Source organism: Lynx canadensis, chromosome A2 (assembly GCF_007474595.2).
Source record: "Lynx canadensis isolate LIC74 chromosome A2, mLynCan4.pri.v2, whole genome shotgun sequence".
NCBI lineage: Eukaryota > Metazoa > Chordata > Mammalia > Carnivora > Felidae > Lynx > Lynx canadensis.
The window spans coordinates 8331149-8447655 of record NC_044304.2 but is presented as its reverse complement, the minus strand read 5'-3'; the positions used below and the strand labels follow the sequence as shown (position 1 = coordinate 8447655).

Here is a 116507-nt window from a genome sequence, read left to right as displayed (position 1 = left end):
AGGGCCACCTGAGTTGCTTCCAATAATTTTGCTATCCTCAAACACCGCGGCAATAAATGACCCTATGCATCCATTTCCTATGTGTACAGACAGATTTGTAGGATACATCAGATACGTTCCCCAAAGACTGCCCTCCTTTTTAAAAAAAATTCTTTTATGTCTTTAATTTTTGAGAGATAGAGCACGAGTGGGGAAGGGGCAGAGAGAGAGGGAGACACAGAATCCGAAGCAGGCTCCGGGCTCCGAGCTGTCCGCCCAGAGCCCGACGCGGGGCTCGAACCCACGGACCGCGAGATCATGACCTGAGCCAGGGTTGGACGCTTAACTGACCGAGCCACGCAGGTGCCCCGAGGTTTTATTTTTAAATAATCTCTACATCTAACATGGGGCTTGAACTTATAACCCTGAGATAAAGAGTCACATGCTCTACTGACTGAGCCCCCCAGGTGCCCCAGGCGTCCCTCTTTATGACAGCCATGGAGCTTCCACCTGATGTCACTGGCTCCTTGCCGGGCCTGCTGAAATCCATTCCAGTCTTTCCCTCTTACCAACCAACTGCGGTGGGTGCCCCTGGCCCCATGCTTTTTGTACATCTGTGCAAGTATGTACGCAGGAAAACTTCCAGAAGCAGAGCTGCATGAGGGCCTGTTTCTTCCAGTGGATGCTGGAAGCTGCAGACACGCCCAGTTCCCCTCTGGGAGGGAGTTGAGTAACACCCACCCACAGCCAGCCAGGGCCACCCAGCGCAGGGCAGGTCCCAGTGCTCCCTTGGCCCCTCCCTCAACTGTCACTTCAGCCGCTACAGGGCAGGGACCCACTTGTTTGGCTCCAACTGTCAGCCTGAGCTGAGTGAAATGAAATCGCAACCCGGATAAAATGTAACTGAGGTTAGTTTTAGGGAGAGGAACTCAGGGAGTGTGACACCTTCCATTCGCTACCTTATAGAAGCTGATATTGTTGAATCTGTCGCAGATACAACCCCGGGGAGCATGTGTTAACTGTTAAAATGAAGCAAAGCTATCTTACCAAAATGCCAGCCCTGAGTTCCTTCCCGGGATTACTACTACCAGCCGAGCTCTACTCCCCAAAACACCATCGCTTCTAATCCTCACCCATGAGGCAAGGGCCAGAATCATCCTTGCTTCTCTGAGGACATTACAGAAACTCGACAGATTAAGTAACGTGCCCAAGGTTATGCCCAGGAAGTGGCAGACCCTTGATCTGAACCGCAAGAGTCAAGGCGGTTCGCAGCCACCCTGCCTGTTCCCACTGACTCAGAGGCTCCAGGCAGGGCAGGGATCTGAATCAGAAGTCAGCCCAGCGTCCCTGTTCACAGGGCCTGGAGCGTGGAATTAGCCCAATGTCCCTGTTCACAGGGCCCAGCACGTGGAAAGGAGAAGTGACCCACCCAAGCTGACACAGGGAACGAGTGGCAGGGAGCGGGCTTGTCACCCAGGCCCCCTTCTCCACAACGACCAAGTGCTGTTGCCATGTACCAAGCACAAGCACCAGGCAGCTGGGGACCCAAGGAACAGCAAAAAGAAGCAAGCAGGGAGGACACTCGGGCTCAGAGGGGTTCCATCCAGCCCGGGGGACGAGGCCAGCTAGCACGCAGCCATTGTTAGAAAGATGCCTTCTAAACTTCAAAGAACTGGATGCCAGAGACTCTCAAGGCCAGCCACAGGCTTTCATATCCTCTCACTCTTCCCAAGCAACCGGCTGGGATTCGCCCATCATGGATGTTATCATCTCCCCCACCCCACTCCTCACCCCAGGTGCCGGGACCGGCAGTGGCACCCTCTTGCAGCCAGCAGCTCGTCCTGGAGGTCAGGCCACCCCCTCAACACCCTCGCAGGCCAAGAACCACAAATAAGAAGGTGAGAGACCTGCCTTGCGAAAATGCACGGTCATCAGAGCAACGTGACGCCAGCTCGGAGCAAACGTCCGGAGGAAATCCAGAAACGAGTTCGAGAACACACGAGACCGCAAGGCAGGTGGAAGGTGGAGTGGCAGTTTCGAGGGGAAGGTGTTATTTGCCTTGTCAATTTCCCCAGCGGGCAGAGCCCTGATCCTCCTTCAGACCACACACACAAAAATAAAACCCAGAGGGACCACATGTTTGAATACGGAAATAAAACACCACAGGAGTCGAACGCGAACATCCACATCTGAATAAGATGGCTCAGGGTTGCTCTGTTCATAATTGCCCCGGAGTGGCAACAACCCCCACGTCCATCCATAGGTGCAAGGAGAAACAAATTGTGGTCCATCCACACGATGGACTACGACTCAGTGATAAAATGGGACAGACTGCTGATAGACATGACATGGACAAGTCTCCAGCTGAGTCAGCTGAGCAAAAGCAAGTGAAACTCAAAAGACTACAGAATGTATGATTCTGTTCATATGACTTTCTGAAAACTACATAAAGGAACTGAAAACAGGTCAGTTGATGCCAGGGGCTGGGCACAGGGGAAGGAATGGACTACAAAGAGACACGAAGAAAGTTTTGGGGGGTGATGGAAACATCCGTTATCTTTTTTTTTTTTTTAATGTTTATTTACTTTTGAGAGAGAGAGAGAGAGAGAGAGAGAGAGACCGAGCATGAGCGGGGAAGGGGAAGTGAGAGAGGGGGACACAGACTCGGAAGCAGGCTCCAGGCTCTGAGCTGTCAGCACAGAGCCGGAAGCCGGGCTTGAACTCACGAACCTGCAAGATCATGACCTGAGCCGAAGGCGAACGCTTAACGGACTGAGCCACCCAAGCACCCCAAAACATTCTCTATCTTAATTGTGGTGATGGTTTCATGCGTGTACACGTATGTCAAAACATGAAATTTCATAGTTTACATGCGATTTATTGTCTGCCAATCATATCTCAATAGAGCTGGGAAGGAAAGACGGTAGGAGAGAGTGAGAGAGAGAAATAGAAACAAAGAGAATGAGAAAGAAACAAACCCCCACAATCATGAGCAGATATGGGATAGTCCGTATATACTATGGCCGAGTTGCACTACGAATTGTGTAACTACTAAAAACAAAAGTTACCTGTACGTGTTTTGACTATTAAGTGTAAATAGTAAATTGATCCCTCCTGTGTGCACAAGTTTGTAGGAGCAATGAAAAGAGAGTCCGGTAGAGCACGTTCCAAGGGTAACACTGCCCCCTAGGGGACACCCTGAAGATAGCTCGGCCTAAAATACATCTTCCAAATTACTTTCCTGACCACTGTCAGGAAAGGGCTCTTATCAAGGTCACCAGGGACCAAACACTTGCAAGGCCAACAGTCAATTCTCTTTCCACGTCTTAGTCAAACTCTCAACCACAGGTGACACAGCTGACCACCCTGTCTCGAAATACCTTCTTCTCAAGGCTCTGGGAAAGATCACCCACCTTTCTCTCCCCCTACCTCACTGGCCTACCCAGTCGCTTGCTGACTCCTCCTCCTAGCATCTAAGGTTGGGGTGCCCCTGGTCTCCTTCTTAGCCCTCTTCTTTTGCTATACTTTGCCCCTCACCCTGAAACCAGGTGACTCCTCTGGCCCCAAGGCTTCAAATAACCTCCCTAGGTGAATGACTCTCAAAATCACTTCCAGATCCTTCACCTGACCTCCAGACTCCTCTTCCACTGGCCTGTTCCATCCCTCCTTTTGCTCGTCTCCAAAATCATGGCTAGAACACAACCCTGGACTTCTCCCTGCGCCTTCCTCATCTGAGTGAGAGGGAGCCCCCAGGGGCTCCAAGACAGGGGAGTGTCTGTTCCCTTCTCTCCTTCCCTCCATCAGAAGTTCTGCAGGTGCAATTTCTGTGTAACTCCGGCTCAGCCTTCGATTTCAACCTGAGCGGCAGCCTCCTGGAGAAGCCTTCGCTAACCCCTCAGACTAGCTTGGCAGCCCCCTCCATCATCATATGCTCTGAGATCCATACGTTCTCCTCTGCTGAGCTGAAGGGTGTAGTAATTGAGCCTTTTATGTTTATGTCCAGCCTCTCCCCTAAACTGTGGGAACTGTAAAGCCTTATTCTCTCCTCGCCCGACTCCAACAGAGTCCTTAAGGTGCCCACGAGACCACGTGATCTGGCCCTTGTTTGCCTGTGCAATCTCTTCTATTATAATTTCGGCGCTCAGTGCGGTCCGCGGACCAGCGGCACGGACGTCACCGGGGAGCTAGTTAGAAATGCAGCCTTTGAGACCACACCCCTGACCTAATGGATCAGACCTGAATTTTAATCAGATCCGCAGGCTCTTATTAACGTTTGAGAAGAGCGTCCTACAATCTCCCCCATCACCACGATTCAGCCGTACTGCTATTTGCAATTCCTTAGCACGGAAATCTTTTGAACGTGTCCGCAGCTGGGGAGATCCGGGCGGGCTGCGAGGGGCTGAGGCTTGAACTGGGAGACACGACACGTGCAGACGCTGCGGCCTAGAGCGAGGATGCCTTTCCAACGCCGGTCCGGCCCAGCCCACCGTCGCTGAACCGCCTGCACCGCGACAACTCCTCAGAAGCGGCGGCGCGCACCGCCTCAGGCCACGGCGCCAGCCCCCTCGCGCAGGCGCACTGCGACCCCGCCGCCCGGTAGGGTGTGCGAGTACGCATGTGCACCGAAAAGAAGCGGGAGAAGGCGGGGTCTCCCCGCGGGGCGTTACCGGCCGCAGGTTAGAGGAGGAGAGGGGGTTCCGCTTCCGGCTGGAGCCGGAAGCCACTGTCTCCCGGGTGAACGAGGCCGTCGCAACGAGGGGAGGCGAGTGTAGGTGACTGTTCGCAGGGGCGGGCGTTGGGGCCAGGCCGGGTTAGGCGATCTTCTACTGGGGGGGGGGGGGGGGGGTCACGGGATCCTGGAGGAGGCGTCGAGGACCCCGGGGCTGGGGGGGTGGCCGGCCGGGGAGCTTGACTCCCCCGGACCCCAGCCCTCTAAGCGCGGCCGCTCGGAGGCCTGGCTCCCGCAGGCGGAGGGCGGGAGGCGACGCCGAAGCCTCGGTGAGCTTGGAGGGACCGCCGGCCCTCCGCCTTTTGAAGGTTGGGAGCCGATCCCTTTTCCAGGCCCCTTTGGCGCGCTTGGACTTAGGTCGCCATAGGGCAGGCAGGGCCCCTGGAGCTTTGTGTACAGGCTAGACCCCCTTTCTGGTGTGCGATTGGGGGTGCCGTAGACGCCGGATAAAATGAGATTCTGGAGCCCATCCATACTTTCTGGTTCGGGAGCCTTATCTGTTCGTTCAACAAGTAGTTACTGAGCGCTTAATGCATACCAGGCACCGTGCCTGGTATGGGGATTCAGCAGTGGGTAAATCGTGCACCCCCCCAACACTGCATTCCGCTAGGGGCAGATCTGAAATGAGGTTCAGAAATCTGCATTTTTGAGCATCCCTCAAGTGATTCTGTTAACAGGTGGTACCCAGGGCCAGGCTTCGGGAAAACAGAACACTCCCCGGAGCAGGTGAGGCAGGGGCTATAGAACTGGCTACATTTCCGGGGGGGGGGGGGGGGTTCTGGCTGCTTTCCCCTGAGGTCCCATCTCAGACTCTTTCTCCCCATTGCTCCCTGAGCTTCAGCTGTACCAATCTTCTTGCTCTTTCGGGGGGTGGGAGGGGGGGAGCTGCTTCTGCCTCTGAGCCTTTGCAGTTGCTAAGTTTCCATCAGTCTGGACTGTTTTGCACTGTCGCCTTCTCTCATCATTCAGGCCTCAGTTTAAATGACTTTTACCCAGAGGGTCCTTCCCACCCCGCTCCTAGGTGAAGTTGCCCCATTCCGGAAGTATTCCCTTAGCCCTGATTGATTCATCTCATAGCACTTACTGGTAACGGAAATGATCTCTCTTATTAAGTTGTTAAGTGTCTGCCGTCGGCTACCAGCAGTTCCACAAAAGCAGACACTTTGCCTGCCTTGAGTGCAGCATTGCCGTGGTTCGCGGAGGGCCTGGCATTGGTTCATTCGTTCATTGAGTAAACATTTGTCGAGCGCCAGCTCTGTGCCACCAGCAGTTGTAGGCGCTGGGGATACAAAGAAAAGACACAAGTCCCTGCCATCGTGGAATGTACATTTGGAGGGAGGTGGACAGGGTAGGAGGTGCAGGGAGAGCCATAGGGAGGCTGTTTTGAAAATGACCAGGACTGGGGACTCGGACTACGGTTTTGGCTCTGGCGAGAAGAGAAGCGGGCAGATTCTGGATGTCTTTTAGAGGTAAAGCCGCAGGATCAGGGTCCGATAAGGGATGTGAGAGGGAGTGGAAGGAATCGAGGGGGAGTCCAAGGTTTGTGCAAAGATGGGTTTGCTATCTGCTGAGCTGGGGAAGACGGAAGGGGCCTGTTGAGGTGTCAGCAGCTTGGGTTTTGGACGGGTTATGTTGAAAAAGTGGGTTCGCATCCGGTGAGGGTGTAGCCGAGGCAGGTAGACTGCAGCCAGTCTGCAGCGGAGAGGAACCGTTGAGGGTGGCAGATCGGGAAGCCTCAGTGTAGAGGAGGCATTTGAAGCCCTGAGGCTGGGCGAGGTCTCCACGGAGGTGAGAGCAAATGGAGAGGAGCCCAAAGATTGAGCTCGTGGGCTCGTGTATCATCACGGAAGTCCGGGCCGGGGCCGGGGGGAAAGCAGCAGCAGAAACTGCAAGGCCCCGCCAGTGAGGCCGGGGCAGAGTGCAGGGTCCTGAGAGCCGCGTGGGAAGGGTGGGAGGACGGACCAGCGCGTCCAGTGCCCTGAGGAGGCGGGGAACTGCCCCCTGGGGGGAGCAGTATGGTGGGGGGGTAGAGGGAGAATGGGAGGAAATGAAGACCGGGAATGCAGGCAGCTCTTCTAGAATTCTGGTCTTTATTCCTGTGTCACGGAGGAAGAGCCACACAGGTGGAGTGTAGGGGGGACAGGGAGAGGGGAGAGTGCCTGGGGACGGTGATCCTAGAACCCTGAGCTCAGTGCCTGGCGTGGGAGGCCCCTGTCTCCAAGACACCTGTCCCTAGATGTTTCTCTGCCGCTTGAGCCCATCATCTTCTCCCAGCATCTTGTTCTTCCTGTGCGTTAGGCATCAGAGGATGATGCCACCTTCTCCCCCTACCCACCCTGTCCATCCCCCACCACCTTAGGAGTCATCCCGGTCCCTCCTTCTCTGGCCACACTCTGAGACTCTCTCACCGCCCGCCATCCCTCCACCCTGAACAGCCCTGGCGTGGTTCTGACTTCATCTGTATCCACACCTCCGACCTGTACTCCTCGATGCCCTAGAAAGGCAGTGATTTCATCCTTTGTCTCCCCACTGCCCACCCTCCCACCCAGGATCCATCCAGACCCTTTCCCCTGCCCCCGCTCCCTGTTTAGCCTGCCCCTCGCCACCCCCTGCCCCATGTGGTCCCCCAGCGCTGGCCGGGGCCCTCAGACACCTGTCTTCGGTCGTGGTATGTGGCAAGGACCGGAAATGCTTGTCCCCCCATCTCTGCCCACCAGCCCCTTGTGTGTGGAGAGTTAGCCCAGGGGGCTTCTCTGGAGGATCTCTCCTATCCCTTGAGTGTCATTCCTCCTAGGTGTCCCTTTTGTGTCCCTTTGACGAGAGGAGTAGCTGCTCCTAAAAGCGCCGGCTTCTGGGCACTTAGGCTGTGCCCATCCCCGCGCAGCTGGTCCGTCAGAGCCTCTTGCGTCATCCTCACCAGGAACAGTGGCGTCCTGCCTGGGTGCTGAGGATGGGTGGGCCAGGTCCCGTGCTCGGCACTCCGTGTACCGTTTGTCATGGCAGCCGCACAGACCCCCGTGTGGGTAGCAGCCTCATCTCTGTTTTACTGACAGAACACTGAGGCACAGAGAGCTTAAGTCACCTGCCCGGGGCCACCCAGCAAGTGGAGGGCCACGATTAGAACTCGGGCCACCTGTTGCCAGAGCCTGCCCCCATCCCCCGCCCAGAGTGTGCCTGGATCCGCCGCCTACCTGGGGACTGGGAGCCTCATCCCTCAGAGGCGGAGCCTTCTTCCCAGCCTGCCCCCTAGAGCATCGAGCTGGAGGGCTCTGTGGGTCCCCTGGGTTGCTGACTCCTGTCCCCCACCGCCACCGCAGGTTTGCCCTCCTACAGACATGGGGCGCAGAAAGTCCAAACGGAAGCCACCCCCCAAGAAGAAGATGACAGGCACCTTAGAGACCCAGTTCACCTGCCCCTTCTGCAACCACGAGAAGTCTTGTGACGTGAAAATGTGAGTGGGGGACGGGGCCTCCCCTCTCCTCCCAGAGTCGGGAGGCAGCTTCCCTGCTCCCACCATCCTTTCTGCCCCAGGCCCTCCCACTTAGGGCGATCGTCACCCATAGACGCGGCCTCCTTTACTCACCAGCCCCTCCTCCTCCTGTTCCAGGGACCGGGCCCGCAACACCGGAGTCATCTCGTGTACCGTGTGCCTAGAGGAGTTCCAGACGCCCATCACATGTATCCTTGGGAAACCAGGCTCTTGCGGGGAAGTGGGGTGGGTGGGGAGGGGTGGGGGCAGTCAGGGCTCCCCTGCCCCGGGTGGGCTGCTCTAGGGCACCTGGCCAGGGGCGAGGGGACTGGATCCAGACTTTGCTCCTCTGGCCCTCCTGCTTACGCTTTTGTGGGCCGTGACCTCCCTGGGGCGGGGACAAGGCGCCACCTGCTGACTTGGGTAGGGTTCGCTGCGGGGATCCGGCTGACACCGGTGAGAGGGGTGAGTACAGGGAAGGGGCCCGATGCCACCAGTTGCCCTTGACCTCAGCGGCCCAGATCTGTCAGAACCGGTGGACGTGTACAGCGATTGGATAGATGCCTGCGAGGCAGCCAACCAGTAGCGATGCAGAGGACCCACTCCCGCGGCAACCCTGCCTGCCGTGGACCTGCCCCGCTGGGTGCCAATCCAGAGACATTCCAGGGTCCGCGGTGTGGGTCCAGGGCCTTCACAGCCCTCTGCGTGTATGGAGTGGGTGTGGGTGCGAGTGTGGCCGTGGCAGCGTGCCTGTGGGCACGGACTGGAGTTGAGGCGGGGTTGTTGGGCCCCCCCCGGGGGCCTGAAGTGCTTCCCTTGGCTCTGAAAGCCTTGAACTTGCTTGCTCCTCCTCGGGGCCCACGTCCTGACGTTCTGGGCAAGGACGAGCCCAGCAGAGGCTGCCAGGGGACTCTCCAGCCTCCTCACCCATCTCACCAGCACCGTGTGAACTGGACTGTCCCCCGCCCCTCCCCTGCCTCCCTAGGCCTGTGGCCTGGGATTCAAAGCCACAGTCCCACAGGCAGCCCCTTTTCCTGTTTAGTTGCTTTTGTAGAGGAGGAAGGGGCTGGGCTGGGGGTCGCCGTCGGTCACGAGCCCCTAAATAAAGCAGCTGATGCAAACTCCTGCTTCTTTGTGATTTCCTGGGTTCTGGGTCAGGCCCAGGGGTTCAGTGAGGGAGAGGGGGAGACTGAAGCACTCAGAGGTGGCCTGGCGGGCCATTGGAAATGGGGTTTGGTCAGTCCTTCAAACTGTCTGTTTTGTCCATGCAACAGGCATTCGGGGTGAAACCGTGGCCGTGCTGGGCCCGAGGCACACGGATGAACCCACAGACACCTGGCCAGGCATTTACAGGCACAACAGAAAGTGGGGCCAGTGGAGCCCGGGGTGACCAGAGAAGGCTTCCTGGGGGGCGGTCCGAAAGAAGAAGTGATACTCAAGGGCCACCCTGTGCCAGAAGCTGCTCTCAGGCTTGCCTGCCCTGCCCCCCCACCCCACCCCCCTGAAAGGTGCCTGTGAGGTAGGTGCCCCAGGCTCACAGGTGAGGAATTGGGCCAGAGATGGCAAGTCACCGGCCTAACGTCCCACAGCCGGAAAGCTGCAGAGTTGGGCCTTGAACCTGGGAGGCCTGGCGTCACAGCCCAGGGTCTGACCGCCTAAGAGTCCAGGGTCCAGGCTGAGAGAACAGCTCTCTGCTTCCAGGGCTGCAGGGGTGACAGCATTGTGGAGGAGTAAGGGTCCGGGAAAGGGACCTTTTTCCGAGGGTGGTGAGGGGGTCTCTGAAGACGAGGTGGGGCCGATGCTGGTGCGGTGTAATACATTTTGGTCCCTATCTCTAGTTCCTGGCACAGCTCCTCAACCCCTTGGAATTTCCTGAATGGCAGCATCTTTTGCCAACAGAGCCCGTTTTGATCACACCTACGTTCATGTCGATCGCTGTGGGGCCCCAGATCAGCCTCAGGATGGGGCTGGTCACCGGAAGGTCCGTGATTACTGAGTGGGACCCTCGGTAACACCCACAACCTCTGAGGAAGGGAAAGGGGGGCTACAGATTAAGCTGTATAACAACTTCAACAAGATTTGACAAGCTTGGGGGGTCGGTGAACCCACGGAAGCACGGAAGTGCTGGGGGAGTGGGGTGCCCCTTCTCCCGACTTGGGCCCGTACACGGCTCCATCGAGCGCCTCCTGATTTATATTCTTTTCTAATAAACCGGTAATCTAGGAAAACGCAATGCTTCTCTTGAGTTCTGTGAGCCAGTCTAGTAAATTAACGAAATCGGAAGAGGTGGTCTTGGGAATCCCTGATTATCACTGGTCGGTCAGAAGCACAGGTCATAACCTGGACTTGGAATTGGCCCTAAAGGAGAGGGACGGCCTCCTAAGACTGAACCCTTATCCTGGGAGATCCAATGCTGTCTGTCTCCAGGTCGTGTCAGAATTGAGTGAATTGCTTGGTTTTGGAAAAAATGCGTCTGGACCTTGCTGATGGACGGTGCCCTCAGATGGTCTTACAGGTGTGGAGCTTGGGGCCCATCAGCACCCGCACCCGGCTTTGAGCCTGGGCAGCAGGTGGCCTGTGCTTTGCATTCCTCGTTGGTACGGCAGAAAGGACGCTAGAACGTTCCAGGGCCATGCTGAGACTGGAGGGGCCTAGCACAGTGCCTGGCACGGTTTAAGTGACTCTGGGACCCACTCAGGGCACTAAGGGGTGTGGGACAGCCGAGGGGGGATGCTGAGCTAGCCACCAGGCCCGGCCACTGGGTCTGGCATGTTCCCCCACTCCCACCTGGAAGCCCACCCTGCCCTGCCCGTCCTGTGGTGCTCTCGCCTCCCCCCTCCAAGGTCCCAGGCGGGAGCCAGTGGGCACGGGCGAGCGGTGGACAGGTGCCTGGGCGGGGGGTGCCCTCTGGGGTCCAGCAGAAAGGGGGCTCATTCCTCCGGCTTCCAGGGCCCGCCCACCCCAGTCACACAGGCCAAGTGCTAATATGGTACTGTTTTCTCGAGGAGGCAGGGCCCTGGGCCAGGCATGGATCCTCCTCGGCATAGCTCCCCCTGTGCTGGCCCTGGGGGAGCAGGACTTGTACTAGCCAGGCCAAGAGCGCCTGGAATCCCTTTTACGAGGCCCCAGGGGCTGTGTGCGTCCGTGCACGCGGGTCTTCTGGTGTGTCTCCGCAGGTCCCCGTGTTCCAGCTTCATCCCCTGCTGTGCGTAAGGAAGGGGACACCACCATTCTGTAACCACCTGCCACCCCCACCCCCACACGGCCGCACCCTCCCCTTGGAACTCTGACAGGTGGTGCCTTCCAGGCAGGACTGCTGGCGCTCACATCACTGGGAGGACAGGGGCCCCTCTGAAACGTGGAGAGGTGGGGGCTGTCCACAGACTCCGAGGGCCCTGGGCTGGCAGGCCAGGCTCGGGAGTCAGCCCTCAGAAGAGGGCAGAGAGCGAGCTGGGCGCACAGGGCGGGCGCACAGGGCGGCGCACAGAACAGCTACTCCCCTGCCCCGTGCCAGTCTACAAAGGGCCCTTGCCCCGCGCCCCCCAAGTGCCCATCCTGCCCCACTGCCTTGTCCCCTCCCACCTCCCCACAATCCGGGGCTGAAGGGTCCGGCCTGCCCACGGGGACCTCCGGAACCTGGCTGGACCACATTCATTGGTCAGTGCCAAATGCCTTCCCCCGTCCGGGGGTGTCATTTCAGCTTCCCCATGTCCCCAGGAGGCTCTCTGACCTCATTTTCGTGTTGGGAAAACAGGCCTAGGGAGGGCAAGTGACTTGCCCCGAGTCAGTCAGCGTGTGAGAAGCAGAACTGTGTGATTCACACCCCATCTAGCCTGTCCCGGCGCTTGGGCACTTTTACACCACCACCCCCCCCCACCCCGCAGACTTCCCAGAAAGGCACACGGGGGCCCAGCACGTGCGCGTGGATATTATGTGTGAGGGTGTGCGTTTACGTGTCCTGAGTGGGAGTGTGTGCCGCACGTGTGCATCTGTGCAAGGGGAGTGTGTGTGCTCCACACACACAAAGTAGGGCACGGATTCTGCGTGTGAGTGCCTGTCCCGGGGCCCGCCAAGTGGCCGCGCGCTCCGTGTGCGCATCTGACGGTGTGAGCGTTGTGCCCCTGCAGACGCGTATGCGGGACGCGGAACCGATCCGAGCAAGGCTGTTTGCACGGGTGCAAGAGACACGCGGGCTCCAGCAAAGAGCAGCCCCGAGTCCATGATTTTACAGCCGTTTATTGTGCTCCAGTGAAATAGAAAAAGAAAGTGCTCGCGTTACAAACGCCGCTGTCACATCCACGTATGCCTGTCGCTGCAAACCAAACCGCGTGTGTCCGCTGGGTCTCTGGGCATGCAGTTTGCTCCCACTGTGGGAATGGGGTGGGGGCAGGCCGAGCCTGGGCTCTGGGGGTTTTGCTTGGGGGGGGGACTTCTTGTCCTGGGGGGACCCACTTGTGAGGGGGGAGGGAATGACAGCCGGGGTAGCCTTGCTCAGTGCGTCCTCTGGGTGCTGTTGGGAACACCCGGCTCGGTGTTGGGTCCCGCGGCGCTCCAGGGAGGAGGGCCCCCTCCCCTCCCCCGCAAGCCCCCCAGTTTGCCCCCCTCCCCCACCAAATGCTAACCCTGTGGGCAGGTGCCGACGGCGGGGGGCGGGGGGGACGCCATGCAGGGGGAGGGGTCGACGGGGGCGGCGCGGCCCCTGCCGTTAGCAGCAGGCAGCCTCCCTGGGGGGAAGGCGGGGCGGGGCGGGGGGGGGGGGGGGCGGGGGGCCCCAGGGCCCTAGGCCGAGTTGTAGTAGTTGTGCGGGTGGTGGTTGTGGGCAGGCTCGCCCAGCTCCGGGTACTCGGGCGTCAGGCAGTACTTGGGGTCATAGACCTGGCGCGGCAGCCCGTACACCGTCATGCCCCGCTGCGAGGCCCCCTTGTTGCTGCCCATCTGCAGGCTGACGTTGAGCGTGTCGCAATGCTCCATGCCCAGCCCCGGCTCGAAGATCTGTCGCTTGGTCCCGGGTGCGGTCATCCCGGCCTGCAGAGGGCGCAGCCCGTCAGACCGCGGGCACCCAGCAGGGCAGGGGCCACCCCAGCGGCCCAGCCCGCGGCCCCCCCCCCCCCCCCCCCCACGCACCTGGCTGGCCCCCTTGTTGCTGCCCATCTGCAGGCTGATGGTAGCCTGGTCCAGGGGCTGGTCCGTGCCCAGCTTGGGGTCGTACAGGTGGCGCCGGGTGCCGTAGGCCGTCATGCCCTGCTGGCTGGCAAACTTGTTCGTGCCCATCTAGGAAGGAGAATCAGCCCGAAGGTCACAGAGCCTCACCCGGGGCCACGGGACACAGCGTGTCGGCGGACCCTGGCTCGCCCTCTGCCGAGGCACCCGCTTCCATTGTCAGGCTCCGGACTGGACTCTGAGGCCCAGAAAAGGCAGGTCACGTGGCCTGTAGGTGGCTCCGAGCCCCGGGGCCTGGCTTCCAGGGTTCGAGCCCCAGCGCGGCCACGTATCACGCGGGCAATCGCGGTAAGTGAGCCGGCTTCTCCAGGCCCCGGTTTCCTCATCTGGATAAAGGGTGTAACAACAGCACCCACCGCTCGGAGCCGCTGGACGCCAAGCACAGTGCCCGGCATACATCCGAGGTAGGGCCAAACAGCCTGTGCCCCAAAGCCTGCCGGGACCGGGGTGCCCTCCTGGCCTCCTTGACCTCCCCGCCCAGCTCAGCAGCAAGACCCCCCCCGGTGAAGAAGGGGCAGTACCTGAAGCCCGATGATGTTCCTCCCTTCTCGTAGCTTCTCTGGCTCAAATCTCCGTTCCTGCTTCTCCGCGTACTTCACCCCTACGTTCACTTTATTCCCTTTCGTCTTGGCCTGGGGAGGGCCAAGGGAGCAGGGACTGACAAGGGAGCCTCCAGGCACCGTCCCCAGTTAGCACCTGCTCCCCCCTCCCACCCATGCTGGGCCCCGGGGGCACGAGTGGCCCCCACTCGCATCCCAGCCCACACCCTCCACAGCCCACCCGCCCCACGCCCACCCTTCAGCCTCACTCACCATGCTGGCCAGGGCCAGGAGGGTAGACTGCACCTGGGTGTGGTTGGTGTTCTCAAACAGGTCGTTGGCCTCGAAAATGTCGTGGGGCTTCACCCCATACTTGGTGATGGCCTTGATGAAGTTGCCGATGTTTTCCAGCTGGAGGGGAGCAGGCGCCAGTCAGTGGAGGGAGGCAGGGTTGGGGCGGGGGGAGGGCCGAGGGGCGGTGTGGGCCAGGGGTTGAAAGAGTACAGAAAAGAGGCTGGGCTCACCTGGTGCCAGTTTTGGGTCGACTCGTTGACCTTCTTCACGGAGCCCGGCTGGAGTTTATTGATGAACCTACAAGGAGCCGGGGAAGGCAGCGAGGAAGGTACGCCCAGCCCCGCGGGACCAGGGGTCAGGGTGACAGCCAGTGGGCGATGTCGCGGGTTCCCACGGCAACCAGCTCAGCTGCGGCCCCCCTGATCCACCCCGCACACCCGGGCAGGACTGAGATGGGAAATCGGGAGCTGGGCTGGGGTCTCTAGCAGAAAGTCCCCTTATCCCAGGCTTGCAGGAGTCCCCTGCTGTGACCTTGTCTCCCTGGCAACCACCTTTCGGGCTGCTGGTCCTCTCCAGGCATCTGCACTGTGGAAAGCCTGCAGCCTGGGCCTCGGACTTCCCTTCCTGGCCACACTCACCCCCTTGATCTCCTCCAGTCTCTTGACCGCAAATGCCACCGATACGCCAACAGCTCCCCAGTGTCTCCGTGCAGCCGGGCCCCTCACTCCCCAATCCAGCTCCCTACATGCTATCTCAAATCCAGTGCACCCACCCCTGCCTCCTGACACCCACTTCCCCCAACTCAGCCCCTTCCATCTTCCCAGGCTCAGTAAACACAGCCTTCCAGGTGCTTGGGCAAAGCCCTCAGACTTGCCTTTGACTCTCCTATCCTTTTCTCCCGTCCACACACCCAAGCACTCAGCAAGTCCTTTGGCTCTGCCTTCCAAAGACATCTAGAAGCCCACAGCTCCTTGCCACTCCCACCCTGCTCCAAGCCGCCCACATCTCTCTCCTGGGCTCTTTGCAGGGGCCTCCCTGGGGCTCCCAGCTTCCACCGTGTCTCCTCCCGACCCTTCATCTTGTAGCTCGAATGGTCTTTTCAACAATAATTCTAGTTACTTCCCAACTCAAAGCTGTCCCATGGTTTCCCTTCAGAATAAAGATCCTAATACTTAGCATGACTGAAAATGTGCCCCCCCCCCCGCCCCGCTCCGCCCAGCTAACTCCCTCCACCTCCTCATATCTCTCCTGGTTGTTCCTTAAACACACTACACTCGCTCACTCCCACCTCAGGGCCTTTGCACGGCTGCCCCCCTGCCTGACCCACTCTCCCCTCAGACGCCCTCCCAGGTCCCTCCCTCACTTCATCCAAGATTCCTCTCAAATGTTACCTCTTCAGAAAGACCTTCCAGGCCATTCTGTACAAAGCAGCCACCCTTTTCCCCACCCCGGCCCCCCGTCCTTCCCCACCAGACTTTTCTCCACGGCACTTCCCACCCTCGGCAAGTATGTTATGTGATTATCTCATTGATTATTTGATCGATCTGCCCTCACTAGGACGAAAGCTCTACGTGAACTCAAAGTCAAGTCTGTTTTGTTCATTATCCCCAGTGCCTAGACCTGGCACGCAGCAGGTGCTCCATAAATTCTCGCGGCATGAAGGACTGAATGGGGGGAGGTGTGGGGGGTGGGCTTGGCACTCTTTAATGTCCAAGCAACCCTGTCCGAGCTGGGACACCAAGGTGTCCCCTATTCCTTGTCCCGAGTGGATACGACAGAACAGGATCTCCCCACCCTGCCACCTTTCCAGCACCTAGATCTTGGTAAGCCTGCACCTTCGGGAAGCTTCTCAAGAGCATTCTCTGGCCACCATGGTCACCCTGCCCTGGGTCAGACTCAGAGATGCAGACAGGACCCCCCCCGGGCTCAGGGCCCTAGCCAGCATTAACGTTGCCGTGGAATCTGGAATCAAAGCTTGGGAGCTGCGTGGGCTTTCATTTCTCTCGATGATTTAAGTTCTGAGAAGAGTAGAAGATGGGGACCTACTTAAATGACTGTGGTATATCTCTCGTGTCAAGCCAGTGGTGGACAGCCATCATTGCCTGTTGCCCTGTGGCCACGATCTCTCTTTCTTGGAACTCGGAACTCTTGGAGGCCATAAATGGGCCCGCCCTGCCTTCCTAGATTCTGGAGTCACTTCTGTTGGAACAGTATGGGACTTGGGGCCATGCGTTTTACCTGAGCCTCAGTTTTCTTTCCTGTTAAATGGGCACAATGCTTATTTGCCACCACTGTTCCCAGGTCTCGGATATAAAGTGCCTGACCCGGCTCGGAGCCCCTAGTCGGTTGAGGGGTTGAGGGGCGGGGATGAACGCCCAGGTTGAGGGCAGCCCAAGGCAGAGTCTGCTCCACTCACTCGCAAAGAATGATGCCATCTTTGAGGCCGTCCATGAAGTTGTTGCCGATGCGGCGCCCTGTCACCCCCTCGATCCATTCTCGAAGCTCCTGCTCCCGCTGGTGGTCGTACTTCTGGGCCAGCTGGGGGTGGGGGGCGCAGAGGAAGCGGTGACCCCATCTGATATTCCCTGGGCCTGATCTTCTTCAGCCCCTTCCCAACTAAGGCAATTCTGCCCCAGCGTCCATGGGGGGGGGGGGGGGGGGGGGGGGTTGAAGTGGGCTGAGGGCCAGGGCTGAGGTGGCACCTGCCCAGGGGGCCATTCCGGACATTCTGAGGTTTGGCACCAGAGAACGCGGACAAGGCGGGGGGTGGAGAGCGGGGGGGTACTCAGAGCCGGGGGCGGGGCGGTGCCTGGCCTCTCGGTTCCCCCTCCAGGCCAAACTTGGGGCTTAGCTTCCCGGGGGCCCTGCCCGTCCCCCCCTGCTGGAAGCCTGGGCCCCCAGGCAGGGGAGGAGGAGCCCTAAGGAGGTGCCCTGAGTATTGCCTTGCAGGGGACTGTCCTGTCTTGCATGCCTGCCTCAGTGTCTCTTCAGGCCCTCATCTCCTGGGCTCCAGCTCCGAGTGGAGCGGCCGGGAGCTTGTCTCTGTCTTACTCCTGGCCCCCTGCGTGTGGCCGTATTCCTCCCTCTCCCCATCCCCGTGACCTCTGTCTCTCTCTCCAGCCCTGTCTGTCTTTCCTCGGCCCTGTCTTCCTGTCCCCATCCCTCCGCGTCTGGCTGGGGGTGGGGCTCCTGGTGGGGCCATCCCTGCCTCGCGGCTGGTCTCCGACTCCAGGTTCCCTGCCTCTGGTGGGGGTGGGGCTCGTCCGGCTCCTCTCTCGGCCTCCCCATCCCTGTCTCGGTCTTATCTCGCTCGTGGCTCACCCTCCCCATCCGTCCCTCTCAAGTCTCTGGGCTCCCAGAATCTCCGTCCCTCTCCGTCCCTCGCCCTCTGCCCCCCTCCCCACGTTGCGCCCCTCCGTTTCTCCAGAACCCTCAGCCCCAGCCCCGACAGGCTCCAGGACTCTGGGGGACGGAGCTGGCCCTTCTCCTGGGGGAGGAGGAGGTGGGAGGGGGCGGCCCCTCACCTGGCCCCGGCCCTGCCGCCCCCCTCCCCACCAGCCCGGCTTTATAAAGCAAACCGGCCCTTATATAGCGCGGCCCCGCGGGCCGGGCTCCCCGAGGCCGCCTTATAAGGCGCGGCGGCTTCTCGCGGCTCTGGGGCCGGCGCTGGGGGGGAGGGGGGCGGCGCTGGGATCGCTCCCGGCCCGCGCACCCGCCCCCCCACCAGCCCCCTCCTCCAGCAGCCAGGATCCCCCGACCCTGGATCCTATTCCAGCTCTCCGCGTCCTCGCTGTACACTGGGACAAGCCACCCCGAGCCTCAGTGTTCCCCTCTGTCAAATGGGGCTGGGACTTCTCCCCTGGCAACGCTCACGGGAGCATTCCAGTGAGTTGGGGACTTCAAGTTCACTGCCCTGCAGAAGCTGAACCCCCATTCGGGGGTGTGTGGGGGGGGGGAGGCCAGGATCCTAGCTCTGCAGCTCCCTTATTTAGAACCCTAGCTACTTACCCCTCCTCTCTGAACCTCAGTTTACCCATCCATAGCATGAAGGTGGTGTGTGCATGTTCTCCCAACCCAAAACGAGGACACGTCCGTCGTGTCCCTAATGCTCCCTCTCTGACCTCCCCAGCTGTCTCTGCCCCCCCCCCCCTTCAGGATCTCCCACACTTTCTGGGTCTCCCTTCCCCACCATCCCAGCTCTCAACCACTCCCCACTTGCTTTTTGAGATGGTGGGTGCAAGGAAGATCAAGTCCTTTCCCAGCCCCCCGCCCCCCAACATAAAAGGAACAGGGGACAGGTTAACAGGAGGCTCTGATCAAGCGGGGTCTTCACCAGGGACTGACCTCCTCAGTTTACCTATATGGTTGCCTGCATGCCCCCCATTTTACACGCCCCACCCCAACAGTCGCTGAGGGCTCTGGGATGCTCAGGATGGGGAGGAAGGCGGGCCGTACCCCATATTTGTCCTTTTGTCCCCTCTGGTCGCAAGTCACATGGGATAGACCAGAACCCCATGGGGCCGTTGGCCTGCCGGGGTGTATGAGCCGGGGTGTGGGGGGGGGCCTACCTTGTTCTTGACCTCAGCCGACAACCCATAGGCGGGGCCCCGGTTGAAGTGAGCAGAAGACATGCTGGCTGGTGGTGGGCAGAGGCACTGAGGACTGAGGCAGCAGCTTAAGGCTCCGTCTGCAGCCCCTTCTTCCCTCCTCACACGTTTTTGAAGCTCCGGAGGCGGCCCGGGCCTCTTCCAAGGCCGTCCCATTGGCCGCAGGGGCCTGCCAAGGGGCGGGGCACCCCCCACCTCGGCCACCCCCCTCTCCCCCCCCACGTGATGTCAGGGCCTTGGTATTGGGAGCCGATTGTGTCATTGTTTCCACCTAGGGGGGCGGCTTGGGTTATTATTGGGGGGGGGGGCTTGGTCATAAGAGATCAAGCTTTCCCCATCCTTCCCTACCCTCCACTGTTCTTTGGACCTCTGGCAGGGTCACCTAGTCTCTCCGTGTCTGTCACTGAGGTCACCTCTCCTTGTCTGTCTCCGGTCTTGAGGCAAGACCGCAGCCCACGGTAGCTTAGTGAGCACCACCCTGGGTTTAGCTCCAGACGCCAACGGTCTGTAGCTGAGCCTCTGTTGCCACATCTGTGAAATGGACCAATGGACAGTCCATGCCCGGTGTGGAGTGCCTGGCACAGGAAAGGACTCAGGATGAGGCCAGTTTTTCCCCTGAGCGTCTGGCACCCCACTTCCGTCCCCTCCGGTCCCTCGGAAGGATCTGGGGGAGCAGAGATCCTGGATTTTACCCTCCCCATCTACCTGCCGGTTGCCTTGGCCGTGGGGTGTCTGTGTTAGCAGGTTTCCTTGTCCCAGCCAGGCCGGCCTGGAGGGATCCCGCGTAAACAGCCCCATCTGGCCAGATCTCACCCCCGGGGACCACAGAGGAGGATGACATTGACCACATCATGCCACTTATGGCAAGGCCACGTTAGTGACACTTGGATGATGTCAGCAATATCTGCCATATACTGATGGGACGTGCAATTTGCTGGCCACATGCTAAGGGCACGGCTGTGATATGCTGATATGACAGTGGCTCTTATGTCAGGCCCTGTTACAAGGACTGTACATGTACCAACTCGTGCCTGACAACGCCCTTAGAAAGGGATGCTGTTACTTTTTTTAAGTGAATTTATTTATTTTATTTTTTAAAAAAATTTTTAATGTTTATTTATTTTTGAGAGAGAGATAGACAGGGTGCGGGCAGGGGAGGGGCAGAGAGAGAGGGAGACAGAATCCGAAGCAGGCTCCAGGCTCTGAGCTGTCAGCACAGAGCCAGACATGGGGCTTGAACTCACAAACCGTGAGATCATGACCTGAGCCGAAGTCGGGCGCTAACTGACTGAGCCACCCAGGCGCCCTTATTATTTTGAGAGAGGGAGAGAGGGAGAGCGCTTGCCCGTGCACGAGTGGAGGAGGGGCAGAGAGCGAAGGAGAGAGAATTCGGAGTAGGTCCCCGCCGTCAGTGCACAACCCCACGCGGGGCTTTATCTCATCAACAGTCAGATCATGACCTGAGCCCAAATCCAGAGTCAGACACTCAACCGACTGAGCCACCCAGTCGCCCCCAGATGCTGTTATTATACACACTTTACAGATGGGGAAACTGAGGCATGGGGTGTGGAATCCCTTTCCGAGTGTCACCCAGTGGCAGTGGCAGAGCAGAATTTGACCCCAGGCCCCTGCCCCTAATGCCATCGCGCTAAGTCAAGGTTCCTCAACCCCGGCACTGTGGACAACAGGGCTGGATAATTCTTCTCGGCCAGAGTCTCTCCTGGGCCTTACCGTAATTGAGGCGGCATCTCCGGCCTCTACCTACCAGATGCCAGTAGCACCCCCTTAGTCTTGACAAACAGCAACGTCTCCGGACATTGCCAAATGTCCCAGCAGGGAGACGGGAGAGGGAAGGCAGATCTTTCCTGTTTGAGAACCACTGGTCTAAACCAATAAGCTAAAATACATAAAACGAGCCCACAATTAGCCCCTGGTATAATCCTAAATGCACTCGGTCTGTTCACTCATGCCTCACAACAGCCTTCCGACGTGGGGTCTGTACGCGGCATCGAGAGGTGACGCCGCCCGCCTGGCCTTACACAGCACGAGGGCGACGCAGCCAGGATTCGAACGCGCGGATTCCAGGATCCTGCCCACGCTGAGCGGCCCGGGGCGGGCCCCGGGTCTCTGCGGCGCACGGCGGGGAACGCGCGCCTCGGCGGAGCAGGCGGCTGGCGCCCCCTGGCGGCCCGGGAGGGGCGAGGGCGGGAGCGGGGCCCGGCGGGATCCGGCCGGCGGTGACGCGAAGCGCTGACTCACTCGGCTCCGCCCCGCCCCGGCCCTCGGCCGTTTGGCCATTTATAGAATCCGCGGGGCCTCTGAAGTCACTGCCCAGGCACGACGGGGGCGGAGTGGGGGAGCTCTTGGCGCGTCCCCAGACGGGGCAGCCCGGGGTCTCCCTAGGGGGCGACCCTCTCTGGCTCTGCCCTGTCCCTCCGATTCTAGTCCGTGTCGGTGTCTCTTTCTCTGTCTCTAGGTCCGTCTCTACCTCGCCCAGTCTTTTTATGTCTTTGTCTCCGAATCTGCCAGCCTCACTGTCTCTCTCTGTCTGTTCCCCTGTCTCTCCATCTCTGGGTCTCTGTTTCACCTTTCTAGGTCACTGTTTCTCTCACTCCGTGTCTCTGTCGTTTCTGTCCTTCCCTGAGTCTCTTGTCTGCTTCATGGGGTTGAGGTGGAGGGAGGCAGCTGACCCCGTCCGGAGGCCCCCGCCCCAGTGGACTCCCCCATCACTGGCTGTCCAGTGTGTAGACCCCTTCTCAACTCCTGTCTGGAGTTCTCAGGTCCCGGCCCCTCTGTGCCTCAGTTTCCCATCTAAACGAAGGGTGGGATCTTGTAAGAAACGGAGTTGCCCCGAAGGGCTCGCGACGGTTATGAAAGAAAAACTCTGCCTTTCCTTAATCTAGGGAGTCCCCTAGATCCGTCCTGACTCTCACGGCCATCTAAAAATCAGAACACACAACTCTGTACTTGTGTGTCTCCGGGAGAGAGCCGCTGCCCCCTTCCCCCTGCACCCGCCTATCTGGGCAGCCCCCACTATGCCAGCCCCCTCGTGTCTAGCTTCCCCTTCCTGAAAACAGGCAGAAGCTGTTGTTCATAATGTCTTCTGTTTCTCGAGGGCTCACTCCATGCTAGGCACTGTGCCAAACACAATCCCATTTAGTCCTCACTGCCACCGGCTTGGGGTGGAAATGTGTAGACCCATTGTATAGATAAGGAAACTCAAGGTTCAGAGAGACCAAGCCACTCTCCTAGGATTGCGCTGCTCCCCCTGCTCCTAGATCCTTCCACATGTATTTCTTATTTATTTATTTTGAGAGAGAAAGAGAGCATGGGGGGGGTGCGGAGGGGGAGCAGAGGGAGAGAGACAAAGAATCCCAAGCAGGCTCCGTGCTGCCAGCACAGAGCCCGACTCAGGGCTCAAACCCACGAACTGTGAGATCATGACCCCCAACCGAAATCAAGAGTCAGACACTCAACCAGTATTTGTTGAGCACCCAAACACACTCCCACCTCAGGACCCTTGCACCAGCGGTCCCTTCCAGCAGTCACATTTCCAAAAGATGCCTGCATGGTGATGCCTTCACTTCTTCTGCTCAAATGTCACCACTTTGGAGAGGCCCTTCCTGACCACCTGCTCTAAAATAACAGCATCACCCAGACTGACTTTGAGAGGGTGAGCACGAGGGAATTGTTCACATGTGTTTGCACCTGACAGTTGCTGTGTCTGCCTCCATAAAAACTTTCACTTTAAAAAGCCATTTTTAGGGGTGCCTCGGTGGCTCAGTCAGTTAAGCGTCTGACTCTTGATTTCGGCTCAGATTATGATCTCACGGTTCGTGGGATCAAGCCCCGCATTGGGCTCTGCACTGACAGTGGGAGCCTGCTTGGGATTCTCCCTCTCCCTCTCTCTCTCTCTGCCCCTCCCCTGCTTGCACTCTCTCTCTCAAAATAAATAAACTTTTTGCAAAGTCATTTTAAAAGCCCCCACTTATACCTGATGCTAATATAACACTGTATGTCAATTATATTTTAATGAAAAAATTAAAGGCCTACCACGCTATCTCCTTTCCTCGCTTTCTTTTTCTTATCATCTCCTGTTTTCTCAACTTGTATCTCATCCTGTGAGCATAAAAACTGCACGGGCAGGGCTTTGTTTGCTTTGTTCACCGCTCTGTCTCCAGTGCCCGTACATTGCCTGCATACAGCAGGCACTCAAAAAAGGCTCGCTGGGTAAAAGGAATTAAAGTTGATGAGCCAGGACTCAGACATTTGTCTGCAATGTTGGTGTTTAAGCATGCACAAAGGAAGGGCATAATTTCCAGGAAGTTCCTGGACTAAGGATAGTTGAGCTGGGGATCTCCTTTGTGTTTCCATCCTAACTTTCCCCAGAAGACCAGCTTGGGGGTGGTTAGGGGGTTGGGCCTCGGGCCACGGTGGGAGTTATGTAGGCCATTCTCCAGTTGCCCACTCCCTGGTCCAGGCATGAGCTCTGCAAGATGTTTTGTAGGAAAAACATCTGGTTGAACAATGGAGACTTTTTTAAAAAGGGGACCGGTGACTACCAGATGGGCAAAATTCAGGACACCCGACAACGCCAAGTGCCGGGGAGGCCGCAAGAACGTTGTGGATGGATGTGGGCAGTTTGTTGAGAGGTTTCAAAATGACAAGTGTCCTTTCCTTTTCTGGTGTTTATAATTTTATATATCAAGTCGACTGAGCCATGGGGTACCCAGATGGTTGGTCAAACGTTCTGGGTGTGTCTGTGAGGGTGTGTTTGGGTGGGATTCATACTTGAATTATAAACGGGAAAACAGACTGCCCTCCCCAATACGGAGGGGCCTCATTCAACCAGGCGGAAGCCTGAAGAGAACAAAAACACTGACCTTCTGTCCAGTAAGAAGAAAACGCCTAATGTCTGACATCCGTCTTTTTTCTCCCTCCAGACTGGAACTTCTTGGATCTCAAATTTGCCAGCTCTCACACCGGAACTTACATTCATTGGCCCTCTGGGTTCTCAGAGCTTCAGACTTGGACTAGAACTACATCGTCTGCTCTCCTGGGTCTCCAGCTTGCCAACTGCGATATTGGACTTATTAGCCTCCATAATCATGTGAGTCATTTCCTTGTAATAACACCCCCTCCTCTCTCTCTCTCTCTCTCTCTCTCTCTCTCGTTCTCTTTGTTTCTCTCTATTCTAACTGGTTCTGTTTCTCTGGAGAATCCTGCTATTTAACACATCTTCTGATCCAGAAAATCATTTTTAGAATATACCTAAGAAGTCCAAGTGGAGGTATGAAAAGAACATTTATTACAGTATCTTCTTGACAACAAGTTACCCTGGGGGCATCTGGGTGGCTCAGTCTTTAAGCGTTCCACTCTTGATCTCAGTTCAGGTCTCAGTCTCAGCTCAGGTCTTGATCTCAGGATTGTGAGTTCAAGCCTCATGTCTGGGAACCACGCTGGGTGTGGAGCCCACTTAAAAAAAAAAAAGAAGAAGAATAGAGAGAAGGGGGTTCTGGATCCATATTCCATGGGTTTGGAACATGCCCTGTTGCTTCCTGACTGTGTGACCTTGGCGAGATATCTTAACTTCTCTGTGATTCCATTTCCTCCTCTGGGAAATGGGCATATTGATAGTACCTGCTTCCTAGATTTCTTTCTTAACTTTTTACTTTTAGATAATTTTAGACTTACAGAAAAGTTCAAAAATAGCATAGCGTGTTCCCATTTACCCTTCACCTTGCTGCCCCTACTGTTAACATCTTATGTAACCAAGTACACTTATTAAAACTAAGAACTTAACCTTGGTACAATACTATTAATAAACTACAGCCTTGATTTGGATTTCTCCAGGTTTTCTACTCCTCCTTTTTCTGTTCCAGGACCCAATCCAAGATCTCTCATGGCACTTAATTGTCATGTCTCCTTAGACTCCTCCAGTCAGTGACAGCCCCTTGTCGTTCATGCCCTTGGCACTCCTCAAGAGAACCGGTCGGCAACTGTGTAGACTCTCTCCACTTGGTTTATCTTGATTGGATTGAGGTTTTCACATTACTGGGAAGGATACCAGAGAGGTGATGTTCCCTTCGCATATCGGGGGCTTATGATGTCACCGTGACTCACTGCTGGTGACTTTAACTTCCATCCCTTGGTTAAGGTGCTGTCTGCCAGGATCCGACACTGTGAAGCTTCTATCTTTCCCAGGGTTGTCGTGTGGACCGCGCGTAAAAGGGTCTGTGTCGGGGCTCCACACATACTGTTCCGCTGCGTTAGTAAAAACAAACACAAAAACACAAAAGACACAACTATGTAAAACGCCCTGTGCTTGAATCCACTCCTTCTGTAAGGATCAACAAGAAAATAAGAGCCATAAGTGCTTCAAGAGGAGAAGGGACACTGGGAGCCCCGAAGACGGCGGCCAGGTCGCCGACACGACCGCCACTCACGCACGCCCTCGCCCACGTCCGAGCTGAGCAGAGCAAACTGCGCCTGCGCAGAGCTGGGCTCCGGCGCTCTCCCAGCAGTGCCCACGTGGCTGTCAACGTGCTGGGGAGGGGGCGTGCACAAGTCCCCTGTACCGGCAGTTGATTGGCTGGCGCTCCTCTCAGCCTGGCCAATCACAGGAGTCTTGATGCCGCGGCTGCGCAGGCTTTCAGGCAGCCTGAGGGTGGCGCGCGCGCGTATCCTGTCCCCGCATGGCAGGGCCTTGCCTTATGGAGGCCAAGGGACTGCAGATTTGGCTTTTGCGGGGTGGATAACTGTCCTTGCCTGGAGCCTCTGTTACTGCCAGCCCCCCCCCCCCCCCCCGTTTTATGTGCTAATCCTCTTCGGTTAATAGCCTTCAACTGGGGCTTTCCAGGGGGGCCTGGGAGCGCCCTACTCCAATCTGACCTCATCTCGTATCACTTTTTTTTTTAATTATTATTATTATTATTTTTTTCAACGTTTATTTATTTTCGGGACAGAGAGAGATAGAGCATGAACGGGGGAGGGGCAGAGAGAGAGGGAGACACAGAATCGGAAACAGGCTCCAGGCTCCGAGCCATCAGCCCAGAGCCTGACGCGGGGCTCGAACTCACGGACCGCGAGATCGTGACCTGGCTGAAGTCGGACGCTTAACCGACTGCGCCACCCAGGCGCCTCATATTATTTTTAATGTTTATCTATTTTTGAGAAAGACAGAGACAGAGCTTGAGCAGGGGAGGGGCAGAGAGAAAGGGAGACACAGAATCCGAAGCAGGCTCCAGGCTCCGAGCTGTCGGCACAGAGCCCGACGCGGGACTCGAACCCACGGACCGTGAGATCATGACCTGAGCCGAAGTAGGAGGCCCAACCGACTGAGCCACCCAGGCGCCCCATTTGTCTTTTTTTAAGTAGACTTTAAAAAAAAATTTTAAATATGTACAACATAAAATTTACCATTTTTAAGTGTACACTTCTGTGTTATTAAGTACATTCACATTGTTATGCAATCGTCACCACCATCCATCACCAGAACTTTTTTCAGTCTTCCAAAATGGAAACTGTTGCCATTTAACGCTAACTGCCCATTCTCTATTCCCTTCAGCTCCTGGCAAACACCATTCTACTTTCTGTCTCTCTAATTTGCCTGTTCTAGGGACCCCCTATAAATGGAATAATATAGTATTTGTCCTTTTGTGACTGGTTCCTTTCATTTAGCACAATATCCTCAAGGTTCATCCATATTGTATCATGTATCAGAATTTACTTAATTTTTATTATTTTATATATTTTTTAAATGTTCATTAGAGAGGGAATGAGAGAGCATGGGGGAGGGGCGGGGGGAACAGAGGATCTAAAGTGGACTCTGTGCTGGGCCGCCTGGGTGGCTCAGTCGGTTGAGCGTCGGACTTCAGCCCAGGTCATGATCTCGCAGTCGGAGAGTTCAAGCCCTGCATAGGGCTCTGTGCTGACAGCTCAGAGCCTGGAGCCTGCTTCGGATTCTGTGTCTCCCTCGCTCTCTGCCCCTTCCCCGCTCATGCTCTGTCTCTCTCACTCTCAAAAAATGAATAAATGTTTTAAAAAAAAATTTTTTTTTAATAAAGTGGGCTTTGTGCTGACAGCCGACAGCCCAATATGGGGCTTGAACTCACAAACTGTGAGATCATGACCTGATCCAAAGTTGGATGCTTAACCCACCGAGCCACCCAGGTGCCCCCATGTTTTAAAACGTTTAAACTCAGCTATTACATAAACCAAAATGTATGGATCTTAACGGAAAGCTCAATGAATTTTCACATATATACTCATGTAGTCGTTACATAGCTCAAGCCATAAAATATTTCTTTTTAAAATGTCTTTATTGGGGCGCCTGGGTGGCGCAGTCGGTTAAGCGTCCGACTTCAGCCAGGTCACGATCTCGCGGTCCGTGAGCTCAAGCCCTGCGTCAGGCTCTGGGCTGATGGCTCGGAGCCTGGAGCCTGTTTCCGATTCTGTGTCTCCCTCTCTCTCTGCCCCTCCCCCGTTCATGCTCTGTCTCTCTCTGTCCCAAAAAAAATAAATAAACGTTGAAAAAAAAATGTCTTTATTGGGGCACAAGCAAGCACGCACACAAGCAAGATGGGGCTAAACTTTGGGCTAATTACATGGGGTCAACGTTCCAAGTTCAAAATAGATTAACATTAACAAGATGGCAGCCACAATTATGTCCTAAACAGTTCTGACGTTGTACTTAATCTTTTTCAAGCTGCCAGTGGTTAGAAAAGGCTTCAATGGAACAAGAGTCTTTGTCCATGTCCCCAGTTAGAATGCCAGCTCTCCAAGGCCAGGAATTTTTTTGTGTTCACTGCTCTTCCTCAGTGCTTAGAACAGTGCCTGTTATAAAGGCAAGCCCTCAACAGATTCCTGTTGACTCAATCTGAGCCTTCTTATGGTGGGGTGGGAAAAGCCTCAGCCTCCTGTGCACAACCTCCCCCATTCTGGCCCAGGGTCCAAGTCTCCAGCAGTGTTGAGGGAAGATCTTTGAGATCTCTTCAGTTGCTTCCCACTGTCGGCTCTGGGTCATGAGGGGCTCCCCTGCCTCACCCCTTGGACAGGGTGAAGTGGTACATCCATAGCATGTTGAAGATGCCCAGGACCAGCATAGCCAAGGTCAACACCCCTCAAATTTTAGAATGGCATCACAATGATGCCAGCTACCTAGCCCAAAGCCACACCATTCAGTGAGGTCACTCGTGAGTTTCAGGGGCAGCCGGCTGTACTCAGGAACCAACTGTGGACAGGTGGGTTAGAGGATCGGAGGTTGAGGGAAGGGGAGGGGAATGCAGAAGACCGTGAAGGTCCCCTCGTGTCCCCAAACCCAGGCACCGAAAATTAGCAAAGGGCTTTGAGCAGAGAAGTAACTCAGTAAGGCAGACTGCCCTGGGGCTGGGGAAAGATGCCGAAAGGCAGGGGCAGGGTAATTAGTCAGGCATGTGGAAGGTGAGCTACAGGGGGCTGTCACAAAGGGACTGGTGGTCTAAAGATTGGGGTGAGCATTAGGCACATTTATCCATTAATCTATCCGTTGTGGTAACTAACATCTGTTGAGCACCTACCATGTTCCAGGTCCTGTCCCTACAGCTGGGGACACTACACGTCACAAACAAATTCCCCCTGTCCTCATGGAGCTTATAGTAACCGAGCCCACAGATGTTCAATCCATGCAGGCAAGGAGGAGGGGAGAGGTGTGTCCAGGGTTCTTTACATGAAGCAGCAGAAGCCAAAGAGAGAAACTGCATGGTAACACGGGCACATCTGATCCCGGTTCGCGGAGAATCCCCACCAGGTCTGGAGAGAGCAGGGGTCAGAAGTGTGCCAAGGATTGTGTGAATGTGACCCTGGGGTCCCACCCAGCTGGATCCTATCTATCTTAGGGCGGGTAACCAGAGCCCTCAGCCACAGTCTGTGGGGTGAGGTGAGCAGGGGTCCCACTGAACCCTGGACAGCCGTGGACAGGGCGGCTGGGGGCCTGGTGTGGAGCGGTCAAGGCCCTGGGTCAACCTCTTCCCGGGGCTGGGGCAGAGAGAGACAGCGAACAATGAACCCCCTTAGCTGGGCCAACCTCAATCTGAGAACCTTCCTGAAGAGGTCCCTTCCTCACCTGGTCACCCACAGCAGTTGTCCACCCCACTCCCCTGTGCTGCCAGTCCCCCACACTCGCAGGAGTGTAGAGTGGGGGTGAGAGTGAAATGGAGAACGTCCCTCTGGGCCTGCTGACTCTGTTACAGAGTGCAGTTGATGTTGACTGTCTCCGGGGAAAGCAGGTTGTACCTGCTGAGAGCGCTGATGGCGAGGGAGAGGAGGGTGAACACACACCTGGGGAGGAGACAGGGGCAAGTTAGGTGCCCGCCCTCCTGGCCCCGCCCCTCCCTTCTGGCTCCGTCCCCGCACGACCGGAAGTCCCACTGGAGGCATTTGCTTGAGTCCAAATCACAGCCAGAGGCTGACGAGCACGCGCTGGCTGAGCACCCAGGAGCTCCTTTGGTGCGAGACCAAGTCAGAAGGCTGCACTGGAGGGGGCGCCATAGGAATGGGCTGGGGTGGTCATTGCCCTGTGGCCAAGTCTCCGCCCCAGGTACCGCCTATGCCCAGCAGCTTTATATATATATATATATATATATATATATATATATATATATATATATATATATATATATATATATATATAATTTATATAATATATAAAATTCATAAATATAAAATCCATATATATATAATTCATATATAAAATTCATATATATGTGTATATATATAGATATATATAGATATATATGTGTATATATATATATATCTCTCTCTCTATATATATATATATATCTATATATATATGAAATCCCATGAGGTTATTATAACTGGCCCATTTCAAGGTGAGATGACCCAGGCACAGATGAGTTAAGCAGTAGCCCAGAGTCAGGGAGCTAATTAGCAAAACTTGTCTCCTTCACTGCTATGTATCAGCCCAGTATCCTCAGCGACTAAAACTGCGCCTAGCACACGGTAAGCGCTCAATAAAGGTTAGGCGAACAAACGAAGGAATCCACATCACTTCTACCATCAATATTTTATTTCCACATTTCAGGTGGGAAAACTGGGCCTCCACCTGGAGTCACAGGCCGCCTAAGTCCAGCCTCCCAGCCCGGATCGGTCCAATCATTCCTTTCCCTGCCTTAATGGGGGTGCGGCTTGCCCTGTTAGGGGTGGGGCCTGGCTCAGTGTGAGGAGGGACCAAGTTCTTTCTGTCTTCCTATTGGTGCTCCTCCATTTTGGGCGGGACCTCTCTAAACCTGTGTTCTCGATTTGCTGTCTCCCCGGTGGCCCCTGACCTGGAAGCTCTCTGGGTAAAATGGCGGCGCCCAGAGTCACGACCGAGCCGGCTTGGAGTCCGCGGCTTGCCGCGTGAGTATGTAGATCGCCCGTGGGGAGGTGAGAGCAAACTGCTGGGTCCTGGGGTGGCCGGTTCTGGGCCGGCAGGACGGGAGCACAGCCCAGAGCGACCCAGCTGCAGGGCCAGGGCACCGTGACCTTTGGAGGTGCGGGGCGGGGACGTGCTGGAAAAAGCCGATCTCTGTATACTACCCTCCCCACGTCCCTAATCTCCTATTTTGCAGATGAGACAGCTGAGGCTCAGAGAGGTTAAGGGCCTCTCCCGAAGTCACGCCGGAAGTTGGCAGCTAGGCTGGAATTCGGACCCGCGTCTGTTTATCCCAAGGATCCCAGAATCCTGGCAGGCAGCCTCAGAGCTGCTGTAGGTACACCCCGCCACGGCGTTCAGATTTACAGATCATAGATGTTTTGTAGCAATTTAGCTCTTCTCCCCATTCAACTGATACTTGTTAGGCACCTGCTTTGTACCAGGCACTGTCCAGGTGCTGGAAACACAGCAATGAGGAAGACAGACAAAAATCCCCTATCTCCTGGGGTAGCCAGACATTAAACACGTCAGAAATGCAGGGAACAGGTGATTTCAGATGCTAATAATTGTTAACAGTGCATTCATCAGGGTGATGGGTGCTTGGATTGGGAGTGGGGCTGTGGTCCAGGAAGCCCTCTCATTTGAACATAGACCTGCACGACCAGAGACAGCTATGGACGAATCTAGGAGAAGAAATTTCCAAACAGGGGGAATAGCCAGTGCAAAGGCTCTGAGACTGGAATGAACTTAGCTTGTTTAACAAACAGCGTAGCTAGAGCTGCGAGAGCTAGAGTGATAAGAGTTGAGTTTGGAGAGGTAGACCCTGTCTACACCCCACCACGGGGTTCAGACTTACAGATCTGAATATCTGTGTAATATAACACTAGTGATTTTTAGGCAGAGAACACTGAATTTAGTTTACATTTAAAAAAAGCTCCCTCTGGCCATGGCAGGGAGAACTGACTGGAGGGGAAGTTGGGTAGGCCTTAAGGACAGAGATCATGGGATTGGGGTGGTGGCTTGCCGATGCAGAGAAATGGATGTATTTGGGATATTTGGGACGGACTTGGACGTACTCATCAGGACTACTTGGTGGACTGAATGGGGCAATGAGGGACGTAGCGGATGCAGAAATGACTTCTAGGTCTGTGGCCCGAATGACTAGGAATGGTGGTGTCATTCGCTAGGTGAAGAGGAACACGTTTAAGCAGGGATATCACTTTGGAGCAGATTAAGTTGGAGATGGCTGGGTACACGCCAAAATGGCAGTTAGGTATGGGGGTTGGAGGTCAGGACTGGCAATAACTGTTTGGAATCCATCAGAACATAGATTGTCATTTTTCAGACTTTAACACACATAGGAGAAACCTGGACTCTTATTAAAATGTGGATTCTGACTCAGGAGATCTGGGTTAGGGCTGAGATTTTGCTTTTCTTTTTTTTTTTAATTTTTTTTTTTAACATTTATTCATTTCTGAGACAGAGACAGAGCATGAACGGGGGAAGGTCAGAGAGAGAGGGAGACACAGAATCTGAAACAGGCTCCAGGCTCTGAGCTGTCAGCACAGAGCCCGACGCGGGGCTCGAACTCACAGACCACGAGATCATGACCTGAGCCGAAGTCGGACGTCCAACCGACTGAGCCACCCAGGCGCCCTGAGATTTTGCTTTTCTAATGAGCTCCCAAATGATGATATTGATATAGCTGATCCCTGGAACACACTTTGAGTAGTGAAGATTCAGATTAAGGTCTCAATCTTAGCAGCATATTAAAGTCACTGGAGTGTTTTATTTATTTATTTATTTATTTTTTATTTATTTATTTTTTATTTTTTTATTTTAGAGAGAGAGAGCGTGAGCGGGTTGGGGATAGAGGGAGGGAGAGAGAGAGAGAGAGAGAGAGAGAGAGAGAGAGAGAGAGAACCCCAGACAGGCTCCATGCTGAGTGCTCAGCGTTGGGGTGCCTGGGTGGCTTGGTCGGTTAAGCGTCCGACTTCGGCTCAGGTCATGATCTCACGGTCTGTGAGTTCAAGCCCCGCGTCGGGCTCTGTGCTGACAGCTCAGAGCCTGGAGCCTGTTTCAGATTCTGTATCTCCCTCTCTTTCTGACCCTCCCCTGTTCATGCTCTGTCTCTCTCTGTCTCAAAAATAAATAAACGTTGAGTGCTCAGCGTGGAGCCCAGCTCGGCTGATCTATGACCTTGGGATCATGACCTGAGCTGAAGTCAAGAGCTGGGTGCTCAACCCACTGAGCCACCCAGGCATCCCCATTGCTGTACTTTAAAATGCTGATGCCTACCTTTAGATTCTTTGATTTATTATATCTGGTGTATGGCCTGGGCATGGGAATTTTTAAAAGCCCCCAAGATGATTCTAATATGAACAAAGTTTGAGAACCATTAAAGCTGCCTACAAGAATACAGAGAAGAGGGGCACAAGTTGAAAGACACTTCAGGGTAGCAGACAGCAGATTCAGGATGTGGGCCTCTTTGCAATCTTAGTACTCAAAGTGTGGTCCCCACACCAGCAACATCAGCATCATTTGGAAGCTTGTTGGATGTACAGGATCTTTAGCTCTACGCCAGACTTGCTGAATCCAAATCTGCATTTTAACAAGATCCTAAGTGATTCGTCTACACATTCAAGTTTGCAGACATTGTAGCTTTAAAGAAGGAAGTGGGTCATGTCAAAAAGGTGGGAGGAGGGCCTCACCCATGATGTATGTTTCTGAGAAATTGAGCAAAATGAAGCCTTAAAAATAATCATTGGCTTTCATAAGTGCAAAATGCAAAAGGGGCCTTTACAAATGGTATTAGTGGAGTGGTTGGGGCAGCAGCCAAGTTGGAGAGAGTGAGGAAGCATAATGTGTATACACCTCTTGGGAGAAACTTTACTGTAAAGGGAGCAGAGATATGGAGCAGAGGCTGGAGGGAGTCTTCAGGTCAAAATGGGAGATGTTAGAGAAAGTTTAAATGGTGATAAGAAGGATCCAGACATTTCCCATCTCATTTTATGAGGTCAGCATTATCCTGATACCAAATCAAACAGACACTAAAAACTACAGACCAATATCTCTTACAAATATGGATGTAAAAATCCTCAACAAAATAACAAGCAAACCAAATTTTAACAACATATAAAAAGTATTATATGCCATGATCAAGTGGAATTTATCCCATAAAAGCAAGATTAGTTTAAAATCTGAAAATCAGTTAATGAGATATACCATATTAATAAAATAAAAGATAAAAACTACATGATTATTTCAGTAGACGCAACAAAACATACTTTACAAAATCCAGTATCCTTTCTGATAGAAGCATTCAACATCTGGGTATAGAAGGGAATTTCTTCAACCTTATAAAGGCCATGTATGAAAAACAGACAGCTCACATCATACTTAACGATAAAAGACTGGACACTTTTCCCCTGAGATCAAGAATAAGAAAAGGATGTCCACTCTTGTCACTTCCATTCAACACTATACTGGAGGTTCCAGCAAGGGCACTTGAGAAAGGAAAAGAAGTAAAAGATACCCAGTTTGGAGAGGAAGGGATAAAACTATACTTGCTGATGATGTGATCTTGTATATAGAAAAGAATCCAATAAAAAGCTATTGGGACTAATAAGTGAGTTCAACAAGGTTGTAGGATAGATCAACATATAAAAATAGTATGCCAATATAGACATACATATAGTGCCATACTGGCACTGAACAGTGTGGAAATGAAATTAAGAAAATAATCCCATACGTAATAGCTTCATAAAGAATGAAATATGAATAAATTTAACAAAATAAAAGGCACATACAGTGAAAACTATAAAACACTGTTGAAAGAAATTAAAGATGATCTAAGTAAGTGGAGAGGTATCCCATGTTCATGGATCAGAAGACTTAATATTATTAAGATACCAATATTCCCTAAACTGATCTGTAGACTCCATACAATCCCTATCAGAATCCCTCTGACTTTTTGCAGTCATTGACAGCTGATTCTAAAATGTATATGTAATTGCAAGGGACCCAGAATAGCCAAAACAACTTTGTAAAAAAAAAAAAAAAAAAAGTACAAAGTTGAAGGACTTACACTTCCTGATTTTAAAACTTACAAACTATAATAAAACAGTGTAGTGCTGGCTTAAGACTCAATATAGATCAATAGAATTGGGAGCCCAGAATTAAACCCTTACATTTATGGTCAATTGATTTTCAGCAAGAATGCCAAGACAAAAAGTACACTTACCACGATGAGCACTGAGTAATGTATAGAATTGTAGAATCACTATATTGTACAGCTGAAATGAATATAACACTGTATGTTAACTATACTGGAATTAAAATTTTAGAACTTAATTTAAAAAAGAAAAAGAAGGGGCGCCTGGGTGGCGCAGTCGGTTAAGCGTCCGACTTCAGCCAGGTCACGATCTCGCGGTCCGTGAGTTCGAGCCCCGCGTCGGGCTCTGGGCTGATGGCTCAGAGCCTGGAGCATGTTTCCGATTCTGTGTCTCCCTCTCTCTCTGCCCCTCCCCCGTTCATGCTCTGTCTCTCTCTGTCCCAAAAATAAACAAACGTTGAAAAAAAAAAATTTAAAAAAGAAAAAGAATGCCAAGACCCAGAAATACAGAAAGAATAGTCTCTTCAACAAATAGTCCTAGGGCAACTGGATATCCACATGAAATGAACCCCTTTTTCACACCATACAGAAAAATTAATTCAAGGTGGATCCCAGGACTAAATGTAAGAGCTAAAACTATTAAACTCTTAGAGAAAACATGGGAGTAAATCTTCATGACCTTGGGCTAGGCAGTGGGGTTTTTTTGTTTGTTTTTTGTTTTAATTTAGTGGGTTTTTTTTTAATGTTTATTCATTTTTGAGAGACAGAATGAGCAGGGAAGGGGCACAGAGAGGGAGACACAGAATCTGAAGCAGGCTCCAGGCTCTGAGTTGTCAGCACAGAGCCCAACGTGGGACTCAAACTCAAGAACTGCGAGATTATGACCTGAGCTGAAGTCGGACACTCAACCGACTGAACCCCCCAGGCACCCCTTAATTTAGTGGTTTTTTTAGATATAACATCAAGATCACAGCTATAAAAGAAAAACATAAATTGGACATCATTGGAATAAAAACTTGTCCTGCAAACAGTAACATCAAGAAAGTGAAAAGTAGTCTAATGAATGGGAGAAAGTATTTGTAAAACACAAGGGTCTAGTATTCAGAATATATAAAGAACTCTTACAAGTCAATAATAAAAAGATAAGTAACCCAATTTTTTAAATGTACAAAGGATCTAAATAGATATTTCTCCAAAGAAGATACGCATTGGCCGATAAGGGCATGAGAGAATGTTCAACATTGCTTTTTAAGGAAGTGCAAATCCAACCATGAGATATCACTTCACATTCACTAGTGTGTCTGTAATCAAAAAGACAACAAGAATTGGCAGGGATGTGGAGAAATTGGAACTCTTACATGTTGCTCATAAGAGTGTAAAATGGCGCAGCCACTTTAGAAAATCGTTTGGCGGGTGTGCCTGGCTGTGTCGGTTGGTAGAGCATGCACCTCTTGATGTGGGGTTGTGAGTTCAAGTCCCACATTGGGTGTGGAACGAGCTTAAAAAATTAAAATGAAAAAATAAAACAGTTTGGTAGTTCCTCAAAATGTTAGAATTAACCATATGTCTCAGCAATTTGACTTCTGTGTATCTACCCAAGAGACGTGTAAACACTTTTTCACACAAAACTTCCACCCAAGTGTTCATAGCAGCATTAGTCCTAATAGTCAAAAAGTCGAAACAACCCCAACTATCCGTCAACTGAGGAACAGATAAATAAAACATGGCTATATCTGTATAATGGAATTTTTTGACAAAACAAATGAAGTCTGTTACATGCTATGACATGGTTAGCCTTAAACACACGCTAAGTGAAAGAAGTCAGCCACAAAAGAGCACGCGTCATATTGTACAAACTACCCGGAATAGGCAAATTACAGAAACAGTAAGGTTAGTGCTTGCCTGGGGTTGAGTAATGAGGGGAAATAAGAGAGAGCGCCGATTGGGTATAGGTTTTCTTTTTGGGGTGACAAGAATGGTGTAAAATTAGATTGCAGTGGTGGTTGTACAACTCTGAATGTACTAAAAAAAAACCATTGAATTTTACACTTGAAAAGGCTGAACTACATGATACGTGAATAAAGCTGTTAAAAAGAAAGAATGATCCAGTAGGGAGGCAGGCCATGGCAGGAACAGATTCCTCAAGGCCAAGGTTTAGCCCAAGAAAATCGGGACGCTTGATCGTAACAGCCATTGTAAGTCCATGCGGTGAATGAAGAAACCAGTGGGGCTGGTGAGTTGGCCATGCAGTCTGGAACACGGCCACAGCCCAGAAGGGGTCTCCTCTCCATTAGTTGGCTGATGCTGTCTTTTCTCTGTCTCGGCCAGGTGGTTGTCTGACAAGTGGAGGCAATGAGCTGGGCCCAAGCCATCCTGCTGGCCCGGGGCCTCTCTCGGGGCTGTGGAGTCATCTGCGGGGCCACCGTCACGGGACCCCCCTTCTCTCAGGTAACCACCAGCTGAACAGTCGTCTGCTCACCCCGGCCGGCCTCTCTGCTCTGAGGGCCAGTTGACCCCGCCTTAATTCACTTTAAGAAGGGCTGGTGCCCATGCGGGTAAGGGAGTTGAATTTGGAAATAAGGATTTGTGAGCTAAGTAGATGCGGGTGGTGACTGTGGGTAACCCCTGTATCCACTTGTTGAGATTTGGGCAGAAACTTGAACTTCCATCCCTTCCCGGGGTGACCAGATGGCCCAAGCCAGTCAACGGGCATAGATGGCTACCACAGCGATGGTGGCCGCCGACTTTGTTCTGTTGTGCTTCACAAACAATGCGGTTTTGGGTTTTGTTTGTTTGTTTTTACAAATTGAGGGTTTGTGGCGACCCCGTGTCGAGCAAGCCTGTTGGTGCCGTTGTCCGGCAGCGTTTGCTCACTTTGTTCTCGGTGTCCCGTTTTGGTAATTCTAGCAGTACTCCAGACTTACTCATCATTATCCTATTTGATCTGGAATCAGTGATAGCGGCTTGCCGGAAGCTCAGGCGCTGGTTAGCATTTTTTAGCAATAAAGTATTTTTTATTTAAGGTACGTGCGTTTTTTTGAGACTTAGTGGTATTGCACACTTTATAGGCGACGGTGTAGTGTAAACATAACTTTCGTGCGCACCGGGAAGCCAAAAAATTGATTTGACTCCTATTATTGTGACGCTTGCTTGATTGCTGTAGTCTGGAACTAAACCCTCGATATCTCCGAGCTATGCCTGTACCTCCCTTACCGAGCACTCCCTCTGGGCCAGGCCGCGTGCTATGCTTTTTGTTATGCTTTTATCTCATTGGTACTGTCTCCCCTTCTTTCGGCCATTCTAGAGGTTCCTTTCAATGTTTATTTATTTTTGAGAGAGAGAGAGAGAGCATGAGCCAGGGAGGGTCAGAGAGAGAGGGAGACACAGAAACAGAAACAGGCTCCAGGCTCTGAGCTGTCAGCCCCGAGCCCGACGCGGGGCTCGAACCCACCAACCGTGTGACCCAAGCTGAAGTCAGATGCCTAACCGACTGAGCCACCCAGGCGCCCCGCTTCCTTTCTGATTTTTAAAAAAAAATTTTTTTTTAATGTGTTTATTTATTTTTGAGACAGAGAGAGACAGAGCATGAGCGGGGGAGGGGCAGAGAGCGAGGGAGAGAGAGTATCCCAAGCAGGCTCCATGCCGTCAGCGAGGAGCCCGCCTCTGGGCTCGATCTCCCAAATCGTGAGATCATGACCCGAGCCGAAATCAAGAGTCAGACCCTTAACCGACTGAACCCCTCAGGCGCCCCTCGCCATATATTTTTAAAGATGCCGTATGTAATAACCATTGTAATTTAAACATTCAATTCCATTTCAAGTCAGAAATTTGGTGGTGTTGCCATCCACACATGGGTTAGCGAACATTTTTGTACTGAGGCAGTAAGTATTTTTGGCCTTGCAAGCCACACGGTCTCTGTTAGAAACACCTGGCTCTGCCCCTGTAGCACAAACACAGCCCCAGACTAGACGTAAAAAATGCGCGTGGCTGTATTCTAATCCACCTTTAGTGACGAAAGCAGGCCGTTGGCCATATTGGCCCCACAGGCTGTAGTTTGCTGTCTTACGTTGCGGAGGGATCTCGCCTGTCCCCAGTAGCCTCCATTCTTCACTCTGGGGAACAAGATCTTCTTGACCCAAGAGAAACACCGTCATAACAGAAGGGGAAGCCGAGGCCTGAGCAGTAAAGCGGGATGTGGTCATAACCTAGCAGAGGACAGGCAAGCCAAGATTCCTGCCGACTCCAAAATCCGCCTTTTCTCTTTTAAGTTTTTGAAAGCTATCTTTTGAATAGACAATACGGCTAGTTACAGCGGGCAATTTGGTTCAACATTCAAAAGGTTCCGGGGCGCCTGGGTGGCTCAGTCAGTTGAGCGTCCGACTTCAGCTCAGGTCATGATCTCGCAGCCTGTGAGTTCGAGGCCCGCATCGGGCTCTGTGCTGACGGCTCAGAGCCTAGAGCCTGCTTCGGATTCTGTGTCTCCCTCTCTCTCTCTGCCCCTCTCCCGCTCATGCTCTGTCTCTCTCTCTGTCATAAATAAATAAACATTTTTTAAAAAAAAGGTTTTTTTAATTAAAAAAAAAAAGTTCTAAGGCTACACCATGACCCCACTTAGCTCCCCTCTCTCTCGAGGCAAGAGATGTTCCCCACTTCACGCATTCCCTTCCAGATATATTTCACAGGAGCAAAAAAATTATATACATACAGTTGATTCTCATTATCCACCGGGGTTATGTTTGACAAAGTGGCCGCATACACTGAACTAGTAAATACTGAACTGTCGCTTCCAGGGAAATGTGGGGTCGGTTCCTGCGAGCCTCTGCTCACAGTTTCATCAGCGAGTCAGTATCTTGTTGGATGTGCATTTCTGTTTAAAGACATCTTATTTAATATATATTGTTGGCTCATTAACGTTGAACTCACCGCCGACAGCACTATAACTCAAGCCTGAATGTAGCTTATCTACCACACGGTATTTTCTCTGTAAGGAACAGCAGAGCCTTCTTGCCTGTAGGAACGCTGGACGGCCCGTCAGTACTATGCGTGGGGGCCATTTTCAACCGCAACAGCACCGACCAGAAGATGTGGAAAATGTGCACTAAGTAAATCTCTAACAGGACGCTTGTCGAGAATACAAGGGCTGAATCCAGAAGGCTGAGCGTCACCTTATTCCATCTCAGCTGGGAATGAACGGGCTTGGGTGACTCAGATTTCTCACTGCACAGCCTGTGTCTGTGAATGACCGGGAAAGTGCTGAGAGTATCGGTGTTGGGATTGCAAATCAATGTAGCAAGCAGGCAAATTTCCAAATACGGAATCCACAACTAATGAAGATCCCTTGTGTGTCAGTGGGTGAGGCTTCTTTATACCTATGGGACCCTACTGAACGCACCACTTCAAACATTGCTTGCTTTGCTTTCATAATATATACCCTGGGGCTCGTTCTGGGTCACACAAGACCCTCCTCAGTGTGTCTGACGGACGCAGGCGCCCCTCGTCCAGGTTCATGGCCATTTGCTTAACCATTTCCTTGCTGATGCACGGCGGGGCCGCTTTCCCCTGCTACGGTGGACAGACAAAAGTCATTGGGCACAGGTTGGTGGATAGCTGAGGATTTAAAAACCAGACGCAGGATCGCTGTATCCGAGAGTGTGTGTTTGTTATCCTGGCGAATATTGCCGAGCTGCCTCCGTGGGGGTTTTACCATTGTTTTCTCACACTTCGTAATGGTGCCTGATCTTGGACTTGTTACCACAGCACCACACAGGCCTCCGAGGCCCTGAGGGATGCCCGCTGGCACCTTTCCCAGGAAAGAGCCGGCCCGGCAGTCCCCCAGGGACCCTGGGAGGGGCCAGATTCCAGCAGCGGTTTCTCTGTCCCCAGGTGTCCCTCCAGGCCCCGCGGGGTCTCCACTGGAGCGCAGCCACCCACAGCTCTGACTCCTGGCTGGTCCCTCCCCCACCTAAGCCCCCGAGGGGACCCACCAGGGCCCTGGCACCCCACGAGGAGCTGTTTAGGCGGGCACCAGATGGGGCGCAGGACAAGGCGAACTTTGTGCGGGCCGTGCAGACCTTCGGGCAGCATAACGTGCACAAGCGGGGCCACGTCGACTTCATCTACCTGGCCCTGCGCAAGATGCGGGAGTACGGCGTCGAGCGGGACCTGGCCGTCTACAACCTGCTGCTCGACGTCTTTCCCAAGGAGGTCTTCCGGCCTCGAAGCGTCTTCCAGAGAATCTTCATCCACTACCCACGGCAGCAGGAGTGCGGGATTGCTGTCCTGGAACAGATGGAGAACCACGGTGAGGCCGGCAGGCCCAGGGGCAGGCAGCGGGCTCTCCCCCCGGGACGTGGGCCCCTCCGTCGCTCCATGGCTCCAACTTGCCTTTCCTCGGTCTGTTTTGCTGGCTCGCGCCCCCTGCCCCCTCCCTCCATCTCTCCTCTGTCTCTGGTCTCTTTCCTCTTTCATCTCTCCCTCTGACCTTTCCTTTAAATTCTGATTCTTTTCTCCCTCACCGTCATCAATTCCTTGACTAAATTCTTCCTGTCTCTGGTTCTTTCCATCTGGCCCTCCTCATGATTCGCTCTTGGTCCCGGCTCTTCTGGCCCTCTCCGTCTCCCATGTCTCTGTCGCCCCTTCTCCCTCCTGCCCCCTCCCTGAGGCCCTGCCTGCTTCTGTCCGACACAGGGGTGATGCCCGACAAGGAGACCGAGTTCCTACTGATTCAGATATTTGGACGTAAAAGTTACCCCATGCTCAAGTTCGTGCGCATGAAGCTGTGGTTCTCCCGCTTCAAGAATATCAACCCCTTCCCACTGCCCCGGGACCTGCCCCAGGACCCCGTGGACCTGGCCAAGTTGGGCCTGCGGCACATGGAGCCCAACCTCAGCGCCAGGGTCACCATTTACCAGGTATCCACCCCCGTTCGCACCCTCGGCCACAGCCGCGGGCTGAGCCTTGCTAGATTCCCGTGGCCCTCACTCCTCCCGGCGGCTTGACCTCTGACCTCTTCTCCCGCCCCTCTCCCCCTACTGTCTGTATTCTGGGCATCTGGCTTCCTTTCTGCCAGTTTTCTTCTCAGGCTTTTGTGCTCACCCTTCTTTCTGCCAGGGACACTTGTCCCCAGGACTTCATGTTCTTCAGGTCTCGGCTCTGCTGTCCCTTCCTCAGGATCCCCTCCCTGACCACCCTAGCAGAGGCACACTGGGTGCTTGGCTTGGTTGCTCATTCACCACGACTCAGTTTCCGCTGTGTCTCTTAAGGCTCAGCACAGGGTCCGGCACAAAGCTGAGCTCAGCAGGTGTTTGCCGAATGACTGAATGAAATAGTCCACACACAGACACACACACACACCAGTGTTCTAGGGGCCCCACTCATGCCAGACCACATGGGGGGATCCTGTGGTCCTGAAGGCTGACCCCAGGTAGCAGATAGTTTCTCTCAGAGCTGCTGGTTCTGAGATGGAGAAGCACTGGGGGCTCTGGGAGCCCAGAAAGGGCAAGGAGCACGGAGGGCTTCCTGGAGGACGTGAGGGTGAGCTGCACTCAGGCAGGACAGAAGAGACAAGGAGAGCATTCTGGGCAGAGGGAGCAGCCTGGGCTGGGGTTCAGAGGGCAGCTGGAGTTGCTGGAGATGTAGAAAGAGCTTCCTTTGGCCAGTGCAGGAGGTCGGGGTTGGGGAGAAGAGACCAGGAGGGCACCAGGTTAAAGAGCGTGGTTTGGACCTGTTGGTGAAGAGGGAGCCACATAGAAGTTTTGAGAAGAGGAAGGATGGGGTGGGAGCTCTGTTCTGGAAGGAGTTTCTGTTTCGAAAGCATCCTCTGGTGCTTGGCCACGTGGGTGTTGAATGGGGGCCGGGTGGGGCTGGGTGGGCAGAGGACCGAGTTAATAGGAGAGTGGGTGATGGGGTGTCCGGGTGAGAAAGGACAGAGACTTGGCCTGGAGCATATTCCAGAGGAAAGGTATTCTTTAACTCACGTCTTCCTTTTGAAAAGTAAAGCTTTAGAAGCCAAGTGGTACTCGAGAACACAGGATGAAGAGTTCTCCCACGGCCTGGTCCCCAGTCCCCACTCTCCTTCCCCGGAGGTGACCACATCTGTGTCTCCTTCCAAAGAGATTCTGTGCACTTGCAAGCCGATCTAGCCTTTGTATTTATTCTTTTCTCCCCCTAATTATGAAAAGCACGTACAGAAGGGTTGAAAACATGGTAAAATGATCACCAACACTGCCTAGATCTCAAATGGGAACGATCCAAGCTCCATCAAGAGGGAATTGTCTACATAGATCATAACACCTCAGTCAGGTTGGTAAAAAACAAAACAAAACAAAACACAAGTGAAAGGTTGAAGTATGTTCAGTGATCCAGTTAACTCCCTTCAGCATGAGAAGAGAGAGGAAATAAAAGTTCATACATCGATTTGCCTATTTTCACAAAAATAAATAATGCCAAGATAAGTCTGAAATGGGTAGAAATCATTATCTCTGGGCAGGTAGAGGAGATGGGGTAGAGAGAACAGGAGTGGAAGAGAGACATCTGTTTAAAATGGATCGACAGTTCAACTATGTAAATGTTTTAGTGTATTTTTTTTAACGTTTACGTATTTTTGAGAGAGAGACACAAAGCACGAGCGGGGGAAGGGCAGAGAGAGAGGGAAACACAGAATCCGAAGCAGGCTCCGGGCTCTGAGCCGTCAGCCCAGAGCCCGATGCGGGGCCCGAACCCACGAACCGTGAGATCATGACCTGAAGGGAAGTCAGACGCTTAACTGACTGAGCCACCCAGGCACCCCAATGTTTTAGCGTATTTAAAACAAAATCAAAGAAATGGGGAGGAGGGGGAACCACCATACTGGCAACAAACAGAAACAAAAGGGATCGGACGAAACATCTCCTTGATGGCAGAACCACTGAGACAAAAAGTTCTTCTGAGTCAGTCATCCAACTGCCCATCCTCTGTGGCATCTATTCTAAGAACACACAAATCTGTAGAGAAATCCCAAGCTTAAGTCCCACAGCGTTATGGTTAGCAGTAATATCCAAACTGTGTATTTTGATGGATAAGTAAAGGTGCTACTGTTAATAGGAACCAAGATTTTTAGTGTGCGAGAAAAAGAAAAATATACAATCAAAATGCTAAAGAAAGGAGAAACATGTGTGAAATTTAAAATGAAAAATCCATATTAAAAAATCAGACTAATTATATTTTTCAGTAAAAAGACCCAGGAGCAAAACATATACTGTGTCTCCCTCCCTCCCCTTCACCCCGCTCCTCCCCCAAAAACTTCTTTAAAAATGTTTCTCTGGAGCACTGGAGTGGCTCAGTCAGTTAAGCCTCCGACTCTTGGTTTCGGCTTAGATCGTGATCTCACAGTTGTGAGTTCAAGCCCCACGTAGGGATCTGTGCTGGCCGTGCTTGGAATTCTCTCCCTCTCTTTCTGCCCCTCCCAACTCATGCTGTCTCAGTCTCTCCCAAAATAAATAAACAAACCTAAAAAAAAAAAAAAAAGTTTCTCTAATGAAGCAGCCTTCTACCCGTGTTCTGCACCTTGACTTTTGCTGTTTTTATTTAAGAATATGGCTGGGAGTTTATGTCCATACCTATTGATTCACCTCTGTTCTTTTTAATTTGAAAGGATGGATGATATGTGTTGCAATAGTTGTAAGCTCTCAGACATTTCAATCAAAGAATAGATGCATTTTTTTTTTTAAGTTTACTTTTTGAGAGAGAGAATGTGCGCACGTGCCCGGGTGCATGTGAGTGGGGGAGGGGCAGAGAGAGAAGGGAAGAGCCCAAAGCAGGGCTCGAACTCAAGAACCATGAAATCATGACCTGAGCTGAAATCAAGTCAGGTGGTCGGTGGGACTGAGTTACCCAGGCACCCCAAGATGCGTTTTTTTTTTTTTTTAATTAAATTTCATCTGGTTTTTTGAATCACGGCAGTATGTAAAATCAAAAAGATATAAAACGGATTTCCTTTCCTCCCAGTTTTCTGCAGAGGCAAACCCTGATTTGCTTCCTGTGTCTCCTCAGGAGCACACTGTGCATGTGAAATTATTTTTCTTTTTAAACCGTCACAAGCACAGAGCCCTTAGTACGTGCCAGGCCCTGTTCTCAGCATTTTGGGACCTTCCGAATTAAGTGCTGTCATCCCCATTTTGCATCTGGAGAAACGGAAGCATCCAGGTACGTTGGCTGAGCCACAGTCACACAGCCTGTGGCAGAGTGGATTTTAGCGCAGGTAGGCGGGCGCCAGGGTCCCCTCTGTGTGCCCATCTTCAATGTCAGCGGCTCTTGCCAAAGCGGATAGAAATGAAGAAGGGGTGGGCTTGAGTCGATGGGTAGGAGGCTGAGAGGAGCCCTGAATTTGCCGGGACCTCCCGCTCCCCATTTCTCTCCCCAGCTCCCCTGTAGGGGCTGGGGCCCACAAGCTTCCTTCCACCCCTGCTCCTCCTTGCAGATGCCTTCTGCCAAAGACTCCACAGGTGCGGCACACGCCACTGAGTCCCACATTGTAGGTAAGGCTCTGGCCTGGGGTGGCTGGGTTCTCCCCAGGCCTGCTGGGTGGGCTCCGTGGGCCTTCGGGTAGAGCCCCTCAGCCAGGGCTCCCTGGGCACGTGTGTCTCCATACCAGGCATCCAGACTCCCGATCAGCAGGCTGCCCTGGCCCACCACAACCCAGCCCGGCCTATCTTCGTCGAGGGCCCCTTCTCCCTGTGGCTCCGAGACAAATGTGTCTATTATCACATCCTCAGAGCTGACTTGCTGCCCCCGGAGGAGAGGGTGAGAGCCCAAAGCTTGAGTGGGGGCATGAGTGTGTGTGAGGTGGGGGTGGGCTGGCACCACCCTGAGGGCTCATGTGAGATCTCAGAGGTGCAGGGGGGAAGGGGAAGGGAGGGATAGCCCCTGGTGTGGGGGGATAGGCTTCAGCCGGCTGCGAGATCCTGGGCCTCCGACTGCCTGCACCCCCTTCCCCGGGTAGGAAGCGGAGGAAATTCCAGAGGAATGGAATCTCTACTACCCGATGCAGCTGGACCTGGACTATGGGAGGAGCGGCTGGGATGACTACGAGTTTGACATCCATAAAGGTACAACTGGGATGGGCACCAAACACCAGCTGAGGTGAGGCCTCTGGGGTAGAAGGCTGGCACCCAGGCTGAGACCTAGCCCAGTCGCCACATGCAGACCCAGCAGATGCCCAAGTACGTACACACGTGTACACACACACACACACACACACACACACACACACCCCTCACTCCCCAGGGGCTCCAGGCCTGTCAGCCCTGGGTCATGGAACACCTCTGTGCTGGCTACCGAGTGTGACCAGGACAGGCTCAGTCCTTGCCCTTAGGCAGCTCTGGCCAGTGGGGGAACAGGCAAGTCAAGTTATATTCTTGGGGCCTAAGGGGAGGAGCACCAGGCTTCAGGTGGGGTGTGGGGAGGACTTCCTGGTGGAATGTCACAGAACCAGGAGGCATCACTTAGGTGAAGCATGGGATTGGCAGTCTAGACAGAGGGGATATCTTGTGCAAAGGCTTGGATGCGCAAGAAACATCCGCCTGTGGCCCGGAAGGGGTGCAGGCACGGGGGTGCTGCTCCAATCCCCACGGCACAAACTCTGAGCGCCTGTTTCTCCCAACAGTGGAGGAAGGCCCTGTCTTCGCCATATGCGTGGCGGGTGCCCACGACCAGGCCACGCTGGCCAGGTGGATCCAGGGCTTGCAGGAGACCAACCCAGGCCTGGCCCAGATCCCCGTGGTCTTCCGCCTGGCGGGGTCCACCGGGGAGCTCCTGGCGACCTCCTCAGGACTGGAGGAGCCGCCCCCGCCCCCACCAGAGGGCCAGGAAGAAGAGGAAAACAATCAGCAGCGACAGCAGCAGGGACAGAGCTGAGGCTGATTGGTCACCAGCACAAACTGTGGACTAGTGTAATAGCATGAGGTGCCCTTTGAATGTACAGCAAATAAAAGTTTTCCGGCTCGGGGCGGCCTTCTCTCTTCTCTGACAGCGTGGCGTCTCTGCCCCTTTAATGTTTGGTGGCCTGGTTTTTCAAGGGGTCTGCGGCATCCGGGACTGACAGATCAAGCTTTCCCTTTGTCTTCACCTGACAGCTCCTACCCTTCCCTTGTCACCCTCAGGATGCATTCGGAATAAGTCGTGGGGAGAGGAGCCCCTACCTCCCAGGGTCTACGGGCCCATCTAGGTCTTTCTTCCCGAAGCTGGACTCAAACCTCAGCCCTTCCCTTGGTCTCTGAGAAGTTAGAAAGTTTAACAGAGGAAAGGAATAAAAGGACTGGCCGTTGCTAGCCCTCGCTTGTCGCGCGCATGCGCAGTTTCTGCTCCCGCTCTCCTTTTGGCGCCGTGGGGCAGTGAAAGTCCATGAGAAATTTCCCGTCGGCGCGGAAGATGCGCGCCACTTCCGGCCGGGCTCCTAACAACGGGGGAGGTTGGTAACCAGGGAGGGGGGGATGGCGGAGCGGGCGCCGGAGCCCGAGGCGGAGGCGGAGGCTGAGGCGGGCGCAGGCGGGGAGGCGGCGGCCGAGGAGGGCGCGGCGGGCCGCAAGGCGCGGGGTCGGCCGCGGCTCACGGAATCGGACCGAGCCCGGCGGCGGCTCGAGTCCCGGAAGAAGTACGACGTGCGGCGTGTGTACCTGGGCGAGGCGCACGGGCCCTGGGTGGACCTGCGGCGCCGCAGCGGCTGGAGCGACGCCAAGCTCGCAGCCTACCTCATCTCGCTGGAGCGCGGCCAGCGTAGCGGCCGCCACGGGTGAGGGGGCCCGGCCCCAGGGAGGGAGGGAGCGAGCGAGGGAGGAGACGCCCCCATTCCCAGCCGAGCGTGGTCCCGCCCCCTCTGTCCACGGCCCCGCCCACGGCACCTGTGAGCCCCGCCCAGCGTCCGGGCTGCCGGCCGGGGTCTCCTACCGCCGGTCCTGGGACGCTCCTGGCTCGCGGCCCCGCCTCCCGCCTTTCCGACTGCCCAATCCTGGGATGCGCCCAGCCTCTCGACCCGCCTCCTGACGCTTGGCCCCTCCCGTTAGATTTCTGGCTGCCCAATCCTAGTACAGACCCCACCTCCAAGCGTTCTAACTGCCCAGTCCCCGGAGGGGCGGCCCCGCCTCCTGAGGCCTTAATGCCCCTTCTTCCCTGCTGGTCCTTGGGATCTCACAAGCCTCATTCTCTAAAACCCTTAGGTTGTAGTCTGAGACTGTGACTGGACACCCTGGGCCACACAGCCCTGTCCCGTATAAGGTTCTGGCAGTCCATCTGAGACTGTGTGTGGCCTCATTCCCACAACCTTCCACCCATGAAGACATGGGAAGACTCCTCACGATCCAGATCTCATTCTCTAAACGTCTTGGCTCCTGGGGAGCACCTTAGCCCATAGAGACTCAGGTGAAGAGGAAGCCCCAAGTTAGCGGCTCAGGTAGAGGGCAGAGGTCTTTGCGGAATCTCCATCTTGAGAAGGAGCGGTGTGGATGGAATTTTTCCCTTCCTGCCTTATAGGTCGGTGTGACGACTAAATGAGTTAAAACACAACAAAAGGCTTAGAACATGGTTGGCACATAGTGAGCACCTCAAGTATTAGTCGTTATAATGATACTTGTTCGCTGTCACAAGCAGTGCCGCGACAGAATCCTTGCAGTGCCCTGGTTTTTGTTTGCATACATTGGCATGTTTCCCTAGGGGAAGATTCTGATGGCCAAGAATCCACCAGATCCTTCTGAATTGCATCCACGCCCTCCCTGGGTGGCAGACTGGTTTATATGCCCAAGAGTGGAGCAGGAAATGCTGGGCATTTCAAAAACTCAAGCGCGTGTTGCATTATTGGAGTTTCTGATTCAGTTAGTCTGAGCGGGGTTGCAGACCTTGTATTTTTTTCTGCAAAGCTTCCAGGGAGACATGTGCAGGTGGAGCTGGGGACCACTGGCCAGAGGGAGCCCTTGAAGGTCCCTAAGCTGAAAGTGCTATTTGCAGTAGCGTGGTTTGTGTAAGTCATGCAGGACTGGGGCCTGGACACTGAGACAGTCCAGGAAGTGCATGACAAAAACCGGGCCCTGGGACACGTGGGTAGTCGGGAAAATACAATAACCTGAGTGAGGGGTGTCCTATGGGGAATGGACATGGCCAGAGATAGGGGGCCCGTTATTTTGTTTGCTCACTTATTTGTAACTGCCTTCTACCTGGAAGGATTTCGGTTCAAGACTCTGTAAACATGGACCAGAAGGCAGAAATGAGAACTGGCATGAAAAGAGAAAGGAAAAAGAGGGATACAGGGGGGCCAGGATCAGTGCTACTGGATTGAGGCCTAAGTCACAGGGGACACGACAGAGGGCACTTTTGTGGCATGTTAAGTTAAAAGCCTGACCAGAGTTCGAAAGACATGAAGAAGTGGGAATGGAGAAGAGGCCATGAATTTGCCTCAGAGCTTCCTAGCGACCAGTGGGAAAAGGGAAACAATGGTCAGTCGTGGAGTCGCTGGTGTCATTCGTTTAAGGGATGTTTATTCAGTATCTACTATGTGCCAGACACTTGCAGAGGTGCGGAGGGTGCAGAAAGGAACAACACACACACAAAAAAATCACTGCCTGATGGAACTGCCAGTTAAAATTTTTTTTTAATGTTTATTTGAGAGAGAGAGAGAGAGAGAGAATGCACAGGGGAGGGGCAGAGGGGGAGGCCCAAAATCTGAAGCAGCCTCCAGGCTCCGAGCTGTCAGCACAGAGCCCGACGCGGGGCTCAAACTCAAGAGCCGTGAGATCGTGACCTGAGCCAAAGTCAGACACCTAACCGACTGAGCTACCCAAGGCGCCCCCGGAGCTGCCATTTTAAAGGGCAGAGGGCAGACTGTACTTACTACATGTTTACTATTATTTATAATTCTAAATTACATTACTGTACTATAGATACTAAATTCTATTACTATAATTTGCTAACTTGTGGAGGTTGTGAGAGATCGATAGGGGCCATGGAAAAAACAAAAGTGAAATAGGGAGGGGGGGGTGTGTGCTGGAGATTTAACTAGGGTGTTAGGCTGGGCCACAGTGAGAGGACGGCATTCATGAAGGAGCCAGGGAGACCTATGCAGATACCTGGGGGAAGAATGAGGAAAAAGGATTGGCCAGTGCAAAGGCCCTGAGGCAGGACCCGGCCTGGTGTGTACATGGGGCAGTGAGCCGGCCCATGTGGCTGGAGTGCAACGAGAAGATGAAAAGTGGGGAAAGTGAGGACAGGAAGTTGACAGAGCCTTGTGGACGGCATGGAGAACTCTGGCTTTTCCTCTCAGTGAAGTAGGGGGCCTGATAGGATTTTTTGCTTTTGTTAAGTACAGAATTTTGGACAAAGAGGTCACATACCTGGCTTATGTTTTAACAGAGGCACTCCCTAGGGGCTGTGTGGCAGGAGGATTGGGTGAAATGCGAGTTGAAACAAGGTTGGCTGAGAATTGGCTGCCGTCGAAGGTCCTCGGACCTTGGCTGGTGAGGGGCTCGAGGAGGTTCACTCTTCTCTCTAGCTTTGTATGTGTGTGAATTTTTCCTTTTACATCTTAAACTGTTAACAAGACAATCAAAAGAATCCCGCTGACCCCTACGTTGAGGCTGTGTTCCTATGTCGAGGCGACTACCTTGGTCCAGGTGAGTCCTGACAGGGCCGGGCCCAGGCGGGGCCATGCAGAGGCGGAGAGAAGTGGTTAGAATTAGGGCCAACAGGGTTTGCCGATAGGTGCGGAGACGCGAGATGCCCCAGGTTTGGACCTGAGCACCTGGAAAGTTGCAGGTGCCGTTAACTGAGAAAGGGCAGGTCACGGGACCATAGGACGGCTCTCGTGTGAGATGTCTGGGGACCCCTGCACGTAGTGTCAGGGAGGGCTGGTGGTGGTGGTGCGGTCAGGAGAGGGCCGGGTGGGAGATCCGGATTTGGGACCCACAGCGCCGTGATGGCATGGTGACAGGGGTTGCCAAGGGCGAGTGGGGAGACACGCAGGTCTGAGCCCCGCTTTCGCTCTCTGCGCTTAGAGAAGTCAGGGTCACAGGGGAGGAGCAGAGGCCTGGAGGCGCGTGGAGGACCCGGCGGGGCAGCGTCCTGGAGGCCCCTGGAAGGATCCGCAGGCGGCTGGAACGGGGCAGTTTGGGGCTTGGGGGAGAAAACCCTGAACGGAGGGGTTCAAGGGAGATGGGGGAGAAGACAAGAAGACTGCACGCACATAGACGGCTCCCAAGCGGGGGCAGGGGAATGGGCAGAAGTTGGCAGAGAAGGGGCTCAAGATTATTTAAGTCCGGGGTGGAACTGGTGGTGTGTTTGGACACGGGTGGGGATGAGGGGTCAAGCGTGAAAGCAAATGGCAGAGGAGAGCGGAGGAGAGCTACTGGGCACAACTGTCCTCACGCGCAGGTGGCCTCTACAGGGCGTCGCGTAGGCGGTAGAACGCGGAGAAGCGGGCAAAGGGAGGGACGGCAGTTTGGGGGAGAAAGAACATAGTCTGGCCCCATTGAATCCCCACAGTGGCTCTGTGTGAGAGGCACCGCTGTTTTCCCCACTTCGCAGGTGGGGACACTGAGGCTCAGAGGGGACGAGACCCACTCGCGGTCACACAGCTAGTCGACAGCAGAGATAAGACTTGGACTCAGATCTGACTGACACCCGAGCCTGTCCCCACCACTAAGTGGCGTTCCCAGCACCCCAGTCATGGCGAGGCTGTGAGTGCGGGGAGGGGGCCGTGGGCATTTGGACTTGGGTTTGGGTGAGGATCTGGGTGGCCGGCCTGCCCCCTTGGAGAGCAGGGGAGGGGAAGGGAGGGGAGAGTCATGGGAGGGGGTGGAGGGCATCTGGGATGGGGCGGGGCGGGGGGTGCAGAGGCTGGGACAAGGGCAAAGCCTGGGGAGCTGTCCTCGGACCAGACATGGGGTGTGGGGACTGAGAATTGTCATCAGGCTGGACGGGGGTCAGATGGGGCAGGTGGGGAAGCTGACAAGAGACTTTGGACTGGCTGTCAGGACATTTGCGGTGAGAGCAGGGTCTGGACCATGGCAGGGAGGCTGGCGCTCCAGGGCCAGACGCTGTGATAACGCTGATGGTCACGGTGAGACCATCGCTATGCTGAGCGGTTACCCAGTGCGAGGGGCTACACCAGGCTCTTCCAGTGCGCGTAACCTCATGCCAGCCCCACGAGGCAGGTACTGTTACGATCCCACGCTACAGATGGGGAAACTGAGGCACGGGGAGGCAAGGTCACGCAGGGTCTCGGGGCCTCCCACTGCAGTGTAGAGAAGGGAGGATGAGGAAGCAGCCAGAGTGCATGGGCAGACCCAGAAGCGTGGTGTCAGGAAGGCGGGTGAAGGCCCCTAGTGGGTCCAGGGGAGATTACTCCAAAGCACCCGCCCTCAGCATGTGTAGACCCAGTGCTGGGCCACGGCCAAGCAGCCTATAGGGGGTCGGGATCCCACCTGGCAGTTCTGGTGGCCTTCCTGGTGTGGGAGGCCTTGGGACGGGGGGGTGGGTTTGGGCCCGGCCTTGCCCAGGGCTCCCTGACGCCTCGGTCACTGGGGCACACAGCAGTTAGGGTGCGGGGCCCCAGCCAAAGTGGGGAAGGCCCCAGAGGCGGGTGGGCGTGATGGCCAGGGCGTCTGGACCTGAGCTGGCTCCCCGGGGCGGGACTGATAGAGGGGGCAGCACCTTGGGCTGGGGCCTACATACAGCGGGCAGTGAGGGTCGGGGGCAGGGTCCCTAGCAGTACCAGCCCTCCTGGCTGGGTCTGGCAGTCTCCCCAGGGCTCTCAGCCTGCCTGGGGTTGGGGGGGCGGGCAGGATCCGCAGGGCCCCGGATGGGGCAGTGCAGGTTCTGAGGCCGACTCCGCAAATGTTCTATTGCTGTGTGACAAACGACCACAGACTTAGTGGCTTAAAATCACAAATGATGTCACATTTCTGTGGGTCAGAAGCCCAGCGTGTTTTAGCTGGATCCTCTGCTCAGGGTCTCACAAGGTCGAAATCAGGGTTTCAGCCAGCTGCGTCTTCATCTAGATGCTCAACTAAGGAAAGAGCTGCTTGCAGACACCCTCAGAGCGTTGGCTGACTTAATTTCCTCCTGGGTTGCACAGCCGAGGTCCCCACGGTCTTGCTGGCTGTTGACCGGGACTGCTCTCAGCTCCCAGAGGCTGTTCTCAGGTCCTGGCCCCTCCTGGACCTGCCATATTCTCAGCCTACAGTCTCTGACTGCAGTGGGGCCCATTTAAAGGTTCCCCTGATTAGGTCAGGCCCACCTTGGAAAGCTTCCTCCTGATTCATTCCAAGTCACCTCGCCCCAGGGGGTGGTATCCCATCATATACTCAGGCCGCCCGCTCATGGGCAGAGGATTCTGCAGGGCGTGTGCCCCCGGGCATGGGAGTCGTGGGGCCAGCTGAGAATTCCGCGTGCCACGCTTTCTGTACCCCTTTTCTGACTTCTCCGCTCCCCGGCCATGGGCCCCTGGGCAGGCAGCCTCACTCCTCTGAGCCTCATTCTCCCACGTGGTGAAATGCGTGGTGATGCTAGACCACCTTTAAGGGCTGGTGTCCATGGAGGAGAGAGTGGAGACCCCTGGGAAATAGGACAGGCCCTGTGCTTACTCCCCCTGCCTCTCTCTCTTACAGGAAGCCTTGGGAGCAGGTCCCCAAAAAGCCAAAGCGGAAGAAAAGTAAGTGGGGCTTCAGCCGGGGCGGGGGGGATGGGATGGGTGTTGGGAGTAAGAGGCTTTGTTGTGCGTTCCCTCACTCATGCTCAGGCACCACGGGCCAGGGGCTGTGCGGGGCAGGACAGACCCAGCCGTGCCCCCACGTAGCCCATGGTCTCATGGGAAGGCAGGGGACAGGCCCAGTGGGGCCATGGCAGGGAGGTAGGGGCACTGCGGGCCCGGGGACACAGCCAGGCCTGCGGGGGGGGGGAGGGGTGGGGGCAGGAAAGGTCCCAGAGGGGACTGGAACGTGTGCTGTGCCCAGTGGGGGTGCCTCCGCCATTCCCAGCTCCCACACAAAAGGCTAAGTCACCACTGGAAAGCGGTTACAGTTGTCAGAGGCATGGGCCAAGCTACGTATGTGACCTCCATATCCCAAAGTGTGGGAAGGGAGATGACTGGAGAGGCTGCTGCTGGTGGTGTCCCTATTTGCCCGTGGTTGTCACTGGGTGGGAGGCCCCAGGCAACCCCCCTAGGCCCAAGGACCCTTCTGGGCCGCCTCCTCATGTCCCAGCTTGGAAGACGGGGAGGACACTTTCCTCCCCATCGGCTGCAGGACAGGCACCATTACACATATCACAGGTACCATTTCTTGGGCATTCAAAGTGTGTCCAGCCCTGTTCTGTGCCCTGCCGACGTCTTCACTCCCTCCTCTCTGGAAGCCCTCGAGAAATGGGGACCATTATTCTCCCTGACCCAGAAAGGGCAGGTGAGGGTCAGAGAAGCCAAGTCACTTGCCTGGAGCCACCTAGCTATGATGTGGCAGTCAGGATTTGAATCACACGGTCTAGCTCCCCCTGGGCCCACCTCCTTGAAGCATTTACTCATCCAGCAAACATTTGCTGAGCATCTACTATGTACCAGGCCCTACGTAGGCATTGGGGATACAGGAGGAACAACACAGATAGTGTCCCTGCCCTTGGGGAGCTGACATTCTATTAGGGAAGACAGAAACACGGAAACAGATAACCACAGACGGTATCTAGGTGCTACCTGGAGAGAAAGGGCAGCAAGTCAGGTCAGCTGGAAGGACAGTGGGGAAGGGGTGGCAGACCGAGGGAAAGACCTGAGAGGGGGAGGGCAAGGCAGTTGTCTGGAAGAAGAAGACACAGTCTGTGCAAAGGCCCTGAGGCAGGACCGTACCCTGCTCGTTTCAGGAACAGGGAGGAGGCCGTGAGGCTGGAATAAAGTGATCAAGGGGAAGGACGGGAGGTGATGGGGCAGAACATTCGGGGCCTGGAGGGTCGGGGGAGGACTTTGGCTTTTACCCCCAGCCAGGGGGAGCCCTGGTGGGTTCTGGGCAGAGGAGGGGCATGGCCTGACTCCAAGTGCTTGCAGCAGGGGCCTTCTGTCCGCCGCGGGCGAAGTAGACAGATGTGGGAGCAGGGAGACCAGGGCAGAGGGGCTCTGCTGGGCCAGGCCAAAGACGCTGATGAGGATGATTCTGTTAACAACAGGCAGCTAATAATTACTGCGCACCTACTACGTGCCAGGCTCCATCGTTTATGTGATTTCGCTTATTCAGTGAGGACAGCCTCGCCCGCCTCTGTTATCAGCAGAGTGTGTGGCACCTCCCGGAGCCCGTTTCTCCATCTGTGAACCGGGGACGGGCCCGGACAGGGCTCGGGAAGGTGTCTCAGCCCCGCCCCCACCGGGTGCCGTAAGGCCGGTGTGTTCCGAGGCCCTCGGAGGGACAAGCGCCATCCCTGACCCCGGGGCCCTGCCACGCGTGCGCAGGGAGGCGACGCAACGTGAACTGCCTGAAGAACGTGGTGATCTGGTACGAGGACCACAAGCACCGCTGCCCGTACGAGCCGCACCTGGCCGAGCTGGACCCCACCTTCGGCCTGTACACCACAGCCGTGTGGCAGTGCGAGGCCGGCCACCGCTACTTCCAAGACCTGCACTCGCCCCTGAAGCCACTCAGTGATTCAGACGCCGACAGCGACAAAGGTGGGTCTGGGGCCGGGGTGGGGGTGGGGGGGGCGCCCGCCGGCCTCCAGGGTGTGAGGGCTCCACGGCTGCTTATGGGGGGGTCACCCCAGACCCCCGGCCCTCTCGTGGGTCTTGTCAGCCTCAGGCCAGCACTAGAAGCCTCACAGTGACGAGAAAGGCATGGACGCCGGCTTCAGGGACGGAGCCCGGCCCCGGCAGGCTGGTGCACTCTTCCTGTCCTTCTGGAGCAGGGAAGCGGCCCCCGTCTTCCAGGGGACACCTGCGAGGGCTTGGCCCACCTGTGCTCAAGGCCGGCGGCTGGAGGGAGGGGTGGGTGCCGGGCCTGGGTGCTCGCCCCGGCCTCTCCCTCCTCCTCTGTTGTCTGTGGCCCTTTCTCTTTCGGTCCTGGGCGGTCTCTCCCAGCCTCCTCTTCTCGCCGCCTGTCTGCCCGGTCCTCCTCCTCCCTCCCCATTCTCGGCTCTCGAGCTCTCTCTTGTTCCCCCTCCCTCTGTCGCCCATCTTTTCTGTTTCATCCTCTCCCTTCTGTTTCCTGCCTTTTCCCTGCCCCCCCCGTCTCTCCCTGTCTCCCCGACTCCCTTCCCCCCCCATCTGTTTCTCCCCCCACTGCCCTGCGCGTCTCTCACTGTCCCTGACCCTCTCCTGCCATGCTCTGTGGGTCACACGTCCTGAGCTGACAGTGGGAGTGGGAGGGACTCAGTTACGAAGGCCCAGTTGGCCCTGGTGGGTGGTGAGGAGCTGCCCGCCTGCCTCGAGCTCGGCTTCAGCCTCGGGCTCAGGAGCACAGGGCTCACCGCCAGGCGCCCTGCCAGGGTGGAGGGTGAGGTCAGTCACCGGGGCTGAGCCCGTGCTGGCAGGAATCTCGGAGCAGGTGGCATCCCAGCTGGCCAAGGGGAAGCCGTGGGCGAGAGGTGTTCCAGGTGGGCACCCTGGCCAACGGCTGTCCCGTGTGCGTCCGCCAGACCCCACCACGCGGCCGGCCCCTCGGCCATCGTCTCCCCACTCCGGGTCCCGCCCCCGACCACGCTCAGTCCTCCCTACAGCTCTTCGTTAGCCCCACTTGGCAGTTGAGGACACCAAGGCCCTGGGACTAATGTGACTGACCTCCCTGGTGATGGGTCCGCCGGGACGGGGATGGCACCCAGAGGAGCCCCCTTGCGCCCCCACCCAACTCTGACACCGGTGGCTGGTGGATCTGGCTCTCAGGAATGAGTGCGGGGATCCTTGGCCGGGTCTGCCATGGCTGCAGGGGAGGGGGGCGCTGTGAAGGGAGGGGGGCTGTGTCCCTGTCCCAGCCCTGTTCCCTCAGCGGCACCCTTATCAGCTCCCTGCCTGGGGTGGCCCTGCCACTTCTCAGTAAGAGGACCTCCTGCAGGACTTGGAGAAGCCAGGGGGTGCACAGCCACTTCTGTGACCAAGGTCATGGTCAAGTGGAGAGAGTTGGGGATCCAGGCACACACCCTGGCCGAGCCCCCAACTAACTAGGTGACTGCCCCTTGCTTTAGGGGGGGGCCAGGGAGCTCAGCTCACCCTGTAGATTACAGGGTGTTACAAGGAGGGGCCAATCCCCCTACCCCACCCCTGCTATCCCAGGGCCGTGAGTCAGGGATGGGGCGTTATGATAAGAATGATAATAGAAACAGCGATAGGGTGCTCACTCTGAGCCTGGTACTGTCCTAGGCCCTTAACGTATATTTACTCACTAAATAGCCCAAACAGCCCCTGGAGTAGGTGCCGAGTTATCCCCAGGCCCACACAGGTTCCATAAGGCCCCCACATCCACACAGCTGGAGGGGTGGGGGCGCCAAGATCCCACCCCCGAAGTCTGGCTCCAGAGCCTGTGTGCTCCATCTGACCCCCTGAGAGTGTAGGACACGTGGTCCCCGGACAGTGTGCCCGACTCTGCGGGAGTGTGGAACGTCAGGGTCAGCTATTGACTTTTTCTTTCTCTCCTCTCTTTTTTTTTTTTTTTTTTTTTTAAGTCTATTTATTTTGAGAGAGACAGCGACAGCATGAGTTGGGGAGGGGCAGTGAGAGAGGGAAATCGAGAGAATCCCAAGCAGGCTCCGTGCTGTCAGCACAGAGCCTGATGTGGGACTCGAACTCTCGAAGCCGTGACCCGTGACTCTCGAACTCGACCCATGAAGCCGTGAGATCATGACCTGAGCCGAAACCAAGAGTTGGACGCTAACCGACTGAGCCACCCAGATGTCCCAACAATTGGCTTTTTCTGTCCCCAGTCTCCCTGTGTGTGGGCTTTAGCACAAAATACCTGGGTGAGATGTCGGTCGCCTTGGCCTTCATCACGGTGTCGGTTTGAGATTCATTCATTTCTACAAACATGTGCTCAGTGTGTGCTAGGCAGCCTTCTGGGCACTGGGGCCTGAGCACAGGGACCCCAGTGGTTATGGAGCTTACGATCTAGAGGGGAAGCAGACAGTAAACAAGATAGACCATTAAAATCTAGAGTACAGTGGAGGTTCCTGGGTGGCTCAGTCGGTTAAGCATCCGACTTCGGCTCAGGTCACGATCTCACGGCTTGTGGGTTTGAGCCCCACACTGGACTCTGTGCTGACAGCTCGGAGCCTGGAGCCTGCTTCCGATCCTGTGTCTCCCTCTCTCTCTCTGCTTCTCTCCCGTTTGCACTGTCTCTTTCTCTCTCAAAAATAAATAGATGTTAAAAAAAATTTTTTTAATCAAAAAAATAAAATCTGGAGTACGGTGGAAGGTGATATTTTGGGGAAAAATAAAGAAGAGAAAAAAGTGATATTTAAGACAAGGTGGTCAGAGGCCTTCCTGAATAAATACCATTTTCTTAAAGGGTCTGATGGAGGTGGGGGAGAGGGAGCCCACGCAGGTGTCTGAGAGAAGAGTGTTCAGGCAGAGCAAAGAGCAAATGCAAAGGCCCTGAGGCAGGAGACTGCCTAGGGTCCCTAAATACACGACCTACACTGGGGGGCAGCAGAGGAGGCGGCGGGATGGAAGAGCCCCCGGCAGCTGTCCACATGGAGGCATCGGGGTATGGGTGGTGGCAGTATAATGAAAATAGGTCCCCGGTTCCTGGCACAGAACTCCTACAGCCCTTGGAATTGCCTGAGTGATGGGAATATTTTTCATTGTTTGTAAAGAGCCCTTTTCATAAGGAGCCCCTTTGGATCACGCCTGAGTCTATGCTAATGAGGTGACTCAGGCAGGGTCCCCTAGAGAGCTTCAGGATGGGGACTGGTCACCAGAAATACCAAACACATGATTAGAGGGGGGACTCTCAGCCCCACCCCTGACTCCCAGGCAGCAGACTGGGGCTGGAGACTGGGTTACAAAACTCTTAAGTAACAAGATCCAGGGAGCTTGCAGGTTGGTAAACACCTTGAGGTTCTAGGAGGGTGGCGGGTCCAGAGAGAGCATGATAGCTCCCACCCCAGCAGCCCCTGCACCTCACCCTACGCTTCTCTTCCATCTGACTATTTGCTGTGTTGCATCTTTTATGATAAAAGTGTAGTCGTCAGTTGGGGCGCTTGGGCGGCTCAGTCGGTTAAGCGTCCGACTCTTGATTTCGGCTCAGGTCATGATCTCATGGTAGTGAGTTGGAGCCCCGCATCGGGTTCTGCACTGAGCATGAAGTAAGATTCTCTCTCTCCCTCGCCCCTCTGCCCCCCCCCCCGTTCAAGCACACACTCTCTTTCTCAAAAAAAAAAAAAAAGAAAGAAAAAAGAAAAAAAAAAAACCACCAAAACCAAAAAACTGTAGTCAGTAGGTAAAGCACTTGCCTGAGTTCTATGAATTGTTCTAGCAAATTATCGAACCCGAAGAGGCTGTCGTAGAAACCCGCCATTTATGGCCAGAATTACAATGGCCTTCGGCCTGCAGCCGGCGTCTGCAGTGGGGGCAAGCAGTCTTGTGGGACCTGAGCCCTCAGCCTGTGGGATCCGACACTCTCTCCCGGTAGATAAGTGTCAGAACTCAAAACGAGTTGGTGTCAAGATGAGGGCAGTTTAACACCATCAGGCTGGCTGAAACCCTGGGGCGAGCGAAGCGCGGAACCTCCCAGGCCTGGGGGAGCTGAAGAGGCTGGGCAGGAACCCCCAGGGAGGGGCCAGGAAGCCAGCATTCGGGTCTGGAGGCCGAGGGAGGGGAGAGTCTCTGAGGAGCAGAGGTGGGGGAGCGGGGTGGGGGGGACTGAGAAGTGACCGATGTTTGTGGCACTGAGGGGGTGACCGTGCCCAGCCCCGTAGTAAGCACTCAGCATACGCCTCTGCTGCTGCCACTGTTGCTACTGTAACTGTCTCCTTTCCTCTGTCGCCACAGTGGGCAATGGCCTGGCGGCCAGCAGCTCCGACCCTTCTAGTTCCGGCTCCGGTTCTGACTCGGAGGAGCCCCCCGAGGGCCCGCCGGCCAAGGGAGCGGCCGTTGCGGCGGCGGCGGTGACCCCCTCCAGCCCGGCGGGCAGCAGCGGGCTCATCACTCAGGAGGGCGTGCACATCCCCTTCGACGTCCACCACGTGGAGAGCCTGGCGGAGCAGGGCGCCCCGCTGTGCCCCAACCCGGCGGGCAGTGGGCCCGAAGCCCTGGAGACGGTGGTGTGTGTGCCGGTGCCCGTGCAAGTGGGCCCGGGCCCCGGCACCCTCTTTGAGAACGTGCCCCAGGAGGCGCTGGGCGAGGTGGTGGCCAGCTGTCCCGTGCCAGGCATGGTGCCCGGCTCGCAGGTGATCATCATCGCAGGCCCCGGCTACGACGCCCTCACGGCCGAGGGCATCCACCTCAACGTGGCAGCGGGCAGCGGTGCCCCCGGCGGGGGCCTGGGGGACGAAGTGCCCTGTGCCGTGATGGAGGGCGTAGCAGCCTACACCCAGACGGAGCCCGAGGGCAGCCAGCCCAGCACCATGGACCCTGCCGCCATGGCAGGCATCGAGACCAAGAAAGGTCTGGGGGCCGCGCCGGTCCAGGGGGGCTGCCGCGGTCTCTGGGAGGTGGGGGGAGTGGGGAGGAGTGGCCCCGGAGCCCACTCCTCCGCCACGCAGGCCCTCCACGGACACCCGCCCTGTGTCCACCTCCCCCCGTAGAGAAGGAGGACCTGTATGTGCTCAAGAAGGAGGAGAAGGAGGAGCCCGTGGCCCCAGAGCTGGCGGCGGCAGCGCCTGAGAGCGCAGAGCCCGAAGCCGAGGCAGACGGGGAGGAGCTGGACGGCAGTGACATGTCGGCCATCATCTACGAGATCCCCAAGGAGCCCGAGAAGTGGGTGCCCGGGCAGCTGGGGGCTGGGACGAGGAGCAGCCGACGGGCCCACAGCCTGCCTGGCGTGGGAGCCCTGATGCCATGGGCCCCTTCCCCTCCAGGAGACGGCGGAGCAAGCGCACTCGGGTGATGGATGCCGACGGCCTGCTAGAGATGTTCCACTGCCCCTACGAGGGCTGCAGCCAGGTCTATGTGGCCCTCAGCAGTTTCCAGGTGAGGCCGCCACCCGAGCTGGCCGAGCGGGGCCCGCTTCTGTTTCCCGCCGCCTGTGTGCTGGCGTCCGGGCAGTGTGGCTCGTGGAGGGCGCCGCTTGGCCCCGCCAGGTGCCACTGGCCTGCCTCCCACGCGGCTGTCTCTCAGCAGCTTCTCACCGACCCTGCCTCAGCCACAGGGCACCAGGCGTCGCCTCGCTGCCTTCCCCTCCTGCTCTCCAGTGACTTGTCCTGCCTTCTCAACCAGCCTCTCAACTCCTCCTGCCTTTCCCCAGGCCACCTTCTCGGCTCAGGATGCCCCTCCCCCAGGAAGCCCACCCTAGTCCCCCAGGGCGGGTGGGGCCTTTGAGCCCCGGATGACCGCACCACCAGGACGCGCCTGTAGTTTGTCCTCTGGAGCCTGGACGGGACGCCCCAAGGGCAGAGCCAGGGTCTCGTCACGTTCCCACTGGTGGCAGGAGGCGGCACCAGTGGCCCTTTGCATTTGCCGAGTTTCGTTTTCATTAAGCACGTATTGAGCACCCACCAGGTGCCAGGCCCGGTGGTGCCGGGCACTTGGAGCTGCAGGGGTGCTGCAGGGGTGAGTTAAAGAATGAAAGAACAAAGGAATGAATGACTCGGGGTGGGGGGCGGGGAGAGCGAGGTGGCTGCCTGCTCCAGGCCATGGAGACAGCATAGCTCCGTGGCAAAGCCTACTGTGGGAGTTCACCCTGGAATCCAGTCCAGCCCTTCCCCTGCCCACCTGTGAGACCCACGCCAAACTGGAAGCCTCTGGAGCCTCATCCCCCATCCACAAAGTGGGCAAAGGGCGGGGCCCCAGCACAGGGTTATGACAAGGCTGACTGATGCCCCAGCCCGGGCCCTGGCTGCAGCAGGTGCACAGTGAAGTGGCAGTAGATTCCAGTTGTGCCCCGGGGTCCCTGCTCAGAGCTGGGAGTCCCTCCCAGGGGCAGGGGCACCCATCTTCCTCCAGGGGGGCTGGCCCCAGCCTGCCTCCCAGCTCCCCTTCTCTGTCCCCACCCTGGGGAGCCCTGGAGGTGGCCCCTGGCACCCACAGCCCCGCTCCACCCCTCTTGCCTGCAGAACCATGTCAATCTTGTGCATCGGAAAGGGAAGACCAAAGTGTGTCCACACCCTGGCTGCGGCAAGAAGTTCTATTTATCCAACCACCTGCGGCGGCACATGATCATCCATTCAGGTCAGGCCCGGGGTGGGGCTGGCAGCACGGGGCATGGGGTCCTGGGCCTCAGGTTTAGGGCGGGGTCAGGAGTCCCCAGGCACAGGACTACCACCCAGGGTGTGGGCTGCGGACTCAGTGGGGAGCTGTGTTGCCTCTGTCCAGTGGGAGGGCATGGCTTCAGATTTTTCGAGCGGCAGGAACTTCGGATTTGTATGTGAAGTCGCCCCAAAGTTCAAATATTGGGGTCAAGTTCAGACCCGCTTAGGCTTGGCAGTTGGCACACGGTGCCTCCCAGGGAGTCGAGTTCACATTTCCAGCTCTGCTGGTGGCCTTACCCCGCACATTCTAATAAGCATCACCTTGGGCTGTAAGCTGCCCTCCGTATTAGCCGCCCTCGTTTCTATAGTCAAGCGTTGGCTCTCAGAAGCTGTGGGGTTTGGGTCGCTCGCGCCCCTACGTCCGGGAGACCACTCTCTACCCGGTTTGGGCGGCGCCCTGCAGCCCCCGCCCCCAACGGCGGCGCGCTCAGCCCCGCCTCTCCCCCAGGTGTCCGTGAGTTCACCTGCGAAACCTGCGGCAAGTCCTTCAAGAGGAAGAACCACCTGGAGGTGCACCGGCGCACCCACACCGGGGAGACGCCCCTGCAGTGAGTGACGGGCTTCCTGCGAGGGCGCTGGGAGGGAGGGGGTCTGGGCCCGGGCCGGCAGAGGGCGGGTCCACCCCTCGGGTTGCCTTGCCCAGTTCCACGTGCGCTCGCATCCCGGATGGCGCCTCCCCTTTCTGGGGCCGGCTCGGTCCACGTAACTTGGGGCCCGCCTCCAAAGGCGGCTCCGCCCCAGTCTGACCCCGACCCGGCGTCGCTCGCCCCGGCCCGCCCCCCGCAGGTGCGAGATCTGCGGCTACCAGTGCCGGCAGCGCGCGTCGCTCAACTGGCATATGAAGAAGCACACGGCCGAGGTGCAGTACAACTTCACGTGCGAGCGCTGCGGGAAGCGCTTCGAGAAGCTGGACAGCGTCAAGTTCCACACGCTCAAAAGCCACCCGGACCACAAGCCAGCCTGACCCATCCAACCACTGACCGCCCCTATTTATTCGTCCACTCGGACACCACGCCTGGGCTTGCTGGGGCCCAGACAGCCGCGGGGGCCTCCCGGACCGCGGGCCGGAAGGAGGCGCCCCTGCTCTGCCCTGGGGCTGGGCCCCCTCCAACCCCGCCCTATCTCTGGAGGTGGCGCCTGGGGTTGCACTGCCAGAACTGTGTCAAGAGAGCAGAGCGAGATTAAAGAGCGAGAAAGGAGATGCCCTTCCCCTAGGCCTGGATGATTTGGGGAGCTGGGCCCCTCTGTCTCCAACCTGGTCCCTTCCTGAGCGAGGCTAAGGCAGGCGGTGATGCCCCTTTCCTGACAGCCTCTGCACTGCCTCGGCTATCTGGGCCTGGAAACCCCGAACACTCCGTCTCACGGGGTCAGAGGGTGGGAGGTTGGGAAACGGGAGGCCACCGGACATCTCCTGGGACTCAGGATCTTGATGCCCACTCCTAATCCCTCATGGAATACTAATTCCCCACCCTCAGAGAGCTCAGGGAGCGGTTGGGGAGATGTTCAGTAAACACCTATGTAAGACATCTACAGCTGTTGACAAGTGCCGTGCAGGAGATAGGGTGATATGTTAGTTTCTGGAGGCGCTGTTTAAGTCGGTGGTCAGAGAGGACCTCCCTGAGATGGTGGCCTTTGAGCATAGTCCAGAATGACAAAGAGGTTCCATCCCTGAAGAGAGCTGGAGGAGGCAAATCCCAGGCCGAAGGAACAGCCAGTGCCAAAGCCCCGAGGTAGAACGGCTCGGCGTGTTCCTGGAACAGGAAGCCTCGTTGGGGAGGGGAGCTGGCAGCGGCGGGGAGGCTGCCCTGGCCCCATTTCCCGGAGGAGGATGCCTGAGGTCGCCGCCTCCTCCTGCTGGCTGCCAGCAAGAGGCGGGAGCGATACCAGGCCGGCGGCCGCCAGGTGGCGCGCAAGCTGCGTGGGCCCTGGTGGCCGCAGCCACGTGACCCCGGGGACCGCAGCCGCGAGCCAAAGCACGTGCCCGAGGGAGCCCTGTGGCGCCACGCGCAGATTGGCCCCTTAGGCGCCTCACCAGCTCGTGGGGGCGGGGCCGCAGCTAGGCTTCATTTTACACTTTGGATCGGGGTTTATTCTAACCAGGGACAGAGGTATCGGCGAGGATGAGCAAGTCCGGCCGTTGGGGCCACCCACGCGAGCTCCCCAAGTCCCCCAGGGCCCAGTCCCCTTCGCTGCAGCCAGAGCCAGCAGTTTCCATGGAAACCGCAACCGGGTCTTTGCGCCCAGGAGTAGCTCCGCTCAAGGCACAGGCACAATTTGCAATCCGACAGGAGCCGGGAGGGACACCAGGCGGGGAACCAGCCACCGCTCGGGGTCCCTAGGTTCGACAGCCAGGTCGCCCCGGCAAACTCAAGAGGGGCCACCCGGGGACCTGCAACGCCACCGCCCAGATTGCGCGGGCCGCGATGATTGGCCTGTTCTCTCCATCAGCGTGGCAGTGCTCTCTGCTGCGCGCTCTCTCATTGGTTCAATCTCGAGGGCATCCTCCTGCAATTGGTTCTCTCGAGGGCAGGCCTTGATTGGTCAAATTAGGCTCTCTCGCTGAGTTTGATGGCATTCTCCGACAGTCTGGAACCTAAAAGGGCGTGCAGGGACGAGGTTAGGGTGGAGGCTGCGACTCTCGGATTAGGGGTCTCTTGCTACCCAGCCCACGGCGCTCTCGGAGAGAACGTCGGGCCGCTGTCTGTGGTGCTGAAGTCTCAGTCGAAGGCGACCCTGCCTTAGTGAGGACTCTTCCTCCCGCCTGATAGCCGTCCCAACGTAAATGTGCCCTTGAGGCCGCTCACCAAAAGAGGCTGCACCAACTTCTGTCGCCTGAGAGAGAAGCCAGGTTCCCCCTAGCTGAAAGAAAGCGTGACTCCACAGGCAGACCAATCACGAGCCTGAAAAGCCAGGACACTTACACAACAGCTCTGCCCACCCAAAATTTATGGGGTCTCAGAAGGCCCGGTGGTTTTCCGGAAACACAGGGCACCAATGGGTTTTGCCTGAAATCCTAAGCCCCAAACTTTTTCACCCGCTTTGGAGAAGTACCGAGTGCCCTTGCGCTGTGGAGTGCCAGTCCCCACCTTTCGAACCCACCTTTTGAACCTATCCCATTCAAAAGCCTCAGGGTCACAGTTCCTTCTGTAGGCAGACGAGAGCCCCTGCCACCCCCATCCTTCTCCACTGGTCTTGGGAGGCTACACCCGATGCCTCCAAAATCTGCGGACCTGGGCCTCTGCTCATAGAAATCTTGGTTCCTCGTCCCTTTCCAGTCTTCTTGATGGACAGCAACTCCGGAAGTTCGTACAATCGGTCCACGGATCTCCCTCTTTGCTCCAACAGCTCAGGTCGTTGGACAGAGGAGGGGAGCCTTCCCTGTCTTGCGGGCAGAAAGCCCGCCCAAGAAGGGGCGGAAATGCAGGAAGCAGGGTCCACGGGGGCAGAGGGGCCCGAAAATGGCAACCAGAGCCCCCAGGGAGTGCTTTCTGGGGGTGCGGAGTCTTAGCCAGCTCGCGCTCTCTTCCACCTGCCGCGCCGTCGGGCGCCGCGAGGAGGCGGGGCTCAGCTACCGCAGCCAATAAGCGACGCCGGCTCTGGCAGCTGCTCCTATAAAGGGCTGGGGGCGGCGGCGGCGCGGCCCAGAGCGCGGAGCGCGCAGCGCGGGCTGGAGGGTGGGAGGGAGGGCGGGCGAGGGGAGAGGACTGAGCATCCAGGACCGGACAGGCCGGGCCGGGGGGCGGCGGCGAAAGGCAGAGCGCCGCGATCTCTGTCAGGAAGCGCAACCTCCCCGGGCCCCGCGGGGCCGCGCAGGGGGCGTTCTCAATCCCGCGCCCGCTCCCTCTTTCCATCCCCTGCCGCCCGCAGGCCACCCCGGGGCCCGGCTATCCGCGCGCGCGTCCTCGGGCTCGGGCCCGTCCCCGGCCCTCGAGGGAGCCGCCGCCTTCATCGACACCTCTGCAGCGGCCGCGCCAAAGGCCGCCCGGGCGGGACCCCGGAGTGAGCATCGAGCGCCCCCCAAGGAGTGCACGACCCCCGGAGCCGCCCTCAACACGGACCGCGCCCGCCGGGCACACAAGAATGGTCACTGTAGGTATTCCCTTGTCGCTGAGAGAGAACCTGGGTGGGGAGGGGTTAGGCACAGCCTCCGCGGAGATGGCGGGTGGGGGGGGGGGTAGGACCAGGCCTAGCTAGGCCCCGGTGGGGGGGTAGGACCGAGCCTCGGGGCCTGAGAGTGGGCAGGACCGCACCCAGAGTGCTGGGGGCGCATAGAGTCTGGTCTGAGAGGCCTTAGGAAGCCGAACTCTGATTTGGGGAGGCGTCCTACGGCGTCCTGGGGGCGGGATTGCCCCCCTCCAGCAAGCCTGATGGGGGAGGGGCCGCAGCAGCGGAGGATGCCTTCTCCATCCAGGCCCGGACCCCGCAGGCCGCCCAGGCAAACGCAGGGCTCCTATCACTGGTGCTGGGCCAGGACAAGGCGGCAAGCCGTTCCCGAGAGCCCCGGGGAATCGGGTGGCGTCGGATCGCGCGCCCCGGGCCGCGGCCGCGCCCGGGGAGCCGGGCGTCTCGTCCTCGAGCCCGTCGACCTTGCGGCAAGCGGGGAGGGGAGAGGAGGGGGCGCGCCCGGAGGCCCCGCGGGCCCGCCGCCGCTGCCGCCGCGTCCCTTTGTTTCTCGGAGCTTCTTAGCGGGCCGTAGCCTCGCGCGGGCGCCTCAGGCTTCGGGGAGGGGGAGGGGAGAGGAGGGCCCGCGGGGGGGGCTTCCTGGCTCCTGGGCCCCCGCCCCACGGGGGATGGGGTAAGGAGCTCAAGGATGTCCCCTAGGCCAGATCCAGGCGCCCCACCCTTCCTGGGCTCTGGGCCTCGGGGTGACCTTGAGCGCGCCCGCCTGCACGCCCGCGCCGCTCGCCCCACTCCCGGTGCTTTCAGCAGCCACCGAGCTGGTCAGCTCCCGAGCCCGCGGCCACGCCCGGCCACGCCCTGTATAACCACGCCCCTGCCCCGCCCATCCGGACCCCGCCCCCTGGGGCCCCCGGGGCCCGGCCTCGCCCGAGCCCTCGGATTTCCACTCGGCTACCCGGGCGTATCCCGGGGGCGGGGCTGGCCAGTTCTAGCCCCACCCCGGCTCCACCCCCGCCCCCGCCGCGCGACTCCGCTCCCCGCGCCGCCGCGCGTCCTTTGTCTGGTCCCAGCGCCCAGGCCTCCTTCTTCCGTACTTACTGTCTTTCTGGTCTGTGTGTGTGTGTGTCTGTGCCCTGTGTCTCTGGGCCTCTTCTTGGAGTCGTGGCGAGCACAGTGGGTGGGGGGATGCTCAGCACTCCCTCCATGTCTGGGACGCTGGGACCCGCCCACCTGGCTCAGAGAAAGGAGGCCCTGAGAGGCCCTGCTTCCCTGCTGTGTGACCTTAGGTCGGCTCTCTCCCTTCTCTGGGCCTCAGGCTGCTAACTTAGGTGCGAGACGTGAGTGCAGCCTCCTGAGGACCCTCAGAACCCCCACAACAGTCCAGCATCCATTCCTCTGATCTGTTCCCTCATTTAAAAGAGGGAAACTAATGCACAAAAGGGCGAGGGTGTGGTCAGAGGTCACACAAGGGCCTTGAAGCCCTGGAAGGCCTGGTTACTCCACTGGAGGACACTCGGGCAGAGGTCCACCATGAGAACAGGCTGGGAGGAAGTGAGGGGATAGATTGAGACAGTGAGGGCCCTGCATGGATGGAGAAGGGCCCAGAAGTGGGAGGCCTAGTTAGCACCACGTGGTGGCCTAGCCTTACCATGCATAGCCACTCAATGCCCTATTGTCGCCAGTATCCAGGCATCTATCATTGTGACTGGGGCCAGGGGGCCCAGCTAGGGGCCAAGGGGGTCAGACACAGAAGGGTCTACATAGAGAGTGACTGCAGGTGTATTCGCTGCAAAATCCATATGTCATGTATGTGCAATGGTGCAAAAGAGTTGGAAAAAGAGTGGCTGAGAGAGAAAGGGGGAGAGAGACAGGCTCAGAGGGGAGAGAAGAACAGAGAAACAGGGGCGGGGGTGGGGGGTGGGGAGGGAGAGAGAAACAGAAAGAGGTACGGATCCAGAGGAAGAGCTGGAGAGACTGGGAGGAAAGGTTCTATTGCTCCCACTTGATCTCTGCCTATCCATCTTCGACCTGCCCTCCTCCCCTCTGACTTCACCCCTCCACTCCTGTCCTGGGACAGCCCTCCAAGGTCCCTATGATCCCGGAGTCATCCCAGGCCACGCATTTGTCATGGGCTGGGGCAGAGCGGGTGTGGTCTCCACCAATCCGATCCCTATTATCGGCTCAGCCGGCTGAGCTGCAGAGGAAACGCGACACTGATCCTGCTAAGCTCTGGCACAGCTGGGAGAGAGATGGGGTGGTGGGGAGATTAGTAGGCTGGGTCTCAAGATCCTGGATAGGAACCCCAATTACCTTTTAACCGCATCCAAGCTGAGGACATTTGGGGTGGCCCTGGGGGCTCTGTCTGGAGTAATCAGATCAGTAGTCAAACTCCATCGCTCCCACGGCTCCGTGTCATCCCCAGGCAAATCACAGGTCCCTCTGACCCTCGCTTTCTCCACCTGAGAAACGGAGGTGATCCCCAGCTTTCAGTGTGGTTGTGGGAAGTCAGTGAAACCTTTGCACCTGCTCAGTGCCTGGCCACATAGTAGGGGCTCCAGACCTGGAACTGGTTTTGTACTGTTAATTATTTTGGGGACTCCCAGCGCAGACATCATCAACCAATCACAGAACTCTAGTCTGTTGAGCCAGAAGGGAATACAGAACCCATCTTTGTACGTGGGAAACCTCTGTGCCATATCTTTAGTGGAGGGACAGAGGCCCGGAGAGGCAATGTGAGTGTCAGAAGATGCACAGTGAGGAGGGTGGGGCCAGGAGCTGGCACCTGATGGTACCCAGCAAGCATTTGTTGAATTGAATGAGTAGACTTGGCCTGCAGAGTGGGGTTAAATGCGGGGACACAGCTTCACTTTGCTGTTATTTTCACTATTGTTGGCCTTTTTGTTAGTCAAACGGGCTGATGTCCAAGCTCCGGATTTGAATTCTTGACCCACCATCTGCGAGCTCCCTAACCTTGTATAAATCCCTACCCCTTCGTGGAGACTCTGTTTCCTCTTCTGTCAAATGGAGAAAAGAGTGCCATAATGTTCAATGTTGGGAGAGCCGGCCCTCAATACATGGCCACGCTATCAGGAAAGTATTAATCTTATGAAACTGGACGCAGATCTGTAATGTGCGTTACTGTCTTATTGCCGGCGCCTATGGCAGACATTGCTCATCAACCCAGTGCGTGATCCTGCTCCGTCTGGATGTGGCTTCAGAATAACCCTCCAGCCAGCCCCCAGACAGCCACTCTCAGCCAACTGAAGATGCAGGGGGGTTGACCCTCAGGGCCATCCTTTTAATAAGAATAAATGGAAAGGAAACAGAGGCCCAAAGAAGAGCTACGATCACCCCCCGAGGATACACAGCTAGAAGGTGCCCCCCACCCCCGCCCCCGTGCCTTGGCCACTGTCATTAAAAACAGTTCTGACGTCCGCCAACATATCCAGGTTTGAAATCAAGTGCCCCATGTATATATCACTCAGCGTCTCTGAGCTCTCTCACTTATAAAATGGAGACTGTGTGGCCATCTCTAAAGCTGATTGGGAGAAATAAGGGAAATGTTGCCTGTAAGCACCTCACCCAGTGCCTGGCTCACAGAAGATGTCCGTGGGGCAGGATGAGTATTACCAGCCGTATTTTGAGGCAGGGATGGCAGACACGACGAGTTGCTTCTCGTAATTGCGCTCATGGCAGACCTGGCTAACTGATCCCAGAATGCTTCCCAGCCGCGCGAGTAGCTTCAGATCCTTCGGCGGGGGTCACCGCGCCAATAATTTGGGGTTTGCAGCAAAGTGGAGCAGAGGCCCAGAAGCGTCGTGTAGTCTACCTGAGGACACACGGCTGAGAAACGTTAGAGCAGTTAGAATTACAGACTCTGGATGAGGAAATCTCGCGTGCGAACCCCCGCTTCACTATTTATAAGCTGCGTGATCTTCGGTCATTTTTTTTTTTTTTTGAAGTTTATGTATTTATTTTGAGAGAAGGAGAGAGCACACAAGTGGAGGAGGGACAGAGAGAGGGAGAGAGAAAGAGAATCCCAAGCAGGCTCCATGCTGTCAGCGACGAGCCGTCAGGGCTCAAACTCACCAACTGTGCGATCGTGACCTGAGCTGAAATCAAGAGTCAGATGCTTAACTGACTGCGCCACCCAGGTGCCCCGATCTTTGGTAATTTTTAAAACATCGCTGAACTTCCCTTTCCTCGTCTGTTGTCTTAGCTCAGGCTGCTGTAACGAAATACCGTCCACTGGGCAGCTTAACCAACAGACATTTATTTATCACAAATCTTCTTCTGGATTCTGGGAAGTCCAAGATCAAGGTGCCAGCTGATTCGGTTGCTAGTAAGGACTCGCTCCCTCCTCTGCAGATGGACGTCTTCTTGCTGGGTCCTCACGTTGTGGAGAGAGAGAGAATGTCTCTCCCGTCACTTTTTTGTTAAGGACATGAATCTCATTCATGAGGGTTCTGGCTCACCATCACATTGGGGGTCAAGATTTCAACATATGAAGTCGAGGGAACACAGGCTTTACGTTCATAGCATCTGTTAAGCAGGGTGGTTGTGAATAAGAAAAAAAACAAAAACAAAACGTTGCCCACAGAGAGCTTTGCCCTATACCTGGCACACAGTATGCCCAATATTTGGGAACAAATATGGTATTGTATTTTTGGTTAGGGATGGCTGAGATGATGTGTACCTGCTGACCCTGATTCTGTAGCCACAGACATTGCTAATCGATCACAGTGATCTTTCCTGTGGAAACTGAATCTGGTTTGTAATCTTTCCTAATTTGTCCCATTAGGAACACCCTACCAATAGATTTGATTTTTTTAGGTGAAGGCCATCCATCGGCCAACCATGCCTTGGGAGAAAAACCTAAGGACATGCTGGGTATTTTCCCTTCCCATGCCCATGACAGACAATACCAATCCATCCCAGTACTTTTCAACATACACAAATATTGAATCATGTTGTACACTTGAAACTAATATTCTATGTCAGCTATTTAAAAAATAGGTGTAGGAAAAAAGTTAAATAAAATTCAACACCCATTCTTGAAAAACGAAATCTTGTTAGGATACTAGGAATAAAAGGAAACATTCTTAATGTGATAAAGGCCATCTACACAGAATCCATATCAAAAATCAAATTTAGCTGTGAAACGTCTAAAGCATTTCCTTTAACATCCTGAATAAAGAAGCCACTGTCGCACAGTAGCCCCTACAATAAGACAAGAAAAATAAGGAACAGGTCTAGATTGGAGATAATTAAAACTGCCCTTATTTGCAGGTGTTATTATGTGATACATTTAAATAGCTCAGGGGTGCCTGACCGGCTCGGTCAGGAGAGCATGCGACTCTTGACCTCGGAGTTGTGAGTTCAAGCCCCACACTGGGTGTAGAGGTTACCTAAAAATAAAATCTTAAAAAATCATAAATAACAATAAGTAATAAAATGAAAAAGAGCTCAGTGGGAAAAACGTGGGGGTAAATGCCTAGTGGGAAAATTATGCATGAAGCAAAAGAAATATTAACACATCTGGGATGTGGATGAGAGCAGTCCCTCATCCTTTGATGGAGGAGGGCAGTCCATGGCTAGGGAGGAGCTTATGAGGACTTCAAAGCTAATAAAAATATATTTCTTATTCTGAAGACAAAAGTGTTCATTTTACTCTTCTGGAAACGCACAGACTGATTTTAGGCAAACAGGCAAACGTAGACACCAGACGTGTATGGAATTTTTCACAGTAAAATCACACGTAAGGTGCTATGCCTGATGCTGGAGGAGTGGAAGAGATTAATAGGATAATATGTTGTCCTCTCTCCATGTTTAAGCCCATGTCAGACATGACTGATGCATCACCACTGATCCCTGGTGTGGGGACTGGGCCGTGAGCGGGTGTGGCCTGTTATCTCCAGCAGATACTCGGGGCCATGGAGTCTCAGGTGGCGGGGGGCCCGGCCGGCCCGGCCCTGCCCAACGGGCCACTCCTTGGTACAAATGGAGCCACTGATGACAGCAAGACCAACCTCATTGTCAACTACCTGCCCCAGAACATGACCCAGGACGAGTTCAAGAGTCTCTTCGGCAGCATTGGTGACATCGAATCCTGCAAGTTGGTTCGGGATAAGATCACAGGTGTGGCTGCTGGCACAGAGGGGAGGGAGGAGACAGAGATAGTAGTCTGGGGAGCACGGGTGTGATGGGGGCAGGTAGCACCCTGGGGGGTCGGAGGTGCGATGGGGAGACAGGTATGACCCCCGGTAGGGTATCCCGGGGGTGATGGGGGCAGGCAGGACTCTAGGGGATCTGAGGTGTCCTGGGGACAGGGTGGTACTGTGGGAGAATACTAAGGGGGGGGATTTCGGTCAACCTTGAGTGACGGCGGTCAGCCTCTCAGGACTGGGTCTGGGAGGACCCTGGTAGGTGTGGGGAGGTCGTCACCCTGGTCCCGCCCACAGGGCAGAGCCTCGGTTATGGGTTTGTGAACTACTCTGATCCCAACGATGCAGACAAAGCCATCAACACCCTCAACGGCCTCAAACTGCAGACGAAGACCATCAAGGTTAGTGCCCTCATTTTCCTCTGTGGCCCATCCCCCCTTACTGCCCACCTGCAACTGTCCCCAATCCCCCACATTACTTCCCCTTGGACTACCCTCTTCACTGCCACTCAACCCGCATGTCGCCTACCTTCCTCACTGCCACCCCTCCTACCCCGTGGCTCATCCTCTGAGGGATTCAGACTCTCCCCTAAGAATTCCTGGCTGGGCACCCAGGGCCCGATGGCTCTGCCTCTCTGAACCTCAGTTTCCTCATTAGTCAGTGAGAATAGCGGCTCTACATTCTCTGCTGGCTCGGGGAGGTAGCCATCCCATTGGCAGTAGGAGAGTGACCAGGGTCTGGTGGGCAGCCCCCCCTTGCCTTTGTCATGGAAATGGAGAGGGGTGGGGGTCCATCTGCCATCTGGAGCCTAATTAGGGTCTGGGAGGGCGGGATTAGGGGTGAGCCCCTCCCCCATCTTTGTGCAATGCCCCTCCCCCCACAACCTCCCCTCTCAGCAGCTGCAGCTGGGACTCTGCTAGCCCAGGTTCCCTGGGGGGGGATCGCCATGGAAACCCCCCTCTCTCGGTTCGCCTGGGGGTGTCTGGACTCCGCCCCACAAATCTGCTCTGGAACCTTGGGAGAGGCTGAGGGGGGGGCGCCCATCTGGCCCCCCGTTCTCTCTGAGAACAGAGGTGCAGGAATCTCTTCCTCTTCCCGTTGTGGGGGAGGATGAGGTCGTGACCTAATGGGTCCCTCCATGGCCAACTAGACCCAGAAGCCCTGGGGCATGAGGGGGACGGTAGTGACAAATCCAGAGGGCCACTGTATGGCTGTGATGCAGTGCGCATGTGCGTGTGTGTGTGTGTGTGTGTGTGTGTGTGTGTGTGAGATAGACCTGGGCTGGGAGCCATTGTGTTTGTGGGACACACGAGTCTGGCTACTAGACTCTGGGCGTGTCACGATGGGTCTGTGGGATGTGGTGTTTATTTCACAGGTGCTTTGTGACACTGCAACTCTGGCTGTGACCTGGTGGGGCTGCGTGGGGGTGTCGGCTGTGCCCTACTCGGGGTGCAACGTGTGTGATGTGGGCTTGTGTGGTGGGGTGACAGGTGTGTGGTTCTGTGCCTCTTACTGTAATTATCCAAGACCCCCGGAGCCGCTGTGGATGTCACAGTGGCCCCGAGTCACCCTTTGGCTGGTGTAGCCACTAGGGCTGTGCAGAGGGTGACAAAGTGTGGCCTCGCGTCTCTGTGTGTGTCTGCCTGGGTGGCACTATGTAAGGTTGGTCCCAGTTGGCTGCTTAGGCAGATTTTGCCCAAGACCTGTCCTGGTGAGGGGGGCCGGAGGAGCCCATACCTAGGTGAGGGGCCTGGGTCAGCCCACATCATGGAAGGTTGGCAAAGACCCCTGAAGACCAACTCAGTGCCTCAAATGACCCCTGACCCCAAACACCCACCCAGGAGCTCAGGCCTCTCTTCCCCTCACCCCTCCCTCTGATTCATCAAGTCCTCACCCCTCAAAACTCACCGCCCCACGGGCAAGAGCGGAAGCCATGAAAAACGTGGCCGTGATTTTTAATTAATATTATCGAAAAAAAACAGCAGCTGATGTGTTTGTGGGTTTTTTTCTCCCCGGAGGACCCCGGGTGCTCACAGTTGCATTCGTTAGAATCCCTCTACCTCCAGCCCATGAGTGCCTTCACCCTGACCCACCCCCGGCCCAATTTACTCATGTTGTTAGCTTTTTCAATTAGTTACTTCTAATGCAGGGCTATGCCCTCTCCACTCACCACCACAAACAAAAGCCGGACCCTTGACCGTGACCTTATCTACCCAGAGGTTAATTTAGAAGATACAGGAAATAGACATTGGCAGAAATAAGTGGAAGGGGCACCTCCTGTCCCCTGCTGCCCCCCGCCAGCTCTAGGCCCACCTGTCAGCATCTGGGGGCGGGCCCTGCAGACTGTGTTTCCAGGACACTGATAAGCACAACAATGAGATGGGGTCACACATCTCGCCACTCTGTAAATGGACTTTTCTTTCCCCCAGTTTACAATACTCACCACTGTTTCTGGGAAATAAATATACACGTCCACCATTTTTTAACCAGCTGCAGGGAGTTTCATTGTTGGTCTGGACCATAATTAATGACACAAGTCGAATGCCCGTACCAAAACGCGTCTAATTTCCCACTGAGAGAAGTGCTTTGCGGGGGGGGGGGGGGGGGGGGGGGGTTGAGGCGGAGGACCAAATTCAGATGGGAAGAGGACAGGGGTTACTTTTTGACTGAGGCTGGAAGAAGCAAGGAGAGGAAGGGCGTTCCAGCCTGAGGGGAACAGCCAGAGCAAAGGCCCTGAGGCCGAAATGTGCCTGGTGTGTTTGAGGAACACGGGAGGAGACTGGTGTGGCTGAAACAGAGCACTCAAGGGAGAAATTGGCAGAGATGAGAGTGAGGGTATGGGGTGGGGGGGGGGTTGTGCAGGGCCTTGTGGGCTGGGAGAAGGACTTGAACTGTGGGGCAGGTGGGAGCCACAGAAGGTTCTGAGCAAAGGGAGGATGTGCCCTGCCTCAGGTGCTCACAGGCGCCCCCTGGCAGCTGTGGAGGGAACAGACTGGGGAGGTTAGGGAGGTCTGTGGGAGCTATGGTGGGAGCTGAGTAATGAGGCAGGATCCGTGGTGGATTGGATGTGGGTGTGAAAAAGACCAGCATCAAGGACAATGGGGGCCTGAGCACCCAGGAGGACAAAGCTGCCATTACTGAGCTGGGGCAAGTTGGGGACTGGATGCCGCCTCGCTGCTTGTGATCCCCTGTGGGGCGTCACGTGCGGTGCCTGGAGGCAGGTGTCACACAGGTGTGCAGTTTGGGGGTCAGGCCCACACTGGGGACGGACATTTGGGGGTCGTCAGCATTGAACTGGTGGCTAAAGACCTGAGCCACCTGGAGGGTCCCAACGTGGACGGGAAAAGGGCCAGCGTCCCAGGCTCACTTTCCAAAGGAGTAGGAAGCATTGTGTTGATGGAATGTACCTCGTGAGAGCAGGAGCTGGGGACATCTGACCTCCAGGGCCCAGCGACGACATGTTCCTCCCACCACTTTAATTTTTTTTTTTTTTTTTTTTTTAACGTCTACTTATTTATTTTGAGAGACAGAGCACAAGCAGGGGAGGGGCAGAGAGAGAGGGAGACACAGAATCCCAAGCAGGCTCAGAGCTGTCCGCGCAGAGCCCGGCTCGGGACTCAATCTCACAAACTGCGAGGCCGGGAGCGAGCCGAACCGACCGAGCCACCCAGGCGCCGCCCCCCACCACTTTATGCTGGCCGGCCCACATCATCATCGGCCGCAGCCATGTCCCCTCCCTCAAGCCTTGGCCAGCCCCGCCCATGGAGACTACCCAAGAGATACTTGTTGAGCGAACAGACGAGGCACTTCTGCCTCCCGCTGGTGGTCTGGACGTGGCCTCACCCTCCCCATCCGTGAAACGGGTCTTCCCCTCACCTCTGTCCACCTGCCCCCCGCCCCCACTCCAGGTGTCTTATGCCAGACCCAGCTCTGCATCCATCCGAGATGCTAACCTGTACGTCAGTGGACTCCCCAAGACCATGAGCCAGAAAGAAATGGAGCAGCTCTTCTCCCAGTATGGCCGTATCATCACTTCTCGAATCCTGGTGGACCAGGTCACAGGTCAGGCTGCTGGGGATGACGCACGGGGCAAAGGCACGGAGGTGGGGCCAAAATGGAGAAACCGGGAATGGCGGGGGAGGAGTGGGGCAGAGGGCCACACAGGAGGGGGCAGGGGTGCTCACGACGCCCTCGCTCCCTGGCAGGTGTCTCTCGGGGTGTGGGGTTCATCCGCTTCGACAAGAGGATTGAGGCCGAGGAGGCCATCAAAGGACTGAACGGGCAGAAGCCGCTGGGCGCGGCGGAGCCCATCACGGTCAAGTTCGCCAACAACCCGAGTCAGAAGACTGGACAGGCCCTGCTCACTCACCTCTACCAGTCGTCAGCCCGGCGCTACGCAGGCCCCCTGCACCATCAGACGCAGCGCTTCCGGTAAGCCCCCTGGCGCCCCACACAGACCCCTGGACCCCATCCCTGCAGGGCAGAGGGACGCCGGGAGGGTGCCCGCAGGCGGGGGCCACTGAGGGCGGCAGAGGGGAAATGTGTGTCAGTCAGGTGCTGAGGCCAGGCCTTCGTACGCAGCAGGCAGTCAATGTATGCAGGGCACTTTGAGTGACATTATCGGTGTTAGGAGTGTTAGAGTCTCCTGATGGGACCGCCCCTCCCTCGGGCACGGGGCTCCAGCTCTCTGCGCCCCCAGGCATCTATACCTCAAGAGAACGGAGATTGTCTGTATTTTACGAACAGAAAGGCTTTGTCACTTGCCCAACCCACCTGCCACTGCCGAGAAGAGACTCGAACCTTCCCTTCTGGGGTCCTGAGCCCCGCAGGGTGGGGGCAGGCGAGTGGGGCTGGGCGGGCCGGGCCGGGGAGGACGGGACACGGGTGCAGGCCAGGCAGCGGCAGGGCAGGCGAGAGGCAGTGCCCGAGTGACCACGGTTCCGTGCCAGGCGGTGTCCAGCCGGGCGGGGAGCCGGCGGGTGGGGGCAGGGCTGGGCTGCCGGCTGGCTGGGTGGGGGCGGGGAGGGCAGGCAGGCAGGCAGGCCGACATCACAGCTGGGGGTGTGCCCGGAGGCCACCGGTGACCACCCCTTTTGCTTCCACAGGCTGGATAATTTGCTCAACATGGCCTACGGAGTCAAGAGGTAACAGTGCTCCCCGCTGCCCCCAGCTCCCCGCCGTCCCTCCCTGGACTCTTGCCCCGATGGGCCCCCTCCCCCGCCTCACCACCGGGACTGCCAGCTTAGCTGGGTCTGCCCTGTCTGGGAATAGCGTGTCCATTAAGAGAATCAGGGGCTCTGGAACCTAGTGAATGCCTAGAAAGAGCTGCTACTACTCTTTGGGTCCTGGAGGGCCTGTCCGTGGCCCCCTCCGGCCCAGGGAAAGGCCGGCCATGTTGCCTGGTCACAGCCATGCCCCCCCCCCTCCTCCGGTTCCCACGTTAAGTCTGAGTTCCACCTGCCTCTCTTGATGGCTGGGGTCACAGGATACCACCCTCTTTTCCCGCATAGTCTGGGGACGGGCCCTGAGGCCCGCACGACCTTGTCCACATCCCCAGCCCTGTGAAGGTCCCCGTGTTTATTGCATCGCGAGCTGTTGAGCACACACTGAGTGCCGGGCGCTGGGCTCGGGGCTGGGGACCCAACGTGGCCCGGCCAGATGTGATCCCTCGTGGAGATGAAATGCTGTTGAGCACAGGGCTTGGCACGTAGTGAGCGCTCAATAAAAGTAGCCGCTCGGACGATTACTGTTCCTGTTGTCAATTACCTCAGTCTAGCAGGGAGGGAGCAGCGAGCAGGGCTGGGAAGGGGGCAGGAGAAGAGGTGAGGGGGACCCAGCAGAGACCCCCGCCCACCCCGACACGCCCAAGGTGCCAGGGCCTGTGCAGAATCGGGAAGGAGGGAGCAAGCAGTGAGGCCCCAGTGGTCACACTGAATGGGGCAGACCCTGGGGCTCCCCCTGAATTGAGTGAGGCCTGGGGGGCAGGGAGGCAGCGAGGCACGTGGGTGGAGCCGATCCTGCCCGTCAGTCGGTCAGTCAACAAACCCTCCCAGGGGCCCTGCTGTTCCAGGAGCCGTTCTGGGCTGGGGCACCGCAGGGAAGGTGGAGTGGATCCTAAATATACAATCTGAACAGGAGAAGGCTGGCAAGGGGCAGAGGAAGGCGGCGGGCAGCGAGGCCGCTGCCCTGGGACCTGATAACGCAGGGCAGCACTTCACCGGTTGCAGTCATGGCCTGGCCTTGAGCGGTGCCCTTCTGGCCACGTAGGGGTAGCAGGGTGACCAGGGGCAAAGGGGGCACAGCGTTGCAGAGGGCAGGGTGGGGTTGGTGGGGGGAGGGCAAAAGGGGGGTGGGAAAATCTGCCAAGGGAGGAGTAGTGGTCAGGAGTGGGGGTCAGGGGTCAGGGTCAACAGGGCCAAGGACCCAGTAGGGTCAAAGGTTGTGGGGTCAGGGTGCAGACTGGGACTCTAGGCAGGAGTGTGAGTGAGGGCCTAATGTGCAGGGAAGGTCACAAGTTACAGGTCAGGATGGAGACTGGGGGCCAGTGTCTCAGAGCAGGCCGCAGTTTAAGGTGTCTCGGGTGGGGTCAGAGGTGGAGGTCGCGAGGCCGTGGCTGGCTCAGGACGATGCAGGGATCACACGGTCCCAAGATCGTGGCACGCCCAGCAGTCATGACCACATCAGGGGTCACAGGGACTCAGGGGTGTGCCGGGGGTCAGGGCAGAGCCCGCGTGACCCCCAAAGTAGTCCCCTGTCGCTCATCGCCAGGTTCTCGCCCATCGCCATCGACGGCATGAGTGGCCTCGCGGGTGTGGGCCTTTCGGGGGGCGCGGCGGGCGCTGGCTGGTGTATCTTCGTGTACAACCTGTCACCGGAGGCAGACGAGAGTGTGCTGTGGCAGCTGTTTGGGCCCTTCGGGGCCGTCACCAACGTCAAGGTCATCCGCGACTTCACCACCAACAAGTGCAAGGGCTTCGGCTTCGTCACTATGACCAACTACGACGAAGCGGCCATGGCCATCGCCAGCCTCAATGGCTACCGCCTGGGCGAGCGCGTGCTGCAGGTGTCCTTCAAGACCAGCAAACAGCACAAGGCCTGAGCCACCGCCGCCCGCCCTCCCCACCCTCCCCGGGCAGCAGAGAGAGAGAGAAAGAGAGAGAGAGGGGCCCCGAGAGAGACAGCGCAGGCAGACCACCGACGGCACACGGGCCCCGCATCCCTGCGGAAGCCACAGGGTGAGCACTCGGGGTGGGAGAGTCTGCAGGGGATGGGGGGGTGCCTGGGGGTCCCCTCCCCGTCCTCCTGCCCCCACCCCAGGCTGGGCTGTTCACTCTCTCGTCTTGGTTTTGTTCATGGCGATGGTTTTTGTTTCTTTTTTCGGCTAAAAAGAAAGCAGAGATGTGCCCCCACCCCGCCTTCAACCACCCTCCATGGGATGGCTTTGCAGGGGCGCTGGGGGTGCCCCCCAGACCCCCTTGCCCAGGCCTCCCCAACACCTAGATGAGCCTGAGGGGAGGGGGGGAACAGGTTTAAAAATCCCCAAAAAAGCGAAACGGAGGAGGGGTGTGGGCATCCCTGGCCCAGAGCCCCCTGGTTGGAGTATGAGGAGTAGGGGGAGGGGCTGGAAACAGAAACAAAATGAAAAAAAAAGGGGGGGGGTGGGAGGGGAAGAAAAACTCTATTTTTGTAAAAAGGGAAAAAAGACCTCGTGGAGAATTTTTACTGGGGATTCTTGAACTTGAAAAAAAAAAAAAACACAAAAAAAGACAAAAAAAAAAAAAGAAAATATTTTGGCAGGTTATGTTTACCAACTGGGGCAGGGGCAGGGAGCAGGGCTTGGGGCCCGGGGGTCCACGGGGCCGCACAGAGAAACACAGCCACGCAAAGACATGCGGGGGCACGCGCACACACACATCCTGCAGGGACACACGGAAGCACTGACAGACCCAGAGACGCGCCCCGGACACCTTCCAGGAGCTCGCTGGCCAGATTCAGACACGCAGACATATGGATAATCACAGGAGACCGAAGTATGTACGGGGCTATGTAGACGAGGCCGCGGGCAAATGTAGCCACAGGTGGGTGCGGGGTACACACATTTCCACGTGGACACGGGAAAGCAGAGACAGATACATTCGGACACACCAGTCGAGACACGCCATCACGGAGAAACAGACACAACACCCAGGAGACACAGACATGCACAAAGCCTCCCTCAGGCCCAGGCGAGAGGTCGTAGCCCAGATCCTGGCCCAGTCCGCTTCCTCCAGCTAGGCCGCCGGGCCTCCTCCGGACACGTGGCCCCACTCGCCCCAGGTTCTCTGCAGAGCTCTCTCCTGGCTCATCGGTGGTCCCTGCGGCCCACGAACACAGGCGTGCACACACAGCATCCATGCATCCAAACACACGATACCTCGTTTCACTTTTGGCGTCATGGCGGGCTGGAGGCAGCCCCCCCCCCCAACACTTGAGGCCAAAGGACCCCCTGTCCCCGGGGCTGAACCTCCCTGGGCCGAGACCCTGGCCCAGAGGCAGAGGGGGGAGGCTGGGCCCTGAGCCTTCCCCCTCCCCCAGGGGCCTCCCCAGCAGGAAGTACCCGCTGTTCCCTCCAGTCCCCCTCCCCCCAGCCCCCGAATTCCCTTCCCACCCACTTGTCACCCCCTTTCAGTTTGTTGGGTTTTTCCGTCTTTCCAAATTCCCGAGGGCGGTGGACGCAGCCCCCATCCCAAGCCCCGGTCCCCCACCGGCTTCTGTCTGGATTTTCCATTCTCCTAGTTTTCATTCTTTGTAAGACAAAAAAAAAAAAAAAAAATTCCAACAGAAGCCAGAGGCCGGAGCCCCTGGGAGCCCTCGCAGCCCCCCCACCCCCCCCCCCCGCAGTGGGCCCAGTCAGAACTGAGAATTGCAAACCCCGAATTCAGCTTCAGTTGCCCCTTCCTCCGGTGTCCCTGCGTTTGGTGTCCGGCCATGGCCCCATCTGACTGCCCAGCTCTCTCTCCCCCACCCCTCCCGGTGTTTGTTATTAAACGTCTGTGGAGCTTCTGCTGCAAGGAACAAAAAGAAAAAAAAAAAAATCAAAAAGCGACAAAAAAACACAAACAGAAGAGAAAAAAAAGCGACAAAAAAGGAAGAGAAAATAAACACACAGAAGAGATTAAAAAAGAAAAAAAAAAAAAGAAAAAAAAAGACATAAACTGGCACCAGTTAACTTTCTTGTACTTTTTTGCCGAATTTAGCTTCTTGTAGTTTTAACTTATTGCTATGTTAACTATTTATTCTCCTTGTTGCCCTGTAAGGACATTTGTGTATATTTCTGTTACTTCATCCAGTTTGCAAGTTTAAAGGAACCACGATGTTCTCTTTGTTTCTTTAAGTTTTGCTGAGACGTGGTTATGCCTAATTTATTTATAAAAGGGGAAGTGGAATCATTAAAGTAATAATAATTATTAATAACAGTAATGGTAGCCGAGCAGCGCCCGGGGGGGCGTGTGCTCTGTGGGGCGGTCCCCGCGGCCAGCGACGTCCGGGGTCTCAATGGGATTCTTTTTTGCTCGTCTTGAGAATTTTTTCAGTCCTATTTAGCTGGTGAAAACCCTAGCTTGTTCTTGATACACGAACCTATTTATTCTTGTGGTTTTTTAAGTCCTCAACCTCCCAGCTCCCCTCCAGCAGGGCGGGCACCCCCAGCGGGTCCACCCCTCTCCCTCTGCTGTTTCTTGGGGCTTTCTTCCCCTCCGACCTCCGAGCGCGGGGACACGTGGGCACACGTGGGCAGCGTGCAGGAGGCGTCTGTGAGCAATAAGGGATGGGTTTTGTCCCCTACCCTGGGGCAGCCAGGCTCTGCGGAGGGGGCACCTCCCCACCCCCCCACCCCACTGAGGCCTAGGCCCCTGACACCCCAAATCTGGGAGGGGACTTCTTTTCTAAAAACCAGAACTCAGCCCAGCCAGGCCCCCTCCCCAGAGGCCAGCCCCTCACCCCAGGGGCTGGGGGTGGGGGGGCACCTGGGGTCTTCCACATCCCTGGGGGTCAGGGCAGGGCCCGTGGGATGGGGGCTCAGCCCCTCCAGCCCTCCCTTCATCCTGTTATTATTCAGAAGGTTTCAAATCACGACAGAGTCCATGTTGGAGGTGATAAAGAAACTGTAAAAAAAAACAAAAAAAACAAAAAAAAAAGACAAAAAAAACAAAAAAAAAAGACAAAAAAAATCACAAAACCCAAACCCAACAAGAACACTTTGCGTTGCGTTTAGACTATTTATTACCGGGATTACAGGCCTGGCCGCGGTAACAGACTTTTACATGGAATTGTTTAATTATTTGTACTTTCATGCCAGAAAATAAAAGTTCAGAATCTACGGCCTCGGCTCATCTGTGTGCGGGTGGGTGGGAGGGGAGCGTTAGGAGCGTGTGCCCTGACTGCGTGGCCATTCCTAGGCTGCCGTCCTCTCTGGGCCCAAGCTCTCATCTGCAGCCCCTGGGCCTCCCCAGGACACACGAGACTCGGGTGGGGGTGGGTGGGAAACTGGCGCAGGCAGAAACCCAGATGGGCGTGGCCCAGGGTCCGTCTGTCCTGTGGTGCTGGGCTTCAGTGCCATCGCAGAGATGGGGCATCTCAGATACGAATCGGGGGCTGGTGAGACCCTAACTGCGGAGCCGGCCCTGCCTTCCGCCCTCTGCCCACCCCAGGGGTCCGTTCCAGACCGGAGCAAAGCAAGACAGACGCGACCTGGTTGGGGGATCACGTTTATTGTTTTGAGGTCACAGGTCAAGCCACTCGTCCCCACCAGGAGGGAGGCAGACACCCTGGGCAGGGTAGGGGGGCACCCACGGAGGGCGAACTCCTCTACTCCACCCCTGGAGGCCGCCGGGGCCTGGGAACGTGGCCGTGCCCTGCCCGCCCCCCGAGAGCAGGGCACAAAGCTCCACGCGGTTTCTGGCCCCACCGTGAGGACGAGGAGACCGGAGGGGCGGGCCCTGGTCCGTGGACTGAGGAGCAGGCGGGTGGGCGGCGCCGCTGGGGCTATTTCCATGCCTTGAGTTCTGGAACCAGAGAGAGATCAAGTGAGAGAGAGGGGGCTGGAGGCGCACGGGCGGGCGGGGAGAGAAGCGGTGGCCGCCCGGGTCTGTGTTCCTGGCGCCTGGCCGCACCCCCGCTCCCTGCCCACCTCCGCGCCCAGGAGGGCTAGAGCTCGTCGTGGTCGCCTTCGGTGGGCTGTTCGGAGGTGGCTACCGGGCAGGCGGCCGGCGTCATCAGCTCCATGAGGTTACTCGCAGCGGACTGGGCTCCGTGGTGCTGGTCACCACCGTCTCCTTGCCACACAGCAGGCGCACCTGGGGCGGGCGGGAAGGGGCTCGAGTGGGATCGGACGGGATGGGGCCCCCGCGGCACCCCCCAAAGCCCCTCGGGCACTCACAGTGGTGGAGCGGTTGGGGCCCTGCCAGCAGCCCGTCCCCTGCTCGTACTTCATGGCGCTGAACTTGTCGTGGTCGGGGCCAGCCCACGAGCCCCAGGTGCTGCGGGAGAGCGGGGCGGGCTCAGTGGGGGGGCGGGGGGGGCGGTATGGGGGAGGGGGGCCGGGGAGAGGGAGCCCAGTCTGAGCCCACTCACCCGAGGCTGGTGGGGGAGCCGCCGAGTTTGGGTTTCTGTGAGACGAGCTTGAAGGGGCAGAGCCGGTAGACGTACCTGTCACAGGAAGGGGGTGGTGGGCAGGGGACACAGGGCCCCGGCCTCCTCAACGTGCCCACACGGACGCCCCAAACTCCACTGACCGCCCTTAAGGCAGCCCCTGCCCCCACTCCGCTGGGTCCTGGCCCAGGCCCCGCCTCCCACCCGCTGGCCTGGGGGGGGCGGGGGGGCGCACTCATTGGTGGTGAGCTCGTAGCACTGGCTGTACAGGTAGGCGAACTCTCCGTTGGGGCCAAAGTCAAAGGAAATCTCCTGCTCCAAGTTCCTGGAAGGGGAGGCCAAGCAGGTAAGGGGCAGCCGGGTGCGCCACAGCCTCATTCAGGACAGCACGGGAAGGCCCACTCCGGCAGCCCGCTGCCACTCGGGGGCTGGACCGTCTGGGGACCCTCCCTGCAGGAGCCACTACTCAGCAGAGGTTGCCTCGGCAACTTCCCATTACACCTCCTCTGGGGAGCTCGGCGGCCTTGGAAACCCAGCCCTGCTGTAGCCAGACCCCGCCCGCCTTACCTGATGGACTCCTGCATGTCCCTCAAGGACCGCTCGGCGTCCTCAAACTTGTTGCGGGCCTCCTGGGCGGCTGGAGGGGAAGGGCAGTGTGGGGGGAGGTCAGAGGTGCCCCAGGCCCCATCCGGGAAGAAGAGGGAGGGGGGGCCGCAGATACACCCGCTCCCGCCAGCAGACCCCACCCCGCTGCCCAGGCTCTCAACCCCTGAGGGAGCGGGGCCAGCACTCTCGGGGCCTAGCTGGCTCCTCACCCGCCAACCCGACAACACAAACAAGCCGCAGCCCGGAGAGGCAGGAGAGGGCCCCCTGGGCTGATAGGGGTGGCGATGGTTCTCAGTTCCAAATGCCCCTTCCAGGATGGCCCAACCCCCCCCCTCCGCCCCCCCACCAGGCTTGCTCAGGGCCAACGCGAGCCCACCTTGGGAACCAAGTGAGGCCAGCTTCACGGGCCCCTGCGGGTACAGGTTGTGGGGGCACAGGTTCGGACGCGGTCCCCTCCCTCCCCTGCCTAGCCCTCACCGTCAATGAAGGCCTGCGTCTGCTCGTCGTAGGGTGGCATTTTGTCCTCTTCGGGGGGGCTGGCTGCAGGCTGCGGGGGCACCAGTGGGGGCGGGGCCTCCTGGGGGAGGGGCAGAGTCAGCGAGCGACCCGGCCCCCGCCCAGTCACCCCCCTTTCCCCCAAACACACACCTTGGGCCGCTCCCCCTGCACCTGGGAATCTTCTTCCTCCTCTTCGTCCTCTTCTTCGTCCTCCGTCTCTTCTTCCTCCTCCTCCTCCTCCTCCTCCTCTTCCATGGGTGGTGAGGGCACCAGAGGCCGCTCCTCCTTGGGCTCTGTCAGGTCAGGCTCCGAAGGTGCGGGCGGGGGGGCCGGTGGGCAGCACCTGGTGGGGGTGCGGGTAGTCGTGCCACGGACTCGGCCGTGGCTCGGGTCCCAGCTCACACCATCACCCAATGGGCGGCCTCGGTGACTCCACCCCTCCCAAGGGGCCTGGAGGGAGGGACAGATTAGCTGTGTGGGGGGGGGCCTCCACGGAGGGTGCTTGGGTCACCCAGCTGGCCAGGGTGGCCCTGCGCCAGAACCAGAGGCAGTTCCTTTGTGAGGCACTGGCGGGGGGCGGGGGGGGGGGGGGGGGTGGGCGGGGGGGGGGGGGGGAGACTGGGCAGGGAGGGGGTGCCGCATCCCCTCTCCTACCCCCACTGACTCAGGACGGTACTTGTCCCTGACGGCAGCCCAGACGCGGTCAATAGAAGGGCAGCAGCGTCACTTTGAATGTCTCCCCCAAGAAGGGCCTGTGTGCGTGTCGGGGGTGGCGTCAACATCAGGGCTTCCGCGTGCCCCCCTGTGCCCCAGGCACTCTCGAGGGGGGCCTCAGGCCACGGTGCCAGGCACGGATGGGCCCTGACCACCCATGGCCAGGCCCGGGCCGGGCTGGCTGTAGTGGAACAGGCTCTGAAGGGGCAGCACCGGCCCGAGGGAAAGAGGAGAGGGACCCAGAGGAGGGGGGCAGGTGGGGGTGAGGGCCGGAGAGGCCAGGGAGAGGAAACCGAGGGACAGAGAGGGAGAGGGGGCATACAGAACACAAGTGCCCGAGGCCGCTGGGCCCTCAGGAGAGGCAGAGGCCCAGGGCAAGGCAGGGAAGGACCCAGCAACAGGGATCCAGACCCGGCTAGGCCAGGGAGCCACGACCCGCATGCCAGGGGGGCAGAGGGAGCACCATGGGCTCTTTCCTAACCAGACGCCCCCATGGCCCCCGTGTGGTGCCACCAGGTCCCAAAGGACAGGGAGGAAGCAGGGCTGCTACCCTCTTGCCTCATGCAGGCAAGGTCAGGTGGGGCCCTGGGGACAGTCCTTAGCAGCCGTTCCCCCCTTCCCCCCGCCTCCCGGCCCTGAGGTCACCCTAGGGCAATGCCCTCCGGAAGTCCCGGGACAAGGAGGAGGAAGAGATACCTGAGCCTCCCCTTCGGACAGGGCCCCCATCACCATCTGTGTCCAGCTCTGGATGGGTCTGCAGCTCAGCGACTGAGACCCTGCAGGGGTGCAGGCAGAGGCCGACGGAGGGGTGAGGCCCACTGGCTCCGGGGCCAGCTACCTGCTAACCCCCCAACCAGGACCCCTCACCAGAACTTGTTTTAGGACCTCAAAAGTGGGCAGGGCAGCACGAGGTGGGAGAGGGTGAGCTCTGGCCTTGGGGTCAGAGTGGGGCCCAGTCCCCCGTCTCCTACCCCATCCTGAGGAACCCCACAACCCTCCAGGGGCTCCCAGGAGAGACAGACTCCCTCTTGCCAGCAGCCCACCCTCCACTCAGCCGTTAGCCTGGGGCCGGCCAGCAAGTTCGGGGGCCACAGTGGGACTGGAAGGGGGTCTGGCTTTCGTCAAAGAGTCCCAGGCCACAGAATAGACTTGAGAAAAGTAACGGGACCCCCGGTCACCTCGCGTGGCTCCTCGAGGGGGTAGTTTCCTTCACCTCCTACCCTCGAGGTTTTTCTGGACCCACTTTATACCTGAGCAAGCAGAGGCTCATTCAGATATAATCTGGGACTAGCTGAGGACTCGAAGGGGAGGTGGGGCTGGGGCGTGGGGTTAGGGGGAGGTGGGAAGAGGGAGCCCTGGATCCGGGACAGGCCAGGCAGACTCACACAACCATCCACATTGTCGTCCAGCTCCTGGAAGGCACTGGCTTGCCAGCTCCTGTTCCCGCTGGGCCTTGGAGGCAGCCTGCTGCTCTGTGGAGGGACCAGCTCTGTCCACTCGCCACCCGAGACCGGCCCTGCCCCGACAAGAAGGGGCTGGCAGACCGCACAAGGGCAGGGGGGAGACCAGGCGTAGGCTTCCGTGTCCGGGAGGCCCCCAGGCCCACTGGGCTCCAGCTGGGCTCCGGGGAGGGGTGTGGCCAAGACAGGAAGGCTTATGGGGTGGGGGGGTGGCAGGGAGCGTTCCCAGGAAAAGGGAAAAGCCGCCCCACCAGAGCAGGAACTGGGCTGCGGCCGGTGGACGCTGGACAAGGGGCCACAGCTGTGCCTCTGCTCCGACGGCGCCTCCCCTGCTTGCCACCCCCACGTAGGCCGGGGGGGAGGGAGAGAGGACACAACGCAGCTGCAATTACTAGCTCATACTGTATACCAGGCCTCAACTCAGCCCTCTCTAGCGGGGCAAGCGGCGTATCCTCGGCCACGCTGGGGGTCCCCCCCGGAGACCCCGCAGTGTCCCAGCAGACCAGGCTGGCACTGTGTCCCTCTCACACAGGAGGGCTGGATGAAGGCACCTGCCCACGGTTACCGGGCCGGCAAAGGGCAGAGCCAGGGGCAGAAAACGCAAAAAGGTGCGGCAAGGTCAGCTTCCGTCAGATTGCGGGGAAGAGACTCCCCGACGTCACAGCAGGGAGAGGAAGGCAGGGCTTGGGGACAGCCCATTTGACCAACAGAGCCTGAGCATGCTTCTAGCTGGAGACTGCCCGGGCAAGAGGGGAGATAACAAAGCCAGGGTCTCCAAGAGCAGCGGACGGGGGAAGCCAGGGGCGGGGGCAGAAAACAGCCCGTGCTGAGGGGAGGAAAAAGGGAGTCCGCAGACGCCACGAGGACTCTGGACGGGAGGCCTCCCTGTTCACCTGCCCCAGGTGGGGCCCAACAGCTCCAGTCTGCCTTCAGGTCGTATCCAGAACCTGGATACGACCCCCACGCCCCCCACTCCAGTCCAGCGCCTCTTCGCTCGCCTGCACCAACGCGATCAGCTCCTCCCTGGTTTCCTGGCTTCTGTTCCTCCGCTGCTCTGAATGCTCTACGGCTCCCACCTCGCTTGGGGTAAAAGCCCTCCCCATGGTCCCCAAGGCCCTGCCCTGGTCTCCTTCCACACGCTCATTCATTCCCTCCAGCCACAGGGCCTCCTTGCTGCTCCTCAGAAACCAGACACGATGCCGCCTCAGGACCTTTGCACCTGTGCCCCCTGCCTGGCTCACTCCTCCCCTCAGCAGGCAGCGGCTTTCTCCATCTTGTTCGGTGCTGAACTACTGGCACTTGCGGTGTGCCTGGCACGTAGCAGCCACTCCACCAATGCCGGCTGGCGGAACTCCCGGATTACTGACTATGAGCAGCCAGGGCAGACAGACGGACAGAGAATGCAGTCGGGGAGATGGGAACCATCAGTGTGGACTCAGAGTCAGGCTGCCCGACTCCTGGTTACCAGCCCTATAAGCAGCTAGGGACACGCTTCCAAGTCCTTCCGGCAATGCTATGTCCTTCAACTGGTCCGGTGTGGCCTCCTGTCCGCCCCCCCCCCCACTATCTGCTGCCACAGCGTGACCCCCACTGGACACACAGACTATGAGAACCGGGGCCGAGGCTTCTGACTTCCCATAATGGCAGCACAACCCGCCACAGGCAAGAAAGTGCTGGACAAAGCATAAAAAACCACCTCCAAGCAACCAAGGTGACAAGTTGTTGCACGAAGAACAACTCAGGAAGGGAAAAGAGTACGAAGCTCCTGGCAAATGGGGATGTGTGTCTGGATGAGAACATGGGACACAGGGAGAGCGAAATCAAACCCCCAGGTGGGGAGGAGAGCCGCCCCCGCCCCATTAAGGGGTAACTAAGCTGTGACCTCTCAGGGCCATCCCCTTAAGGAGAGACTGGACCAGAAATCACCTAGCCTGTGCTCACACCTCGGCTCACTCTGCCCGAGAGGGATCTCCAGCCTTCGATCTGGACTCGGGAGACCCCTCCCCCCACACCGAAGGTAGTGTTCCCACGTGGCTGGCAGAAAGAAAAACCTCTCCTCCAGAACACAATCACTTCTGCTGAGCTGCAAATGATTCCTACAAACGAGTTTCAAATCCGATGACTGATACGCAAAGACAACGAGGTGCGTGGGGAGCAGAGGCACCACGATCAAAGATCGATAGACACATGGGGCGCCTGCGTGGCGGCCGGTTGAGCACCTGACTCTCGATCTCGGCTCAGGTCAGGTTTGTGGGGCTGAGCCCCGCATCGGGCTCTGCGCTGACAGCACGGAGCTGCTTGGGATTCTCTCTCTCCCTCTCTGCCCCTCCCCTGCTCATGTATGCGCGGGCATGCGCTCTCTCTCTCTCTCTCTCGCTCTCTCTCAAAATAAGTAAATGAAAAAAAAAAGGCTGGTAGACGCCAAGAAACAGCAGATAACGATAACGAGAGAGTCTCCCAGGCCCAGGCTCTTCCCGGGCAGGAGACACGGGCCAGCCGTGGCCACCCATGACGCACCTTCCCACCGCTTCTGGTGCCGGTCCTTGGCCTCCTTCTCTGGCTTCTCAGCCTCCTCCTTCGCCATTCGCAGCACCTCCACCTCGTCCTCCAGGGACTTCTTTCCGGCCTGCAGCTCGGCGAGCTTCTCCTGCGTGGGCCAAAGACACGACGCTCCACCTCTCCTTGCGTGCTGCCCTCCTCCTCGAGCGCCGCACCCCCTACCGCCACACCACAGGGCGGTCACAGGCGACCTGGCCCCCCCACACACCCCCTGGATCTCCCCTTCGTGTGGCTCCCCACGGCTCGCCGGAGACCCGAACGCCCCAATGTAGCCCCCGAGGTCCCGTATCACCGGGCCCACCTCTGCGGCATCTGCCCACGGCTATCTCAAACTGTAGCCCACGGCTACCCCAACAACAGTTAGACGGCCCCAAATGCTCTCTGCCTCCAATCCTTCACACGTGCTTTCCCTCTGTCCAGAGTGCTCTGTGTGGCCAACTCTGTATGACCCTATGGACTTCACTTTAGATAGAGGCCTCCTCCTCCTCCTCCTCCAGGGGCCTTCCCTGCTTCCTGCCCCCACAACGGGGGGAGGAGGGAGACGAGTCGGGCACGAGTCTCCTCTATGCCTCATAGCCCCAAATGTCCCTTTTTCCAGGGGCCCTGGGTGTCACTTTGTCGTCCGTTCCTCTCATTGGATGACCTGCCCTTGAGGGAGTTCCAGGTCTGCTTGCAATCTCGTTCCCAGTACACGGCACATCCTGGGCCTCTGTGGACATTCTGAGAAGGAACGAGTGTGCTGCGTGGATGGGGCCCCAAGCTGAAGGGTCTTAGCCCAAGCCCCCACGGGATCATTTTCCTCCTCAGACCTCGGCCAACACCTCAGCCGGGCCTGCTTCCAGGATCCTCTTACCGCCCCAGGAGGGCAAAGGTCACTTGGAGCCAACCTCACTGCATGGCGTCCCCACTCGCCCCTGAACTCAGAAAGGACTCCGCTGCCCTCCCCACCCCAAACTCGGGAGGGACCTCACTGGCCAGGGCACGGAGGTGAGAAAAGACCTGGAACCTTCCCTGGGCAGCAAAATACAGCTGAAGCCCTTGTGCGGTCTGGCAGGAGTCCAGGAGCAGGTGGAGGATTCTGACCCATCTAACAGCCAAGGGGGTGGCAGGCAGGGGAGGAAGAGACACACGTCCGGGGACACAGTTTCCTCCAGTCCCCGCGGCACTCACCTATTGAACCAACCCGGCTGCTCGGACAATGTCCTGAGTCCTCCCCCCAGAACCGGGAGGTCACATGGTCACCGGCCTCATCTTACAGATGATGGTACCACGGAACCAGGATGCAGAGAGGCGTCGCTCCTGTTCTCAAAAGCAGGAGGGGCGCTCCTCTGAGCCCACATCAGCCTGCCGCCGAGGCCCTGGTGGACACCTGCACTGACCAGCACTTGGGAATGGCTTCACCGATGGCTAAACACCCAGCGGACAGACGGTCACTGGCCCCGGGACTCCGCCAGTCAGGGGCGGGAGTCAATCCAACCCAGCCTCGCCAGCCCATGGCTCCAGGCCTCAGGGCCCAGATGGTCCTGGGTCGGCCCAAGGGGTCCCTCACCTGCTTCTCCTCCCGAGCCTTCTTCCAGTCTTCAATAAGAATCTTCTTCAAGCGGAACCCCTCGGGTGACCTCTGCCATCTGCTGTAGAGTCTCTCTCTCCTTACGGCCCTTCTCTCTGCGGGGCAGGGGACACACAGGCACCACTAAGGACGCCCTTAGGGCTCACCAGATCTGCCTCTTCCAAAAGGGCCCAACCCCCTATCTGCTGCTCCCTGGCCCCCCTCCCCATTGGGAACATCAAAGGCAAACCCTCCTCCCCGCTTCCCCAGGCTCTCTTGGCTTCAGAGCCCATTACCCCTGTCCTTGGAGGGAACACAGTGGTCAGAGCCTCAGCCACTCTAGGGATCTAGGGAAGGGGCTGGGGAATGCTGGGATGTGGGGCTAGAAGTCGGCTCCCAAAGGAGAAAGAAAAGCACTGAAATCACAGATTCCCAGACAAAAAGATCGCTAACTGTGTTGCACCTGACCCAGCCCGTACTTAAAAGATCGTCCATCAGGTGAGTTTACAGAAGTACTGGGACTTCCAGCTTCTCTGAAAAACGAATGTAGCTTGGCCATCTGCCCTCAACTGACAGGAGTCAAGGGGCAACTGTCCCTTCAGAAGCCATAACACCTGCCATCCCTACGGCCTCGTACTCAGCTGGTGTCTGCGGTTTAGGCCACCTGCCCGTGGGCATTTCAGGTTTCAGGTCCTGCCGCAAGAGTGCAGCAATTGAAAGATCGGAGTCCCGCACTGGACCGAGCCTGGGTTCGAGTCCTGGCTCGGAAATCTCCCAGCTACAGGAACACCCGGGGAAGTCACTTTTTTCATTCTACGCTGGAGTCTCCTCATCTGTTGAATAGGGAAACAACTGCACCTGCTTCTGGGCCCGAGGTCATGTGGCAATGTAGCGTTCGTTCACGAGACGCGTGGTACAGATACACGAAAGCAGGAAAGAGAGGGGCTTGGTTCCCTGGCCGGGGGGTGAGGCCAGGTCCAGGGAGCAGGGGGCATCACTCACGTACTTGCAAGTATTCTCACAGACGATCCCGCTGTTGTATTCATCTGTACCGTCACAGCAGTCTGAGAGCAGAAGCGGGGGGGGGGGGGGGGGGGGGGACGACTCAATCAGACCTGGTGGTGGCTCCTCCTTCCCCCCCCCCCCCAGCCCCCGGGTGATCTCACTCACCGCAAACTCCATCGTTGACCCATCGGGAGGAGATGTACAGAGGCTTGTAGCCAGTGTTGGTGCAGTGGAAACTGCCATTGGGGCAGGCGGCGGTGCCTGCGGGAGGAAGGGAGAGTTTTGGGGTGGCCGGCGGCCAGCATGCCGCATCCACCCGCAGGCAGACCCCCGCCCCCCGACCCACGTGCATGTGGACAGCATGTGAAACGTGAGAGCGTGACCCATGCCAAGGAAGGGAAGCAAGGGCAGCCCCACACTCAGGGCCTGAAATAACGCCCCCCCCGCCGATGCCCCCTCCCGCCTCTCCGTGCGGGGCGCTCAGAACAGGGCCATGCCAACCGCCGTCCCTTGCCTCCACTTCTTTGTCCGCCCCTGGACCCCACCTGCTCTCCCATCCCCGAATATTGGCACCTCCACTGTCCGCACACTTGGGGATGAGACCCAGTGTGGTTGGGGATGAGGTTGAGACCTCACTTTCTGACCCTCGGGCTAGGTGGGGACTTCTCTGGGCTCCCAAGGGGGCGGTGGCCCTCCTCGCCAAACCACAAACCACTTGCTTCTAAGTGCCTGCTTTCCCCCGCTCAACAGGCAGCCACGTGAGGGCAGGGCTGGGTCTATCTTGGTCACCACCACATGGCCTGGTATTTCCCAGGCACTCAAACAACACAGGAGCGAATGAATGAAAGAAAGAAAGAATGAATGAATGAACGAATGAACGAAGGAAAAAAAAAAAAAACTCACCTGGCTCATCTGAGCCATCCTTGCAGTCACAGTAGTCATCGTTGACCTGATCAAAAGGGATGGTGGCAGAGCCATCCAGGCAAGTGAAAGGCTTGGACTCGTCGTAGAAGTGATGGTCTGGGGAGGGGGTAACGGCTCAGCCCAGGGCCAGAAGAAGCCCTCTCAGTCGAATGGCCCTCTGCCCCCCACCCGGCAACTGAGCATTGCCACCTCCCTACCCAGAGGCCAGGAAACTGAGGCAGAAGGCTCAAGTCGGGCCCTCCCACACCCTACTGCCACCTCCAGCGGCTGACTCACTGGTGAGGGAGACGCCCCGGGGTCGCTTGACCTCCACGGCCCAGCACAGGGGCAGCAGCAGCAACAGAACATCTCGCCGGAAGCTCGCAGGCCGGAAACTGGTTCGGCGGGGGGGAGGAGGAAGCCGCTGGGGAGATGTGCTGTACCCCCACGCTGCGACAAGAAAGGGACGGCAGGTCAGTGGGAGAGGGCTACTTCCAGCCAGAGGAAGTTACCTCTTCCTCCAGCCAATTGGATTCCTCCATCGCTTCCGGGCAATGGGGGCTCAATGTGCTTCCGATAGGGGATGGGGGCTCCCCAATCTGAGCCAGAGGGAGTCTCACTTTGCTTTTATCAGTAGTGGCTCAAACCTCCGCTCACTGTTGGGGGGGGGGTGAGCTCTCCAATTCCCGCCAATAGGCCGAAAGGGTTAACAGTCTCCCTCTCTACCGACGCACACCCTCCGGCTGCCCCCAGTAAGAAATTGGGGTGAGCCCCCCCCGCGCTAGTTCACCACCTACACGAGGCCGGGGCAAAGGTCAATATCCACCGCGCCCCCCGGCTCTGCAGCCAACTGTTCCTCTCGAAAAAAGAAAGCGGAAATGTGTAGGACTCGTCACTTCCGACATCAGGCCGCGCGGCCCGGAACGGCGACTCGAGGGTGCCATGTTGGGAGTGGCAAGTGGAGGAGGGGATGGGCTGGAACACAGGCGGCCATCTTGAATAGGACTCTGAAGTCTTAGAGGGGTCGTTCTGACGATTCCCGCTTAATGGCGGCACAAGATGCCTCCATCTTGGGAGTGGCAGATTCTGCGGCCGGAAAAGAAGGTTCCTGAAAAATGCTCTCCAATGCCCGCGGAGTGGTGGACAGGGGGATTGAAAAAAAACAAAAACATGGGGACACTTGGCGGGCTCGGTTTGTGGAGCTTGCGACTCTTGATATCAGAGCTGTGGGTACGAGCCCCACGTTGGGTATACAGGTTACTTAAAAATCAAATCAAATCTTAAAAAAAAAAAAAGTAAGCACGTGACCCCAAAGTACCCTCCCCCCAATATCCTGAGGCGCGGCTTTGCCAGCCCCCTATTGGGCCGCCCTTCTGCGCAGCGCTAGCCAATGAGAGTGGTGGTATGGAACGCGGGCGGTTTCCATGGGAGCGCTGGAAGGAGGAGGGGACGGAGGTTACCTAGCAACCGGGAGATGCTGCGAGGCCGCGCCAAGCAGTCAGAAAGTGCATTCTCCCTGAGCCTGAGGAACCCGCGTCGACGACGGATCTCGGACAGGGGCGATTGCTGGTTGCCACCTTAAAATCTCCAGGGGCTCTAGGCCCCAACCTAGTCATGACGTCTCCCCTGTGCTGGGGTGCGTCAACCAACGTCCTGCATGCTCAGGACCAGGCTTCGACCTCCTCCAATGTCAAGAGCAGTCCAACTCGGGCCAAGCACCGCCACCCCCAAGGCAAGGGCGCTGCCCACGCCTGGCCCCCACTCCATTCCAAGGCGGGACCCCTCCACACCGGCGGGGGGACGTCCACTGTGCACGCGCAGGTGGCAGAGTTACAAAAGAAGATACAAGTGTTAGGTAAGATGGCTCGAAAGGGCACCAAGAATCAGGAGTCAACAGTGTCCACCCAGCCCTTCGACCAGGCACGGTGTGACAAGGGCCTTTCCCCGGCCTTCATCCAGGTGACCAGCTTCTGGAGGCAAAAATCCGTACTCGTTCGTGGTTTTCCTCATCCCTCTTATAAATCTTCCCTGGGCCCAGAACCAGCTGGACTGTGGTTCATACTTTTGGGTAATGTCAACTCCCATCACGCACAGGGTGGTGAAGCATAGGTTCTAGAGCCAGATTTTCGGGTTCAAATCTAGGCTCTGCGCATGCTGTTTGATCTTGGGGGACTGTGAGTAACCTAATAGGTCTCAGTTTCTCTGTTCATAAAATGGGGATAGTAAGAGTACAGCACCCCAGATAGTTGAAATGTATAACGTGCTTAGGACAGTGCCTGGCACATTGGTAAAGCACTCTAAAGTGTAAACCAATGTTTTTCAATGAAAGAGGGCTATTTTGCTCCCAAATGGACATTTGGCAATGTCTGGGGACATTTTTGGTTGTCACATTGTTGGGAGGGGGTGCTACTGGCATTTAGTGGGTAGAGGCTAGGGATACTGCCCAACACCTGACAGTTCATGGGACAGCTCAAAACAAGTAATTATCCACCCCAAATGTCAGTCGTGCCAAGGTCGGGGAATCCTGACATACACCATTAGCATTACCGTTCTGTTATTATTAGAAGGTTATCTTGCACAGTAGTTGAAGGAATGGGTTCTGGAATCCGACTTTCTGTAACCTTGAACAATCTAGTAAGCCTGAGCCTCATCTTCTCATCTGTAAATGGGTATGATGTGGGGGCACCTGGGTGGCTCAGTCAGTCAGGCACATGACACTTGGTTTCAGCTCAGGTCATGATCTCAACCGTTCGGCTTCGGGCTCCGTGCTGACGTTCAGGGCCTGCCTGGGATTCTCTCTCTCCCCCTCTCTCTCTGCCCCCTGCCCCGCTCATTCTCCCTCTCTTTCTTTCTCTAAGTAAATAAAACTTTTTTAAAATGGGTATGATATGGATATGAATACATACCTATTCACATATGGTATTTGATACTCGGAAAGTTCTTTGTCCGGCATCCAACGTAGAATAAGAGCTCCAACTGAAGTCTAGTTACAATATTAAGTCCATAAGAAGAGGAAGGGCTCCCTCTGGGAAGCCCTCCACCCCCTGTGACACTGACTGTGTACCTCACATGACTCATGAGGGTGACCGGAAGGCCTTTTACGAGAGCACCCAGTGGACCATCAAGAAAAATCAGAAGACCATCAACCAGCTCCACGAGGAGACCAGGACGCTGCGCCTGCATTTGGCGGACCTGCTCCAGGTGAGGCTGCCAAGTGGACGAGAGGGTCCCAAGAGGCAGGGCGGCACCCCGAGGGGCAGGTGGGCTGGGTGTGTGGTGACTGAGCTCCCCTTATTGCAGGGAGATGAGAAAATGGTCCAGGCAGTGATTCGGGAGTGGAAGTCAGAGAAGCCATACCTGAAGAACAGGACAGGCCAGGTTTGTCCCACCCCACTCCACAGACCATCTGCCCTCATCTGCCCTCATTTCCAGCTCGTGTCCCCTCCCCGCTGGACTCCCTGCCTCCCGTCTCACCCTCTTCTATCCTTTCTCCACACCGGCTGGCATTCAGTTATTGGCTCAATTAATCTTTATCCCACACCGACCATGTGCTAGGCGTGGTATTAGGTACTGGGGACTATGCAGTCAAAAAAAAACCAGACCAGGGGCGCCTGGGTGGCGCAGTCGGTTAAGCGTCCGACTTCAGCCAGGTCACGATCTCGCGGTCCGGGAGTTCGAGCCCCGCGTTCAGGCTCTGGGCTGATGGCTCAGAGCCTGGAGCCTGTTTCGATTCTGTGTCTCCCTCTCTCTCTGCCCCTCCCCCGTTCATGCTCTGTCTCTCTCTGTCCCAAAAATAAATAAAACGTCGGAAAAAAAAATTAAAAAAAAAAAACAGACCAAACCTCCACTCCCCAAAACTTCATATCGTAGTGGGGGAAGAAAGAAAGAAAGAAAGAAAGAAAGAAGAGAAAGAAAGAAAAGAAAAGAAAGAAAGAAAGAAGAAAAGAAAGAAGAAAAAGAAAGAAAGAAAGAAAGAAAGAAAGAGGCAAAATGACTTCCAGTAGTGACAAGAGAAATGAATAAAACAAAACAGAGTGTCTTATTAGAGATGGATAGGGCCGGGGTTTGCACTTTAGATTGGGGGGGTGGGACTGTCAGCAAAGCTCCCTCTCTCTAAGAAGGTGATATTTGACAGATGAGGGAGACAGGCAGGGAATGATGTGGGGAAAATGCTCAGCAGAGGGAACAGTAAGCACAAAGTCCCTGAGGTCGAAACAAAGCAGCTAGTGTGGCTGCACGGGAAGGAGGGAGTGGGGCTCTGTAGGAGATGAGGTCAAGAGAGTCAGCAGGGGGGTGCCTGGGTGGCTCAGTCGGTTGAGTGTCCAACTCTTGATTGCGGCTCAGGTCCTGATCTCGTGGTTCAGGGGGTCGAGCCCCACATCTGTCAGCACAGAGCCTGCCTAGGATTCTTTCCTTCTCTCTCTCTCTCCCTGCCCTCCCCCACTCGTTCTCTCTCTCTCTCTCTCTCTCTCTCTCCCTGCCCTCCCCCACTCGTTCTCTCTCTCTCTCTCTCTCTCTCTCTCTCCCTCTCTCTCTCTCTCTTTCCCCCCCCCCCCCCCCCCCCGCCAAGCTCGCCCTGTCTCTAAAATAAAAAATAAAACCCTGAGACTGGATAGGATCGTCGAGGGGGTGGGTGTGAACAGAGGCGAGGCTGTCTCTCCCAAGGCCAAGGAAATGCAGAAGCGACAGCCAGCCAGTGTGGCACACTGGGGAGCGGGGGTCCTGGCAGCCACCAAAGAAGACAATGGGCGGGAAGAGGGGATCAACCAGGTCAGATGCGGCTGAGGCCGGGAGATGCGAAACAAGATCTGGGAGAAGAGAGGGAGGGTTAGGTGGGAGGGTTCAGGCTCCCGCTCTCGGCCCCCCTCCCTCCCCATCCCCACCCCCCAGCAGGCCCTGGAGTACCTGGAGCACCAGCTGAGAGAGAAGGTGAAGCAGCTGGACGCCCTGCGGCACCAGGTGGGTTTGCAGCGGAAGTTGCTGGATGAGCTCTGGCTGCAGTACAGCCTACGCGAGCTGGAGCGGGCAGAGGCGCAAAGTGGCAACACGGAGGTGGCCAAGGTGAGGCTGTTGAGATGCAGGGGGCGGGGCGGGGGGGGGATCCTGGGGAGAACTGGAGAGGCGAGGGGACTCAGCCCATCCTTGCTTCCCTCTAGACCATGCGGAACCTAGAGAACCGCCTGGAGAAGGCCCGGATGAAGGCGGAAGAGGCCGAACACATCACCAGAGTATACCTGCAGCTCAAGGCCCATCTCCAGGTAGGGACCAGGACGTCTGGGGGTGGGGTGGAGGCAAGCGGGAGGGCCAGCCTGCCCAGGGACGGCGGTCACAGGCCTGTCCCACCCCCCCCCCACCCCCCAGGAGGAGAGCCTTCACTTGGAAAACCGGCTGAAATTCATGGAGGCCGAGGTGGTGAAGACAAAACGTCAACTAGAAGAACTGCAGGTGGTGGACCAGGAGGCGTCCAAGGCCCGGGACATGGCCAAGGTGCCAGCCTGCCAGGCCCCGGGGATCCTGCCCCGGCGCCACCGTCTCCTGGGGCGCAGAATCGGAACCCCAGCTGTCCTCGAGCCCCTCCCACCTACCTCCCGGGTCCCCGGGAGGTCCCAGCTTGTCCTGCTGTGCCCCTGTCGTTTCTCCAGAATCAGCTGCAGGGTTTGGAGGAGTCCGTGTTCCGAGAGCGCAAGAAGCGTGAGCGCCACTTATCCGAGTGCAAGAAGCGCGCGGAGGAGAGGAAGCTGCAGAACCAACGCTTGGAGCGCAAGGTGGGCGTGTCCAGGGCGGGGCGGGCCGGACGTGGCCCCGCCCAGTCCCAGCCACACCCCTACTGTTGGCCCACACCCTAGACCCGGCCCCACGCCACACGGGTCCTGACTCCGCCCCACCTCCGCTGGATGCCAACGCCGCTCCCACATCCCTGACCTCGCCCTCCCTCCATCTGATCGCCTCGTCTGGAGAACCTCCGGACCGCCCCTAACTCGCGGGTCTTCCCCATCCTTCCCCGTCTGCATACCCCCCCGCTCCGAAAGCTGAGCCTGCCTGCTAGCCCGCCCCCTCCTCACAGGCCCCGCCCCCGCTCCTGACCCCGCCTCTTTGCCCTGCCTCTGAGGCTGCGGGTCCCCGACCCGCCCTTTCCCGCACTCCTGGCCCCGCCCCCTCCCGGGCCCCTGTCCCGAAACTCCTCTCGGGCCTCGGCCCTAAATCCTTGTCTGAGCGCTAGCCCCAGCCCTGACGTCGACCTGCGCGCAGACCCAGCGCGAGCACGTGCTGCTGCAGTCCGAAGATTTGACCCAGGAGAGCCTGCGCGCCAAGGAGGAGACGCTGAAGCGGCGCTGGAGCATGTACCAGATGGAGGTGCTTTTCGGCAAGGTCAAGGAAGCCACCGGCGTGGCCGATACCCACGTGAGTGCTGCCCGCTGCCCTCAACCCTCCCCGCCCTCCAGTCACACTCAAACTGAGCCCAGGCCAGTGAAGCCAGCACACCCAGCCGCCCCTTTCTGCTGGCCCAGTTCCTCAGCACACAAGCCTGCCCTCTACTTAAAAGACACTCCTTCCTCCTCCAGTTACTGCCCCGTTTTCCTGCCGCTCCTGACAAGCAAAACCCCCTCGAGCTGTCTACACTCGCCACCATTCCCCCTCCTGTTTGCTCTCATGCTAGCACTAACTTCTTTGGCATGTCAGCTCTGTGAGAACTGTGAGTTTGGTCTCTCCTGTGTCTCCCAGTGTCTGTAACATGGTCCGGGGCACGGTAGACTGACTGCCCAGTGCCACTCTCAGACCCTTGGCAAGCTGGGCCCCTGCCCTGGGGCCTATGCTTTGCAGCATTTTTCCTTGAAATTTGCTAAACCCTATGTTTCCCGCCGGTGGATACTGGTCCCACTGGACCCCAGTTCAGTCTCTCCCCTTTGGACACTCTCCCACTCGCTACTCCTCCCATAGGGCAACCCCGACCTATGGGGTCATCTGGGGCACTGTGACCAGGCAACTTTCCAGAAATCGACCTGATGGGCAGATAGCTCCGGAGATTGGCCATGCTTCCTCACTGGGTTGGGCGAGATTCACAGGCCTAACACGGATGGCAGGTTGATTTTGGAAAGCAACTGTGTTCTCTGCTGCCCTGCACCACACGCTGGTTTTACCTGACTCAAATTCATTATAGAGACAAGGGCCCCGCAAAAATTGTGTGTTGGGGACTGCCCACCCTCCAGGCAGCTCTGAGTCTAGCTCACAGAGTCCAGAAGCATCGCTGCGCAGAAGCCACCAGCTTAGGCCATCTGTCCCGCGTGCCCAGGGGAAAGGAGGAGGGGGTGCACCCAAGCCTGCCCGGGGCCCCGCCTCTGACTAGGGCTGGGCGGCCTGCAGGCGGTGGTGAGGCGGTTCCTGGCACAGGGCGACACCTTCACGCATTTGGAGGCGCTCAAGAGCAAGAACAAGCAGAGGCTGCTGACGCTGAAGCAAGAGAAGCAGCAGTTGCAGCGAGAGTTCGAAGACCTCAAGTACTCGGGGGAGACCAGGCTGGTGAGGTGAGGCCCCGGTGCCCAAGGGAGAGAACGGGGGCCCCGGGGCTCCAAGGCGCTCCAGCGGCGACCTCCCCGTCGCCTGTAGCGAGCAGAAGCTGCAGGCTGAGTTGCAGGAGCGCCTCGAGGCTGAAGAGCAGCGGCGCACCGAGGCCCAGGATGAGCTGGAACACACCATTCAGTCCATGCAGATGACCAGGGAAGGCCTTGAACACCTGGCGGGCAAAATGAAACACGTCGCCGTGGTAGGCCTCACCCGCAGGAAGCTGGGCCCACAGCCTCCCACAGCCCAAGAGGCTGGGGTTCCCGCCCCTCCTCAGGGGAGCCTACTCCAGGGGACCCACCCTATGCCCTGTCCGGGATGTCAGAGGCCTGCCTCCAGGGGGAGACCTCCCCCACTGCTCAGAGTCCCCAACCCCTGTCCCTGCGGAGAAACCCCTCACTTCTCAAGAGGCTCAGGACTTCAGAGAGCCTGTCCCGGCTTCACGGGAAAGTCCCACCTTGCCTCCGCACCCCAAACCCCAGAGACCCCACTGCAGTGCTTGGGCGGCCTGAGACAGGGGAAGCCCCAGCCTGCCGGAAGCAGAGTCCCATTTCTTCTGGCTTCTCCCGAGTTAATACTCCCTTCTCCCACTAAAACCCCTCGCTCCACCAGTTGTTTCCCTCTGGAGTTCAGAGGCTCTCCCTTCACCTGCTTGGCCCCTTGACAACAGAGGTCCCGCCGCACAGGGGAGATAGTACCACCCCTGTTTGGTGGTCCCTCGCCTTCAAAAGTCTGGTTCTGTTGGGGGAAAGCCCCCCCCCCCCCCCCGGGCTGACTCGGCTCCGCCCCCGGCCTCAGGACGCCGGCAGGTTCGCTGGAAAGGTGCTGGATCCCAAGGCAGATGACTATCTGCCAGCCCTGCTGGGCGTCGTGGAAGAAAAGCTGCTGAAGCTGCAGGCGCAACTCGAGAGCCAGGACATTGCCGCGATGGTGCACCACCTCGCCAACCGCGAGGTGCGGGTTCAGCCAGGGGGCGGGGCTGAGGATGCCGGGGCTGGGGCGGAAAACCAGGGAGCCGGGGACACCCCTTGGGAGACCAGGGAGGAGGCCTATGTGCCGGGAATGAGTTTCAGGGGCAACGTGTGAGGCTTGAGGGGCCGGGAGACCTTCCAGAGGGACCGGGAGGCCCCTGGGCAGGGCTGGGGCTTGTGTGTGCGGGGATCAAGGCGCGGGACCCCGGGGACCAGGGGCGGGGTTGGGTATCTCGGAACGCGTAATTCGGCTGGGCCCGAGAAAAACTAAACCGGAGGGGTGGGCAGAGGTCTCCTGTGGAATCAGGGTACATCTTGGAATGGGGTGAGGAAGGGTTGGGGTACAGAACTTCCCTGTAGCCTCTACCCCGCCCACTCTCTTTTCTCCCTCTCCCTCCCTCCCTCCCTCCAGTTCTACTCCATCCTGGAGGGAAAGCTGCCCCGGTACAACACCCGCATCGCTCTGCCCCTTGCCAGTCACAAGGACAAGTTCTTCGGTCAGTACGGTCAAGGAAAAGGGGCGGGGCTGGGGGCCCAAGCGGGGCAACGAAAAGTGGTCCGAGGCTGGGCCTGGGGCCAAGGGGGGGGGGGGGGGGGCGGTAAAATCGGGGAAGAGAAATCTGAGCCAAGAATGGGAACCCGGATCCCCTCACTGCCCTCCGCAGATGAAGAGGAGAGTGAGGATGAAGAGAGCAACGTGGCGACCCGTGCGGCGCTGAAGATCCGTTCCCAGAAATTAATTGAATCCCGCAGGAAGAAGCGCAGTCGTTCGAGGAAGTCCTAGGCTCACGCTCACACCCACCTGGTGCTTCCGGGCCCTCGCGGAGCTCCCAACCGCTCCGGGTCCAGCCTCAGGCCCTCGGGCCCCTTGGAGGGCTAAACGCGGCCGGCACGCGGGAGCGGAGAAGGCCAGTGGCGCCGGGAGTAGAAAAGGGGGCCGGGCCGCCGGACGTTCCCACAGTAAATCTTCCAAGGCGGGCCCGCGCTGGCCTCGGAATAGCGCAATAAAGGTCACCGACCAGCCCCCTGGGTATTTGCCTCTCCTTGACCCTGCACCGCTGCAAACTAAACCGGCCGCCCCTAAGATCCAGGGCCCGTAGACTCCACCTTCTCTGACCTGGGGAGTGAGGACTCCCATCAGCTGGGGACACAGATTGAGCACCCCCACCAACAGGAAAATAGGAGATACCTCCACACCTGGAGAGGACCAGGTGTGGTCCACTTTGAGGACAGGGTACTCTCCTCCTGGGGCCGCAGACCGCCCCCCCCCACCCCCCCCCCGCTTAGCTGTACACCCTGGCTCACCCACACCTGGAGACACAGAAAAGAACCCTTCCCTGGGAGAGAGAGGTGTCCTTTCACCTGAGCACAGATTGATATACCCCTATAGGGAAAGCCTGGACCTCTCTTCCCTGGGCCTGGGCTGGCGCTGGGGTCCAGCTGGGGGCATCCGAGAGCCGTGGGTCCTGCCCCGCCCCTGCACGGCCAGGTCGCCCCGCCCTGCCCCACGGGCCCCAACGCCCGGCCACTGCCCGCCGCCCGTCGGCCCTTCCGCCTCACTCAGCCGCGCCGTGGAGCGGGACGGGCACTGGCCATGGATCGGATAGCGGGCAAGGACCTCGCCCTGGTAAGGGGACCAGGGGTCCCGGACGCCACATCCCTGGCGATCCCAAGGTCCCGAAGCTCCAGGTCCTCGCCTTCCGGACCCTATCTCCCCTCAAATCGGACACTTGATTCCCAACCCGGCCTCCCGGTCCCTGACCCAGTGAAGTGGCTGGTAACCTCTTAAGGATGGGGGCGTCTCCGAGCTCATCTGGGGGGGGGGGAGAGGGGACAGGGACAGACTCCGTGAGCCTGGACCCTAGGACGTCCCCGAATGCCACTCCATCCTCTCAGGACCAGGGAGGAGGGTACCCGCGGCGCCGAGGGGACTTCCCTAGCCCGGGACGCCGCCCCGAGTTTCGCAGAGTCTGACCGGGAAGGGGGAGTGGTGCCGGGAGTCCTCGCCCCGGACTTAAGTCCTCGCGGGAGAGGGGCGCCGAGGTCCCGGGCCCCCTCCCCCCGCGGCGCCCTCAGCCCGCCTCCGCGTGCAGGCGCCGCTGCAGGACTGGGGCGAGGAGACCGAGGAAGGAGCGGTGTTCAGCGTGTCCTTACGTCGGCAGCTCAGTCAGCGCTCGAGCCCGAGGGAAGGGCCTGGGGGCAGCCAGGTGAGGAAGGGGCCGGAGGGCGGAGCCGGGCCGGAGGCGACCAGGTGAGGGCGGGGCTGAGTGGAGGAGCCCGCAGGCAAAAAAGGTGAGGGCGAAGCCGAGGGGCGGGGCTGAGCCCCAGGGAGGGGCGGGGCCTAGAGGCAGACGTGGTCGCGGCAGAAAGGCGCCCCGGGGGGCGGCCTGGTGAATGGGGTCGAGGCGCGCGGCGGGCCGGTTGGCCGCGCGCTTCCGGAGCGGGGACCTGGGGACTAAACTGGACGGCAGGTCCGCCAGGCCTGGCCTAGGTCCGCCAGGCTTAGTGGGCGGCGCTGGAGGGAGGGGTCGTCGTTAGAGGCAGCCGGGTGAGAGCGGACCGGGGTGGAGGGCTGGGGCGGGAAAGACCAGCGAAGCGCGTCGGGAGAGCTGGGAGCCGCGCGGGGAGGGGTGGGGGCGAGTGAGTGAGGGCGCGGGGCGGGGCCCGGAGGACGACCTGGTCCGGGGCGAGTTGCGAGGGTCATTTGGGCCTGGAGCAGAATAATGAATCCAGGAGGCCGGATTCCGAGCAATGGGCGGGACCAGACGTAAGAGCGCTGCTTAGCGCTGGGCTTAATTGGAAAGGGGGTGCTCCGGGCCACTCCTCTGTGTCCCTTTGCCGCCCTTGCCCCGCAGGCCTCCAGTCCCGCTGCGGACGCCTTCCTCCATTACCGCACCAGCAAGGTGCGGGCGCTGAGGGCCGCGAGGCTGGAGCGGCTGGTGGGGGAATTGGTGTCTGGAGACCACGAGCAGGACCCGGGCTTCGTGCCTGCCTTCCTGGCCACCCACAGGGCCTTTGTATCCACTGCCCGTGTGCTGGGCCTTCTCCTGCCACCACCGCCACCGCCCCTGCCTCCAGGGTCAGTACCAACGGGTGGGTGCTCGCTCCTGCATTCCTTCCCCCTAAGCTCCCCCTAGCCTCCCTCTTCTCCTGATGGGGGATTGCTTTTCCCAGGACAGAGATCAAGAAGACAGAGGCAGGAGGTCTGCCCGTCAACAAGAACTTAAGGTTGGTCTCCCATAGGTGAGGGTAGGGTGTCCTAGAGGTCCAAGGTCGATCTGAGGTGTAGGGGCCCCCAAGGTCCAGAGCTCTGGGCTGGGCTCTGAGGCCCTCCATTCTGACCAGGGCTGTGGTGTCCGTGCTGGGCTCCTGGCTGCGGGATCACCCTCAGGATTTCCGGGCTCCCCCTGCCCACTCGGACCTAGGCAGCGTCTGCACCTTTCTGGGCTGGGCGGCCCCAGCAGGGCCCGAGGCCCAGGAGGCAGAGAAGCTACTGGGAGATTTCCTGGAAGAGGACGAGCGAAAGCAGGAAGACGAGGAGCAGCCTGAGGCGTGGACAGGTGAGGAGTATGGGGCACGATAGTGCCCTGAGCAGGACTTTTCCTCCACGACCCGTCCCCCAGGGGCCTTCTCCCCTCACAGAGCTGCTGCAGATCTTGGGCAAAGTTCTTAACCCTGTCTGAGCCTTAGTTTCCCCACCTGTAAGATGGACCTTTTGTCTAACATATTAGCATCTGTCTAATCCTCAGCACAAAAAACACTCTACCATTGGGTCAGGACGCCCTGTGTTTCTAGCTACAACTCCTCCCATTGCTACTTACCCTAGGAGCCACAGAGAGCCGGATTCAAATCCCAGTTCTGCCATCTGCTGACTGACCTTGACACTTCAGTCTCTGAGCCTCAGTTTCCTCATCTGTGAAAGGGGGGTGATAATAGTATTTGCCTGATTGACCTCTTTATTCATTCAATACATGCGTAGCTACTGGCTCTGGGAAATAACAGTGGACAGAGCTCCCAGTTCCCTAGGGAGGACAACAGTAAACAAGGATATAAGTAAACAGCGAGGGCTTGGCAAATAGTATTATCTTCATTATTGTTGTTATCACGGATTCTCGCTTATTGGAATCTACCACCTGTAACGAAAATACATAAAAAGTCATAGTGCGATTGCTATTTTCTTGTAGAAGAGGCATCAGCAAGCTATCTGGTCCTTTACCGAGTTTGCCCACCCGTGTTGTAGAGAGCTTTGCGGGGGAGGGAAAAATATCTACCTACTTCATTCAGGTCTCCGTTCACTTCCTCAGACCTGCTTTCTCTGATCGTCTCCCAGCAAATATATCCCCCTACTCTGCGTCCTCGCCAGCCTTATTTTTCTGCAGAGCACTCATTGGCCTTGTCGCAGACTCTGTCCCCAGGGGCAGGAACAACCAAGATTTGTTGACTGAATAATTGCATCCTGCTTATAAAGTATCATCTTTCACCCATCCATGTTCGAACTGATCCCTATCACAAAAGCATCTAAATCCCTAACCCCCATCTTTTAATCCTCAGATTAAAGCGGCCACATTCCTCTCTGCTTTACAAAGTAGCAGCTATTTTTTTCTCTCCCTGGTGACAAAGTCTCGGTTATTTATGTATATTTTATCCCTCCGTCTTCCCTCTTGGTTTTTTTAAGTGTCTTTCTTCCTCTGCCTGCAGGATTTCGCCAGCTGATTTCAAGGCATTAGAGCTAAATGGTCCAATGGGGTAGCTACTAGCCGCATGGGGTTATAGACACCGAACTTAAAATAAAAATGTCAGCGATTTGGTCACACTGGCCACATTTCTAGTGCTCATAGCCATAGTAGACAGCGCAGGTAGCAAAATGTCTCCACCACTGCAGACAATTCTATTGAAAGAACCGCCCTAAGCTGTGAGTTCTTGAAGTCAGAGGAGAAATGAACATTTATTGGACACCTACTGTGGGCCCTGCTCTGGGACACACTGCATTTTAACTTCTGGGGGGCATTACTTTTCAGTATGAAAAATTTCCGACACACAGGAAAGTAGAGAGAATGATATAAAGAGCCCTCAGACACCCCTTGCTCATTTTTAACAATTAAGAATTTGGGGCGCCTGGGTGGCGCAGTCGGTTAAGCGTCCGACTTCAGCCAGGTCACGATCTCGCGGTCCGGGAGTTCGAGCCCCACGTCAGGCTCTGGGCTGATGGCTCGGAGCCTGGAGCCCGTTTCAGATTCTGTGTCTCCCTCTCTCTCTGCCCCTCCCCCGTTCATGCTCTGTCTCTCTCTGTCCCAAAAATAAATAAACGTTGAAAAAAAAATTTTTTAAGAATTTGACACAAAAATGTCTTTTCAGGATAACTTGAAAACAGATCCCATGCTGATGTCACTTCACTCGTAAATACTTAGGTATGCACCTTAACTGCCAAGGACTTTTTAAAAAATATTTATTTATTTTTGAAAAAGACAGAGACAGAGTGTGAGCAGGGGAGGGGCAGAGAGAGAGGGAGACACAGGATCTGGAGGAGGCTCCAGGGTCTGAGCTGTCAGCACAGAGCCCGGCTCGAACTCACAGACTGTGAGATCATGACCTGAGCCGCAGTCGGAGGCTTAACTGACTGAGCCACCCAGGAGCCCCTGACAAGGACTTTTTTTTTTTAATTTTTTTTCAACGTTTTTTATTTATTTTTGGGACAAAGAGAGACAGAGCATGAACGGGGGAGGGGCAGAGAGAGAGGGAGACACAGAATCGGAAACAGGCTCCAGGCTCTGAGCCATCAGCCCAGAGCCCGACGCGGGGCTTGAACTCCCGGACCGCGAGATCGTGACCTGGCTGAAGTCGGACGCTTAACCGACTGCGCCACCCAGGCGCCCCGACAAGGACTTTTTTTTAATATAACCTTGTGCCTACAATCTTTTCCAACAAAATCAGCAATAATTACTTAATATCAAAAAATACCTAGTCCAGAATCAAATCCCCCCATTGTCCCTAAATGTTTTTTTTTTTGTTTTTTTTTTACAGTTGTTTCTTTGAAATCCAAACATCCATTAAGGCACTTGGTCTTCCTTCCTTTTTTTTTTTTTTTTTTAATTTATTTATTTATTTAGAGAAAAAGTGCACATGAGGGAGGGGCCAAGAGAGAGAATCCCAAGCAGGATCCACACTGTCAGTATGGAGCCCGACACAGGGCTTGAACCCATGAACCGTGAGACCATGACCTGAGCCAAAGTCAAACGCTTAACTGACTGAGCCACCCAGGCACCCCAGGGCACTTGGTCTTTCATTTCTTAGGTCTCTTTTATTCTATCACATTCTCCCTTTGCCTTTTGTTTATGTCATTGGGCGGGGAGGCGGGGGGGGGGGGGGGGGATGAGTCATTTGTCCTGAGGAAGGTCTCACATTCTCCACTTACCTGTTCGCTGTCTCATGGTGACATGTAGCATGTTCTTCTATCCCCATATTTGCTGTAAGACCTACAGATTTGATTAATTGAGGTGCAATTTTTTTTCCAATGACAACTTTTTAAAACTATGATTTTGCAACACCATCTGTCCTAATTTGAAATTAAAGACAGCTCATTAAATGCACTTACAAAGGTAAGTAAAAAATAATACTATGGTGCTGTAACTCTAATATGAAGGAGAAATAAAGTGAAAGCAGTTCATACAATAATAAACTATGCTTGTTGCTGTGTCTTACTAGGGGACGTGATGACGTTGTCCAGAGCCTTTGTCTCTCATAGCGTCATGGTGAATGTGACAGTCACAAACACCAACTAATGCACCACACAGGTGCAGTAGCATAAACACTGGGGACATTGCTTTCCAGAATGGCGAACACTCATAATTTCCAAACAAAAAGGATCCAGACTTTGACAGTTCTTGCAGTCCTGGAGCCAAACTAATGGGTGGTCATGAGCAAGAGAGTTGGGTTGTAGGTGCAGATTATTGTAAACAGGTTTTCCAAAGACGCAAATGTCCTGAAGTGGCATTTGGAGGTGGAGTGGCACAAATTCACTGAGCCTGTCAGCTCCCTGGTGGCAGATTTCAATTTCCAAAATGTCCCCTAGGGGGCGCCACCACCGAATCCCACTATGGAAAAAAAAATTTTTTTTTAAATTAAGTAGAATCCACGCCCAACGTGGACTTGAACTCACGACCCTGATATCAAGAGTCTCATGCTGTACTGGCTGAGCCAGCCAGGCGCCCCAAAAATCTTTCCTATTGATTATTTTATGGCAGTCTAGTATGTATGATCCTGTTTGATTTTTTAAAAATCCAGATAAAGAAATCAAGGCACAAGGGAGGTTAAAGTTCACATAGCAAGCCTGGTGGACAAATTTGGATTTGGACTTGGGACTGCCAATAGCCTTCCCTTCCCTACAAAATTATACCACCTCTCGCCACAATAGGGTAGACAGATCTTATTTTCATATAGGTTCAAAAACAAAACAAAACAAAACCCACAAACCTCTCTTTTCTACTGTAACCTGTAAGCACCTGGCTTCAAATCCCTGCCCTGCCATTCCCTGAAGTGCGACTTAGGGCAAATTTTTCCTGCCTCAGTTTCCCCATCTGTGGAAGGTAGATAATACCTCCCTCACTGGGTTACTGTGCTAAATCGCCTAGTGTGGACTACCACCCAAGGCACTAAATGAACGTTTCTGTTGCTCTGACACCCTTAAAAATCCTCAGGGAGGTTTCCATTTTGCAGATAAGTAAAGTGAGACTCAGAGACACTAAGGCACTCGTCCAAGGTCCCAAAGCCAGTCCTGGATTCGAACCCCTTCTTATACTCCCTCAGTACCTCCTGGAGCTACCCAGACCCCACGCCCAGACTCCCCAGAAGGCTGCTGGGAAGAGGAGGAAGCAGTGGCGCGGGAAGGCCCTGAGCTCCTAGACTTCAGTGTAGACGAAGTGGCCGAGCAGCTGACCCTGATGGATGTGGTGAGGCCCGGGTGGGACGCGGTAATGGGGCGGGTTCCGCGGAGCACAGATCCTACCCACCCACCCCCACCGCCTCCCTTCGCCCAGGAGCTCTTTTCTCGGGTGCGGCCCTGCGAGTGCCTGGGCTCCGTGTGGTCACAGCGAGACCGTCCAGGGGCCGCAGGCACTGCCCCCACTGTGCGCGCCACTGTGACCCAGTTCAACATGGTGATCGGTTGCGTGCTGGGCTCCGTGCTCGGAGCGCAGGGCCTGGCGGCCCCACAGAGGGCGCAGCGGCTGGAGAAGTGGATCCGCATCGCCCAGGTGCTTGTTGGGGGGTGGGGGGCGGGGGTGGGGCATGGGGTGGGGAACAGGCCTGGTGAGAGGCCGGGGACTGGAGGCGGAAGGCCCAAGACAGGGCTCTGGCAACGAGGGGAGGGTTGGGGTTGCGAGGTACCTAAGGGAAAGCCTGGAAGGGGTCCAGGGCTAGGGTCCAGGACTGCGGAGGGACACTGTGGGTTTAGGGATGAGAAGATGGGGTGGGAGAAGGCAATGGCGAGGCCGTGGATTGGAGGAAGGACCGAAGCCCGGAGAAGGGGGCGGAGGTCCCTACAGGGACTGGGTAGGGTAGGGGCGGGGCAAGAGCCTCAAGGCTGAAGAAGAGAAACAAATTGGGGGCCCACTAGAGTGGGAGGGGGGGAAGAGGGGGGAAAGAGGGTAAACGGTTGATACCCACGCGGGGTGAGACATAGCTTCGGGGAGGAGAGGTCTGGGTCCTGGGGAGATACTGTGGGTACCTCTAGGGCTCGGGGAGAAGCGAGGAACGGGGACAGGTGCCAGGTAAGGAGTGGAGGGGCAGGTGGGGGAGAGCGGAGGATCCCGAGGGAGGAGGCTGACTCTTGGTAGCCTGTCAGATGGGGGGCGAGTTGTAGGAGTCTGGCCTGGGGTCAGAAGTCTCGGATCAAAGGTGGATCATAGCTGGGGGTCAGGCTTGGGGTGTGACCAGCGCCCCCGCCCCACCCGTCCAGCGCTGCCGCGAACTGCGGAACTTCTCCTCCCTGCGCGCCATACTGTCAGCCCTGCAGTCTAACCCCATCTACCGCCTCAAGCGGAGCTGGGGCGCCGTTAGCCGGTGAGGACGGGAGAAGGAGGGAAGGAGGGTTGGTGACGCTAGGGCGGGCCCTCCTCCTCCCCAGCGTCGCTCTGACCTTCCCAGGCGCTGATCTGTGACCCCTCTCTTGCCCCCGCCCCAGGGAACGGTTATCCACTTTCAGAAAACTCTCGCAGATTTTCTCCGATGAGAACAACCACCTCAGCAGTAGAGAGATTCTTTCCCAGGTAAAGATGGGTGTGGACCCCGAGGATCCCCGGCCCCAAAAAAGGGACCTGGGGCCGGGCAGGGCATGGCTTGTCATTGTCATAACATTCGGTGTCCTTCCAACACACCTCAGCAATGACCTTCCCCCCGTGTTAGCGGACAGCCTCAGGGCTTTACTGCCTCGGCCGCCCTCCTTACAGCTCACACGCAGTGACTGCCTTGTTTATTCATTCAACAAATACCAGAAGTTACATGGAGAAGGTCGCTTGGGGCCAGAGTCCTAGCAAAGAGTAAAAAAATAAAATTGTGCTAGGACTTGACTTTGAGAAGCAAAACTAAAACTTACGTGCCCGCAAGGCAGACAAGGTGTAGGCCAGATTTAGATTTTAACTGCAGCTGGGTGCTGGTTCTTAGGGTGAATCCAGACTAGATGGAATGTGAAGCCTGTTCCTTCGGCCCAGAACATTCTTCACATTCACCTTCTTCGGGTCTCGCTTCGCTTGCTGCCTTATCGCCCTTATCTCTGCCTGGTACATGTGCAGCTTGGTTATTGCTGCCTCTCCCTGGCTAATGTCTGCTCTGCGAAGCCAGGATTTTCTGGTCTCTTTGGCTCACCGCTCCCTCCCTAGCACTCAGAACAGAGCCTGGCCCAGAGTAGCTGCTCAATAAATATCTGTGAGTGAATGCATGTCTCGAATAAGGATAAGAGGTCAAGGAGCAGGGAGCTCTGAATTCAGTGCCTACCGTGTGGCGGGCACTGTGCCAGGAGACTCCTACCATGAGCCAGACAGACGAGGTTCCTGCCCTGGGGGGGGGGGGGGAATATCAGGCCTTATATAGGGAGACACACAACGCAATAATAACGGCCTAGCGATGATGTAATGAATTACCAGATAGAGCGATGCTGTGAAGACAAGGTTCAGGGTATGGATAGCAGGCCTGTGCCATTCAGGCCGGGACAAGCCTTCTTGCCCGGGTTGAGGCCAGCCCTGGAGGAGGCTGCTAATCGGCTCGCTTCCCTTGTTCGGTTTTCCCTGGGTTTGGTTTTTACAACCGGCTGGTGGCCGCTGAAGGCAAACAGGTGTAGGTGGTGGGTCTTGAGTCATGTTTCCTGAGAAAAGGGCCAGAGAGACCCCAGGACTGCTCAGTTCTTCCCTTCCCCCAGGAGGAGGCCACCGAGGGCCCCCAAGAGGAGGACCCCCTCCCAGGAAGCCCGCCCCCAGTGAGTGAGGTGGTTTGGGATGGGGGGACGAGCAGAACCTTCACGGAATGGGGTGCTACGTGATGGGGTCAGTGATGGCTGAGAGTGACTGGAGTTCTGGGGCCACAGAAACTGCCCCCAGGCCCTGTCCCTTACCTTGGCACCTTTCTCACGGACCTGGTTATGCTGGACACAGCCCTGCCGGACGTGCTGGAGGTCTGACCCCTGACCCTTGACTCCTGACCCCAGCACCACTTCCCCTCAGCACAGTGGGCCTCCTGACATCCTCCCCTTGACCCTGCCTGCACTCCCTACCCCAGCCCCCTTAGCGCAGTGGGGCTCCTGACATCCCCAGCCCCTGACCTTGACCCTCAGTCCTCGATTCTGGAGGCTCCAGTTCAGACAAAGTTTGCCCCCAGGGGGATCTTATCAACTTTGAGAAGAGGAGGAAGGTGAGTGGCACTGGGTGGGCATGGGGGGGACGGGGTGGGGGCAGGGCCAGGGCAGGTTCTCAGAGGCCCCGCCCCCTCAGGAGTGGGAGATCCTGGCCCACATCCAGCAGCTGCAGAAGCGCTGTCGGAACTACTGCCTGAGTCCCCGCGCACCCATCCTGGTGGCCCTGCGTGCCCAGCGCCAGCTCAGCGAGGAGCAGAGGTGACTCAGTGCAGCCACCATCCCCCCGCGATGGCACACACGTATTGCTCCACCTCCTTAGACACCCTCCTGAGCCCCGACCCCCAACCTATGACCTTGCATTTTCCCCAGTCCACTGAGGGTCCCAGTTCACCTCAGATTTTGACCCCATCTGACTCTCTGACTTCAGCCTTTAATGGACAGCTGGCCATTCCAGTCACCTGTCCCATCCGTTTGCCTCTCCACCTTCTGACCCTATCTGACCTATGACCCCATTTGTAACCCCAGTCTGGATCTCTGAGCCCAGTCATTGGCCCCCGGTTCTGAATAACTGACTCCAACTTTGATGTGCATCTGACCATCCAACTCACCTCTCCCAACCGTTTCTTTTCATTCTGTTGAATCCATTGCCCCAGTCATTGACCCCAATGATCACTCGACCTGGAACTCTATCTTTGACCCAATTTTACTCCTCAATCCCACGCAGCCAATCCCCACGTGACCTGCCAACCAAGCCGTCCCTTCTCATAACTAATAAGACCCCGGTGGCCTAATAGCCCGCCATTTACTACCCTGACACTGACACTTGGTGCCCAACTCCTGCCGCACCCCCCATGCCCCCAAAATGCGGCTCTTCACTGATTCTAGCCAAGCTTTCAGCTCATTCCCTGCTGCTTCCTGGCCCCACCCCACCCCATGTGCACCTTGACTCCTCAGCTACCATGTCTCCCGTGTCATTGAGCCGCCAGCTGCCTCCTGCCCCAGCTCCCCACACATCCGACGGCGCCTCAGCCTCACCAAGCGCCTCAGTGCGTGAGTCTCGGGGTGTGCGTGGGGGCAGGGGTGGGCAGAGACGGGAGAGCGCTCCTGGGCCCGAGACTGATCTCCTCCTCATCCCTCGTCTCTATCTTTAGAAAGCTGTCCCGAGAGAAGGGCTCATCCCCTGGTGGGAGTCCTGGGGACCCCTCGTCCCCCACCTCCAGGTGAGTATGCCAGTTAGTGAAAGGAGTGGAGATGGCAGGGTCAGAGGTCAGGGCAGCCGCTCGACCTCAGGCTCTGTATCTCCCTCAGTCTTTCCCCAGGGTCCCCGCCATCTAGTCCTAGAACCAGAGACCCTCCTCCTGGCAGCCCCCCGGCCTCTCCAGGGCCCCAGAGCCCCACCACCAAGGTACCGAGACTGCCTGTGTGCGTGTGGGACTGTGGGCATCCAGGGCCGTGTGTGTGTGTGTGTGTGTGTGCGTGCACGCGCGTGTGTGGTTTCATGACCAGGCATGTACATAAGAGGCTGTACACGTGCTTGGCTGAGCACCCTGGGTGTCTGTCCAGGAGACCCCGTGCATCTCCATGGCCCTGTTTGAGGGATTATCCCTCAGTCTGGCTTGTGCTCGGACCTGGACCCATGAGTCAGCTTGCCCACAGGGCACTTTTGGGTGTGATCACACCTTTGCAAGGATATGTGTGTCCCCAGGAATGCGCATACCTAGAGTGGAAACATGGGCATAAATATCCCCAGTATCCACGGGACCGTGAACGGGGCTGTTGATGGACTTGTGGATGTACAACAATCATAAGCGTATGTGTGTATTTGCTGCTGTCCGTGTACATAGGATTTCTCATGTGTCTATTGGCCATGTGTAAGTTTGTCTTTGTAACAGGGCACGAAGGTCTGTATGTGATGGGATGGGGTAGATGTGGGCTCGTGAGTGCACCCTGATTGCCCGTCCCCAGGCTCCAGTTGTGTAGCGGGATGTATAAGGCTCCCACCACTCAGCCCCCACCCCCACTGCCTACAGCTGCCCCTGAGCCCGGACCTGGCAGGCCCCCGGCCCTTGGCTTTGCCTCTGAGCGGCTCTCACATCTCCTTACCGGGGCAGCAGGGATCAGAGGCTCGAGTCATCCGCGTCAGCATTGACAATGACCACGGGAACCTGTATCGGAGCATCTTGGTGAGGGGTTGAGCTGGGAACCTGCCGGGGCAGCCCTGCCCTTGGAACTTGGCGGTCACACCTCACCACCCACCTTCTCTTCCCAGCTCACCAGTCAGGACAAGGCCCCCAGCGTGGTGCAGCGAGCCCTGCAAAAGCACAATGTGGCCGAGCCCTGGGCCCGTGACTACCAGCTTTTCCAAGTCCTTCCGGGGGACAGGGGTGAGTAGGGACTGCTTGGAAGCTGGACTGGGGATTAGCTAGGAGGGCAGCAGGTTGACGAGGGTCAAGACTGGCCTTAACAGGGCCATGAGGTGGTTCCAGTCGGACACAGAGTAAGGGTAAGATAAAGCAGGGTGGGGGTAAGAGGCAGTAAAATATCCGTGCCTTGATTTTGTGGGGTCACGAGGTTGCCCTGGCTGTGTGAGAGAAAGGGGGACACGACAGGTGTCTTGTTGGGATCTGTGGGGAAATGAAATTGTCCAGGGTCACATGGGAGAGGGAGGAAAGGAGGTTGCCTTGGCTTAAATTTGTAGGATCATGAGGTTGTTCAGGCTCAGCCTGGCGGGGTGGGGGTCTAAAGAGGGGTCTGGGCTTGAGTTTGTGAAGAAATGGGTTTGTCCCAGCTCAGCATGGGGACCCTGAAGTCTCTGAATGTGGCACGCCACGTGGTATTGAAATTCAGGGTAGGGGGAACATGATGATGCCCAATCCAGACACAGATCGAAGGTTCCCCAGTTCTCAAGAAGGAGAAGACACGACATGAGTTTGGGGGGACGTTAAGAAGGCATATAGGAAATTGTTCAACTATCAAGTGCGAGGGCCACAGACTATACAGGCTGGATGTAGGAAGTCAGAAGGTGTCCAAGTTCATGGTGAGGGCGGCGGGAACTTGGCTGGGAGTTGGCCGGGTGAAAAGGAAGTTGTTTGGGATGGGTGACCCGAGTTTGTCCAGCCTTCCGGCACAGGCTGCGTAGACTCCAGAGAGAAATAGCGGGCGGTTGTCCAGGTCCGTGGCGGACGTGGTGGGAGAGACTTGAGGTTGTGCAGGCTTTGAGCGGGAAGTTGTCCAGGTTCCCCACGAGAGGACGGCTCAGCACTGGCCGAAGGGACCCAAGGTGGTTTTGCCAGAGTAAATGGCAGAAGGTTACTTCGGTCTTCCGTGGTGGGATACGAGGTGGTGCAGGCCTTTTACCATCATGTCCACCCCTGGCCAGAGCTGCCGATTCCTGACAACGCCAATGTCTTCTATGCAATGAGTCCAGCCGCCCCTAGAGACTTTGTGCTGCGGCGGAAGGACGGGGCCCGGCACACAGCTACCATCTCCTCGACCTGAGGGGGCCCTCTTCTCCCTCTAGGGGCCTGGTCCCTGCCACCATGGATGTGGGAGAGGCCTCCTCTCCCAGAAAAGTCCCATTGCCCCATAGAGCCATTGTGCTCTGTACCGTGTGACCCCCACCCCCCACCCCCAACTTCATCGAATGCCATCTCTCTGACACTCCTGATACTTGATCCTTATTCCAAAGCCATCAGCCCATGAGTGGCCGGATGAAGAGTTTCATCCCATAAACATAGAAGGCAGGTGGGGCACGGATCGGGGCAGGGGGGTCAGACCCTTCCCCAGAGAAATCTGACAACCGGGGTCGGGGGGGGGGGGGGAGACGGAAGTGGATGAAAACAGTGCCCAAGGTTATGAAACAGGAGATGGGTCTTGTCTGTTCTATGCCTCGTGTTCTCTCTTGATCAAGATCAAAATTAAAAAACAAAAACTGAAAAAAAACCCAACTGGCCTCATGAAAGGGTCTGGGCGAGACATGATCGGATGCCGGAGGGGGAGGGGCTGTCACACACGCAGGGGGCGGGACTCCCCAACATTTGGAAAGGCGATACGCTGCTTTTCCGCCATGGGTGTGGGAGACTGAAGAAGTCAAATTCCACTGGCATCTGAGACAAACGACATCATCACCCTTAAGTCAATAGGGTGTGAGGATGAGAGGGGTACCCTGTCTCTCTGTGCTGGGGTA

At 57.1% G+C, this 116507-nt stretch overlaps 8 protein-coding genes across 18 annotated transcripts; 6 read left to right on the top strand and 2 right to left on the bottom strand.

Annotated features, from left to right (window-relative positions):
* The first annotated feature begins 4660 nt into the window (after positions 1–4660).
* Positions 4661–9298, top strand: ELOF1 (elongation factor 1 homolog). Of its 5 annotated transcripts, none has more exons than XM_030301082.1 (5): positions 4686–4747; positions 5386–5434; positions 8026–8159; positions 8316–8386; positions 8699–9298. In XM_030301082.1, the coding sequence occupies exons 3-5, from the start codon at positions 8044–8046 to the stop codon at positions 8761–8763; spliced, it is 252 nt and encodes an 83-aa protein (XP_030156942.1). In that variant the 5' UTR covers positions 4686–4747; positions 5386–5434; positions 8026–8043; the 3' UTR covers positions 8764–9298. The 5 variants fall into 5 exon arrangements, with proteins under 5 accessions (XP_030156906.1, XP_030156924.1, XP_030156914.1 ...); XM_030301072.1 differs by having other exon boundaries at positions 4733–4751; XM_030301046.1 differs by lacking the exon at positions 5386–5434 and having other exon boundaries at positions 4661–4747.
* Positions 9299–12393: 3095 nt separating this feature from the next.
* CNN1 (calponin 1) lies at positions 12394–18941 on the bottom strand. Of its 2 annotated transcripts, none has more exons than XM_030301029.1 (7): positions 18799–18941; positions 16647–16768; positions 14461–14527; positions 14210–14347; positions 13919–14029; positions 13302–13448; positions 12394–13202 (listed from the first exon to the last, which is right to left on the bottom strand). In XM_030301029.1, exons 1-7 carry the CDS (start codon positions 18859–18861, stop codon positions 12957–12959), a joined length of 894 nt encoding a protein of 297 aa, XP_030156889.1. In that variant the 5' UTR covers positions 18862–18941; the 3' UTR covers positions 12394–12956. The 2 variants fall into 2 exon arrangements, with proteins under 2 accessions (XP_030156889.1, XP_030156896.1); XM_030301036.1 differs by lacking the exon at positions 18799–18941 and adding an exon at positions 17755–17770.
* Positions 18942–30150: 11209 nt separating this feature from the next.
* On the top strand, positions 30151–46347 carry ECSIT (ECSIT signaling integrator). 3 transcript variants are annotated; one of them, XM_030300999.2, is made up of 9 exons: positions 30151–30234; positions 30447–30583; positions 36693–36812; positions 40248–40665; positions 41052–41275; positions 44821–44878; positions 44995–45143; positions 45343–45448; positions 46006–46347. In XM_030300999.2, the coding sequence occupies exons 3-9, from the start codon at positions 36717–36719 to the stop codon at positions 46254–46256; spliced, it is 1302 nt and encodes a 433-aa protein (XP_030156859.1). In that variant the 5' UTR covers positions 30151–30234; positions 30447–30583; positions 36693–36716; the 3' UTR covers positions 46257–46347. The 3 variants fall into 3 exon arrangements, with proteins under 3 accessions (XP_030156859.1, XP_030156841.1, XP_030156849.1); XM_030300981.1 differs by having other exon boundaries at positions 44764–44878; positions 46006–46346; XM_030300989.1 differs by having other exon boundaries at positions 30169–30238; positions 44764–44878; positions 46006–46346.
* A 484-nt stretch (positions 46348–46831) lies between these two features.
* ZNF653 (zinc finger protein 653) lies at positions 46832–62944 on the top strand. Its single transcript, XM_030300967.1, has 9 exons — positions 46832–47130; positions 52991–53034; positions 54808–55023; positions 59329–59943; positions 60084–60255; positions 60357–60468; positions 61551–61665; positions 62194–62293; positions 62532–62944. The coding sequence occupies exons 1-9, from the start codon at positions 46832–46834 to the stop codon at positions 62707–62709; spliced, it is 1851 nt and encodes a 616-aa protein (XP_030156827.1). The 3' UTR covers positions 62710–62944.
* Positions 62945–65733: 2789 nt separating this feature from the next.
* Positions 65734–79666, top strand: ELAVL3 (ELAV like RNA binding protein 3). Of its 2 annotated transcripts, none has more exons than XM_030300954.1 (7): positions 65734–65834; positions 71783–72002; positions 72326–72429; positions 75937–76090; positions 76234–76459; positions 77134–77172; positions 78797–79666. In XM_030300954.1, exons 1-7 carry the CDS (start codon positions 65826–65828, stop codon positions 79125–79127), a joined length of 1083 nt encoding a protein of 360 aa, XP_030156814.1. In that variant the 5' UTR covers positions 65734–65825; the 3' UTR covers positions 79128–79666. The 2 variants fall into 2 exon arrangements, with proteins under 2 accessions (XP_030156814.1, XP_030156798.1); XM_030300938.1 differs by having other exon boundaries at positions 78776–79666.
* Positions 79667–82757: 3091 nt separating this feature from the next.
* On the bottom strand, positions 82758–94019 carry PRKCSH (protein kinase C substrate 80K-H). The gene is given in 22 exon segments (XM_030335471.1): positions 82758–83070; positions 83196–83308; positions 83311–83361; positions 83445–83544; positions 83639–83713; positions 83892–83981; positions 84224–84293; positions 84740–84839; positions 84911–85105; positions 85426–85512; positions 86171–86250; positions 86862–86901; positions 86903–86946; positions 89452–89581; positions 91043–91106; positions 91108–91158; positions 92049–92106; positions 92213–92308; positions 92951–93067; positions 93248–93400; positions 93748–93925; positions 94014–94019. Coding segments are annotated over 21 exon segments (1881 nt in total). The 3' UTR covers positions 82758–83070; positions 83196–83212.
* On the top strand, positions 93952–102505 carry CCDC151 (coiled-coil domain containing 151). Of its 2 annotated transcripts, XM_032591244.1 has the most exons (14): positions 93952–94798; positions 94918–94926; positions 96032–96151; positions 96251–96328; positions 97844–98011; positions 98107–98208; positions 98312–98437; positions 98593–98715; positions 99200–99352; positions 100313–100473; positions 100556–100712; positions 101309–101464; positions 101894–101978; positions 102147–102505. In XM_032591244.1, the coding sequence occupies exons 1-14, from the start codon at positions 94565–94567 to the stop codon at positions 102263–102265; spliced, it is 1791 nt and encodes a 596-aa protein (XP_032447135.1). In that variant the 5' UTR covers positions 93952–94564; the 3' UTR covers positions 102266–102505. The 2 variants fall into 2 exon arrangements, with proteins under 2 accessions (XP_032447135.1, XP_032447132.1); XM_032591241.1 differs by lacking the exons at positions 93952–94798; positions 94918–94926 and having other exon boundaries at positions 95893–96151; positions 97841–98011.
* A 541-nt stretch (positions 102506–103046) lies between these two features.
* Positions 103047–116257, top strand: RGL3 (ral guanine nucleotide dissociation stimulator like 3). Of its 2 annotated transcripts, XM_030300861.1 has the most exons (19): positions 103047–103108; positions 103575–103688; positions 104337–104560; positions 104656–104709; positions 104827–105041; positions 109285–109427; positions 109515–109730; positions 110435–110538; positions 110660–110744; positions 111890–111946; positions 112055–112141; positions 112345–112377; positions 112458–112579; positions 113276–113371; positions 113473–113541; positions 113630–113726; positions 114352–114504; positions 114591–114705; positions 115701–116257. In XM_030300861.1, exons 1-19 carry the CDS (start codon positions 103076–103078, stop codon positions 115817–115819), a joined length of 2136 nt encoding a protein of 711 aa, XP_030156721.1. In that variant the 5' UTR covers positions 103047–103075; the 3' UTR covers positions 115820–116257. The 2 variants fall into 2 exon arrangements, with proteins under 2 accessions (XP_030156721.1, XP_032447131.1); XM_032591240.1 differs by lacking the exons at positions 114591–114705; positions 115701–116257 and having other exon boundaries at positions 113276–113367; positions 114352–114418.
* Positions 116258–116507: the final 250 nt, after the last annotated feature.

Coding starts and splice junctions, on each gene's coding strand:
- ELAVL3 (XM_030300938.1), top strand. Junction 72,003..72,325: donor GGTTCGGGATAAGATCACAG/GTGTGGCTGCTG, acceptor TCCCGCCCACAG/GGCAGAGCCTCGGTTATGGG. Junction 76,460..77,133: donor CATCAGACGCAGCGCTTCCG/GTAAGCCCCCTG, acceptor TTGCTTCCACAG/GCTGGATAATTTGCTCAACA.
- CNN1 (XM_030301029.1), bottom strand. CDS start 18,861: ATGTCTTCTGCTCACTTCAACCGGGGCCCCGCCTATGGGTTGTCGGCT. Junction 14,528..16,646: donor GATGGCATCATTCTTTGCGA/GTGAGTGGAGCA, acceptor GGCTCCTTGTAG/GTTCATCAATAAACTCCAGC. Junction 13,203..13,301: donor GCAACAAGGGGGCCAGCCAG/GTGCGTGGGGGG, acceptor CGCCCTCTGCAG/GCCGGGATGACCGCACCCGG.
- CCDC151 (XM_032591244.1), top strand. CDS start 94,565: ATGACGTCTCCCCTGTGCTGGGGTGCGTCAACCAACGTCCTGCATGCT. Junction 98,438..98,592: donor AGGCCCGGGACATGGCCAAG/GTGCCAGCCTGC, acceptor TCGTTTCTCCAG/AATCAGCTGCAGGGTTTGGA. Junction 100,474..100,555: donor GGGGAGACCAGGCTGGTGAG/GTGAGGCCCCGG, acceptor CGTCGCCTGTAG/CGAGCAGAAGCTGCAGGCTG.
- ELOF1 (XM_030301046.1), top strand. CDS start 8,044: ATGGGGCGCAGAAAGTCCAAACGGAAGCCACCCCCCAAGAAGAAGATG. Junction 8,160..8,315: donor AAGTCTTGTGACGTGAAAAT/GTGAGTGGGGGA, acceptor CTCCTGTTCCAG/GGACCGGGCCCGCAACACCG. Junction 8,387..8,698: donor GTTCCAGACGCCCATCACAT/GTATCCTTGGGA, acceptor TCAGCGGCCCAG/ATCTGTCAGAACCGGTGGAC.
- ZNF653 (XM_030300967.1), top strand. CDS start 46,832: ATGGCGGAGCGGGCGCCGGAGCCCGAGGCGGAGGCGGAGGCTGAGGCG. Junction 59,944..60,083: donor AGGCATCGAGACCAAGAAAG/GTCTGGGGGCCG, acceptor CTCCCCCCGTAG/AGAAGGAGGACCTGTATGTG. Junction 60,469..61,550: donor TGGCCCTCAGCAGTTTCCAG/GTGAGGCCGCCA, acceptor TCTTGCCTGCAG/AACCATGTCAATCTTGTGCA.
- RGL3 (XM_030300861.1), top strand. CDS start 103,076: ATGGATCGGATAGCGGGCAAGGACCTCGCCCTG. Junction 104,561..104,655: donor CCACCGCCCCTGCCTCCAGG/GTCAGTACCAAC, acceptor TGCTTTTCCCAG/GACAGAGATCAAGAAGACAG. Junction 113,727..114,351: donor CCCAGAGCCCCACCACCAAG/GTACCGAGACTG, acceptor CACTGCCTACAG/CTGCCCCTGAGCCCGGACCT.
- ECSIT (XM_030300981.1), top strand. CDS start 36,717: ATGAGCTGGGCCCAAGCCATCCTGCTGGCCCGGGGCCTCTCTCGGGGC. Junction 36,813..40,247: donor CGGGACCCCCCTTCTCTCAG/GTAACCACCAGC, acceptor CTCTGTCCCCAG/GTGTCCCTCCAGGCCCCGCG. Junction 45,449..46,005: donor CGAGTTTGACATCCATAAAG/GTACAACTGGGA, acceptor TTCTCCCAACAG/TGGAGGAAGGCCCTGTCTTC.